The following is a 144,179-nucleotide window of genomic DNA, read 5'->3' as shown; positions in this document are numbered from 1 at the left end:
TCTTGTATACTCTATTTTACCTGTTTTACTCTATTTTATTCTTTTTTTCTGCTTCATATTTATTTTTATTTTGTACTGTATCTATTTCTTGATTTAAAGTTGTACTTGCTAATTCAGTTCGAGAGGAACGTGACGAAACGCCTCCATTTCCTATAAACTTGATGGCTTAGTCAACGCTCACCTGCCGGTGCTTCTGCAGCGTTTTCTCGCTCGCAACCCACCACCTCCCCAATCGCCTCCCGTTCGTCTCCCGCTTGCCTCCTGTCTCACTTATGACGGGGGGTGCTCACAGAGATCTCACCAAATGCTGTCTGGTTGGTGTGATACAGCGGTGCACTTCAGGACCCCGGCCTGTGACCTTGCCCAACTTGCTATCTCCGCGTAATTATAATCATAACGTTTCTGTTACTTAAGTTGCAATAGTCTCCTAGCTCAGGTCTAGTCTGGTCCCCTTATTCGTGCTGCATTTATCCGTCGTCTGGCATCTTGCCTGGGCTCCGCAGCAGGTCAGGCACGATATCATGTTAAAGTGTAAGTTTGGCGGAAATTGAAAATAAAGCTATTTTCTGAATGAAAATACATCAACTAAGCCGTGGAGGAAGTAATTTTCGCTCATCACGCAGTACAGAGCTAGCACGGGCAGGAACGACAGCCCAAAATCGCAAACAGTGGGTGTGGATGGGGATTGGAGCCACACGCTTTCAAAATCGCATTTTTAAACCACTAACATTGCTCAAAACAGCGCCAAACCTCATCAGTAGCTTGCTCTAGGTGTCTACACATAAAACGAAGCACCAAACAGTCTGTAAACTTTGGAATAGTCAGTATACACGTAGAATCAATTCGAGACCGCAATTCCATCTGAAGCACAGAAATGTCTCGCGAGATCTCACACGGAAGCACGGGACCTATTCCTACAGGTAGTCAAAATCGCATTTTTAAACCACTAACATTGCTCAAAACAGCGCCAAACCTCGTCAGAAGCTTGCTCTAGGTGTCTACACATAAAACGAAGCACCAACAACTTGGCTCATGAACCCGACGTTTATAAAAGAAGACTGTTATGAATATAACCCCTTCCAGCTCCTCACGAAGGAAAGTCCACGACCTCTCGTGTGAGATCTCGCGAGACATGTACAGTGGGTATAGTAAGTATTCACACCCATGCTAAAGTTGACTAAAAAGAGGAATATAAAATCATCTTTTGAGAATTGATTGTAATGCCTTAATTCAAAAAATGAGTAAAAATAAAACTGCTGAGGACACTAATTTTCTTTGTGATTGAAGAATGTATCGTAAATAGATAAATGTTCTTCCTTAAATACAGGTTGCATAAGTCTTCAACCCCTATGTTAAATTCCCATTGGAGCAGGAGGATTTTTTATATGTTTTTATTTTTAAAGGCCAGCTATTTCATGGATCCAGGATATTATGCATCCTGATAAAGTTCCCTTGGCCTTTGGAATTAAAATAGCCCCACATCATCACATACCCTTCACCATAGCTAGAGATTGGCATGGTGCTTTTTACAGTTAGCCAATTAGCCTGTTTGATGCTCATTGAGCTCAATGCAAATCAAACAGGCTAATAGGCTAACTGGAAAAAGCACCATGCCAATCTCTATCTATGGTGAAGGGTATGTGATGATGTGGGGCTATTTTAATTCCAAAGGCCAAGGGAACTTTATCAGGATGCATAATATCCTGGATCCATGAAATAGCTGGCCTTTAAAAATAAAAACATATAAAAAATCCTCCTGCTCCTATGGGAATTTAACATAGGGGTTGAATATTTATGCAACCTGTATTTAAGGAAGAACATTTATCTATTTACGATACATTCTTCAATCACAAAGAAAATTAGTGTCCTTAGCGGTTTGATTTTTACTCATTTTTTGAATTAAGGCATTACAATCAATTCTCAAAAGATTATTTTATATTCCTCTTTTTAGTCAACTTTAGCATGGGTGTGAATACTTACTATACCCACTGTATGTGCTTCAGATGGGGTGTTGCGGTCTCGAATTGATTCTACGTGTATACTGACTATTCCAAAGTTTACAGACTGATTGGTGCTTCGTTTTATGTGTAGACACCTAGAGCAAGCTACTGATGAGGTTTGGCGCTGTTTTGAGCACTGTTAGTGGTTTAAAAATGCGATTTTGAAAGCGTGTGGCTCCAATCCCCATCCACACCCACTGTTTGCGATTTTGGGCTGTCGGTCCTGCCCGTGCAGCTCTGTACTGCGTGATGAGCGAAAATTACTTCCTCCACGGCTTAGTTGATGTAAAAAAAATGAAAATAGCTTTATTTTCAATTTCCGCCAAACTTACACTTTAAGCTTCACGGGTGCCCGCGGTCGTCACTCCAAGCTGACGTCTGCCAGCGCAGTTATCGCCCGGCGCAATCCCATGATGCACTTCACGACCACGAGCGGTAATGCCAGCGCAGAGCCACCGTGCTCACGAGAAGCTCGTCAGGACCCTGACTAGTGACCTACACCAAGCACTCCCACATTTATTTATCTGGCAAATTTCGGATAGTGAACTTTTGAATTTACTTTTTACTACTTTTTATTTTCTTGTATACTCTATTTTACCTGTTTAACTCTATTTTTTTTTCCTGCTTCATATTTATTTTTATTTGTACTGTATCTATTTCTTGATTTAATCTTTGTTCGAAGTTGTACTTGCTAATTCTACTCCTATAACATTGTTTTCTTTCTACTTGCCTACCTGCCCATACCTGACTTCTTGCAATGTAAAGTTGGGTCAATTCCTGTTGTATTTAAATGTCCTTTATAAGTAAAAGTGATTTGACTTGATCATTAAAAAGTCCTGGTTCTCTCCCCAAGTAATAGATGTGCAGGGTTCAGAAGTTTGACAGGCATAGCAAGAGTCTAAAACATATCAAAATGTGGAAAACTTAAAAGGGTCTAAAAAACTCTATGAAGGTGATAACATGGCAATCTGTCAGTGTAGCTGTAGTGGATATGATAGGTTTGATGCTGATATGTTTTTAAAATATTCACTGTCTATAGCTGGTAATGGAGCCATAGCTGTTGTCATGAATGATGGAGGACTGTATTATGGTCGACTTGGCTTGGAAGGAGTTGTCGTAAAAGTAAGGGCAATGTTTTTGGACATCATCATGTCTCCATTGGAATAGTCTCAATATTGTGTGTTGTATACCAACGTTGACTCTCTGTATGCATTCCTCTCCACAGTTCCCAATAAACATCTACCAAGACTTGGGAATGTCTAGACACATGGTCATGTACTTTGATGAACATTCAGACCTTGTATTTTTAAATTACATGTATAACATATACCAGAATCAAGTTCATTTCAAACACTTTCATGTCCATGTGCAGCAGCAGTTAACTCAAACATCACCCCCAGTGATATCTTGCCCTGTAAGTAAAAACATTTACTGTGTTCAAAATAACGTACTGTTGATATCAAGGTCCCTGATTTAAATATCAGGCAAACTGCAAAGTCAAGCACTGCGCAAAAAATATCTCGTATATGAAGTAAAACAAAGTATTGAGTTAACCCGCTAATGTTTGTGCTTAAGCTCTATCTCATGGTATATTGGTAAAAGTTGCCTTATATACTTTTAGGTAGAGCGATTTTCTGGCGATTTTGATGGGAAGCTGTTTTACATGGACAAGGGAGACTCTATCATGCTGAATGTGGTCTATGTCCCAACTCCCAACTGTCCATTTTTTCCTGTGGTAAAGTTTTTGTTGGACCACTAACACACTAACATGAAAACAAATTAGTGTAAAATGTCACTTGTGCAGTACTACATTAGTAATTTAAAGATTCATTTGCATTTCTAGGTGACTTTAACAAATGCTGATGCATTGGTTACTGAAGAGTTGATAGAGATGGATGGGACAACTCCAGATGGATACAAGACATTTGTAATGGTAAGAGATATTGCCAGTTTTTTATTTTTTATTTCTTTTTTTTCTTTTTTGACAAGAAAATATGGCAGATACAGTTTCTGAAAAAGTTAGATGGTGTAGTATGCTGTGTAAAATGTGACTAAAACAGAATTCTAAAGTTTGCAAATCATGTTAACCCTTATAATGAATTCTGATTAGTGCATCATTGAGGGTGGGGGTAATGTCTGGGTGGAGAGAGGTTCAACACTTTAGAAAAAATCTGTTTAATTTATGTATATTTTACATTTTTACAACAAGGCTGTATGTTAACTTTTTTTGCTCATATAGCATTGGTCCTATAATGGGGTTTATGGGGTGACATCTTAATGTTATCATGCACATTAGATATTATGAAATCCTCAAATTCTTTGCCATTTTTTGTGGTCCAATTTTAATAACCTATTTCAATTTATCTCCCTCAACAATGGAATTCTCTTCTCTGATTGGCTGATGGGGTGGCCATTAACTTCGTATAACCTGCTACCTTTGAAGTAGTTCCCGTAGCACACTTGAATATTAATTCGCCAAACTCGTTGCGAAGTTTAAATGAACTGTCACGTTGCATCCAAGCTGAAATATAGACGTGCAGAACCATAGTAACATTGTAGCATATGACGGAGGTTGATTGTAGCTAGTTGGATGCCATGTAGGCTATAAAAGTAGCGATCTTTCCAAGTTAAAGTTAATCAGAATCCTGGGATATGCCCGCTTGACAACGGGAGAGATAGAACTAACGACTGGCTTTTGGCCGTAGCAACCAGCCATTTAGAACTAACGACTGGCCTTTGGCCATAGCAACCATCCATTTTAGAACTAGTAACGGCAGTTTTGTCCTGCAAGTAGAAAGTTGATATGTGGCGGAAAGTAGTCCCGCAGTCAAGACAGTTTTAGCGATGTTAACGGACGCAACGGTGGAATAAAACTATGTTCTAAATATACAGGTTATGAATACAAACGGGAGATAAGCGGGATAACGGCCTTCGAGGTCGACCGGTTCGATGGAAATAATGGCACGGCGGAGGTAACTCCGTCTCCGTGCTTCGCACGTAGCCGGAGTTCTAGACCTCCACCTAGCCATTATTTCCATCGAACCGGTCACCTCGTCGGCCGTTATCCCTTACTTATTCCACTGCTTGGTTGAATTCCCCATTGTCCTGCGTTCTATAAGGGTGTGCATTCATTTTTCGATATACGCATGGCTATGAAGTAGTTCCAATTTGTTGGCCTTATCACACTTGAATATTAATTCGCCAAACTCGTTGTGAAGTTACATCAAAGTCCTTTTAAGGCAAGTCACGTCACTCGGCAGCCATATTGGCCATGGGGTTGGGTAGTGACTTTGACCGGAACAAGACCAAGGCCCTATCTAAATGAATGGGGAGAGAGCTGGATGTCCATGTTCCGAGGTGTAAGGGACATAAAAATCGCATGTTTGAAATCACGATGAAAATCAGACTAAAATCGCTGAAAAGGTTTGGTGGTTTTGTATCAAATTAACGCTTAAAAAGCCTCTTTCTTACTGGTAATCTTGGACTGCGCATGCGCAATTCTTCACAACGCAGTTTTCAAAAAGTGTGACCGCCAAGGTTCAGCAAAATGATTGGAGCAACGGCACTGGAAGAGGCGGGACATGTGCTAACCGGTGTAAACAACCGCCGTCTTTGCGTTACGAAGTTACCCCATGCATTTCAATGGGCGATTTTTCCAGTGCAGTGTCTCCTCATAAGTGTCTCTGGTTACAGTAGGCTAAGAAAAATATTAATCTTTCAAAATTAACGTTCATCAGAATCCTGGGATATGCCAGCTTGACAACGGGAGATTAGAACTAAAGACTGGCTTTTGGCCATAGCAACCATCCATTTAGAACTAGTAACTGCAGTTTGAGAAATTAGTTGAAATGTGTCTGGGAAAAGTAGTTCTACAAACAATACAGTTCTAGCGATTAAAACATTTAAATTAGCACCGGAAACGAACACAACGCAAGTGGCAACAGTGGAATAAGCAGGATAATGGACTTCAGGCAGTGCGGTTATTCAAAGTTAATGCACTTTTCTAGACGGAACATCCCTCCGCTTTGCGTCGGGCCTAGGGCTGGGACAACGCATCGACTTAACCGATTAGTTCGACGCAAAAAATACGTCGGTTCAAAATATGCGAACCGACACGTCGTCAAAATCAAAACAAGGTTGGCGGCAACGTGAGTGAATTTCAAAAGTGCAGCACGCACTCGTTCCTCTACAGCGTTTCTCTAACTATGGGCCGCGGAGCTGCGCCGGTCCGCAATGTAGAGACTGCTGGTCCGTGAGGCGTGGAGTGAAATAGGCTCGGTGCTTCACCTGATAATTTGCTGCGCAATTGATGAGGCAACCGCGGCCCGACAGAAAAAGAAAACAAAAGTTTCAGCAATCAGGAGGAAATACTTGCTAATTCGATGTGAATAAACATACAGCAACACAATTAATTGTTGGTATGAGCGTTCATTGAATGCATGCATGTGCGTGTTTGCGCGACAGAAACTGAAACTAATCGATAACGTTGGTGGCAAGTTCCGCTTCAACCTGCTGTTTAATTATTTAACGACATTTAATAGAACAACGTGGATTCTTGAAACAGAGCAGAGTATAGTTCAGTCAAATTTGAATATTGTCAAAAGATTATAGCCTTAGTCTTTAATTTAAAAATCTCCAGATCAGTGATTTACGCCTATCTGCTCGGCCGTAATAGCCTACATACACAGACTAAAGAATCCTTACATTCAGAGATTCAAATGGAATTTCATTAAAAAGCATGTCAATTTTGTCTCCATTTGCCTACCAGAGTTTGATGCTTGCATGAGGGAAACATCCCAAAACAATAGCACCCATATTATTGCTGTTGTTTTCAGAAGTACTGTATTTATCATGCAACCATGCAAAAGCTATTGTAATTATACTGTCTTACATTACTTAATATATATCTTACATTACTAAAGCAGGTCTGATTTTTTTCACAAACTTTTTGTGAACAATGTTAGCATTTAAAACATTGACTGCTTTGAAGTGAAAGTACACTTAATACAGCATAATAATAATTGTAATAATGATCATCATAATGATGATTTGATGGGGGTATACAGTACGTGTAGGTGGGCCCTATGGCCCCAAAGTCCCAAAGACTTAAAATAAGCCTGCTTAAAGCCTACCTTACATTGCCAGACTTTGCAAAGATTTGGAAAAGATTTTTGAAAAACTACAGTCTCAGACCCTCTCACATCTAAAGACAATTCATTGAGTTTTTAGTCACAGTCTAGTCACAGGCCAGTCTCAGATTAGGATTTTGCAAAGACTGTGGGTCACTATTTACAAGACTGCTGCTAGATTCCTTCAAATTATTTCCATCGTGCAATAGGCTACACGTCATGATTCACAGGAAATCACATGATAGCCTACTCATATCAAAGTATTTTTTTCGCGTTTCTGCAGCATTGTTTGATGTGTGACATCACTAACAGATATAGAGTTGTTCTGTCAAGTAGAACAGCCGACTAATAAATTATAAGAAATGAAATAACAAATAATCATAAAGGCTACAGCTGTCGCCTATTTTGCCCCTTCCTGTTTCATGTTCGCGCAAAGTTACTATTGGTTTTTAATGTTCACGTCACTATTTGCATGAGCCACGACTGAAAAGACTTCCGATAATATCAAACATGTTTGATATTGTCGTAACGGCAAAACTAGAAAAAGACTGCCTCCGACGGACTTAAAACCGCTAAGATTGGCACCTTACACTAAACGATTTAGATGACGGGAGCGCGCTGCGATTTCAGTACAACTCCCAAGATTTCCGCCCGATTTTGGAAATTTAGTCGCCGACTGTTAAAACAGACCAAAATCGTGCAATGTAAGCCAGCCTTTACTTGTCATTTTATTGATGACAGTTGGGATCTTGTCCCCTTCAATTTGACAACACTCCCAGTGTTTTCAAGACTTCAAGGTTTTATTGAATGCTACCTCTGACTTAGAATGCATTACTTTGCACTTGCATAGTCTTTCATTTTGGAATTTTAAGAGCAATAAACATACATTGCAATGTTTTATTTCATTCAGATATGTAAATCAACATGTATATATTGCAATTAGTCAATTAGTGGGGAGATAATCAATAATCGAATCGAATCGAACTGAAAAAATGAATCGTTAGATTAATCGATGCATCAAAAAAATAATCGCTAGATTAATCGTTTAAAAAATAATCGTTTATCCCAGCCCTAGTCGGGCCGTATCACCGTCTAGAACGTGCATTCACTTTGAATAATCGCACGGCGTGTCGTCCATTATCCCTTACAACAATCAACAATATGAGCCTTTACAGTATGTTGTTGACATTTCTTGTTTTCATAAAATAGGCTTGTAAACTTATGTTGTTGTTATGTTGCAATTTGCAACTAAATAGGGGTTTTCATCAAATTCTGTTTTCTTCTTTTTTTACATACATTTTATACAGCATTACAACTTTTTTGATCAATCAATTCATCAACAATCTTATCATCGCGATAATGCCATTAGCTTTTTACTGCATTAACACATTTATTTGCAATTTTTCTTTCTTTTTTTAGGATATTGGGGTTAAACTATCAACAGCAGCTGTCATGTAAGTGTAATTTGATTGTTATCAGGACTAGAATGTTATGATCAACATCTCAATGGAAAAAAGCTATGTGGCGTTCTTCAGTTGTTATTTAGATCTCCTTTGTAGTGGCCCCATACACAAATATGACGCTTAAAATATATTTCAATAGATTTTTTTCTGTATGCCCATTTCTGTATATTTTTGTTCTGTATGCCCATACAGGCCCATACACAACACAAACGTTTTTGAAATATACAGTATTTTCACAATATATGTTTGGAATATATGTGACCCTGCAAAGCGAAACCAGTCGCTTCGGTAAAAATTACAAAATGAAGTTATTGTGCTCACGTGAACGGCCATAAACTAAGCTTTCCAACGATATGTGTATCGAGGGTATTACATAAACTATCGCTATCCTGTCAACTTTGCCAGAAGAGGAGAAATCACCTTTTTAAGCAGCGTGGACAACGGGAATGACTGTAAATGTGTTGAACCTTCGCCAGGTTTAACAGTCAAAATGTATGTTTTTCTGTGAAATTAGTTCAGGATATGAAACTGTAGACTGTATACTGTTGAATTATGTGAAAACGTGACATTCAACATTTTAACCCGGAAGTTTGTTTATTGTGGATTTTCTCAACATAACGTTGTGCGCAATGTGACTGATTCCGTTTTGAAGGGTCACATATGTAAATATTCTGAATTGATCCACAAATATATTTTGTGACACTTTCAATACATTTTTCTATGGGGCAAGCGACCATGAATGGGATCTAAGTGGTTATAGAGCATGGGGACACTGGATGTTTGGGCATGGAGATGTGTAGAATTGTAGAAAACCTGAGCAAGAGTACAACTGAGATTGTGGGAACACTGAGGAGTCAGTGCACTGCCATGCCCTATGATAGTAGAAGTAGTAGTGAGCGTAGTAGTTGCAATTACATTTCTGTCGAGCAACCTAGATACGGTGGGGCCGGCGCCAAACAGAGTCTGAAATAGATGAACAGATAGATGGTTGGATGTAGATAGTTGGATGCAGGAGGGTGGGATGTACTTCTAGATGCTGGAAGGTGTAATCAATTAACTCATTAACTACTGACCAAGAGATTGGCAGTAAATAGTTCCAAAAGTCCCATAACGAGGAAATAGCCTGGAAAAAGCGCTGCCATTTTTTCCTATGGAGGTCTATGGGAGTGCCACTCTGTTTTATCTACCGCTCAGGGGTGCGTTTCTAGAAGAGTTAGCAACGGCGGTGCGACGCAACTTGCGATCAAACAACGACAGTGTTACACCTGTTTCCAGAAAGCATCGTACTTGTGTCGCAATTCGCTACCTCTGGTGTTCGAACACCGTTGTTCCAACAACGTTGTTGAGGACGCAGTGGCACATTTCATTGGTGGAAAAAGTGTCAACGTATAATACCCCACCCACTAGAAATTCTCTGTCACTGGATGCCTATCACTTGTCTTTTATAGATCCTCCTTTCCTTCCTCGATCCTCATCCTCCCTGAATGATGGGGCGGCAACAATGGGATAGAGGACCGAGGATCGAGGAGGGATGTTGAGAGGCACCCACTATGTGTCGACGTGTCTAATTTAAACCCAAAGTGATTCATGCTGGCATTATCATTGCTATCAGGAAAAACGTAAACCTATGCAAGCACATGAAACAGTTTGCTTAAGCTGTCCAATATATGTACTTATTTGTGTGAAATATCTAAAAAATATCTGTACAAAATATATATGGCCTAGACTAATTACAAATTATCACAATACTAAATCGGTGTCTGGTGGTTCAGCTGTTGCATGTCAGTACATTGCGCGCGCGGCCCAAGTTTGCATCTTACCTCTCCATGTCACTTTTGAGTAAGAGCAGGCATACCACACACAACAATAGGTTAGACCCTAAATATATTTAATTGCTTTACATCGAGTGGCCAGGAACACGACATCAGATTAATAGTTCCACGACATTACTTATTAGGGTTATTTCCACGTTTCACTAGTCAGAAACAAAAGCATGTGTGATGCATACGGGAAAAGAACCTACGATGTTGTGATGATAAGCCACCTGCCTTAACCACTATACTAATGAACGGTGTGCTTGACTCGATGGTTTGTAAGTATCATAACAGTAGCCTACCAAAACGCAAACCAACACGCAAATGAACGCAAGGTAACACACGTAGCAAGAATGAGCCCAACGGTATTTTCATTTATATTAGCCTACAGTATAGCGCAATCATTGAGTCACGAGAAAACAACATCTTAGTGATTTTTGGTTGGGCGCTTGTGATTTTTGGTCAGGCGATCTTGCACTGACGACATCACCAACTGGAACTCCCAAGGTACGACACAGGTGCGACTGCCCAGGGGCAGTAGTTCAAACGACCAAACTTTGCGTCCTTGTTTGCGATTGAGAGTTTGAACTACCTTTTCTAGAAACACCAAATTTAAGAACGATGGAGCGAACTCCCAAGATTGCAATTAAATAAGTTAGCAAACGACGCTTTCTAGAAACGCACCCCTGGTTGGATGGATATAGGTCATGGGTGGGCAACATTGGAAAATTGAAATAAAACGTGAATCACATGGTGTGGTCATATTAAATTAAATTAATTTGATATACATAACAAATGGCAGACAGGGGTCGAAATGAACTTTTTGATCTACAGTACTTGCCTAAGTGGATGGTAGATGAGAAAAATTACTGGCCAGACATATTTTTTTACCGAAACTAAGTGCTTTTTATAACTGTTTTGAGTTCCATTCAAAAGCGAACAAATTAGATTGCTCCAGCTCTTGATCAGTAATCAAGGATCTTTCAAAGATCATCTTTGCTATAATGATCACTGCATAAGATGGTGGCAACGGGTTTTGAGCCATGAATCACGCCTTTCATATCATTCCGTGAGTAGTTTGATCACTATTATTGAACGTGAAAGTAAGCAAGTAGTTGGCTATGTTTCTATGCAACATCTGAAGCGTTCAAGTTCTGTTTGTGTGGATAACTGTAAGACGGAAAATAAATCTTGACCATGTCAGCAGAGGGTGAACAGAACACCTATGCAAGGCAAAGTTGGGAGGCCAATTTAATGTGACAGACTAAAGTAGCCTATTCTCGCAGTTGATAGGCAGCCACTTTCCACATGCCAAAATGGCACAGTACTTGCCATAATTCAGCCGCCAATACAAAAATATACTTGCCATTGGTACTTAGCAGGTGCTAATTTCGAGCCCTGTTTGCAATGATCAAATTTGAAGTTATTCACAGCAGTAGACCAGCATCACTGAATGCAACCCATTACATACATGAAACATGACATGAGCTTTGGCCATGAGCTTTGTATCCTCTAATTTAAATTTACGAGTATCTAGGCTAGCCTGTATTAAACATTTATTTTGTCTGATGAGTCTGACTCGACGAAGACATCGAAACATTAGTCATTTTTGCTGTGCACAATTGCATTAAAAAATTAAGTCTTAAAAAATTCTGTGCTGCTCCGGTATCCTTCCTCTGTTTGTTTGAAAATTATTAATTTGTTTTTCTTCGCTAATTCCATATGAAGAACAAGACCATCAATATATGGCCACAAGAGAATGCAACATAAAACAATGATTGTTTTCATTTTAGAATCCTTATTAATGCCCAAATGTTAAATGAATGGGTTCCTTTGTGTACTTGTAGCTACTTCCTGGAGGGTGGCTTGGTAGGGCAGTGAAAGGCAGGGAATTCTGGGAGTTGTTGGCTTTCATCCACATGAGTCAAAAATAAGTTTTTGGCTTTTTTCTCCCATCTCAGGGGACAATGAGGAAATGATGCACGACCATTCAAAAATGTGACTGGGTTTCTTGTGAAATGCTAGCCTAGAAATCTAGACGCCCCTAGCGGCAGCAAATGTAATTTGGCTGGCGGGGCAGTCTAGGCACGATCCATAGAGCTTAGGAGCTGAGAACTGGAAAATCAAGCGGGCCAATCACAGCGTGTATAAAGTCGGTGGGCAAGCTTAACATAATGGTGACTGACATGCGACCAGAAGTTGCAACGGTGACGCATCCTGCTATTTGAAAACAAGAAGATGATTCGTTTAGCGTTATCCTATTGCGTGGAGAGGGAAGGTTACGCATCCTGCTACTTGAAAACAAGAAGATGATTCGTTTAGCGTTATCCTATTGCGGAGAGGGGATTTGAAAGACAACTGTTTATCCCACCCCTCCGATTGAACCCTGACTACGGTGAATTCCCAGACCCTACATCTTGATGTGGGTCAGGGGTGCGTTTCCCGAAAGCATCGTAAGCCTACGATGATCGTAAAGTCCCTCTTACGACCGTCTTAAGATTTGCCGACTGTTTCCCGAAACCATCGTAGCTTAAGAGCATCGTGAAAACACTCGTAGATCTACGAGTGATCCAGAGTGCTCGTTACTGCCTAAGAGCGTCGTAACGCATGCTGTATGCCTCAGTGGAGTCACCAGCAGGATATGCAGGGGGATTGCAACTAAGAATATAATGATCCAACTTACGTTACCATTCTTTGTATTTACTTGTGATGATTCAGATTTTAGCGTGCAAAATAGTCTTCATTGAATGGACATAATGTTATTAAAACCGGATAAGAATAGCCTACAAGTTATGAAAGGAGACGTTGCCAGAAAAGTTTGCCATTATCTTTTTGTGTAGCCTTTTATTTTTTATTAGGCTTAGGCCTATGAGGTAAAAACAGAGAAAGGAATATGTGACTATAGTCTGTTCTGCGTCAAAATCTAAAACTAGGCTATGTTATTTAAGCCTACACATGTCCTCATTTTCTTATCAACCTCTTTATTCAAACGTCTGCTTAAGTGACACGTAAAAACATTATTGCACAGGCAGCACACCGTGCTCTCACAAGTAGGTTAGCAAAGAACTACGATGTAGGAGTAAGCTAGCCGAAGCCTAATATGTTACCTTCCAACAAACATAAAAACGGGGCAACAATCTAATGCTAGGCTAAATAATAAAAAGTAGCCTATGTATACGTGTGGTATATGGCCTAGGCTAATTGGAATGCTTACATGCAGATGTCAAAGGTTTTCTATTTTCGTATTGATGTTAATTAATGTATAGATCCGAAGTTCAGACGGTGGCTTAGCTATGACGTGCAGTCACCTGACATCACCATCAAATTAGGGGATATTTCAGAACTTTTATCGTGGACAGCTCCCTTAAGAGCATCGTAAGAGCAGTGCACGCGTGTTCACGCTACGAGCATGTTCGGGAAACAGTCGGCAAATCCTAACGATCGATCTTAAGATGAATCGTAGAAAACCCTCGTAAGAGTGTCTATCCATCGTTATCGGGAAACGCACCCCTGGCTCGTCAGGCTAGTGAAATGCACCTTTAAGCTCAGAATCCAATAGTTCAGGGCGATCACTTCTTTTTGCAAGACCATCGAAGTCTGTTGGAAGGTGAGATGCCCAAAACAGATGACAGATGTATCGGTTAGCTGGTCGTGATCTGTTGTGGGACTTGTGTGTGCCATGCATGTTAGCCTACCTTACACTGACAGACTTTGACAAGATTTGGGAAAGATTCTTGAAAGATTTTAGTCTTTTAACTAATGCTCCTCATTCAAAATGTTTTTTCCAGCAGTGGTGCTAGGGTCCGTTGGCTGTTGTGCTTTTAGAATGTGGAAGTAGGCCTAATTGTCGTGACATTGCTGATCATGTCCAGGCGTTGCAGTGGCGCTGAAAATCCAGCCGTGGCGCTGCACCGCTGCTGAATACATTGTAGGGGAAACACTGGCCGATAAAGAATGGTGCCTGGTTGATAAGCCCAGTGAAATGCTCTCGAAGGCTGTTCTTTTGGTCATGTTTTTTTCCCACAAAAATTGATTTGTTAGTTGGTTGTTGATTGTCCATTGTGTGAAATCCTCTGCCTATAACGCCGGAAATGTAGCATCTCTGCTGTGTATATTTGAAAAAATAATGTTCATATATATACCTAAATTAGGGAAAAACTTAAATGACTGTTATCTACCGATTATTACAAATGTCATATTTCAAGTATTACAAATGTCATATTGCAATTGTCATCTCATTTCAGAGAAGAAGAAGGCCTTGCTACGATCTCTGTGGACTTGATGGAAAGAGAAGTATCTTGCAACAAGTTGAATCCTCAGGTAATTGTGGGTACCTTAAAGGAGAAATCCAGTGATCTTTCACATTGATCTCCATTTCTCAAGGTCACCGAGTACTGTTTTACTTAGCTTGAGTTGCTACAGCCAACAGCTAAAGCAGCTGGGCCGCTGCAGCAATGCACTCTGGGGACATGAACGTGGTGGCTCATGAACATGCCCCCAGAGTGTGACGCTGTAGCTGCCTGGAAGCTCTACCTCAGCAACCTAGCAAGCAACTCATGCTAGGTAAAATCTGTTTTCAGGGTTTCTTCATACCAACAGTACTCGGTGACCTACGTATGTGAAAAATAGCAGGATTTTTCCTTTAATCCTCAAATAATGATAATATATTTATATTTTTGAATGTTTAATTAATTTTGTTCTCAGAAAGCTCATGTCATCATGGCGTGCCCACCTGGAAAGCATATTCGGGTTATGAGGTAAACTGTAATTTATTCAGGGTTTCCACACTTGTTGAATGCATTACAACGTACTTGAGATAAGCGATATGACTGCAAATCCTTTTGAAGTCTGTAATTAAGCATAATTTAGTATTTTTAGTATCGATTAGTGCAGGCCTGATAGAGTTCAGGCATGGTGCCTGAATTCAGGCTTGAGCTCAGCCATGTACGATGTCAAGAAAGGCTATTCTCTATATTGTCTTTGAATGTATTTGATAATTTCAGGCACAGATAATTTCCTGTCTATCAGCCCTGTTAGTAACATGACTACGGTAATCAAAACAGCAAAATTTGCTGTTTTGATTGCATCATTCCCTCAGTTTGCCTTGAGATGGGAGAAATACGGATTTCAATGAAACCCATGAATAGGACTTCCTGCTTTCAATTATGTAAAATGATGATTTTTACATCATTGAAAGCAGGAAGTCCAACATTGAAAATCCGTATTTCTCCCATTTCAAGGCAAACTGAGGGAATGATGCATGACCATTCAAAAATATGACTGGTTTTCTAAAGATACAAAGCTTAATGCTAATCGGTGAAGTGTCCCTTTAAGATCAATTTCCAAAAGATGATTTTATATTGTCAACTTTAGCATGTGTTCTGTCAGAAAAAACAGCGTCAGACGAAACGGCCTCAGACGAAAAGTTGTCAGAGTCAGATATTAGACATCGGATGGAAAGGCATCAGGTCTCAGAAAAAAGCAGTGTCAGATGAAAAGTTGTCAGATAGAGCAGGAAACTGGTTGCTTAAACGAGCTGAACAATAAATAACAAAAAAGGATGTCCTTCACCAGATTTTTGAGTTTCAAACACGTCAGACATGGTCTACCATCACGTTAAAATCAATACAACATAGCTTATGCCGGAAATAGAAAAACAGATTTCTGAATAGTGAACTGTCATGGCAACTCCCATAGTTGGCTCACGAATATTGTGTTGGTCATTGGTCAGTGTTCTGGACATGCCTTTTTAGGATTTCGTTTCATCGGCAAAGCCTGATGTGCTTCATCTTGGTACACTAAAGTGTTTTTGGCAACATGATCTGCACCCAGTGTTTGCCTGTAGGACGCTCTAATCTACAGATGCATACAGTAGCCCTCCATAGGAAATTACATGCCACTACACCTATATTAGTAGACATATTTTTGTGAGAGTTACGTGTGTAATATGCTTTAATTATAAAATGTGCAGCGAAACACAAAATAAAGATGGCCAAATAAATGACATCATTTACTTGACATTATGCTTGAGGCTGTCAGATTCCACTCATATGATGAGATTTGTTAGTGTGTTTTAGTATTGACTTTGTGTTTACCACAATAACCCAATAAATAAAAAAATTTTTTTTGCATGACATCTTCTGTAGGAATTCAACAGCCTGCAGTAGGGGGACTTTCACCCCAGAACAGCTTCGAGATAACTTCACTTACACAATACCAAAGTAGGTTGGCTTTGCCGAAGGGATTATGTATTCTATCTACTGTAATACATATTGTAATTACATATCAACGCTTCTCCGCGATCTTATTAAACAGCAATTAGTGATGTGACACATCAAACAATGCTGCAGAAACGCGAAAAAAAATACTTTCATATGAGTAGTTTATCGTATATGAGTTCGTGTTGATATGTAGTGCACAATGGAAATAATTTGAAGGAATCTTGTAGCAGTCTTGTAAACAGTGACCCACAGTCTTTGCAAAATCCTAATCTGAGACTGGCCTGTGACTAGACTGTGACTAGAAACTGGATGAATTGTCTTTAGATGTGAGAGGGTCTGAGACTGTAGTCTTTCAAAAATCTTTTCCAAATCTTTGCAAAGTCTGTCAATGTAAGGTAGGCTTATGGTGATATTGCGTTTCGTTTGTAGGGAGGTCTATGACCCAGGCCTACATTTCAGGCCCAACCAGGCTGATAAAGATCTGACAATCAAGTACAGTTATTTTGATCATCTTTGCCCCCTGCTGGTGTATTATGACATGCCATGGAGGCCGACCTTTGAACTGTAAGATTGTTTAGTGGTGATATAGTGTTACCCGTGCATCATACACTCTACTCCAATATATTATATAAATTATTTTATATTACATTATATGTTTAATACTGAGACTATACGTTATCTGCCATTTCAGTTGGGAGGGGGATACATTTCTGGAGGTTGTGAAGGCCGACTTTGTGATGTTTGAGAGACACGGCATGCACAATTATAAGTACTTGCAGACAGCAAAGACAGCAAAATGTGTGTCTCAGCCTCAGGACTGGATTTCCATGCTTCAATTGAATGCACACATGGACAGTACATGGACCAATCAAGTAATTTGCAGTTGTGGAAAAAATATCTTATTAAATAGAACGTGGGTTTTTTTTTTTTGTATTTGAGGTTGATGTTGCTTTCTTTTTTCCCAGAATTACAGAAGCTGCAAAGATTATCATGGGCCATCTTTAACCGATCCGAATGCGGAGTATCAAGTCCTAAGCCAAGAGTCAAGGAACAAAATTGCGTTCTCCAACTACAATGGCATGTATCTTTTTACGGCTATAGTTGTGGACCCAGATTACAGGTATAGTCTTGGCTTATATATTTTTTTTATGCTTCATGTATACATGTTTGAAAAATGTCTACGAAATTTATTGATTAGATAACGGAGTACTCTGATATTCTTTGCTTGTTTCTCCAGCTTCTGTAGCCTCAGAACCACCTTCACTGTTTACGTATATGGAGCATTTCCTAAAAGAATTCTGCCATACGGTGTTCTGTGTGGAATCTTCATTGCCATCTTAACTACGCTTCTCATGATTGGTTACCTCCGGAAACGAAATATCTTCGCAAAAGTCATTAGATACAGTGATAGCGACACTCACTGACTCCAATAATCTAAAGAATAATTATTTCCAATTTTATTTCCAATATGTAAGAATCGACCAAGTTTCAGAGCTCAAATGTAAAGCTTGTTTGGTCACACGTGAAGCTTTATTTGTAATATATTTTTTACATGCTGATGAATGGATGTTTTAGCAGATTAATAAACTCACCGCAGGGTAACTCTTTAAATCTGTCTTCTTTTATCCCTAACAGAAAAATCTCATATACAGTCCCCTCCATAAGTATTGGAACACATGCTAAAATTCACTATAAAGAGGAATATAAAATCATCTTTTGGAAATTGATCTTAATGCCTTTAAATGAAAAAATGAGGAAATATCCAACCTTTAAGGACATAAATTTTCTTTGTGAATGAATAATATATCGTAAATAAATAAATGTTCTCCTTGAAATACAGGGGCCATAAGTATTGGACCCTAATGCACCCTGATAAAGTCCCCTTGGCCTTTGGAATTAAAATACCCCACATAATCACATACCCTTCCCCATGCCAAGAGATTGGCATGGTTTTATTTCAGTTAGCCTATTAGCTGGTTTGACTTGCATTGAGCTCTATGAGAATGAAACCAGCTAATAGGCTAACTGAAATAAAACCATGCCAGTCTCTAGGTATGGTGATTTCTGATTGATGTTGCTTTACTGTGCTGATGTTTTCAAAAATGTGGTCTATTTTCTGTATGTCTAAAATGATGTACTTGCTAAATGCTCAATAACATTGGGGATGTACTGTATATGTCTTTGTATTTTCATGTCTGATGCAATATTTATATTGGCTGGATGAACCCTGCCTGAACTAACAGGTCATTTGGATTTAGCTCGGCAGCTCAGGCTGGAAGCCTGCACATCTATCTTCTCTGTTCCCTGCCAGAACCTTTGGCTCCAATCAGAACCTAGCTTATCCAAAAGACGCACCGGATCGTTGGTCTGATTGGTTGAAGGACTATCCAAGCATACAGAGTCATTTGAACGATGGCCATTGATCACGCTTCTTGTGCAGTAGAAACAAAGCGCCGCCTCCCCATACTAATGTTCAATCTTAAAAGATTGAGCTTAGTATGGGGATAGCCAGACTAATATTTTATATATTCATTATATATAATTATTGTAACCTATTGTAGCACTTTACACTCTGGGACTTTTAATCAGCATTATTAGAGCTAAACGTTGCACAAAAAAAACCCTCCTCCTCCTTTACACTTGAATTCCTGAGTAACCACACTGCTTGAACTTATACATTCTGAAAACGTTTACATGGAAGACAACATATTCAAGCACCAGTATTATAGAGGAGTTTGAGGCATAGGAATGATAAATCCCAACACCACTTCTTATTTGCACTTTATCCCTATGCTACTCAAAACAAATGGATACTTTTTTACATATATCCTTATAAAATGACAAAAAAACCCATCATATTGTTGAGGGTTTCCCAGTCAAATGCATCACTTGTTATCATAATGTAGTGGTCTAATGTATGACATGGTGGTGTGAAAGCACTGAACGAAGGCATTCCTTCACCCATGACCTCTCCATACCTTATCAGAATTTGCAGCAGGCTTATACTTGCCAGAAGTCTGTTCAAATAAAGATAAGATGACCGTTAACTCTTGGTTGAAAAGTATCACAAAACGCTGCACTGCCGTCTTTGAATATGATTGTGATGCCTTTTTGATGTCGCTTCTTTAGTACTGTAAGTGTCCCCTTTTTCTCCCGTGTTGGCAATTGTTCACACTGTGGATATACTACAAACTGATTGAGGACATTATATCAACTGATCCAAGTGTAACGGGGGGAACGTGCTTGTGTTATGAACATTGACTGATGGTAGGGGGCGGGGCTGGACTGTGATTACGTTGTGGCGTGTATGTGGTTCTGTGCAATCTGTTACAGGTGTATCCAAGAACCCATAGATCAGGGGTACTCAATTAGAAAATCAAAAGGTCCACACACCAATTTTTTTATTTTGCCAGGGTCCGGAACAGTGACGGTGTATTTACAAAATTAGAGCCACAAACAAAAAAAGGTAGTAAATCAATGCACAATGCACAACAGGTAAAATCAATGCACAATGCACAAAAGGATGATGTGTTCTGTCCACATCAGTGTGAGAAGTGACAGGTCTTCTGTGCCACCAGTTCTTTAAACTTGGGCACAAAAGGTGTGAGGGCCAGGCGTAGGCACTGGTGCAAGTGCTCATCAGTGAGTGTACTCCTGTATTTGTTCTTTACCATAGTCATGGTGGAAAAGGCTGACTCACAAGAGTATGTTGAAGGGAACATGGTGAGAATGTGCAGGGCCATTTCTTGCAAGACTGGGACACCTGCTGCAGGGGCCATCTTCGTCCAAAAGGTGGCAGGGTCACAGAGAGATTCCTGCAGTGCTATGTTCTCCTGAAGCTCAATCAGCTCTGTTTGAAGAGAAGCAGCACTAGCCCATGGGCAGACCTTCAGGGCTTCATTTGTGAATTTTGACAAATCTTTCACCAGGAATGGATTTTCAATACACAGCAAGACCTGTTTTCCCAGAGGAAAATCTCCAAACCGGATTTCAAAATTTTCAATCAATTTGTCCAGGAATTCCACATGTGATGCTGTGTTCCTGAAGCTTGACTTTTCAGTTTTGGGAAGTGAAGCAGGCCTTCCCCCTGTATATCACTTTTGAATAGCTCCAGTTTCCTCTGAAAAGCATGAATAGCTGACATGAGGTCACACACTGTGTTATTTTTGCCCTGGAGCTTCAAATTCAGATCATTGAGGTGGCAAGTGATGTCTGATAGAAATGCAGCATTTTCCATGTTTTCATGGTTTTGCAGGAATTCCACAAATGGTTTTGCTTTTGGACTCTTCTGATTCAACAGAAACGTTTCTAGCTCTTTCCGTAATGTCCAAAAACGCTCCAGCACTTTGCCTTTACTAAGCCACCTGACATTATTGTGCAGAAGCAAATCATCAAATTCTGCATTGACCTCTGAGAGGAATGAGCGTAGCAAGCGATGTTGCAGAGCAGATGATGCCCTCAAAAAATTGACAAGTCTCATTACTGTTGTCATGACTTCTGAATATTCCTTTCCAAGGCTGGCACACAAAACCATCTGATGAATGACACAATGGTATGCTATGAGGTCAGGGTGATGAACCTTTAAGCGGGACACTAATCCCTTCTCTCTCCCAGTCATACTTGGGGCTCCATCAGTAGCAATGGAAACAACATGCTTCAGGTCTATTTCACTCTCTCTCAACATCTCAATCACAGCTTCATAAATGTCATCCCCTCTTGTATGGCCATGAAGGGTTGTGAGGCCTAACACATCTTCAAAGAATTCCCCCTTCTCTTCATCAAAAAATCTGACAAACACCAGAAGTTGGGCATTATCAGTGTTGTCAGTGGATTCATCCAAAGCCAATGAAATGCATTTAGCCTTTTTAACAGCAAATTTCATTTGGTTCAATAAATCATCAGCAAGGATTTCTGTTCGTCTTACTGCAGTTGAATCAGAGAGGGATATTTGGTTTACTTTCTGTATGATGTCATCTTTTTGAGCTCCCTCAAACAGAGCGACAGCTACTTCATTCATGCACTCCTTCACGATTTCGGCGTCAGTGAAAGGTTTTTTATGCTTGCCTAAGACCCATGCCACTCGCAGTGAAGCTTCAGTTGCACGCTCCTGTTGTGTGGCTGTCCTGACTATCATAGTGCGTGTTGCTTGGTATGATGCTTGCATTTGACTTATTTTTCTGGTCCTTATGTCGGAGTTTTGTGGATAGTTATGTTCGAAGTGGCCATGCTTTGTGTCATAATGACGTTTCACGTTTCCACTTTTGACCAGGGCAACTGTCTCATTACAGATTAAACACATAGGTTTCGTGCTCCCCGCAGGCAGAACAAATGCATATTTGTCAGTCCACTCTGTCTTAAACTCACGATTTTCTGTATCCACCTTTCTTTTTTTCTCAGGTTTAGAGCATGCCATGACTTTTGCTTAGCTGGCTAAAATAGGCTACCGTTCGCAAATTGTTAGGCTAGTTTGAGTGTGACCCGCGCGGACCGACAGACTCGGAACACACGCAGCTTCAATAAGTTGTATATGGTTGTCATAGTGATGTTGTTCAACCACTGATACGTTCGACTGGCGTCGCGTCACACAGAGCAGGTTGTTTGCGCCACGCCCCTTTTTTGGGGAAACAAGCCCTCAGAACAAGCCTGAAACAAGCCAAAGTGAATGGGTGTTGTTCACGGTCACTGATCTATAACGAATAACTTATTATTTATAGATCAGTGGTCGCGGTAGACAGACATGCCGATAAGTTGCTGTGTGGTTGGGTGTACCAACCACAAAGCTAAGAACCCCTAACATTAGGCTACACCAAAAATAAATCAGACCAACGAAAACGGAAATCTAGGCTAACACTTGGCTAACACTAGCAGCTAGGCTATCGGCTATGACAGAAATTATCATATGTTGGAATTATCTAACGAACATACTTTACATCCAAGCCTGTCAGTCAACTACACAACATTACAATTAAAATAAGAGACCAAAAATACAGGAAAACAATTTAGTTATTTAACTGGAGATTCAATGAGATAAGAGTATGTCTGGGTATGACACTGGCCACTGCTACTGCTAGCAGGCTACTCGGGAGACCGAAGGGACATGTTTTTACTTTGATTGAATTAAGCTTTTGAACGTATTTTTCATGGTCAACGACCGACAAAGTGGTAATATATTGAGTGGTCCTATTGATTCGTTGTGTTTTCTGTTATCATTTACCCCTACGATTTCGGTACGAATTACGTTTATTGAGCCTAATTAGCATTGGAGTTAATGGGAGACGTAGTTTGTTTCCCCCAAAAAGGGGCGGGAACGTTCGTCGCGAGTCAAGTTCCCGGATGTGCCGGTCTAACGTATAGGGTTGGGTGCGAGCTAGATACATGCGTGATCGGAAACACAGGCAGAAATCACATGTCAATGAAATCTCGCTTGGATCATTATGGGGAAAAAAAATGAAAAAAAAAAAAAAACGATTTTTGTCTCGGTCCGGATGCCATTGCGTTTGGGTCCGGATCCGGACCGGAGTCCGCCTATTGAGTACCCCTGCCATAGATATATATAGGTCTATGCAAGAACCCCTGATGACGGACCTGCGCAGTTGGGGGTTTGAGGATTTAAAACTTTCATGGCGGCTCTCGACAGTGCGATTTCTTGTTGGCAACTGGCGCCCGCAAGAGAGAGGCCCGACGAAACTTGGACTACAAGCTGAGCTAGGCTACACACAGATTGGAATACAACGCACCCCTCGTCTACGTGAGTTTATACAGACTGGAATACAACGCACTCTACTTGGCTACGTGAGCGACATACATACTGGAATACAACGCACTCTACTTGGCTACGTGAGCGACATACATACTGGAATACAACGCACTCTACTTATCTACGTGAGCGACATACAGACTGGAATACAACGCACTCAAGTGTCTACGTAGAGGGAAGTAACTCGACCATTCCCCTACGAGTGAGTGGGCTGTTATCGCGGCTGTTTATGTGTGTTGATTTCTGCCCTTCTACCCCGTAGCCCCGAGGACTGCCGATCTGCGCCGAGGAGGACAACAAAGAGTTACGGTGCAGTCAGACGCCTCCGTCCGCCAACGTATGCCTCATTTTGTCACATTTCCATAAACGCTAACTGATTGGTTTGTCAGTGTTCGAAAATTTGCATACACGGAATTTCATTGGCTGGCGCTTGCGCGATCCGTCAAAAGTTGAACATTTCTCAACTTTTTAGCGGAGGCAACGTATCTCAGGCAACGCATCGGACCCACAATTCAGTGCGGCATGAAATGAAGTCCAGCCAATGTAAAGTGAATGGGAAAACAACGGACGAACGTTGGCCGACGCAAGCGTGTGACTGCCCCGTTACAACGCACTCTATACCTGACGCTAAAGGGAAGTAGCTTACGCCTAGCCTAACCACTGTTCAGTGGCCTAGCTTTCTGTGTTTGGTGTGGTTCCTGATTGCTGTTCCTCCCCCACAGCCCTGTCCTTGTGTGTACGGGGAAGCGTGCGTTTGCTGCCAAGAGAAGCGGATGCGAGCCATAACGAGAGGACTATTGAGTGTCGGGCCAGGACGGACTGTTGTGACGGCCAGCTAGCATACTACTACCGCGGCCACTGGGCGGAATCCCGGAGGAACAGCTGGGTCGTGAGTGGTGCATGGACTGTCCCCGTAGCCCCTATTAGCCCCCTCTGTATGAACTGTGGTGTCCAGTTGGTTAGCCTAATTATCAGGTCTGTCTGCCCATGGTGCTAGATAGGAATCTTATCATTGGTGGTGGCTATGGGTCCAGCCTACTGCTATCGTGTTGAATGTCACTAGTAATTTGTTGTGTTTTGCCGTGACATGTTTTGAACTGTGATTCACCTTATTACTATCTGCTGTTGCCCTTTTGTAATTTGCTGTGAGGACTTAAAATTGTGTGCCGTGTTGTGACCTCACCTTAATTAGTGGATTCACACTGTGTAGCGTGCTGGCAGCCCGAGCCAGAATATAGTTGATTCATACTGGTTATAACTAAGATCGCTCTGTAGCATTTAGCTGATTCACACTGGAGATAATTTAGGTTGCTTGTTAGCATTTAGCTGATTCACACTGGAGATAATTTAGATTGCTTTATAGCATCTAGCTGACTCACACTGGAGATAATTTAGGCTGCGTTTAGACTGCCAGTTTGAAGTGACCCAAATCCGATTTTTTGCTCTCATGTGGCACGCATCCGATCTGTGCCACGACAGTGTAAACAGAATAAAAACACATGAATTCCGATCTCCTCAGATCGGATACAGGCCCCTTTCGTATGTGGTTTTAAATCAGATATGGATCGGATTTGTGTGCATGTGTCTACAGTCTAAACAGACAAATCGGATATTTCAGTGCAATGCGTCCCACACGTCATTAATCTGACAATTTTGCGCCTGGTGACGTTACAATTCCAAGTGGGCGCGCTGGTGGAGCGTGTTAAAAGTTGCCCTATTGATACTTTGATAGACTATTACGTTTCCGTAGACCATGTATTGAGAATAAAACATTTGTAGCCTAGCTAATTATCTACAATCGCAGGCCTATAGCCATCCAAATATGAATGGTATACTGTAAATAGCCTACAACCAGAGATATTAAGCAAAAAAGTGCCAAATTCAAGCATCGCGATTTGTATGCTATTAGCCTATTTTTAAAACTGCAACTGCAGTTCTGTTTGTTTAACTTTGCTTCGTGAAATTTGAATGTGTAGACTTCAATCACGTCATTCATTTCGTCAGTCCCTCGATCTGTTTCAAGTTAACATGAGTGCCATTTGATTTATATAGTCACAGCAAATGTAAGTGAAAAATATAGTCGCAAGCGGCGATGGCGGGCCCGAGCACCTGCGGTGCGGAGACCTGTGACATTTCGGAATCTAACAAAGCAACATGTGCGTGTTGGTGGGCATGTGCATGAGCAACACACATGCCCACCAAATTTGGTCAATTTTCCTGAATGTATGTGTCAGCCACAACAGACAATATGCTAGGTAGCGCTATAGAGTCCCTAAGCCACACCCTAGGCCAGAGCTCTATCTCTGACTATCGATAGCAATAACGCTAGACAGACACAGACAGAGGGGGTAGAGACAAATGGATCAATAGAATAGAATATACACTTTTTTGATCCCGTGAGGGAAATTTATTTCTCTGCATGTAACCCAATTTAACCAAATTAGTGAACACACACAGCACACAGTGAACACACAGTGAGGTGAATCACACACTGACCCAGAGCAGTGAGCTGCCTGCCCAACCAGCGGTGCTGGGGGAGCAGGGAGGGGTTAGGTGCCTTGCTCAAGGGCACTTTAGTGGTGAACTGGTTGGGGATTGAACCGGCAACCTTCCAGTTACAAGCCCCAAGCCCTAACCAGTAGGCCACGGCTGCCCGGAGTGAGTGAGTGAGTGAGTGAGTGAGTGAGTGAGTGAGTGAGTGAGTGAGTGAGTGAGTGAGTGAGTGAGTGAGTGAGTGAGTGAGTGAGTGAGTGAGTGAGTGAGTGAGTGAGTGAGTGAGTGTGTGTGTGTGTGTGTGTGTGTGTGCGAGAGAGAGAGAATGACAGGGGAGGGGTGAGAGAGTGTCTGTGAGTCTGTGTAGAGAATTAGCAGGGGACGAGAGAGACATGCAGCTGAGAGAGAGAGCACCTACTCCTGCTCAGCTAAATGGATGGAGTATAAGACACATGCAAACACAAATAAACCTAAATACTCACTTACTATGAGCGGCGATTGCGGGCCCGAGCACCTGCGGTGCGGAGACCTGTGACATTTCGGAATCTAACAAAGCAACATGTGCGTGTTGGTGGGTATGTGCATGAGCAACACACATGCCCACCAAATTTGGTCAATTTTCCTGAATGTATGTGTCAACCACAACAGACAACACGCTAGGTGGCGCTATAGAGTCCCTAAGCCACACCCTAGGCCAGAGCTCTATCTCTGACTATCGATAGCAATAACGCACAAGCCCACCAAATTTGGTTCATTTTCCTGAATGTGTGTGTCAACCACAACAGACAATGCGCTAGGTGGCGCTATACAGTCCCTAAGACACCCTTGGCCAGAGCGCTGGCTGTCTCTGAATAGCTATAGCAATAACACACATGCCCACCAAATTTGGTTCATTTTCCTGAATGTATGCGTCAACCACAACACACAATCTGCTAGGTGGCGTTATAGAGTCCCTAAGCCACACCCTAGGCCAGAGCTCTGTTTCTGACTAGCGGCAGTAATAACAAACAAGCTAACCAAATTTGATTCATTTTCGTGAATGTATGTCAACCACAACAGGTGACACACTAGGTGGCGCTATAGAGTCCCTAAGCCACACCCTCGGCCAGAGCTCTGTCTCTGAATAGCTGTAACAAAAGACATGCACACCAATTTTTGTGAATGTACTGTACGTGTGAAGCACAACAGACAATGCGCTAGATGGCGTTATTGAGTCCTTAAGCCAAAACCTCGGCCAGAGCTCTGTCTTTGACTAGCAAAAACAAAAACACACGAGCCCACCAAATTTGGTTAATTTTCACGAATGTTTGTGTCAACCACAACAGACAATGCGCTAGGTGGCGCTATAGAGTCCTTAAGCCACACCCTAGGCCAGAGCTCTGTCTCTGACTAGCAAAAGCAATAACACACGAGCCCACCAAATTTGGTTAATTTTCGTGAATGTTTGTGTCAACCACAACAAACAATGCACTAGGTGGCGCTATAGAGTCCCTAAAGCAGCTTGCACACTGCCCAAACAAGTGCCAACAAACACCAACATTCTAAAGTCTGCAACTGTTGGCAAAAGTCTTTAGAATGTTCAAATGCTCAGGTGTGCATTCTACACTGCCCAAACATCAACTGACATAACTGTCAAGGTCAAAGGTGGCTGCTATCTAGACTACTAATTACTTTCCTAGGCTACTTATAGTTTTATAATGGATACGCCTACTTTGATTAATGTAATGAAAGTGGTGTTGGTCTGGCTGGCTTATAGAGCTACTAGGCGTATACAGGATCGCCAACAAACACGAAGATTCAGGAGGAGAATGTGGTGTAAACCATGGCTTTTACGACATCAAAACCAGGGGGCTTACCCAAACTTGTGCAGGGAGCTGAGGTCCGAAGACACTCCAGCCTTTGCGAACTTTTCACGCTTTGCGCCCCAGGCTTTTGAGCAATTACGTATAATGGTAACACCCCTGATAAATAGGAAAAATACGAATTTCAGAGACTGCATCTCTCCTGGTGAGCGTCTGATGGTCACCTTGCGATTTTTGGCAACAGGTAAGGTCCAATTCCAATTCATTCATAGTTTGCTTAAAAGAGTAAGCATGGCTGTATAAAGTGTGTATAACCTTTTTGTTTAACAGGTGAAACATTCCAAAGTCTGTCATACCAGTTTCGGATTGGTTGCTCAACCATCCGAGCAATCATCCCTGAGACTTGTGCTGCCATATATCAAGTCCTCTCTGAGAAATATCTTAAGGTAAGCACCACACTTCTCCATGCGCTCCTCACACTCACAACACTTCACACACACACACACACACACACACACACACGACAAATACACTTCCATGTATCCTTGTATCCTAGACAGTATTAACCATAGCAAATTACGAAGATGACAAAGCATGATTACATTTGAATTTGTATTTAATAAATAGAATAAATAATAATACAAATATTTTTCTGTTCTGTTATACAAACATTTCCTTGTTTTTACCATTTAATATGATACATTACATTATCATATTATAATATCTCACATATAGTTGAATATGCACAATAAATAGAATAAATAATATTTTTCCTTGTTTTTAGTTATATATAGCCTACTTAATGTTGTATATGTATGTTGTATAATAGGCCTATGTTGTATTATGATTGATATATGTAGTGTGTGTGTGTGTGTGTGTGTGTGGGGGGGGGGGGTGTAATAATTATATTTTGTATTGTATTATTACTTTTTAATTATATAGGCAGCATCTAACAACATCTAAAGCAACTGAATCAATTATATCCAAAGGAGTCATTGTGAGAATTTGGTCTGTTGTAGATAAATTGATTAATTTGGCATTGAACGAAACGAAAGTAATGTGGGTCTGCAGACTCAATCTGTCGGAACTCATTCTCTAAATATTGACAGTATGTTGTGATATGGTCACGTGGTCTCACAGCCGCGCTCTCACTGAGAGAGCGCAGTGTGGCATTTACCGCTTCCAGCATCTGCATGTCCTTTTCTTGGGCAGGATCTTGGGCTGACCTCTTTCTCGGCTTAGGTCGAGGAGTAGTTGAGTTTGAGGGTGGAGGGTTTAGATGGTTTGAAGGGTCTTCCTCTTCAATGTCTTCTGTTGTGTCTGTTGTTGGGTCATTGAAGCTGTTACCCTCATCAGCAGTTTCATCAGCATTGTCTTCTGGAAGATCAGATGAACTCTCCTGTTGAAATAATAACATTAGCAATTTAATATTTCTTATTTCAGTGCCCCAATACAACAACAGAGTGGCTGAAGGTTGCCGAAGGATTTCAGAAGAGCTGGCAGTTTCCCCACTGTCTGGGCGCTCTGGATGGGAAACATGTTGCCATCAGGCCTCCACCAAACAGTGGTTCACTGTATTATAACTACAAACATTTTAATTCGATTGTTCTTATGGCCCTTGTAGACAGTGACTACAAATTTCTGTACGTCGACATAGGATGCAATGGTAGAGTATCAGATGGAGGTGTATTCAGGGGCTGCACACTTGAAGAGTCAATCCAAGAACACACTGCCAACATCCCCCCACCTTCTCCTCTACCAGGCTCAGACAAAATTATACCATACTACCTAGTAGCGGATGAAGCATTCCCACTGAAGGCATACATCATGAAGCCATACGCGAGAAGAGGCCTCACCGAGGAACAACAGCTATTTAACTATAGACTGTCCAGAGCTCGAAGGGTAGTAGAGAATGCCTTTGGCATACTAGCCAACCGGTGGCGGGTGTTTTTCACCACGATCAACCAAAAGCCAGAGGTAGTCGAAAGCATTGTGCTGGCATGCTGTGCAATGCACAACTTCCTTCGAGAGGAACACAGCAATGTCTATGAAGTCCCTGAGACACCTGATAGCTGGAGTCAGGATCCTGTATTACAACAAGCTAGTCTGCCAGGCAGTACAAATCCCACTCAGCAGGCTAAAAAGGTTAGGGATATTCTAACAGAATATCTTCATTCCAACTAACCTCAATGATTCCACATGGAACTAGCCTAGTAAGCATGATTAATTAAATAATTTGTTACCAAAATAAAATTCTTACATTTGGCGATATATTTGATTGCGATGGTCTTTTTTTCATATGGGCTTCTAGAAATTTCATCCTTTGCAGCATCCAGGTCTGTCTCGGTGTGATGGATCCATCGCTGCCTGATGGCTTCTCTTTCAAATAGCGCCTGTACTGTGTCCTCAGGGTTTCCATCTTTGCTTTGACTGCTGCTTCTGCATAACAAGTAGATTTACATAAACATTATGAACGATATAGGCCTACTTCAGTCTACTTTAACATATCACAGACCACCTACCCCGTGCACTACCTGATGAGGTTCAAGCTTACGTGAAGACCTACTGTATACTGCTGGCTCATGCACATGTTCATTGGCATAAATCTCTCTCTCTCTCTCTCTCTCTCTCTCTCTCTCTCTCTCTCTCATATCAATTTACATAATCTCTACATAATTTGCTGGTAGGTTTACAAACTTCATTATTGACTAATTTAAAAATGCACCAAGATGGGCAGAAACAAAGTGTAGGCTAGCCTAAACCTACAGGGATAATAACAATAAACAAAACCTCTCTGGTCTTCATTTGTGAATCATATTAGTGTATCTGGTTAAACTAAAACACACAGGGTTTTTTTCGTAAGGAAGCTAGATACATTTTGGGCAACTTGGCTAGCTTGCCTGACAGCTGGAGTCCTCAAGGGGGGGGGGGGGGGAATCAGACTAGATAACAATACTGCTTTGATTTTCATAGCTTGGTGGTGGTATACTTCGTGGTTTGTTGGCAGTGAACAAATGTAAGGCTTGTCTGTAATTTTACCAACGAAGCTAAGCTAGCTATAGACGTAACAGGTCACTTACCAGTTATATTCAGGCTCTCGGCGATCTGTCTCATTGCTCTTGCTTTCGTGTCTCTGTTCGAATATAGTTGGCTCTTCACGTCGTATAGCATAGGCCTTTCCTCCCACAGCTCGATGAGTCGATCTTCATTTTCAACCGTCCAAAAACCAGCCATTTCAATCGCTATTACAGTATGTACGAGTCAGGAGATGAGTGAAAGGCTAAAAGTAACATTAAAGTATCCGCTCGCGGATGTTAGGCACGCGAGCTGAGCCTAGTTGTCATGCCAACAAGGGGTCAGATTGTTGAAGTTTGTTGGAAAAGTGTCTACACTGCACGAACATTCTAAAACTTTACCGGACCGGACTCGACATGTCGAACTCATTCGGACTCTGTCAGACAGTGACAAACAAACGCGGACTGACCGTCCACACTGACCAAACTGTTCGTGTTCGTTTGTGTTTGTTTGTGTTTGTTGGCGTTTGTTCGAGCAGTGTGCAAGCACCTTAAGCCACACCTGAGGCCAGAGCTCTGTCTCTGAATAACTTTAGCAATAACACACATGCCCACCAAATTTGGTTCATTTTCGTGAATGTTTGTGTCAACCACAACAGACAACGCACTAGGTGGCGCTATAGAGTCCCTAAGCCACACCCAAGGCCAGAGCTCTGTCTCTGACTACCGATAGCAATAACACACAAGCCCACCAAATTTGGTTAATTTTCGTGAATATTTGTGTCAACCACAACAGACAACGAACTAGGTGGCGCTATAGAGTCCCTACGCCACACCCTATGCCAAAGCTCTGTCTCTGACTAGCCATAGCAATAACACACAAGTCCACCAAATTTGGTTCATTTTCGTGAATGTTTGTGTCAACCACAACAGATAACGTGCTGCTAGGTGGCGCTATAGAGTCCCAAAGCCACACCTTAGGCCAAAGTTCTGTCTCTGACTAGCAGAAGCAATTTCACGTGTAGCTGCCAAATTACATCCAATTCATAACCTTTTTTCTTCCTAAAACACCAACTTCCTGTTTCTTAATAAAACGCCATAATTCAAACCTTCGCCATTTCAATATACTTCACAAATTCAAAAATCTGTTCGCAATTCCTCTCGGGCAATCCCTCAAGATCATTTTAGTGCTTAAATGACATGATTTCGATAAACCGTCTAGGAGAAGTGTTTCAAAATACGTGACGTGCAAAAATCATAATCATAATCATAACTCAAATTCTTCTAAGATCCACATGTAGCTGCCAAATTACAAGAGTTTTGGAGCATGCCAAGTTGGTGAAAAAGGGCCGCACGGGATAAGACGAAGAGAGAATAAGAATAATCTGATCAAAAACAATAGGGCCTTGCACCTACGGTGCAGCCACTTTCAGTGGCCGCACCTCGGTGCTCGGGCCCTAATAATCTGAGCAAAAACAATAGGGCCTTGCACCTACGGTGCAGCCGCTGCTACAGCGGCCGCACCTCGGTGCTCGGGCCCTAATAATCTGAGCAAAAACAATAGGGCCTTGCACCTACGGTGCAGCCGCTGCTACAGCGGCCGCACCTCGGTGCTCGGGCCCTAATAAAAAACATGACCTAGACGCAGGCACGTAGGAACGAAGTAAGCATTGGGGGGGACAATAATGAGGTCTGTTGCGCGCGCAGAGTGCGCGCCGAATCTTTTTTATATTAATAAATAAAGGGGGGCGAATTATAAGTCACACAAGAGATAAAAACCTATTGCTGACGTTTTAATGGCCCTTTGTAAGATGCCGCTTTGAAAATATGTATTTCAGTCTTTTTCTTAACCTATTTTTGGAACTGGGAAGAACATCTGCACATAGGCTATTCAGAACACATTTCTTCCCTGAAAACGCACACATGTCTGTAGCCTAGGACAACGTAAACTGACTCCCCCAATGCTTCCCTTTACATGGTTGCATAAACGTTGCTTAAATGAAAATATGTTTCTTCTTCTTGACTTTTCATATGCCATCTAAGTAAATGTTATGTCAGCTGACAGATGGATGCGCGTTTTGGGCACAATGAATGGGTTTGCCTTTATATGTGACCATTCATAGCGAAATCAGTCGTTTTGCGCACAACGTTATTTTGAGAAAATCAACAATAACAAACTTCCGGGTTAAAATGTTGAATTTCACGTTTTCGCCTAATTCGACTGTATACAGTTTACAGTTTCATATCGTGAACGCATTTCACGGAAAAACATACGTTTTGACTGTTAAACCCGGCGAAGATTCAACACATTTGCTGTCATTCCCGTTGTGCACGCGCTGCTTAAAAAGGTGATTTCTCCTCTTCTGGCATATCGTGACAGGAGAACCATGTCAACTTTGGATGCTGTTATCTTACCCTCGATATACATATCGTTGGAAAGCTTAGTTTATGGCCGTTCACGTGAGCACAATAACTTAATTTAATTAATTTTACCGAAACGACTGGTTCCGCTTTACAGGGTCACATATTAGTTTAAATGGAGACGCAGGGAGAGCGCGCTGTGGCTATTGTTACCTGTATGCAGCCAGCTCAACAAAGTTACGTGGTTAGAAGATTCCTGTATGCTGCATTGCCGTGACCATTTCCTTGTGGATTTTTCTCATTGGAATACAGCTAACGAACGCGAAAGCTGAGATTGCGTTGCACATCAGTGTTGGAACGACTAGGCTCACAAACTGTGAGACGAACATTGTTTTTCGTGTCTGGGAGATCTCGTTGTCGTTTTGGACTGGCGGATTCTTATGGTTATTGTTTGGACTTATGGACACTGAACGTTTGGGGGGGGGCATTATGAAGCTTTGTGTTAATTAGTATGTCGGGGCTTCACCTCAGCGCGTAAGTTGCGCGCTAGGTGGCCATGAACTCATTGCTTAATTTGTGACACAATACAGTGTGTAGCCTATTCATAATTAATTTGTGTTTTTTCATTTGTTAGATTACTGCATGTTTGACGTAGTTTGTAAACAGGCATTCTGCCCGTTTATCTTAAGTCAACCGAGGCCTTCAATGCGGTTCATATCCGCCCGTAACCTTATGCTATATGTGCGACGTGACACTGTCTAGATTATAATAAGAGGCAAATTTTTATACATATCATTTTAAAAGCATATAATAGGATGAACAAAGTGTATGGACCTGCTAAATCCAGGTAAGCAGATAATTAGGCAATGTGCCACGTCCGATTTCGCAAGTGCCTAAATTGACAGTCGTCTGTAAGACTAGCCAAAACTTATTTAGGCTATCGTAGACTACTGTATTTACCCACAATATCCCACAATCTCCCACAATATCCTCTTAACTATTTCGAAAAGAATGAAAGAATGCCGTAGACTAAATATATGGACTGCGAGAGTAGCCTACAGCAGCTTTCAGACACTCAAGGTGAGGAAGTGCTGCATGCTGCATTATTGAGACGGGCTTCGTTTCGGGAAACATTCTTAAAACACAATGTGAAAGACCTCCGATGCGCACTGATAGCTATAGTTATGGGGCCGTATCTCAGGAGGATATAATTGAGCCTAAGAAATCAACAACATCTGTACTTTTCAGCATTTTTCTTTCGGGAGGGGGTCCAACATTGCGGGTGTCCCGACCCCCCCGGTTCCTACGCGCTTGCCTAGACCTGTGCGGGTTAGTTGCATAGACAGTAAAAGAGTTAGTTGTTACACCCGTCTCTGGCAAAATGAACTGATTTTATAGCGCATGCACGAGCAATTATGATTGCGAGTTATGGATTATTTTTATGTGCCGCGATCACACCCAAAGAAAGTTAACACAGCAAATTCAAATATCAGTGTTGGACCAATTGCTTCAGACATGTAAGAAATAAGCAGTTCATCAGCTATATTAACAGGTTTTATCAAGTCGATATGACCAAAATAAGCCTATTTAAAGGTTATTGTGAGCATAATAGCCTATGGTCTGCAATGGCTAATCACTCATACAACTAGCTTTAACAGTCATACATTTGGACCTTTTTTGTTGATTATATATGAAAGCAGATGTTTATTGTTTAAGCCAGTAGTGTTTTGTGTTAAAATATGTTATAGGATTCACGATTTTAGCACTGTTACAACCATGACGCTATACTGTTACAACTGTAGCCTACCGCACTTTTTTTTTATGGCTGCGTATAGCCTATAGGTTGGAACAAAGGTAGCCTAAATGTCACTGTTAAGTTATTAACAAACTGCAACATATTTGTTACATTCTGTTTCAACTTTCATGGAGTAGAGATGTATGACTCTGTTCTGGTCAAGTTTCACTGCTCTCAAGTCTATCGTCTTTGTGTAAAGCTAGTTTGAACTGAAAAAATTAAAAAAAATTACGATTGTGCTGGTTCTCCGAGGAGGGTCGGTCTGCGGCATGGGCGTTACATATGTGGCAAGAAACTCCCCAATTAGGCGTTCCTGTCGTGAATAGTCAACCAATCAGAAGGAGCTTTGCACTGCATTCTGGGAAATGCTTAATTTCCGGAGTTTGTCAGTTTGTAAAAGTCCTCTGAAGTCCTCGTCGAAGCCACGCAGAAGCTACGATAGCAGAGAAACTGAAGCTAAACCGATGAAACGTAAGTAACTTCTATATCTATAACTATGGCTTATACTACCATTTAAGCAATTCCAGCGTTATATTAGAATATGGGTAGCAAGGCGAAAGTAAGCAGAACGGAGGAACAGATTGTTTGCTTGTGATGTTGCTTGTTTGTTTGTATGAAAATATGTAGGCCTACTTAAAATGGTACGTGATAAAATTAGTCATCGTGTTTATGTGGTAACGTTAAAAGCATGCCAGCAACGCACATTGTTTTCAACTAAACCCATATAAAGTGAAGACGTAACGAACGTAGGCCTAACTAAATTCGGTACTTTGGGGTTAACAGTAACTATTTTCTGAGGCTGTTGAGTGGTGAACAGGTGACCTGTTGATTTGGTGCGTTTTATACGGCCTCAAAAATGGTTACAGTTAACACCAAATTACCCTAAATTCTGATTAGATTGACTGTAGTGGAGCTGAATCGAGCTGAATTTGTTTTGGCTATGCCGAAGATCCTTGCAATGATGTGATACATTTGCTACATGAGTGATGCCATGATTAAAAATCAAAAGGTTCATTTGTTATGTTCCTATTGACATAAAGAATTATTGAGAGTTGTCATGTAAAAGAAAGACATCTAGGAGTTCTACAGGAGTTCTACAACGTTTGACCAGTACAATTACTAATACTGTATTCATGGGTTTCATCAGGTCCCTTTACACTGTTACATATACAATCAAGCACCTTGATTATAAATGCAGACTGCATGGTGCTTGATTAATACACCTGTGGAAATGGACTTGAATTCATGGGTTTCATCAGGTCCCTTTGCACGGGTGTATTAATCAAGCACCATGCAGTCTGCATTGATAATCAAAGTGCTTGATTGTATACACCTGTGGAAAGGGACCTGATAATCCATGAATAGTCAGTTTGACTTTAGAGGCCTGTTAGTTGATCACTACTAGAATCTTAGCAGAAGTTGGATAATGTTCTCTAATAAGTTAATGTTCTCCATATGTCTTCCTATCACTGCAGTTACATTCTTCCATACTGTCTAGCGGTCAGAAGCCGCAATTACGAAGTTGTTCAGACCCAGGATGCACGCTGCTCCACTGCCCTTTCTGCCCAGAGTACAAGGGTGACTATGCCAGGGTGGAAACGCACATGCAGAGCCATTTGAAAACGGTGGTACATTATGGAGGTATGTTTGAGATTGATAGTTAAGCCCTTAGCCCTGTATCATGGTCTTCTATGAAACTGTATGCATTGGTTCTGAAATTACAAAAGGTTCTGAAAGTAATGTTATTAGTAATGAAGTGAAGTTGCCATTCAATTGTTTCATGTAACGTTAGGAGGCTATTTGATCTATTTGATCTTTGATCTTATCTATTTCTTATTTAATTATTCTTTTGTTGTTCAGAATATGTGATCTACAAATGCAATTTGGGCTGCAGAAAGGGCAGTCACCACCACTGCGGTTGTGGCCTCACCTTTCCCAGGAAGAGTAGCTTTGAAATCTACAGGATTGCACATTTGTTCTCTGCCAACAAAAGTTGGAAAAATGCATGCTTGGTGCTTAAACACAGGCTATGGGAGGTACTTGGTACAAGATGTACAATTTCCAAAGTAGCTCCCATGGCACACGCACACACCAACACACAGACGCACACGCACGCACGCACGCACGCACACACCAACACACACACAGGCCAAGATTTTGTTTTACTTTTATTTATTTTATCTTGCATGGCCTGCAGAAGTTTCTCTTCTGTGTTTGTTCTACAACAAAGTATTGGCCGAAATCTACAGGATTGCGCATTTGCACATTTGTTCTCTAACAAAAGTTGGGAAAATGCATGCTTGGTGCTTAAACTGTTATGAAACATGAAAAAAAGTTGATCTCTTCTGGGTTTGTCCCATAATAAAGTTTAGGCTACTTTGCAAATAAATGGTTGTTGTGTCTTTATTGAACAATCCATATTGAGTATGAACTTGAGTTATGCTGTCTGATTACATAATGCTCCATATACCTACACATTTGCTCAATGACCAGGATATTAATCAATATTTTTAATTTGTTGGGATACACAGCCTGGGAATAGTGAAAGACATTTGACTGTAGTCAGCCTATGGACTACTTCATCGGAGAGGGTGCTGCAGGGATGGAGGATCAATGGGGAGGGGGGAATGATGTGTTAGGTTTGTGTATTTTTGAGCTAAATCCTTGTAAATGCAAAGCAATATTATGTGACTGTAATGCTTTGCCAGCTGATCTGTGACTCACAAAGGAGTGAAGGGAAAACACTACTGCAGCATTTTTGTGTCCAAAATATTGTATTGTACAGTAGGCCTATCCTACAATCCACTGTCTTGTACAGAAACACCACACAGGCTGAGAGAAGGGCTCTACAACATGTTATAAAGTCTGCAGAGAGGATCATAAGAACAGAACTTCCCTCTATGGAAAACATGTATGCACAACGCTGCCAGAAGAGAGCAGAGAGAATCAAAGACTCCTTTCACCCAGCTCACTCTCTGTTCAGACACAAACACTGCACATACAACTTGTGACAAACCTGTAAACATGTGGAATATGGGGAAAGTGCAATACTACAAAGGGGAATAAGGGCAATATGCAATATCTTCTACTGTACTGTATATGGGACTACATGCAAGGCTAACAAGGGGAAAATGTGCAATACTTTGTCAGTGTAATGTGGAGATTATGTGCAATACTAGGGACAATGTGCAATATCTTGTGCAATACTATTAATGGGACAATGTGCAATATGAATCAGGTGCAATACTATTAGTGGGACAACTGTGCAGCAACAATATGACTGAGTAATATTCTAACAGTGGAATGTGGGGATCATGTGCAATATCAATATTATTATGGGAAAATGTTTATATCGTGTGCAATATGGAAATCCGGTGCAATATCAATGGGACAACTGTGCAATATATCTAAACTGCAATATGAGAAGTATGCACTTGTATCCACATGGGACAGGGTGCAATATCTTGGATGTGTGACACTTGCGTATTCAGTAGCATGGTGCTTATGCAGCGGTAACTTTATGAATATCGTTTTTTTTCGTATCCAAATAATTTTTTTTTTTTTAAACATTTCTTTATTAGAGTTTTGTTCTTTTATACACACAACAACCCCAATCCCAAGGCACAAAATGAAATGATAAAGAAAGTCTTAAAAGCATCTTCTGTAGTAAAAAAACAAATAAACAAACCCAAATGTATATTTCCAACATACTATGTCATACTGGTCGGTGTCTAAACCTCCATATACACAATATACACAAACAAGTATCCAAATAATTGCATTAACTGTAGGCGTTGATGTGCAGTAATTCTGTATTATATTATAGGAAATACTGTCGTGATACTGCAGTACAATACATTTTTTTCGTAACGGATAATCTATTTAACAAGTAGGCCTACAATGCACTGCACAACCATTTTCAACTTCTTCTGCTGGATTGCGTTTAAACTTTACTAAGTTTGGTTCAATGCTAATGGAAAGCGGGCTGTGCCCTTACTTTGACATACATGTTAGACCGGATGTTAATAGTTCCTTGAAGAAGGAGAAGAAGAAAAGGGGGGTGTTTCCGACTTAGACAGAAACGCCTATTTATGATTCCGCAGACCGACGATATTCGGTTCTCCCCTAGCCTACAAGAAACTTTTAGCCCATGCGCATGCGGGCCATTTCAAGTGTCTGGTAAATGTAAACACACATGATCGGATTTGGGTCACTGGCGAAAGTAGATGTAAACATGCAATCAAAAAAATCGGATATGAGCACAAAATCGGAATTGAGCATATCCGATCTGTAGTCTAAACGAAGCCTTAGATTGCTTTATAGCATCTAGCTGATTCACACTGGTTACAGGCCTCACATATTGCATTTAGTAAAGACTATAGAGTATAACATAGCTACCCCTGCTCTGCCTCTGGTGGTCAGACTGTATTAGTGCCAAACTGGTTGGACGTGATTGTGATTTTAAAAACCTTGTAACTTAATAAAACTTGACTTTTATAAAAGTATTCTCGTGTTGTGTGTGTGCCTCAAGGGTCGGCTTTTCCAGCCTGTTTACCGTTACACAAGCTCAGAACATCTGAAAATGGAGAGCAATGAGGAAGGTACCCACATTCACACAAAAAACAGACCCAGCTCACGTACCAATAAGGATTCCAAACGAAAAGGTACAATTGTAATGCACTTCTTCTCCATTACAACTCTTGTTTCTGTTATTCTCTGCCCAGGCTTCATTTATTTAATACTTTTTGAGGCTTCATGTCTTGAAAGTGATGTAAATGTAGGCACTTATGTTGTTGTTATGTTTTCTTATCTGCATGCTTCCTGGCGTTGTGTTTCCTGTGTAACGGTGAAGGGAAATGAAAATTGAGCGGAAGCTTACGTATGGCTATGCCAGGCTACATGTGGCCTATAAACTAGAGCTAAAGTAAATCAATAAAGTATCTATCTATCTCTATCTATCTATCTATCTAAACTGAGTTTTACTTACAGAGAAACATTGGGGCTGCAACATGTAGTATTGGTCCAAATTTCATTTGATCCCAATAGTCTTTTCTTTCAAGAGAGGATGTGGCTGTATTATGTAAAAGTGAGATGTGTCTTATTGTCTTGATGTAGAATATGGCTATATTTTTCTGCTTGTGGAAGGTGTCATCATGGTTATAGAAGTGTAACAGTTTCGGGTAACACTTTATAATAACTACACACAATTCATCATCTATTAAGCATTTGTTAACTATTAGTTAATTGTTTGTTCATCATTAGTAATTCATTGTTCATGCATAATTTATCATCAGTTAAGCATTTGTGCACAAAGTTATTATTGGTTTGTTCATAGTGAATAAGCCTATTTCTAAGATATTTATAAATTGTTGCTAATACTTAATAGATCATGCAATAAAATTTTGTTAATGAAGTACTATATCATTATTTAACAGTTGTTACATACTGTATGCACTAATGATTAGTAAGGATGTGAATACATGTTTTATAAACCACTTCCTAATACTGTAATTCATGATTAACTCAGGAGTTACAAGTGGTTAGTTAATGATATTTTGTGACCTCATCTAAAGTGAGGACTTTTTATGCCTTGCTACACATTTGCAAATGAGTTGTAAATACTACATTCACATTCATTCATTAAGCTGACAATTTTATCCAGAGCAACATACACGTCAATTAAATTAAACACAACCGCAGGAGCTTGGAATCGAACCTCCAACTGAACCGACTATAGAATGATAGCCCTGCTCCTTAACCACTACACCACCTCTTCTACTCTGTAGAAATAGATGGGATCTAGTTTTAGTTGTTTTAAGAGAACTACTTTCCTGTTATGCGTATGACTACATTTGATGTAGCACTAAGCAGCGCATTGATACAATAGTTAGAGAGTTATAGTATACAAGTAATTGACCGACGTACTGTATACTGAAGTAAAACTATGCAAGAGTGTCTACTACACACTGTTAAGCATGTTATTAAATGCTGTGTTCTTAATTTTAAAGCATAATTCCTACCTTAACTCTCATCTGTAAATCATGCGTATACACAATTATAAATGTTTGTTCATAGTAAACACGCGCGTCTATTTTATACTTGTGAATTTATAGTTACAATAGCAGTGGCCAGAGGTAGTGTAGTGGATAAGGCACTGGGCTAGCATGCTGTAAGCCAAATAATTGGGGGTTCAATCCCCTGTTGCCACCATTGTGGCTTTACTCTTTACTTTCATTGATGGTGTCTCTTTGGATGAAAGTGTCTGCTAAATTAATAAATGCAAATGTAACCTTTATAACTCATTTGTAAATGTGTAGCAAGGCATATTCAGTCCTCACTTTAGATGAGCTCACAAATATCATTAACTAACCACTTGTTACTCCTGAGTTAATCATTAATTACAGTATGAGAATTAACATGGGAGTAATACTTTACAAATGATGATCAAAACATTTACTAATAGTTTGTAACTGGTTCTTAATAGGGAAATGATTTCATTTATAAATGGTTGTTTCATTATTTATAAGGTATAAACCATGTATTTACAAACATTGTTTTTATTTACTATGAACAAACCATTCATAACTTTGTGAACAAATGCTTTACTGATGATGAATTATACATGAACAATAAATTACTAATGATGAACAAACCATTAACTAATAGGTAACAAATGCTTAATAAATGATGAATTGTGTGTAGTTATTATAAAGTGTTACCCAGTTTCGGTTCATAAAAACAACTGATGTGTAGTTCAGAAATCGGAAGTATCAGAAATCCAGTAAGAACTTAAGACAAATCCGACACTCAAGAAGGATGCATATAAAAAATATATTTTCCATTTGGCTACCGGCACTTAAACATGCTAACACTATTTGGCCAAACTGGCCTTCATAAGAGCAATTAAAAAATGCCACTCTTTCAAAACAGGTTCATCAAGTATAGTAAATTTAGAGTGACCAGGCATCTTAGAGGAAAAGGTAGAAATCAAGTTCTAGATTTAGCTCAGGGTATGTTGATGCTTTTAAAGTGCCCCACCTAATTGATTTTACAATGTCTTCTAGTCCTGATAATTTTAATGTGTCTTTATAATGCATAACCATGTGGCACCTGGGATTAGCTGTTCTAATAGCGTATTTATGTTCTAACATCAAACAGCAATTTTAGACCTACAAGATAACAAAATGTGTAGGGCCTACTGAAGATGTCATAATTTGGCTACCTGAACGTCATGAACGATGGACGTAAAATGAATCCATACACCTGTTATGAGATGGAAAGTGAAGCCGTACTGATAAAGCTATCGAGGAATGAGCCACAAAAACTGTTGTGTCCTACTTAGAATTCACAGATTTCCTCAGTCAATAAGGTACATTTATAGAAAATGTTGTATTGCTCTGATATTACATTTTATTTATGAGCCTGTAATGACATACCTTGCATCCTTTTAAAATGACATATAAATAATAGACCATATACAGAGTCAAATTCTACAGAAATAGATTACAGCATCTTAAAATATAAACCTAACAACCCAAAATTAAAGGTGCACTATGAGATCTTGCATGGTTTTTAAGGCGAGACACCCCAGGTGAATAAAAATGTTAACTTAAAGATATCTTCATGAAACTTTACCAGTTGAATACTCACATAAATAGGAGAAAAAAATGTATTGCAAGTTTTCTTTAATTTAATGTTTAAATATGCTAATTAGGCTATATCTAATTAAATATGCGCTAATTTGCATATGTTTTGATGCGAAGGATCTGACCATTGGAAAAAGACAGGTTGAAAACGATTCTTTTGTTGTGTTAAAGAGGAATTATGCAGGATTGGCGATTTCATCTCTGGTTTCGGTTTTGTTTTTCGTTTTCGCTCGTTTTATGCTTGCATATTTCTCTGCAGAGCTTCCCTGACAGCTTTAGCGTGTATATTTATACATAGGCTATATATAAATATGTAAATTACAAGCGTGGTTCTTCTAGTTCCTTACGCGTCTCAGACTTTCAGATGTAAACAGCAGACGATCGTCTCCTGAACAAGTTGCAAGGTTGCAATAGCGGATAGGGACACCGGGGGCGGGAGGAAATTTTACTGTTTTCGAAAAAAAAACTGGTCAGTCAAGCAAAACAACGATTTCTAAGCGATTTTATGACTACGAAAAAGTTGCATAGGGTCTCTTTAATATATCAAATAAAAAAACATTTACAGAGGGGATTATGAATATCTTCTTTTGTTTTCCAGTAAATCAGAAAAAATGGATTTTCGCCCTATTTTTAGGCATAAAAAGTCATATAAATCAGACCAAGAATGCTTTATCAACAAATCCCTCTGTAAATATCTTCCAAATATAGTTAGGAATAAGACTGGAAAGTTTGGTGTATGTAGGTGCTGCAGAAGTGGAGATCCTTTGCATGGCGTGTGGGGAAAAACTCGATTTGAGAAAACAGCCTTGAAACACAGCCAATGAAATGCGTTCTCAGCTTAGACTCGTCTTTGAACTTTCACGATTGGTTGCTAATACAAAGGAAATGCCCATATTTGGATAGCATAGCGTCTTGTAGGAGAAACAGGGCTTTCCAACGGTGTCACACACGATATGATTTGGATCACGGTCACGGTAGTACATGACACTTTAGAATGGGAACTTTTGGTAAAATTAGGAGAAATATATGCGCGAGTAGACAAAATGTCATGAAATAAACACTTAAATGTGCAAATCGGACTTTGTTGTTGTAGTAGGGTGGTAGAATATGCTAAGGTAGCAAACTAGCACAAAATCTCGAAATTGACTGATGCTAAAAAAAAAACAGTGTTTTCACCTGCCGTGTCTCGCCTTAAAGCAATTTCATTTTTGTCTCAAATCATAGCCATCTTTGCCCCTTTGATCAGCTTGCTGCCTGCTCCCTGAATACATTGTGAAAAAATCCGGTCTCTGGAGACAACACAGGGGCTGTAAGACATCAAACAAACACTAGGGCACCGGATGTGTACCAAAACATAATAGATTATTATTTCAGCCAAACACCAACAAGATGTTTAGGGGAGGGGTTGGGGGTTAGTGGGCATGCATGGGTTGGGGGCAGTGAGGAAACTTGATTTAGTAGCATGCATTGGAAAGTAGTGTTTTATTTGTTTACCAGGAACGTCAACAGAAGTAATTCACCAAAGGTCATTCTGGACCTCAGGGCTGACACCCTGAAGATTGTTTGTGAGGGATGCTGCAACAGGTCAAAAGCAGACTTTGAAGGTGGCCATAGGAGACCACGTGGGGAGAGCTGAAGAAAACCATGAGGAGCAGACGGGGGAAACTGGCGATGGTCACACAAATGGATTAATGGATAGTGTTTTTCATCTCAGATATTGTTGCCACATTATACCAGAAGAACAGGCTATACCATCCTTGTAGTGTTGTCAATTATAAGATGCTATTTTTCCATCAACAATACAGAGTGCTGTGACACTGGCTCTGCCATCAACACTCCCACGTTGAAGACGACGTTTTGGGAACGTTGCATGACGTCCCTTAAAGGTCCTCTGAAAGTGACGAACGTCCCTAACCTTTATAGGACATTGAGGACGTTGTTAGAACGTCCCCCCTGGTCATAAACGCACGATCGATCCAAAGTTCTCAATATGACCTTAGGAGGACGTTCTCTTTGGGTCATTTTATGGTCATACCAGGACGTTATGAAAATGACATTTTCTAACCTAAATGGAACGTCCCCATAATGGTATGTTATTGGCTGTAATGCAACATTATTTGGAGGACGTCAATAAAACGTTCTCATATGGTCACTTGACAACGTTCCTTTAGGACTTTTAATAGAACATGTAGGGGACGTTCATTTAGGCTATGAATTTCAAAGGTATGCTAAAATTGAGCGTCCCTTTGAAATTCGTGTAGGCTCACGTTCGGTATCCAGGATTGAATTACCTTGGCTTGGATTGCCTGTGTCTGTGTTTTTTCTTGTTCTTTCTTTCTATTTTGTCCTTTCTGGAAGTTCTTGGCAAATGAATCACGAAAGAGTTGGCTGCGATTCGATCTCTAATGGGCCGCGGACCAACGTGGAGAATTGCTGGTCCGCGAGGTGTGAGGGCTTCACCTGACATAATCTGCTCCGCAATTGATCAAGCAACCGCGACCGACATAAAAAGAAAACAAATGTTTATGCAATCAGGAGGAAAATACTTGCTAGTCCCCTAAAAGTTCCCAAAATAACGTCCCCTGGCCATTTAAAGAACTCCGCATCGGAACCGTCTGGGGACGTTTTTAGAACGACACAATGTTACGTTCGGTGCACCACAGGGGACGTTCTAAGAACGTCCCGGGAACCTAAAATTTCTAGCTGGGACTCCCTCCACTGCCATCCAAGCTACATTCTTTACCATCAACATTCCTTCCTCTGCCATTCAAGCTACCTACTCTGCCATCCAAGGTACCCAAATTGCCAGCCGAGCTCCCTCCTCTAACCCACCCCTTTCGGAGGGCATTCTGCCTCCCATCCGATGCAAGACAGAACAAGAGGACCTAGACCTAAGAGTATTTCAGAACATTCCACACAGGTGAGAGAACATTCAGCTCATGAGAATCATATGTCATACTCTTCATCATTATACTCTACAGACATCCCAACCTGCAAAAAGTCATTTCAGGGAGGTATCAGTTGAGCAGACATCACAAGCCACACGAGAGGAGGCAAAGAACTGTGTGTGGCTAGCGAGCCACAGATTCAGCCCCTGATATAGAGTTTCTTGGTGTATGTTAATGTAATATACACAGATGGTGGACATATTTTGGCATCAGGCAGAAGTTTGACAGTGCAGTAATAGCCAATTAGAAGTCCAGTCTGCCTGCTGAAGACAATAAACATGCAGCAGAAGGAAGTGTATTGCAGCAACCTAATTACAGTCAAGCTCCGCTCTTGTACTGTCTTCCTCTCTCTCTCTGTCACAGAGTGCTGTGGCAGAGCACTTGATGGTGACACTGGATGCTGATGGTCAAAGTCCAGAAGCTACCAGCAGATGCTCCTCTGAGTCCCAGGTGACAGCGTGGTAGAGCAGGAGAGGAAAAAGACAGAAGCATTTCAGGTGAGATTGCAACCACACAAAACGGTTAACGTGATCTCTCTTAACAATGTAGGCCATTGGACTTGAAGTCGCTGATGAAGACACAGGAAGATGTGGAAAATGCAAACTACAGTAATACCTGTCATCTTAGCAGAAAGCCATTTTTGAATCATTCAAAGTTATTGATTTTGTAATAGAAATTGATAACTCTGTGAAATGTTTTCTTTTGTCTGTAGGGTTTTCAAGCTCCTCCAAAAAACAGAACTGCTGCAGTGCCAAAGAGGACTAGACAGATCCATCAACCCACCAAAATTATTATTTTATTAATTATTAATTAATTTTTATTTCCTAGCCACTATGAACACATGAACTGAAATCCATGGTCACATTTCTGAATGTAATTTCAATAATTTAATTATGTATGGATATTATTGTCTATCTGAATGTTCTTGATGATGATTGCAAAAGATCCTCTAAGGATCCCAACATTAAGTGTTTGCTTTATGTTTTTAACTAGATTATAAATAAACAGAGAAGCATATAACAACTGGTGTCAGGGCTTTTTGTGCCTATCTCTACCACTAGGTGGAGTCAGTCTTCCCTGTAAACTCTGAATGAACTCTTTAATCTGAAACAGGGCCTTGTCCATAAGCACACATTTTGCCACTGTCCTTTATAAATCTTTCCTTTTATAGGTTTAGCTGATTATTGAATGCATGCTTAGAGACCACCTGCAATGCCTTCATGCACCATCACTAGACAGTGATGCTAACAATAGCAATTGTCCAGATTTGGGTCACAGTCAAAGTCACAGTTCTAAAGCCCCAGCTTGGAGCGTATTTGGGCTGTGCAAGTTCTCACTGTCACATGGCGAGTGCAGTCAGACACGTCTTCAGTTTTATGAATGCGGTTGATGTGACGGTCTAGCTGGGTTTCATGGCCTTAGCAGCTCATGTTTAGCATATGTAGGTTACTATGATATAAGGCCAAGGCAGCTCATGTTAACAGCATGTAGACTACAGTAACATACGGTGTGGTAATATCACATGCAAGCCCAGCTACCCTGAATCCTTATGTCATGGTGCATTCATGTGATCTGAGAATAGAGACCACCACTGTGATTGTGTTTTGCTGTCAGGATGTGCGTATAACATGGACGCCACAACAAAGGAATTAAAACATTCTTAATAATGTTAAATAAATATGCTTAAAGTATGGTATAAGACACTTGGGAAAGAATGGTATGCAGCCTTCAAGTGACCAAAAAAAAGCAAATTCCCAAGTTCACGTTAAAATTGTTGGATATGAAAGTCCACGTGGGCTACAAATGAACTACAATGAGATGACAAGCTCCACAACTGGACAACTGTGTTTGCAAACTTTTCACCCAGTTTCCCACCAGTTATTCCCACATGAGGTTCCCACATTGCTCTTTCTGTAATGTTTTTTGTTTCTGTATACACACACTGTATGTTATTAGTCATCATTTTGTGGTCTGCTGCACCACCTCCTATGTTGTTCAAACCTTGTCTAGGCTATATCAATAATGGGTAACATGGATAAAAAATGTTGATTGCTGCCTTAGGACAAAAATACCCAAATTACATTACCAAAAATGAAATCACATATACCTTCATGTGCAATTATTTATAAGACCTGGTATCGCCTGATTTATACTATTTATCATACTGTTATACTACTTACTCTATACTACTGTGTTCATATTGTATGACTGTTGGCATACATAGGCTATTGACTAGGGCATGCACTCGGGGTGTCCCTTCCTGCATTTTTGTATAAAGAACGTATATGGAGTGTTTGCCTTGGGTCCCCAAATTGCTAAATCTGCCCCTGAGTTCAAGTTCCAGACAGTTCCTGAATAATCCAGTCAGTGCCACAATCTACGACTATATGTCACCCTTGAGCATGGGGATGACGTTACATGATATAGGCTCTAAATCTGGATAGGGTGAGCAATATGGACTCTAATTGGCTCACACACTTATAGGATACATTTAAATGAAATGAATGTCATGTTTATGATTAAACAGATGATGTGTTCGGTAAAGTGATTTTAAAGGTACTCAAGCCGACAATAAGCATTTCCATAGTGAAATGTGTACTGTACAGCACTCTAGAGATCTCACTAGTAGATTTGAAGGTGCAGTCAGTGGTCAAATGATTTCAAGTGTGTGTGGATGGTGGGCTGCACCCTGGCTTTGGGAATAACTTTAGGGGCTACTGGGGTGGAGGCAGCTCTCTCACAGGTTAGATATGCATCCAGTTACTATCACACAATAAAATCACTTGTGTGTGTGTGTGTGTGTGTGTGTAAAACATGTCATGCATTATATAATTAATATCACATTATGGCAAATTCTACAGGTAAATCAATAGTGATCCAATATGGCACATTCCTTATGTACATGTGTATGAGCTCACCTATGCGAGTGTGCACTGAGGTTGAGGCTCTGACTTTGTGAAAGGCTGTAGTTGATTGGCTGTTTTCTCCACAAAGTGATCCACCACTTGATGCAGGGTTTTGACAGTTACCTGACAAAAACATCACACATGACAAGATGGCAATACATCAAGAGTGTAGAGGCACAAAGAAAACAATGGTGGGAGTTCATGCCATGATACCAGGGTGGGTCTTGCAGACTTACAGGCTCATCCAGTTCAATAGTATAGCCAGATTTACTGGAAATGATCTTGTAGTGATTAACAAGTGGACCACTGCAAACAACCATAAATGCAAGGTTAAGAAAAACATTATTAAGCAAATTGGAGAGATTGTGTGTGTGTGTGTGTGTGTGTGTGTGTGTGTGTGTGTGTGTGTGTGTGTGTGTGTGTGTGTGTGTGTGTGTGTACCTGGGAAAAACCTGTCTAGTTGTGATGGAGTAATGTGGTTTGTCAGTTGCAGGCCTCAGGATGATGCTACCACAGTCCAGGTGCTGTTGTAGTAGCTCCTCTGCCTTTTCACGAGACACTTTCAGAAAACAGCTAGAGACACGATCAGTGATTTAGACAATTCATAGCACACTCCTTCCTCCTGTACACATGTGGAAACAACCTCAAAGCTAATGCCATATATTTACATTTCTGACATACACCCATAAGTCTTAACATTATGGTATAGCCAAAACATGTAATCAGAATACTCTCTTTCTCTTTCTCACTTTCTCTCTATCTCTCTCTCTCACTTTAACACACACACACACACACATCGCACGCACGCACACACACATCGCACGCACGCACGCACGCACGCACGCACACGCGCACACACACACACACACACACACACATATATTCGCAACAAATATCATTTTGTGGCTTTGAAATATTGCAACCCAGCTCAATAAAAGTTTTCAAACTCACGCAGGAGTTTTGGACATCTTGGGGGTCTGCAGGGAGGCCTTTTTTACAGCCCGCCGTTGTTCCTCTGCGGTTTGAATCTCCCTCAGCCTCGTGATCTGACGAGGGAGGAGCTGCAACCGTGGGATCGGCAGCTACAGTACAACACAACACACTTATCAGGACAGCGGTGGGACACTGTGGATGTTGCTTATTTAGACGTGTGACGGGTTGAATGAGTGCAAACTCACTTTAGACACGGCCAAGATAAAGCCTCTCCACAACTCTGCTGTGTCCACATTATCAAACTGAGTACACACAGATTCATACAGTCACTCAAACACAAACAACCATTTCAGTAAAAGAATAATAACAGACAGTCAGACTCAAGCAAACTATGAATAAAGTCGTATTGTGTAAGCAATAACATGCAAGTTTTGCACCAATAAGAATCACGTAATTTCAGTTCTGAATGAAGATAGCCACTTCATTTGCGGTCATTTACAACATGGTTACGGTCACGGTCACTGTCATTTACAACTTCTATGACTCTGACCTTAAGTTGTACTTCCTGCTTGGGGAACTTGAGTTTGTAGATAGGGTCACACTCAGGGCTCTTTGAGGAGGACACTTGCTCCATGGATTTCAGTTTATGTAGCTCCAGCTACAGTAGTGTGAAAATGTGTTGACAATCAAGGTTGAAAATGGAGAAGTGTGTACAACAATATGCAATGACAATATTGCAATAGTATCTGTACAACAATGTGTTTGAATGAGTATATATCAGACCAAGAGATATTAAATCAGGTAACTATGAAGAGAGCACTTCCATCACTTTTGTGTGTTATGTCCTGTGTGTTTGTGTGTGTTCTGGTCTGTGTGTTTGTGTGCGCTTTGTCCTGTGTGTTTGTATGTGTTTGTGTGTGTTCTGTCCTGTGTGTTTGTGTGTGCTCTGGCCTGTGTGTTTGTATGTGGTTTGTCTTCTGTGTGTGTGTGTGTAGTGTGTGCATAAAGAATTCACCGTATCATATGTATCACCACCCTTTTTAAAGCATAAGTTGGAGCCACACAACTCTCCAAGGTACATTTGGAACTCCTATAAAGAGCAAAAAAAAAATCCCCAACCACATCAGCTGATCCAGTGTTTCTCAAGCACAATTAGCACACATTACCAAGCCATGTCAAACTAACAGACAGATTACTGTGATCCTGCGGTTTTAAACTCACGTTCTCTCCTTTGTCTTTTTTCTGCATCTGACCACTGTAGTACAGTGGCAGCTCTTCTGTGATAGTCTCTCCATGCTTTCCAATCCTTCCGGAAGCTTCTGCCATGCTCCCTCCTTTGACTGAGTCTGGTGAGAGAGGACTACTCACTACTCACAGTATTCTTTTCCCTCCTGGTTTACTTTATTGTGATACTTTACTTTGCAGTGATGTTTACTCTTTGGACTCTAGGTTGGTTATTGTTTGTCATATACGGGCATCGTTCTTACCTGATTGATTTTGGGAAGGAAGTGTTTATCAAGGGCCAAAGTGCCGGCTGTTTGCCTTTGTACTATGCCCTTTTCCCTCAAGGAAGGAGTGCAGACATACATAGCCTAGAATCTACATGCATACTTCAAAATTCTGTCTTGGAGTGGATATCGATTCCTCAATTCCATCTGATGGCATGAGACCTTTTTTTTTCTCTCTCTCTCCTCTGTTAGATGTTGTGCTTGTCGTGGAAATCTTAAAATGTTGAGTGTTGGTATTCACACAGTACAATAAGACATACAATGAAAACATTTTGATTGTTCTTCAGTTACAGGTTTATTTTATTGCATTAATTGACATCATCACATCATAATATCATAATTCCACATACGTTCTGACACAAGGTTGATGCTTCTATTCAGATGCTGATACCAGAAATTTGAAGGTTCCCAGACCTCTATCCTGAGTCCCATACCACAGTTCGGTAGATTCAAGAGGTCAACAATAGGCCACTTATTATGACCACCGCGGCATCAGTGATTGTCAAAGTTTTTTTTTTTCTTGTTCTTTCCCCCCCCCCCCCCCGTCACCTACTTTTTGAAATTTTGGTCAATGATTCCCGGGACACTGTTACACCGGGGCACATGAAACTTGGTGGGCATGTAGCCCCAGTAGACTTTTACGGAAAATTTTCGTTTGGTCCCCAGGGGCCACTCCACCCCCGCGCTGGCCCCCGAAACCCCAAAAATGCAGCTTTTCCTACATAATTACCTGAACCGTAGCACCGAGGATGACAAAATGTTTATGGTATGTTGATCTCAAGAGCCCGCATCAACTTAGCTTATAAACAGTCATTTGTGATTTGCACCCCCATGTTAAAAAATGAAAATGCAATATAATATTGCTTTAATCACCCCTATCTTCATATGAACTGCACTAAATTTCCTGTGTATGATCAACCTGACATCCTCTGAGAGTATGCCAGGTTTTGTGAACTTTCATCCATGGGGGGATATAAAACAAATAAATGAATGCTTACATTTAGTGACTGTACACCCATCAGCCTCCAGATGGTGCTACTGAGCGAAGGGTTGCTGGGTATTAATGATACTGTCACACTCACACACGAACACACACACCAACACGTACGCACACACCCATACCCACACGTGACATGCGCACAGATACACATGCACAGACACACACACATGCGCACAGATACACACACATCCACAGATTACACGCACACACACATATATGCACGCACACATACACACATGCACAGACACACAAGCATCCATCTATCCACACACACACACACACACACACACACACACACACAACAGCAAACTCACACATGCACACACACATTTATGAGCTGCAAGAGTAGGAGATATATCTCACATTTTCAAGTGTGAATTTGCACCAATTCGGTAGAATGGCCCATATAGGTATATACAGTGGGTATAGTAAGTATTCACACCCATGCTAAAGTTGACTAAAAAGAGGAATATAAAATCATCTTTTGAGAATTGATTGTAATGTCTTAATTCAAAAAATCAAACCGCTAAGGACACTCATTTTCTTTGTGATTGAAGAATGTATCGTAAATAGATAAATGTTCTTCCTTAAATACAGGTTGCATAAGTAATTGAACCCTATGTTAAATTCCCATAGGAGCAGGAGGATTTTTTATATGTTTTTATTTTTAAAGACCAGCTATTTTATGGATCCAGGATATTATGCATCCTGATAAAGTTCCCTTGGCCTTTGAAATTAAAATAGCCCCACATCATCACATACCCTTCACCATAGCTAGAGATTGGCATGGTGTTTTTTCCAGTTAGCCTATTAGCCTGTTTGATTTGCATTGAGCTCAATGAGCATCAAACAGGCTGGCCTTTAAAAATAAAAACATATAAAAAATCCTCCTGCTCCTATGGGAATTTAACATAGGGGTCAATTACTTATGCAACGTGTATTTAAGGAAGAACATTTATCTATTTACGATACATTCTTCAGTCACAAAGAAAATTAGTGTCCTTAACGGTTTGATTTTTACTCAGTTTTTGAATTAAGGCATTACAATCAATTCTCAAAAGATGATTATATATTCCTCTTTTTAGTCAACTTTAGCATGGGTGTGAATACTTACTATACCCACTGTAAAATGCACAAATAGGAGATGCAGGAAAGTTTCAAGTGTCATTTATTTCTGTGGAGAGAATGTGCAGAACTGAGCGGTGGTCACATTGTGTACTGCTATGCAGTGCATCTAGTGTCTATTAGTTTAATTCTCCTACCCTCCATGAATAAAGTTGAATTGAAATCCATGGTCACATTTCTGCATGTGTTATTGTGTAAAAATAAATGTATGTTCAGCACACACTTAAGTGGTCCCCATGAGTTATGGTTTGTATCATGTTTTTCGTTTATTTTCATTAGGCTATTGATCATACTGTTTTAACTTAGTTTTTTATTTGTAAGTGGCTTTGGACAAAAACACCTGCTAAACCATATAACCATAACCGTAATCGACAACAGCAATGCCCTCCTGACAAGTCTCCCAACCTGCACAGTGAAAGCCCTTCAAATGATCAAGAACGCAGCGGCACGCTTGGTTTACAACCAAGTCACCCCACTGCTCATCCAGCTACACTGGCTACTGTTGACCGCTCACATCAAATTCAAGACTCTAACGGTGTCCACAACCATGGCAACCTTGACAGGGACAAGGAGGAGGCCGTCATTCCCAGCTGCACTCGCCCTACGGACAATTGCACTCATTCCTACTGCACTCTACCCTTTTTATTTTCACATAGTTTGCCACTTTCTACTTTTTTCACTCTTATTACAGCCGGAGGTAAAGAATATATAACTCCAAATCCTGTCTCCTCATCATTGTGTTTTCACTGACACACTGGAGTCTTTACAACCACACTTAAGCAAAGAGATTTAGTCCTTCTCCTAACCCTTCCAGACACTACCCTTCTACATTTTCCTAGAATTGTTGTTAGCCATCAGCCAAATGTAATGTAAAATGTGATATAAATGTAAAATGTAATAATTCAATTAATTTAATTTCGTAGTTATTGTTTGACTATCTGAATTGTTTTGATGATGATTATAGTTCCTGCTTTATGAGTTTAATTATAGATAAACTGACCGGCATACAACAGGATTATATCTGTGCCTACCCCTACCACTAGGTGGTGTCAGTTATCTTTGAATGAATGAGATCCTTGCTCGATAGTGTTTTAAGCCCCCAGCACCTTCCAGGCAGCACTGCCACTGTCGAATTAAAGGCACCTAATTCCTAAACTTAACCTGACCTTAACTCATGCATACACCTAGTGCTCTCCAGGCAGCGTGGCCTTGAAGACAATGCTGGGGGCTTAAAGCACCAAGAAACTAAATGAAATTGCTCAACCTGAGGCACCAGACTAGCCAGGCACCAGACTAGCCCTCAAGCAACATTTCACCACCGCCCTTGGCCTGTAAATCTACATTAGTTTTTGCGGATTGTGTCCCAGAGACAACCAACCTGATGACCACTTCAGTGGGGTCTGTGGAACAAAGTGAAACTTCATCATTGAATGTATGTTCAGAGATCACCTGCAATGCCTTCACGCACCATCGCTAGACGGTAACCCACCATCAACAATAGCAATTGTCCAGATTTGGGCAAGTCACAGTTCTAAAGCCCCAGCTTGAGACGTATTTGGGCAGTGCAAATTCTGACTGGCACATGGCTAGTGCAGTGACAGTCAGACACGTCTTCAGTTTTATGAATGCGGTTGATGTGACGGTCTGGCTGGGTTTCATGGCCTTAGCAGCTCATGTTTAGCATACTACATACTGTACTGTATGTAGGTTACCATGACATACAGCCAAGGCAGCTCATGTTAACAGCATGTAGACTACCGTAACATAGGCTACTGTATTAATATCACATCCAGGCCCAACCATCCTGACTACTTATGCAACCTTTGCTCTGAATATTGCCCATGTTTGCTCACCTTTGCTCTTAATGTTGCCTGTAAAATTAGCATACTGTCTGTTCCAATAACAAATTGATTTACAATGTCCCCAATATTGGCAAAGATACAGTTAAAGCTTTTCTAAATTGTTCACAACGTTTCTTTGAACTCTACTCAAGAATCATAGACCCAACACATTTTTTTCCTGTTAAAGGGGAACTATGCAGGTTTTTTTCTTTTTTTTTAGCTTAAAGAGACCCTATGCAACTTTTTCATAGACATAAAATCGCTTAGAAATCGTTGTTTTGCTTGACTGACCAGTTTTATCGAAAACAGTCACATTTCCTCCCGCCCCTAGTGTCCCTATCCGCTATTACAACCTTGCAACTTTCTGATGAACGATCGTCTGCTGTTTACATCTGGAAGTCAGAGACACGTAAGGAAGAAGAAGAACCACGCCTGCCATTTATATATTTATATATAGCCTATATATGTAAATATACACGCTAAAGCTGTCGGGGAAGCTCTGCAGAGAAATATGCAATCATAAAACGAGCGAAAACAAAAAACGAAACCGAAGCCAGAGATGAAATCGCCAATCCTGCATTGTTCCTCTTTAATGTACCTTAACTGAACCGCTTCGGAGTCATTGGAATTGTTAAGTCTTTTTTCAGGTTGAATGGTTGGCCGTTTCGCTTCCACCTAGCATCTGTGACCAGAAAAACCAGCCTTGCATTTTTGGGCCAGCAGGCTGGTGCACTGACAAACAGAAAGTCTCGTAGCCTCGCGATCATGCTCATGAAAAGGTTGAGGAATGTTGTAAAATATACACACTAAAGCTGTAGGCCAAGCTCTGCAGAGAAACCAGCAAGCGTAAAACGAGTAACGTAATACAGCGAAGAAATCACCAAACCTGCATAGTTTCTCTTCAGCCTGTCAGCCCGACACTACTGGAAGGAAGGATTCTGCAGGACTTGAGTCAATTTCCTTATTTATTACACATTGTTTTTTCCTGTCCATACAGATAAAAATGAGTAAATGTAAAATTACAAAAAAGCACTTCAAATACAAAAAAGTTGACTTCTTAATTATTGTCATACACTTGTGGCATGTTTAAAATCACTTCACAGAGGTGGTATAAAAATGATCAATGTCATGTGCTTTACGGAACCAATACAGTGACTGACCTCCATTGTAAGACACAATTATATTTTCTTTGAGCTTCAGTCTAAAAGGAACACGTACATCTCTCTCAAAAATTATATATAAAAAACCTACACCCCTTAAACATGAAGATAAAGAAGTTTCCAGTTCTATTGATAAGAACCAGACAAAAGGTTTCCATGGCTGTTGTTTGTGCACATAGTTTAGAAAAACAACACGCATCTCTACAAACAAATATTTTTTGAACGGAACACTAGGCACTAGACATTTAGAATTTACAAACATTCATTACCTGAAAAAAAGAGAAAAATCTACGAAACAATCAAGTGAACAGTTTTTATAATGCTAATACTGCAATGATGGTAAAAACATTAAACAGAAAAAAAAGTCCCGCCGTTGGAGGACTTCTTTTTTTGTGCTGTGAGATGATTTTCAAAGCCTTAAATCTTTTTTAGTGCACACATGTGGTCTTCCCTCAGTACAACAGAAGGACTCTGCCACATCCTTTCTACAGCCTGGCTTCAGCCAAGATGGCAGAGGACTGAAGCGTTCCGTTCTGGTTTTCCTGTGTGCATGAAATGAAATGACATTATTTAGTACCACATACCACATATCTCTTGTCCCAGATCTGTTTGCCAGCACGGAGACCTCATTATATCCTGTCAGCCATTAAAAAAAACCATTATTTTTTTATTGTACCTGCTGATGTATTTGTTTGCATTGTCTATAGTACGCTGCTATATTTATGAAACCAAATTTTTGATATATCAGCGACACCAAATTTTTTTTTCCCCTGATGGTTGTGATCAGGCACATTTGTGTCTTCCTCCAGAAGTGCCTTTGTGATGCATATCCTACATTTACCCCTTGAACTTTGTACTACTTGATTTACACACTGAACACTTGTGTTGGGATATTACAAGCATTAAAAATCACATGATGGACCCTATTTTGGGGTTACACTATACACTACGTTGCTCCAACACTGCTGAGGTCATGGATTTGATTACTAGAGAACATGAATACATTTATCAAAAAATAAATAAAAAAAAACATAATCCCTACTTTGGGCCTGGGTATCTGAACATTTGTTAATTCATATAGACAGGCTTGTATATTAATAATGGCTGGGGTGAGTGAGTTCAGACAGGTGTATCAGAGTAGGGATGCTACAGATGGCAAAGATTCAAAACAGTTCTATGCTTCTCATTAATAGCCTGCCCTTGTATACATAAATAACTTTGCATGTAAAGACCGTAAAGGTCACAATTCAATGCTAATGTATGTCATACTATTAACAATTCATTGTAACGCAATCTAGTCATCTACTTTAGTTAGTGGGTGACGGAGCGGAGCAGATTATAGTCTGAGACTTTCTACTGAGGAGACACAGCACTCAAAGATTCATTCATAGAAATGCATGGGGTTAGCTCCAAACACCAATATGGCAGTAGTGTACACATACCCCGCCCCTCCATACATCCTCATTCGCTTGAATAGGAAAATAGCTGCCTGATAAATGCCCAAAAGTGTGTTACCAAGATGGCTGCCAAGTGGGGGGGGGGGGGGACTTGTCAAAAAGGACTTTATTATAGTCTAATGGCAAGTGAGAACTCTCCTTAATCTGCCCTCTATATGCAGTTCTTCAGTCAGCCACAGGGAGGCGTTAAAACTCCTAGACTTGTCATGAGAATGCTTAAGAGGCATAAGCTCAGAAAGTTATTGCAACATCTACTAGTCTTTGGCATCATTTGATATTAAACTGTCTTAACTAAATTCACAAAATGACTCAACTCATACAGGCAGATTAACAAGCCCAGATCAACCTTTGTGAACCTAACAGAGGTGGGACACTGTCTGACCAAAGGCCAGATTTGCCTTAGAATCACTGCATAATGTTAACAGAATACATCTCCCTATTCAGATGGTGAAAACTAGGCCACAGCGCTCATACCATGTATGGGTCCAAGTGCCCACAGGGACTCGGGTTCGAATCCGACCTGCAGTCATATCCCGATCCCACCCCATCTCACGCTCTCTCTCTGTCTATTTTCACTGTCCGATCCGAATAAAGCCCAAAAGCCCCAAAAATATACTTAAAAAAAAAAAAATGTATGCCTGAGCCTGACTATAATGTGTCTTGGTTGTATAATGCACGGTATGTACGTGATTGTGTGTAAACATGATTGACTGTGATTAGCCAGCAGATTAGAATAAACAGAGGGAAGGTGGGGAGAGGAGGGAGACTGGATCAGAAGCGTGAAGGAATGAGTGGGAAATCAGCAGCCAGGTAGGTCCTACCTTGGGTATGGCGGGTGGATGTGGAGATTTGAGGGACAAGGGGGGCGTTCAAAGGGAAAAAAGGGGGGTGGGGGAAATGGGGGGAGGGGGAAATGGGGGGAGGGGGTGAGGGGGTTTAATGATCAGAGCGGTGAAGGGGTGATCAGAGCCGTGGCACCGTAGTCCGTTCCCTGGAGACATTCCTTCTCCGCCTGGCACAGGAGGGGGGTAGAGGGGTGGGATTGGGATGGGTGATGCAACAACAGCAGGTGGTTCACATTGAATGAGGGTAGGGTAGGAAGGGCACACTGACACCTCATACCATCAGAAGCATTCTCACGCCGCCTGGTGACATTGTTCAGCACATGGGTAACACAACCACCATCACCGCACGCTACAGTATCTCTCTCTATGCAGATGTTTTTAAGGGAGTGTAAGGTCAAGATAAGACCATTGTTTTTCTTCCTCACCCCCCTAAAGGCGTGACATTTTTGGACATTATTCGGTTGGCCTGTTGTATTGCGCAATACATGACGATGGCCGACAACGCTGCCCCAGAACCTGGCCAGAGGAGCACCAGATGTACCTATCCAATCAAGACAAGCACTAATCGTGGGTACTTCATCATTTAAGATTATCTGTGCTCGGATGTGTGTGTGTGTGTGTACCCAGTCAATGTCACCAGAGGTTTTTGATGGCACTGAGGATCCAAAAGAAGCATCCTGCAAACATGGTTCATGGCAGTGTTTTAAAGCAAACTGATTGGTGAAAGAATGTACATCAACACAACCATTCAACAAGCGATTATTTTTTCTGTGGCCATTCAGTACTGAATTACAATCATCATAGTGTAATCTATGCATCAGCTGAGAGATCATATCCAAAAATAGGTGTTAGGTTTCCTGGTTTAGCACACTGATTATTTCAGGATCATTCATCTGTGTCATTAATCTACTTGCCACAGCAAACTGTCATACATTTTTATGTGACTATGTACTTGTTAGTAAATTTGTTGAAGTGCATGACTACAATATTATCCTATCAACGTGCAATGTCATAAAGCCAAATTGGGTTTGTTTTGTACTTTTGTTTTGAGCTTTTAGGCATCAACACTGTTTTTGTTGTAACATATTAACGGCCAATTATAAAAGCCAAATACGCTACGGCATGGCATGCTCCTCACAACGTGCAATATATCTATACCTTACACGCCCTTGTGTGGAGGAGTTTTGAGTGCGGTCTTTAAAACAAGTGAGATGAAACAACACAAGGGGCACGCGTTAACCACAGAGGAGAATGGGGAAGAGCTTGCACGCTCAGTTGGGGATTATTTTTGACAAGGCACGCGACACACACACACACACACACACACACACACACACACACACACACACACACACACACACACACACACACACACACACACACACACACACACACACACACACACACACACACACACACACACACACACACACACACACACACACACACACACACACACACACACACACACACAGGAACTGTCACTCAATTTGAGGACTGTCATACTCACAGCTTCCTTGGCCAATTTATTTGCCTTCTGTCTCCGCAGGTCTGATTTGATAACGCCTTTCATTAACAAGGAGACAAGAAAAAAAGGGAAAAAAAAACACAGGTCATGAGATCACAGTGTTTTTAGTTTGTACGTCACATATAAAAGCATTACGTTTAATAACCACCTGACTGGCTGTGCCTTTGGCATATAGCACCTCACTTCCAAAATGATTATCCCCCCATCCATTCTGCTGCATTCGACACCATACCTGACTAACGGCTACTAAAGAAATAAATCTAGTCTGTAAGTAACAAATGACACACAAATACTCTGAGCTATACCGCGATATCAAAGCGTGTTTTGCTCGACACGGGCCAAGTGCATGCCCTCCTGCTGACTCAAGGCCAGCAGTGTGCTGTTCCTGCAGACATCAGAGAGCAGGTGCTTCTCGCAAAGCCGGCACACGTCCAACAATGTGACCTAATGGACCTTTTCGGATCTAAGTGTTGGCAGGCATGCGCGCGGGCCAAGCAGGAACACACTGTGATCTAACTACAACAATAAATAAGGTGACAAGCATGACTTCAGAGGCCGACAAGACCTCAGTGACCGTGGGACAAGAGAAGGGTGAATGGCTAAAGAGATGGAAAAGTAAAAAGGAAATGTCTGTCGAAACAACCCTAGACAAATTAGTAACTATCGCAGAGGATTCCAAAACCTATTTCCCATTCAACAACAAATGACAGAAACACATTGTGTTAATGTTTGAGGTGTTCTGTTATGGTCATTTTGAATAATCATTTTAGTGGAATGGAAAAAATGGCCTAGTGAACTCTCATGCAAAAGTGCGTGTTGGGCTTTACAGGTGCATCACACGTTGCAGCCGTTTCTCTGGAAGAGGAGATAGGACAGCCTATCTTGTCTCTAACGACTGGAAGTTTATGCAGTTATAGAGTTTGCTGACCTTCCTGCTTGAGTAGTGAGACCATTACAGTCCACTCAGAATGCAGCAGCACGTCTGGTCTTCAATTAGCCCAAAGACAAATGCAGCTCTTTTGTTAGTTATTCTTCAGTGACTGTCTACAGCAGCCAGAGAGTTCATACCCCTGACTCTGACCTATAGGACACTTACTGGATCAGTGCCTTACTATCTTTAATTCCACGATCCAGTTCTATCCAGCCCCTCCGGCCTGCTGCGGTCATCGAATGAGTGTCTGCCGTGTGAGTTTTCCCATCAGGACCAAGAGGACGCAGACGAGACGCTTTTCTTCTGTGATTCCTCGTTGGTGGAATGTTTTGACTAATGCTCTACTGAGTCTAAGAACTTTCTCATTTTCGATACGGATTTACTTCCACCGCCACTACCACTACACCACTGCCACTATGGGCCCTATCGTGCACCCGGTGTAAGGTGGCACCAAGCGTGACGCAAGGCTTAATTCTTATCTTAGACTCAATAAAGAGAGGAATTTTAGTAAAGTAAGGTTTAGTGGAATCCTTGCTCCATATGGTCTTGCGTGCAAGCAGCTTCCTTCAAATGCGCCACTGGCTGTCACAATACCGATGCGCTGTTTGAAGCTGCGCTGCTTGCTGCTGAAGGCAATGTCCAATGTCATCCACTCATCGGTCTAAAAGAATGTTATGCCCAAAACACAACTGATTAAGAAACATAACAGCGCCCAGCGTTTGATCACAAAATTATGCCATTAAATTAGTGATTGTAAACTCGCCACGCCTTTAAATAAGGCCCTGTATGTTGCACCCGTAACCTGAAGGTTAGAAAGGACAGCATTATGCTATGATGAATCTCATCTGTTTGGTGCATCCTTATACATTGCTGCCAACATTTTGTCAGAGTGTAGATAGATGTGCTTGTTAAAATAGGATCGGTGCTTTTTAAGGCTCACTGTGATTTAAGCTCATTAAATCTAAACTCTAAACACTGTCTGACTGATGGAGGATCGAGTTTAGGTAATCTAACCCAAACGTAACCCAATCTAATCTAATGCCTGGCGTGGGTAAGTTGACTACCGGGGGCCAGCATTCTCCAAGAGATTTTTTTCAGAGGCGTCGTTTCTTTTTACTGGAGTTTGTTGTTGAGTAACTCAAAATATTTCAACACATTCTCTGTGATGAATCATAAATGTGACGCATGCACAGCAATCATATAGCACTGGCCTTTGTAAACGGTTAAAAACCACACATCCACCCTTCCAGTTTAATGAGACCACAGATTTCTCTAGAACTTTCTCCTCCCCCATGAGCAACGCTGTACTTGGAAATAAGAGTTCTACCAAGAAAGAAATACAAACGCAACATGCTGAGGGGTGTTAATGCTACGGTCATGATCAGTAATCGTTAACAAGATGAGATTACACTGTAACTAGCATGAACCAACTCAGGTTTCAAGAAAACTGTTAAAAGTATCTATAAATGTGTTTGACGCTGAGATTTGAACTGTGATACGACCTCAAACGGCAGCATGGCCTATCCCCTGAGGTCTAGCCCATTGCCTCTTATAAGATTGAGGTTATTATCCTATTAAAGTTTTAAGGCTGGCCTGCCTGCAGCCATGCAGCCTGGCTCTACAGCTTTTAGTTCATAAAAAAACATGTTTGATCGAGCTATTTAGGATACATTCTGTAGTGTGCATGAATAGACAAACATTTTAGTGAGTGTGCAACAAATATGTCATTCACTGCTATGTGCTTAGTCACATAGCGTGATGGTGCCAAACCATGGATATGTGTAATAGTACCAGTCATGATTGTGCCGATGAGCAAGAAAACGCAGAGGAAAATGTTGCCGGGCAGAATGCCGAAGGAATCGATGATCTTTCCCTGGCAGATGATGAAGATGATGCCAAAAACCTGATAGAGAAAACAGACAGTTGGCCATAATGTACTAGAGATTATCATAAAGACACAAGTTATTCATCCTCAAACTCTCTCTCACACACACACACAGACACAGTTGGCCATAATGTACTAGAGATTATCATAAAGACACAAGTTATTCATCCTCAAACTCTCTCACACACACACAGTTGGCCATTATGTACTAGAGATGATCATAAAGACACAAGTTATTTATCCTCAAACTCATACGCACGCACGCACACACACACACACACACACACACACACACACACCTGAGCAGAGCAGTTGAGCAGCCCTGACGATGTGCCCTCCGACTCTGGATAGGTGAGTTCCACAGCAAACTCAAAGCCCAGTGGCAGGTAGCCGGTCATGAAAAACCTTCACACACAAACATTATGCATTAACAAACCCAGTAAGCCTCAAACAGCACTAGAGAGGGATGATGGACTAACTGTGCTTGTTTGAGAGCCTGGCGCAATCTGGGTCATGGGTTGACTGCTACTGGGGCCTCACAGGTCAGTCATAGAGCCACACACACACACACACACACACACACACACACACACACACACACACACACACACACACACACACACACACACACACACACACACACACACACACACACACACACACACACACACACACACACACACACACACACACACACACACACACACACACACACACACACACACACACACACACACACACACACACACACACACGGAGGATAGACTGTGCATGACTTCATGGCTCAGTAGTAGGTCCTCTTAGAGAAGAGTAGCTTCATATTACAAAGCAGCAATACAAAACAAGCCACGCGTTAGAATTTGATGAGAGCCATTCATTACGAGGTAAATTATTACAGAATACACTGGTGGCATGCCAGCTAAACGAAAATATGTCCTTAATAAGTTGTGGTTGTTAACAAATGTCAGATAATGGCACACTGGCTAAATTGTGCAATTCATTTTTGGGTACATTTGGACTCAACTGAACTTCATCAACTGAACTCATTTGAACTTCAAATGGAAACGTACCCTAATGGATGCCATTCTTTCAGCCATGTCACAACTACACTGCCTGGCCAATTTTTTTTCTTTGTTATGCCGCCTTTCACTTTGATAACAGAACACATTTGCAGTGGCATCTCTTCCACAAGTTTCTGAAATGTCACAACATTTATTTTCGTCTAGCATGGCATTCTTTTTTCACCAAGATCTTGTATTGATGATGGGAGATTTGAACCACTACGCAAAGTCTTCTCCAGCAGGTCTCAAAGATTCTCAATGGGATTAAGGTCTGGATTTGGTGAAAAAGATGTTTCGTGAGCTCCTTGAACTACTCTTTCACAATTTGAGTCCAATGAATCCTAGCATTCATCTTGGAATATGCCCGTGCCATCAGGGAAGAAAAAAATCGACTGATGGAATAACCTGGTCATTTAGTATATTCTGGTAGTCAGCCGACCTCATTTTTTGGACACATAACGTTGCTGAACCTCGACCTGACCAACTGCAGCAACATCAGAGCATACCATTGCCCCCACAGGGCGGCTCTTACCTATTTGCTTAGTTAAATCCAAGTGGTGACCTTTTTTTTGGCCAGGCAGTGTATGTCATGGATCAGTGCACAACTGTTGGTTTTGCCCTCTAAGGCAATAACAAAGAAGCGGACATCGGAAAAAACACGGCATATATCTTTCACAGAAATGATGAATGATGACCAACATAGTTGAACATCTATTTCGGTGTTGTGTAACTTTAGAAGACTCGTTAAACAAACTGTAGTCTTAACTTCCAGAAGATTCTACAGAGACGAACTACATCTCTTGATGAAATTCTGCTGCGACCCAAAAGCATGTTAAAGCATTACAGACAGTTCACTGGAGTTTTCAAAACATGCCTAAAAGAAACCAAGGGTCCAAAAAAGATGTTATGGGTGTCTGAGGTCGGCTTGGCAGTCTCACCCTAATGCTCCAGCGGTGATGAAGACAACCCACAAGTGCCCCAAGTCAAGCGTGAACGCGAACACAATCATCCCGAGGAAGGACATCAGGTACACCGCCAACGTGGTCTGTCTGGGAACAGAGAAATAACAAGCAGTTTCCATTAAACATTGTTAGTGTAGCGCTTCTTTGATGAGTCCTACATCCTATTGATGTTGATGCTTCCGATGTACAGTATATCACATCCTCTTGATGTTGATGTGACCTACTTGTATATTACAACACAATGTTCACATAAAAACACACTTAAAAATCCATTTAGTCGACAAATTTAAGATGGGTGTTTGGATGGCTGATGCCTTGTTTTGGGGGTCACGTTATGCCGAGAAGCAGCGAGGCGTGTCAACAACACTGGCGCTCAAAGCAACAAGAGCGCCTGCAGTCACTCTGGTCTGGTTCTGGAATGTGCTGGAACTAAGCTCCCCAACTGTGCCAGAGACATCAGGCTACCGTGCCCACCACCTCACCCCACATCTACTCTATACCTATCCACTGACGAAGCGGTGCAGCTGCTACTGGTTTTACCCATGCAGCCAGAATTCCCTGTTCAACACAGGACAACTTCTACCATCAAATGTGGAGTCCACAGAGCATTCATTCTTTGGCCTCTATATCTTAGGCTGTGTTTACAAAGGCAGGCCTTGATGCACAGTTCGGATTTGATGGCTAAATCCGATTTTTTGGGCTGCCTGGAACCAACTTTTATTCCCATGCACGACACCCCCCCCCCCCCTTTTTTTTTTTGAATACTCACGCACAGTCCTCCTTCCATCGACAACACAAAACATTCATTTGTCAATAGACTTAACAAGTCTTAAAGTCAAAATGGCGTCACTGGAAAACAAGTGGAAAAGTTACTCCAGGTAGTATGTGTAAACTTCTAAATAAACTTTCAGCACACATACAATGTTGCCAGTGCCTCGTCACCTCCATCAAGGAGGTTATGTTTTCATCGAGGTTTGTTTAAGAGTGATCCGGATCACCATCTGGATCCAAGAGGCACGGAGTCCTCCATGGTGTCTTATGCTGCAAACCAAGCCTGGTCAGGAGCAGGTTATGTGCTCAAAGTTATAGCTCAAATCGTGAAAAACTACCGCCCTCAGATCAATCCTACTGACTACTGACCAATCAATTATCTTGAAAAACTAAGTTATCTCATGTGTGAGATTCTGTCATACATCTTACAGGTGCAGCTCCGCCTCTTCAAACATTTTGAAACTCAAAGGCGCTTAAACTATGTTGCGCGTGCAAATATGTAACTTCTATGGACGTGCATACCATACAATATCTGATGACCATCGATGTTTTGATGTTATAGGTTAGACACTAAAAATGACCACCCTAGATTACGCTACCGCTCATAAATGCGGGAGAAATCGTTTTTCAATATAGGCGGTCTTGTGCATCTCCACGTTTCACGATTGGCCAAAGTCGCCCAAACCCCCGAGTACGCGCACAGATCTGAGCTGAAAGCCTAGTTTGACAAATTTATCACATAAATGCTATCGTAGGATCACTTAACTTAATATCCGAGTTAAGCCTTTGTGCAGCCTCGATATGTCTAGATAGCCTAGATACTGTATGTCTAACTTGCTTTGTACGTAGGATACCCCACTGAGTTGCCATTTGTTTTGATGGCCAATGTGTAGTGTCGAGGGCTTGAAGTTCAGTTTCGCATGTGCGCCTCAGACATAGGGAGACATCTTAGGAAATGCCACCTGAACAAACAAATAGGCCAAAGTAAATGAAAGCAAATAAAAAATAAAAAGGATCAAGTTTCACCCAGTTGGCTGTACAGCTGATTCCAAGACCCCCTGTCAGTATTTGGACTAATCAAACTGGAAAAAAAGCCACACAGCAAAATTCCTCTTAAGTTTTTACTTTTGGCTCTAATCCCTTTCAGAAGTGAGCAGCTAAAGCCTTTCCTTGTGACTGCTCTTTGCAACCTGCAATGAAATATTGGTATAGATCAAAGTTCCGTCATCACTCCACTCCGCTTTAACCCTCTCTGGTACAGATAAGTTCAATACATTGGATGATAACTGTATATTTGCTGCAGTCGTGAAGGATTTAGATCTATATGCTGGGTGGCAAACATTCATCACATCATTACTGGAAACAAACAAACACATATACAGATGGTACAAAAGTGAATGCCTCTTCCTTTTTACAAGTGTATTTACTTTCTCCTTTATTTACCCAGTGCAGTTTAGCTGAGCAAACATCGCTCATTCCTGACATACCACACTACTGGGAGCTGGTCAGTGTAACCCAGGCATCAAACCAGCAGGCATGCAACAGATGTGTAGCTTCACACAGGTCTCATTTGGTTACTGTACTTTCTCAACAATTAGCCGCAGCTTATATTGATTTTACAAAATGTATTCAGCTATGAGGTTAACACAGGGGGGCAATTAATATAGTATCAATATGGTTTTGTTTCTTTTAACTTGCATAAAACACTGTCCTGCGGCTTATACACAATGCGGCTAATGCACAGGAAATTACTGTATGGTTATAGTTACTTAGCAGGCGTTTATGTCCATGTGAATACGACCATTACAGTTACACTTTTTTAACAACGTAAGCCTACATTAAGCAAAAGTATAACATCTTTCTTACTTGTAGGTTTTGGTCCGATCAAGCCATATTCCACAGATCAAGGAGCCAACCATTCCTGCGATAACAATGGTAAGCCCAATTCTGCCAGCATTCACTTCTTCACCCTATAGAATGACAGACAACAGTGATAAATGTTCAGATTGAATAATTTGTTGTGTGTGTGAAAGTGTGTGTGTGTGTGTGTGTGAGTGTATAACTCACTGGATAGTACTCAATGATCATGCGGTTGAGCAGCGTGCCGACAGCATAGAAGCAGCCCACATTGAGGCCTGCAGAGACAAGAGAGACACAACGAGAAAGACAAAACAGTGAATAAAAAAAAACACAGACCAACACTGTCGGAAGAAGGCCAGCACAGCAGAGGTAAACACAACAATATTACTTAGGTCTCTTTTTATTAGGTCTTAATTCATGTTTTACTAGGTTGTTTTGTCATACTATGCGTCACCACCAGGGGAAGTGCAATGGAATCTCTAATCTCATTACCTCCGCCAAAGTTATGTTTTCATCGGGGTTTGTCTGTTTGTAAGTTTGCAAGATAACTCAAAAAGTTATGGATGGATTTCGATGAAATTTTCAGGAAAGGTCTGAAATGACCCAAGGAAGAAACGAACAGGAAAATTTGGGAGCGATCCATATCACCATATGGATCCAGGAGGCGGTTATGTTTTCGCTTAGCTGAGAGGTCTGCACTCTCAAGTGCTTTTCTAGTTGTTATGTGCAATGAAAATAAAGGCATTCTAATTCTAACAATATTTTTTTTTCACATAATCATGTCCCTCCCAAAAAGAAGATATTATGATCAAAGCTAAACAAAACCAGAAATTATCCCTTCACTAGATTTTTTAGCAACTCCAATGACCACTTCACCAAGTCGGTAAGGTATGTTATGTTAAATGAATTGGTACACATGATTCAATACAGTTACACCAGTATTACAAATTCCAATAACTGACTAAACAGTTAACTGACTATACAGTTAAGTAACGTTCAATACAGGAAAAACATCTGAATTATTATTGCAAATGAACGCAACATAAAATCCAATGTCAGACACATTTGAAAGACTTTAAGCATGAATGGGCAATAAGCCTAAAGCTAAGGTGTTAACTCTCAATTTGCCCTTTCCTGAATGTGGCTGAATATGGGTGTTGTTTGTTGTCGAGAGGCACAGTTTATAGTTGCACAATCAACAGCACAATGCTTTCTCAGACAAAAAAACCCTCTAAAACTTCCCATAAAGTTGCCTGAAGTAGCTGACGTAGCCAGTCAGGCATAAGTAATAGGCCATTATAATTCACATAAAAGTGACTGTAAAGTGCTTAAGATATGGCTAACCCTCGAGGAGTGGGATCTATGGCTGTTAATCATTGTCAGATATTTCGATGACCTTGAATATGCCGGTCTGAAGCTGCACGTGACCACAACAGCAGCATAGACACAACATTGTAAACACAATAATATGATCCAACCATTTACCACGCCTGTTTATGTGTGTGTGTGTGTGTGTGTTTGAGCACAGCACGTGCATTACAGTGGGTGGATAAGAATTACACAATTACATTGGATAAATGAGACTGTAAAGGTAATAACGTTTTATCAGTATAATGATGACCTGACAATGTGCCATCAGATTCAAATGGAACACATAATCTCCAGCAATGAAGACAAACAGCAGTTTAATACCATTAATGATGGAAATATTGACCAATGGCTTGAACAAACAATGTACCCTCATAAAGGAAGCTACACTGTACATGTTAAATAAATTATTATAATCATTAAATAATTAATAATTATTTTTTAATAATAATTAAATTATTACATAATTAAATAACTTATGTAAGAAGCTAAAAGTTTCACATTGAACTTCTTTGACCCAAACAATGGTCCATGGTCCATTAACAATAAATTCCTCCTTGGAGAGGAGCCAAATTACCCATTATCCTCCCTTCCTTCCTCGATCCTCGTTCTCACTGATCTAGATAAAGAATGATGGGGTGGCAACAATTTGATAGTCTATCCAGTGCTAGTTATAGATCAGTGGGAACGAGTCTGGAGGACCGAGCGTCGAGGATCGAGGAGGGATGTTGAGAGAGGCCCCATGACATGTGTAGCCACTCACCATAGCTGATGATCAGGAGGATGAATGGCTTGTTGCAGAGGAGCCTCTTGATGGAGGCCATGTAGGAGTACTCCTCCGGCGGAATGCTTCTGGCCGTGACCTGGGACTGGGTGGGTGGAATCTCGGGCTGCTCCTGGAAGACTGTAGAGAACAGAGAGAAGAGAGTCATCACATGTATTCGTCTCCAGAGCCTGGCACATTTTATGTGAGCCATTTAGGATTTGTAGTTGCAGTTTTGTTTTGGGATTTGAATAGTTGTGGAATTTGTTAGTCTGTGCCATGTCGTCAGACGAGCACAGAGAAAAGCTGCAGTGCTCTGAGATTAGTCTTCGCGGAATCCTGATTTTCCAACCCGACAACCCGAAAGAAAAACGGGATTTGTATGCATCTGCAGAAATGTCAATTCAGGTTAACAGCCATCAGGGGGATGTTGAAAAGTAACAACGGGAACATGCTACATGAATTCCACGTGACCCCTGAGTGAGTTGGCCTGGAATGAACACCACTGGCCTTGCAGCAACTGTAAAAACAGGCACCGTGTCAACTGTAGGGGGCTGGTGAGATGTACTAATTCCAAGGCATGGGGGGGGGGGGGGGGCAACACATGCAGATAGCCGTGTTTGTGATTGTTATGGCCAAACACGGCCCCCCCCAAAGTCCCATCTCCCACGCTCCCCCTCTCTGCTTGCCGTCTCGCCCCTCAAACACACTCACAACCTCTCTCCAACCGAGAGCGGCGCTTGTCAAAGTCATCTGGTCACGTGTTTCATTCAGAACAACACAATGGGAGGTTTCACGAGAGGGCACAATGGCTCGAGTGTCTTCTAACCACGACTTGACCACACGGGGTCACAGGACAGTGGCACTGCAGAGCCGTGTACTGTAGCGTGGCAGTTCCCTGCCGCTTCTGAAAGGCAGAGTCTCTCCCTGTGGATGTGCAGCAACTAGACTGTCAAAGTGCAATACCAGTTTTTCGAGCTTTAAAAGGACTCCTCTACCATGTAAATCTCTGTCTGTGTTCATCTATTGTGTTCTCTCCATTTAGTTAGAGTGTCTCTATGGTGTGTAAGGCAGTCTGTGCACAAAGTGTCCCCCAACAAAACCTCCAAAGAACTACAACATTTTTTTCGAGTCGTGAGTCGTTCTCTCTGTCTATAACTGACCTGGAGACCTGCCGGATAAGCGAAATTCGAGCAAGTGGAAGCCCAGGAAGGATCTCCTTTCTCTGTGCTACTACTCAGTCATGATGCGCTGAGATTAGATCAGAATAACAGCCAGAACCTTCTATGACCGATCCTCCAAGCGCAAATCGGTAGGGTGGGGTGTAAAAGCAAGGAGACTTTTCAAGAGACAGAAATATAAGAAAAAAATGTTAGTGAGTTTGCGATCCTTTTGGTTTGGCTACAACCATGGGAGTCCATTCCTGTGAGCGTAGAAGAGGAGAGGTGTTGTCTGTGGGGCCTCCGAGAACATGATCTTGAGTAAGAAATCCAGATGGTCTGGCCATTAGTAAACACAGATGGAGTCCTGTGGCTCCTGCTGAAACTTTGACAAGCTGCACAGGCACAGGTTGACATACAGCCAAAGAAAGAATGACACCCCGTCATAAAAAAACAAAACAAAAACAGACTTAGCGCTTCAACACGGCTAACTTTGTTGTGTTCCTGATGGTGGTTTGGTTATTTTCATGTGAGGCACCACGTACAAATTGTTTTCTCCAACATCGGATTTCCGTAGCTTCATATTATAGTTGGCAGATGACCAAAGAGTTTATGAAGAGAAAACGGATCTGACTGTAGTGGCAACAGAGGAGCTGTGATTCTGTAAATAGCTCAGACTAACACCCACTGCATAATTACTTCAGAGTAATTACAATGGGTGACTTTGACAGGGCATGAAGATGTATAGCAACCTTAGGTTGTATATATAAGGTATATTATAAATCAAAAATCATAAATAATAATAAATAATAATAAATAAATAATAAGCAAGTCTAACTTTTGCATAGGTACCATGAACTTGTAAGACCATTTCTCAGGGGTCTGATTTCTCAAAGGGGCCTTATCACCTACCCAAGAAATTGTAGGTTAGTTAGTGCAAAAGGAAGTAACTGTATGATGGCTCACAAGGAGTCAGTTGACAGCTGTTAACATGCTGCTATGTCAGTGTCAACTGTCCTGCTTCCATATGTGAGTGGAAACTTCCATTTGAAACAGAATGGAAATTTCCACTGAAGATTGTGCAGCTAGATTAAATAAATGGTGCAAAATACCATATAAAAATACCAATAAATACCAATAAATTTCACAACCACACACCACATTCCAGAGCATGCTTTTTTCTTCTTTTTTTTTTTACAAAAGAATATGACCCAGGACATTCTGAGAATGTGGCAATACTAAGGATTAGGGTTAATACCACAATAAATCAAATCTAGTTTAAGCTTTCAACTTCATAAAGTGCACAAATGTACAAATGTACAGGTTGCATTTTTAAAACAATCAACCACTGTAGTTGTATCACAACACTGTAGGGTGGGTCCGACTAAGGTCTGACACACACACAGGCCAGATCGTCCAACGGTCATCCCCTAAGGGGACGGTCTTCTTTTCGATGAACTACTCCCTCCATTTGCACCACTTGCATACTAACATCAGAAACTTTCTAGGCTCAAAAATTCCTCCATAGAAATGGGATGGGGTTAGTTTGTAATGGCAGCAACAGCCCTTTCTGTATGCCTACCCATTCACTTGAACAGGAAAAAACCCATAATTGCCCAAAGTGCGTTGCAAGATGGCTGCCAAGTTGGGGGGGGGACGACTTGCCTAAAAGGACTTCAGCTAAAGTCAAATGGTGCAGTTGTGTCACTATACTGACTGTAGGGTGGCTCTAACCAAGGTCTGGCAAATACCTGCCAGATCGTTCAAGGGTCTTCTTTTCTGTGGAACCGCTTGCATACTAATGTCTCTTTTGCGTTTGGATCTTATCTCCACAGATCTCTCACTCCGCCCCCCTCAGGATATCACTGACATCACAAAGGAGCGCACAAAGAGAGGCTGAGGCCCAGGCGGAGTGCATGTTGCTATCTCCACTGTGGTTCAACTGAATTCCAGGGGCCAGACCTCATTAAAGCAGTTGTGAGAAAGTAACATGTCTCCTCAAATTCTGCTGCATTACAGTTTATGGGATGAGCGTAATGTTGCTGAACCATTTCAGAGGGCCATCTCTTTGCAATGGTCACCACTATTTAATTAATCAAATAATTGTCGATCAACTGCGAGTATTTATAAATTACAGTTGAACCGACATGTTCTCCTTCTGCAATGCCAGCACTACATTCTCCTAATTGCTGACTAATATGGCTACTGACAAGTGGCTGCTATCACAACTGTTAACGCTATTAGTACTACCGTCAAATCTACTCCATACTCCATGTGTTTAACATGCACCGAAGAAAAAATATCCGTACAAACCAACTTTGTGCATGCTGATCTGTGAACTCTGTTCTGATCTGTGTGGACTGTTATGTTTCCAGCCAGCTGGAACGGACCATGTGTTGAGCCAACTTTTTTTGTCCGATTAAGCTTTGATTTATTTTCATAGGTGTAGCCACATGAGCAAGCTCTTCCATGCTGGACAGCATTTGATAAGGGTGCGGGTGCGTGTGTGTGTGTGTGTGTGTGTGTGTGTGTGTGTGTGTGTGCATGCGGGCATGTTTGTTTGTGTGTGTGTGTGTGTGTGTGTGTGTGTGTGTGTGCATGCGGGCATGTTTGTTTGTGTGTGTGTGTGTGTGTGTGTCACAGACCTTGGCAGGGGTTCCCGACAAGGATGCCATTTCTTTCAAACAAACAACGGATGGGAAAGATGAGGAACAGTGGATAAAGGGGACCCTACTCGCTCCCTCTCTGTTCCTCTATGTGCATTTGTGTGTGTGTGTGTGTGTGTGAGTGTGTGTGTGTAAGAATGCAATCCTTTGTCATTTTCTGTCTAACTGTGTGTCTGTTTCTCTCTCTCTCCCAGGGAGTGTGTGTGTGTGAGTGTGTGAGAGAGAGAGTGTGTGGGAGGATATACTGGCAGGCTCCACTATCTGCAGAAAACACAGATTTCATTTGTCTCTCTTCTACACGTGACTCGGCCAAGCAACCCCCCCCCCCCCCCCCCCAACCCGACACACACACACACACACACACACACACACACACACACACACACACACACACACACACACACACACACACACACACACACACACACACACACACACACACACACACACACACACACACACACACACACACACACACACACACACACACACACACACACACACAGAGTTTCTTGCTTTGGCTGCTTCCACAACACTTTGTACTTGGCTAGTGAAATCCCTAGGCTGTGGATTGCTTGCAACAGCGTCTCAACTTTGTCCACTGATTAACAACAATTCTCTTAACCAATGGCTATTTTTAAAATCATACAAGCATCACTTTACCAGGCGGTCAATTATACAGAAACCAGATATTGCTTTGCTGTCTGGGCTTTGTCAATATGCCCATCTCAATGAAGCAAGCTATTTTTGGGTTAAACGTGAATGAATGTTTTCTTGGTAGTCATATGAGACTAAGGGGTTGTAGATCCCCTTTACCAACAAACATCGGCCTAAAAATTGCCTGTAAGGAATACACCTAATGCTTCTTTCCTTTCATTTGTGTTTGATCCCTCCTCCATTAACTGTTTGACCCTTCCTCCATTGACTCCATTCCACCCTATTCATCTCCTGCTCTCATTGTCAAAGCCTCTGCTGAGAGCAGAAATAGAGGTAGGCCTACCACAACCAGACGTTCCCTTTTTTCCCTTTTGGTCATTCTCGCCGGAAAGCGGAAGAGTCTGTCCTATCTCTTTGTCAACCCTTTTTTAATTTCCTGTGAAGATACCTCATGACTTCTGATCAAACAGAGCAATCACAGTGCATGAAGAACAACTGGTTCATATGGCCTCACAGCAAACATAAGAGACATGAGAAAGTCAACACAGCGGACATCAAACCCAAACACTATTAACAAATGACGAGTTATGAGATGAGCTTTTGAGATGAGCTTTTGAGATGAGCTGAACTCTGTGAGCTTGTTTTGCAATACATACCAATGACAACGAGAACAAAGAGCACGGTAGCCACACCAGCGGTTATGTAGAACATCACGCGAATGTGGTGTGCCAACTCGTCCATGTCTTCCACATTTGGCACCAGGATAGGGGGCACCAGGAAGCCAATGGCAATGCCAAGCTGTAGGAAGAAGGTCAGAAGGCACACGGATGAGTTTCATGTCATCACAGTTCACAGGCCATCTTACGTGTATGCTGATAAGCTTATGACTCAAGTTAAGATAAACTGATGTGTAACTGTCATGTCTCAGTTCACAACACTGAAGAAGTCTATGGAAACAAAAACGTGTACAGTACAATATAAATTGTGAAATGGTCAACTGGAAGTGGAACTTTTTTTATTACTATGGCATGATGGCATTCCTGACTGTGAGCCCTACAGTGATTGCAAATAAATAGCTGAATAGATAGATAGACTGAAAGAAAGAGAGTCTCAATAAACATGATCATGGGCAGGGTGTACTTCAAATCCATTTGGATGGTTAAGTGACCTTGATAAATGTTCTATGGTTTGAAGGTCCATGGTCTTGAGACTGACACTGTTTTCTTTTTCTACTCAAATGAATCAATACAGGTTTCTATTAGGTTACTGTTTGCTGTTAATTCCTGACTCAACTGTGTCAGGAAATAAGCGATAGCTTTCCCAGGCCTAAATCATCTACATATCATAGTCTGATTCTGAGAGTACGCCTATTAACTTCTCCCCCCAGCCCCTAACAGAGAAGGTTATCGTCATGTATGAACTGGGAGTTCAGTGACTCAGCCCACAGCAAACACACAGGGCCATAGTGGCAGTGGAGGGGGAAACAAGTCCTGTGTTCCAGTGAAACACAAGCATGTAACCTTGCCATGGGATGGGTAGAGCAGCACAAACCCTTCCCAAACTGAGGGCAATGAATGGAAAGATGGACAATCATAAAGAATAACAATAATAAAGGGTCTATTCTTCATAATTTGTTTCAACTATGACTTTTAAGATGTACAGTGAGGAGAAAATGTATTTGATACCATGCTAAAGTTGCCTAAAAAGAGGAATATAAAATCGTCATTTGACAATTGATCTTAATGTCTTAATTCAAAAATTGAGTAAAAATAAAACCGCTAAGTACGCCAATTTTCTTTGTGATGGAAGAATGTTTCGTAAATAAATAAATGTTCTTCCTAAATGCTAGGGGGAAGTAAGTATTTGACCCCCAATGTAACCCTATGGGAATTCAACACATAGGGTTAACATAGGGGCGGGCAGATTTTTATTTTTTAAGGCCAGCTATTTTATGGATTCAGGATATTATGCATCCTGATAAAGTTCCCTTGGCCGTTGGAATTAAGATAGCCCCACATCATTACATACCTTTCACCATAGCTAGAGATTGGCATGGTGCTTTTTCCAGTAGGCCTATTAGCCTGTTTGATGCTCATTGAGCTCAATGCAAATCAAACAGGCTAATAGGCCTACTGGAAAAAGCACCATGCCAATCTCTAGCTATGGTGAAGGGTATGTGATGATGTGGGGCTATTTTAATTTCAAAGGCCAAGGGAAATTTATCGGGATGCATAATATCCTAGATCCATGAAATAGCTGGCCTTTAAAAATAAAAATCTGCCTGCCCCTATGTTAACCCTATGTGTTAAATTCCCATAGGGTTACATAGGGGGTCAAATACTTCCTTCCCCTAGCATTTAAGGAAAACATTTATCTATTTACGATACATTCTTCAATCACAAAGAAAATTGGTGTCCTTGGCGGTTTGATTTGTACTAATTTTTTGAGTTAAGGCATTAAGATCAATTGTCAAATGATGATTTTATATTCCTGTTTTAGCAGGGTATCAAATACATGTGCTCCTCACTGTAACTCATTCACATTTACATACAAGATTCAAAATCAGTACTGCCAAAAAGAATAAGTTATAGGAAATAAATTATAGGTTATAGGAAAATTAGCTAGGTATCAAAAGGTTGGATAATCTTGGCTTAAACCCTTTCTATCTGGTGTTAATCAAAATTGTGATTGCATATGTGTGTAACTACGTTCTTTTTTGTTGGGTTTTACATGCATTCCATCCTTGTGTGTGTGCTTAACCTCACTTGCAAGAAAAGTCTCCATGTGTTTACGATTTACAACCAAGTGGTATGTAATATCATACTGTATTGATCCTAAAACATCATTTGTGCTGTATCCAAGAAGTTCATTAGCTACTTACTTCCTAAACTAATTTTTTAACTTTTAAATTCTTGGAGACATGTCCTGCTTATCTGAGTAGTAAAGGGTTAAAGAAAAATCCTGATATTGTTGTTGAAGTCATATTTCCTAGAACTGTCCTTCACATCAATAACTAGGCTAATTGTCTTATGATCAATAGACCTGCTGCTCTATCATGTGTTTTGATGAGCAGGAAACTTTCATCAATAGAATATGAAAAAACATCACAGGAGAAAAATCATGCACAAACATCCCCTCATCACGTCACCTGATAGTGTTTGGCTTTGAGTTATGTAAACAAAACAATAGACCACGTTAAGATACTGTAACTATGGGGACCAGCCAGGCAAAATCATTGTAACAAGCTAGTGTGGAATCTTCTTCAGAACTTTGGACATATTTTCCCATTCATGCTATTTTCTAATGAATCAGTACAATGTAAGGGACTGTTCAATGGACACAAAATAAAATTAGGATAATCTCACAGAAATATACTATTATATATTATATCACATTATATTGAAGTCCTTATGGATGCATGAGGAATAAAGACTGAAGATCATGCTCTGTTCCTGTTCATTGATTGCATGCATCAAAACAAGAAGTCTGCCGCAGGAAAAGCACTAGTCTCTAAGCACAGTGACATCATCCTCTTATCATAGCAATGATACTGCCCTCATATCATATTGCCTCATGTGTGACTGCTTCCTCATATTTCTATAAAGGAGAGTACACACAAACATCACAGTAAGGGTAAAAACCTGCTTTTGGTCAAAATAAAAATGGCCCAGTCAGAAATGGACACCTGCTGAAATGTTCTATTTAGGAATCATGGAGTGCTTGACCTCTCCCCTCTTGCTCTGCTGAACTTTGAGCCTTTAGGCTCAAAACAAACTGGACTATTCTAAGCAAAAATGTTTCAACAAGAAGTCAAACAAGCTAAAACACATATTAACCAGTGTAAAGTAACTAGTTCTTCATAAACTCAAAGATACACTGGTCCAACTTAGAGTTTAAAGCGACTGTAGTTCACCAAAAATCCAAAAAAAGAAATCTAACTTCATGCTCATGATAGCCAGTAAGTATTAAGTTTGCTTGTCTATCTAACACCGGCTGCAGAATGCCAGCAGCCAGAACGGACTGGAGTGGTCATCATTCACCTTCCCTGTATAGAAACAGAGCCTCTCCCACAAGCGGCTTTCCTCTCATAATACAGAGAAGTAAATCCAATCATATCTACTACAGGCATGAAGCAGACAGAATGCTTTCAATGATGGGTGAACTCTCTCAAAACATGCTGTAGCCGGCAAATTAAAAGAAGACAACATACTGTATGGGTTGGGTTACTAAAAGTGTGCTCAATTCCTTCGGTAAAACACAGACTGTACTATACTATACCATGTCCGTTCATCACGCAATATAGGCAAAACTTGCCCAAACATACTACATGGCATGCATACTCTTTCACCCTCACATGCAGACAAAATAGTACCACTGTATTATACCCATGACAAAATATACTACAAAAGACCCAGGGTGAAAACACACACACAAACACAAACAACACACCTGATTACCCAACACTCCAATGGAGCAGGCAGTGGAAACTTCACTCTCTCCAAACCACACCGATGCCAATCGAGGTGGGATTCCCAGGATGAACACAGTGCCCACTGAACACACAAACTGCCCAAAAAACGTCACAGGAAACAGGTCTGGCTCTACGCTGCCAATCTTCACCCAAGCACCGATGCAGTTGAAGGCTGCGCCAGTGAGGACCACGTCCCGAAGGCCGCGTCTGTCGAGCATCCACATGACGGGCACAATGAGCGGGATGTAGGTGAGCAGGTAGATCATGGAGAGCCAGTCCAGGGCCATGTTGTCGATGTTGTAGAAGCGAACGAAGATGTTTCCAATTATGCCATACTGGAGCCACATGAAGGCATTGCTGGCTGAGCAGGCACTGAACAGGAGGAGCATTACCCAGCGGCGCCAGTAAACACGCGTCTTTACCTGGGGCACCAGAGCCACCCGGTCCCCAGTCTCCATGGTCAGTGGTGAGCTCAACGGGCCGATGAGTAGCAGCTTCTTGTTGGCCTTGGTTGGAAAGAACTCCCCGTGGTGCTCGAGGGCACCAATGGAGCTCTTGCTCATCTCTGAGCTTCTGCTTACTACTTCATTGCTTTGAGGCATAGCGTGTGAGAGGTGGTGTCGGTGGGACGGAGTCACTTGGCCTCGCAGGCCAATCACAAGTGCTTATACTCGTATAACCAGTATAACAACAACAAAAACAGTTCTCTTTTCAGTCTGAAGTTCTTCTATTGCCTTTCGGTTTCTGTTTCAGCTGGTACAGATTCAGCTGGTGCTCCTGTCACAGGATGCCTGGGGAGGTAGGGGGAGGGAGGGGGGGGGTGTTTCCTCAGAATGTGTGAGGTGAGAAAAAAAAGCAGCTGGACTCGTGGGTTGCTCTGGCAACACCGGTCTTCGTGCCTGGTCACCTTCACCCGTATGTGTGACTGGTCCAGACGTTCCAGTATATATATCACCTCACAACAGGTCATGTGACACAAAACTTCTTGGAACTCACCCCCTCCCTCACTCCCAAATAATTAAGACACCTCCCACCAACTGTACTTACTGACACTGTACCGTCTTGTCTTGTTGCAATATAATCTTGACAATCAAACATGAGCTGTGACACAGGGCTGGAGAGGACCCCACGGAGGGTTCTTGTGCAATCCTACCTCTTCCATCTATTCCTGGCTGGCCTCATCAGAAAATTCTCGATCAAATTTTAACTCGGATGGTCCCAACCCTGGAGTGCACTTTTTTCCTCTGCTGTTGGTATTTTCTTAAGGAGATTTCCCAGGAGACTCCAACAACACCTGCTGGCTGTTGGTGTGGAAATCAGAGCCAATTCAAAAGCCCATGTCCACATGAGAGCAAATGCTATGATGATCAAACAGCTGCAGGCATTAAATTCAAGCGTCAAATTTCAAATAGAGAGCAGTAGCCAAGGCGAGACACTGACAGTTATGTTAAAGATACGGCAATATAACATGACACACAAGGTCAGGAGATGACTATTTATTGTGATTTGTCTCAGACCAATGCAAGAGAGTTACGTTTGCACAGCAGCCTTGACAAAAAAAGAACAAGAACACTGAGCACACTGTCTGAACAGCAATCTCCACACAGTGCAGCCAGACACAATGGATAACACTTTCACTAAACACATTAATAGAACGCAATACACAATAAATCTGCTCAGAATAATATAAAAGAATGTTAGTGACATTCTGTCATCAAGTCAGTTAATTATGGAGGATGAGGTAGGTAAACAAGGCCAAGCTCGGGGACTGAAGAGGCCGATAAAAAGTAAACAGCAACTGCACAATATAAGTTGAGCTCAAGGATTTGACATGAAACACGATCAGTTCCCACTAGGGGCTTTGTTAAGGATGAAAATCATTCAAGTCTAACACCCAGACCTGGGCTGTAATGGAGGCTAAACATAAGTAAACACAGTTTACCATCTCTGAAATTTCAGAAATAGAGTTTATCCACCTTTCAAAAAAAGTTTATTCACCAAATACAACTTTTAACATTAAAAAATTACACTGTATTATCCACATTCACAATGTAAACACTCATCAACACTATGAACCATTTAATACCACTGGTATTGTTATAAATATTGGACAATAACCTCCACCATCCTCAAACATGTTCTGAATGCCTTTTTGAAAATCCAATCAAGGGTGAATCCTTTCACCCAAAGGATTCACCACCAGTACCTCGAACTAGACAGAAAAGTATCCTAAGTTTAAATAAGTCACAAACAAAAGAGAGCATGACCTCCTGCCTTGCACCTGGCCAAATGTTATACTAATCGAACAGTTTCTAAGCACTTGGAGCAGCCATAAGTGATAATGGGAGGGTGTGAAAGCGACCCGTCCCTACTGTAGTATCTATCAAACTTTTCACAACGAGTACCACCCCAGAAAACAGTGGACTCTCCCAAGTACCACCATTATGACCAGCATCAAATCACAGAAGTAGGCCCATTTCACTACATGTTTTACATTGCATACTGTTTTGCACTTTTTAAACATTTTGTCCAAGTATGACAACAAACAGTTTTACTTCAGTGATTGTGCGGTTAAGTATTTTGTATTATATACATTGTGATAAGAGTACCACTAGAGAAAGTCGGTGTACCACAGTTTGAGAACCACTGCTATAGATAAAGGATCACTTCTGGGAGTAAGCAGAGGTGTTCAGAAAGTCTTCCTTTCAATCCTAAATCTATATCTACAGAATGTATAGACAAGCAAAACAAATTGGTAGTGAAATGTACAGTAGGTACATACAGTACAGCAAGGAGTCTGTCACTGCCTAAGAAAGGGTACAGAAACTGTAGCAGAAACAAAAGTTGGTAATTCAAGCATGAATTATGCATATCATATGAGCTAGATGTCATTTACCAAACCTTTATATAGCACGACAACAAAGACAATAACTTAATCATGAAATAAAATGAAAGCAGTTGATAGCATTGGTAATTATTCATGTAGTGATGTTCCAACTCTGTTGAGTATTGTTTTACTCTTGTGATAGTAAATGTCCTATCTGTTGTGCATTCTTCTTCACTGTGGGACGCACTTTTGATTCCTCAGCATGTCTAGTATAATAAATAAAGCTGACTTGACTTAAAACAGTTCTTCTACCGTGTTTCACTTCAGTTTAAATCTAGCCATGACTCAATGCTTGCCTTGTAGACAATTACAATGCATTTTGTTCATGGACAACATCAGGCGTCATCATAGAGTTTTTCCTTCTGTATCTATAAACTCTTAACTCTTAGCCAAAGCTAAGATGTCTCAGATTTTGTCTCAGGCTTCACAATTATCACTTGGTGCTGGATTGGGCCTTCATCAGGCTTCCTCAGGGCAACTGTCCGCAGGTTTCGGCCCTCACCTTAACCCTTTGGCCAATGTGCTAAGTGGTTCTTCAAGGTGGTGTCAAGGTAACTGTGTCCGGTAAAGATTACAAAAGAGGACAATGCAAGCAGGCTATCAGCCTGATAATGGGGATTGTGCTAATGTTTTCTCCTTCATCAGAAACAGTATCTTAGCTGTTGGGGAACACTAGGCCATGAACACTCTAAATACAGGATAGATTTGAGTCAGTTCAGTCAGAGATGACATTTACCACTTTATTTACACCTTAGGTCCTTCACCTGATCTAGTAGGCTATTACCCGACACGATGGATAACTTGGGGTGATTTTTATAGTAAATGTTACAATAACTGAGGCCAGGTAATTTAGTAAGTTTCATTCTTAAATCCTCTCGTCTGGTCCAGTCCACATCTGTGACTCATTACTGAGCTTGTTGTTTGTAGTTTAATAGTTAAACTTCACAGTTTTAGTTAGACAAGTTAATGATATAAAGGGGCAAGGATTGTATCCCTCTTTTGAGTGAAACACCACAAAATTGGGTCCATCGTTTGTGCATATAGTAAGCACTGGGGGGTCCACCGTTTGTGCATATAGCAAGCAAGCACCGGCAGCCGCCCAAGTTTTGCCATTGGGGAGCCAAACATCAAACTCAGCAGTTTGGCACGTGAGTGTTCTCTCAGGAAACTGGCAACAATGCACATGATCACTGCCACTTTCCACAGAAAGTTTCTGTCAGCACCAGCAGGCATCTCCTGTCACAAGTTAAAGCTACTCAGCAAAAAGGATTTTCACTTACTTCTAAGGTAGGCCTTAACAAGTCTGCATTTTCTATCATATTACATTCATAGCAGTAAGGAGGATTATAGGATGACTGATGGTGCACATGGAATGATGATTACTAAAATGTTTGCGGGTCATTCTGTGTCAATCCAGAAGGTTGCTTCTGCACTGTCTAAGATTTTTTTCAAACCTTCCTTATCATGAATGGGTCACCCCAAAGCCAAGGCCTGTGAAATAGTTCTGTTAAAATCCTATGTTATTTTCAGCACTTTATATTTAGTTTTACAGCCGCAAACATTATCTGGGAAGCGATTTTCTTATTTTTAAAAGTATTATTCATAGCCTGTCTAAATATGGTTGCCTTCCATCCTACAACAAGATTTTGCTCTTAAAGATATGAATGTACAAACATGACATCTAATAGGCTATAAGGCATTTTGACAGTGTAAAACACATGAAAGTCAAGAAGAAATTAATGTTTTTTTCTACATTGGGAAACTGAGCAATATCTGAGACGGTGCTGCAACAACTTTCTCTGTTGACCCTGATAGTAATGTGTGATCTGAGTAAATGTGTTTGCATATGTTCACAATGTCGGAGTAGTTTATGCATTCCTACAATAATTTAACATCTACTTTTAAGGGCTAGGCTAACATTATATATTTCACAGGAAAACACTTGCATGTTTTACGTACAGAGCAACATTATATGTATATCACAGTTTGTATTAGATATTAGAGGCATGTGCATAATTCATACTTTTGTCAAATTAGTGTCATTATTTGTCAATTAGCATGTTCTAATCGACGCTACGATAAGTGCGTGCGTAATTACGCAGCAGTGATGTAGCACCTGATGATGTATAGGCCTACCCAGGTTACTGACCCATGTGACCAACATAAAAATTGCATCATGTATTATGGACACATACCTGGTTTCCGAATACTCCAATTGAGCAGGCCGTTGAAACCTCCTCTGAGCTGAACCACACCGATGCTATTCGCGAAGGCATTCCTAAAATGAACACTTGCGCAAAAGATGAGCAGAACTGACCCAAAAAGGTCACCGCGAACAGGTCTGGTCGTGCGCTAGCCACCTTGATCCATGTCCCGACGCAGTTCATAGCCGTGGCTATCAGCGCAATAACCCTCAGCCCCTTCTTGTCGAGTAGCCAGGTAACCGGGAATATAAAGGGTATGTAAGTCAGCATGAAGATCATAGACATCCAGTCTATGGTGAATGTATCGACTCCATAGAACTTCATGAAGATATTGTTGATAATTCCGTACTGGATCCATTGGTACGAGTTGCAGAGAGAGTAAGAGCTAAATAGAAGCACTATAAGCCAGCGTTTCTTGTACAAACGTGTGGCTGGCTGCCTCTTGTCAGCGCTTACGTTAATGTCATTTAAAGGCAGTGGTCCACCTATGAATTGAATCTGCGGGTCTTTCTCAGAATCTTTTGCTACTTCAAAATAATGTTTGTCGCCATCAGACAATTCGTTGTCTCCGCTCATGTTGTAAGAGTGAATTTACAGTGAACGTGGGATAGGCTGCCTTTAACTCCAGTAGAACAAGACCTTGCATTCATAAGCTAACTCAACTGTCAAAAGCAGACCACACTATGGCTGTCAGTCACGTCAAAAAAAATGTAGACGTAAACGTTACTAAGGTATATCTAGTTCCAGTAGTAGTGTATTGCAATTAAAGGAGGTTCATGGCAAAGGCTTCACGTTAATTGTTGGAGGTTAGTGCAATTCATTAGCGAGCTATGTAGTCTAGCTAGCTAAGTTACCTTTCTCTTCCAGTCACCTCGGAGAATGTCGCGACAGTGACAGAAAACTACCAGATGTAGAAAACCCGTAGCCTACCTTATTGTACCGTAAGTGGATATTACACCTAACTCTGTATAGGCCTACAAAACATTAGGGTCCCCGGGTAAGTTGACGAAGACAGCCTACTTAAACTAGACAGCCTACTTAAACACCACACAGTCGGCACATGAGCCAGCAAAAGCAGAAGTTGGTTAGCCAATGGCTAATAGCTAGCTCGACAAGTGGACTTGTAAATGAAGAACGTCTAACCCTTATCATATTTCGTATGCTATCGCATTGTGGTATAGGAAGTTAACGATCAAATCGAGCGTTATTGCAATGACTGCGTTTCTACCTCTGATCATGAACCACGGCAGATTTCAAGTGCAGAGAAGGCAAGAGCCTACTTTGTTCGAAATGACAAGTAACCCAGGTATTGGTGGTCCCACCTCATGTGATCAGTGCATTTCACCCAATGAAATGTCACCCGTGTAGTTAAAGTAGCATTAGGACCTGTTACAATTGTGTCTCCTCTCAATGAATGAATTGCACTTACAATCCAGTAGGTCTAAGTCCCAAATGCCTATATAGGCTATTTCCAAGTTTAGATTCTTCTTCTTTCAAGTTTAGATTTTTATTTAGCTGACCTTTTGTAAAGTTCTGTCATCTCACAACCCTGCATAATTTTGTATATCATATTCAAAATATATAGTCCGATATTATCTTGATTGTATATTTTTGGCTATGCTGTTCATTAATACATAGCCTACTTAATATCATAGTGTTGGATTATATCTAGCCCGCAGGCTAGAGTGTTTGCGTTTCCTGTTTCAACAAGGTAGCCTAAAAAATCACGTTGGCCTAAGGCAATAATGCAATTAAGTAAGGTTATATCTGCAATATTGCAGCCCAACACAATAAAATGTTCGCAAATATTCACAGTCAATGGCAAATATCAAAGAAACCAGCAAACCCAGACATATGGCAGCAGCTTTCAACAGGCTCTTCATTTGCTGGGACGTCATCAGAACAATCAGTGATACTCGAGCGCCCTCTACTGCAGGCTAACGTTTCCCCATGAGGAATTTACCAGAGCCCGTATGTGGCATTAGGCCTACAATTGCAAAATTATAATCGGATTCAGTCACTAAAGCCCCTTCCCTCCAACGTTCTACATTATCAGACTGTTTCTGTTTCCAAGGATAGCTCTACGTGCAATCAAAGAAGCAAAGAGTACACCACAATATAAATCTTTTCCAAAGATGGCTTACATTTATAAACAACAGCACAAACATTTTCAAAACAACATTGGCTTAAGTTATTTATATGGAATCGTGAGAGCAACAGTTGTGAAAGGATGCATCTATGCAAATTTCCATTCGAACTTTAAAAAGGTTGAAAACTTGAAACAGAAATTAACATTAGAAATAATAATTTGCTGGCTCAGACTATAATTTAACACAGCCTACTGTATTGCAAGGGCTCGTCATTAAAGATGGGCAGTTCACAACCTGACGCAAAGTGGAGCCAATCAAATCACATCCTTCTGTTCTTCTGAGGCAATGTGCTGATTGCCTAGAATTGTCCGGTTTGAGACACAATTGTTTGTCCCTCATTCACAGCGCCAGGATTGTGAAGGAACACATTATTTCTCTTAGGTTGCTCTAAGATCAGTACCTGAATTTGAAAATGTGGATTAGAATAGCGAACTAAAAATCTCAGCAAAAAGGAGATACACTAGATATCTTTTCAAAGACTATATAAAAGGAACATTACATTCAATACTGAAGGGCCACGTTATACATATTTCACAAATGGTACCCAAAGTAGACTATGCGCAGACACAAGTGACATATTTGCCTTATTGTATTTTGTCATTAATCGTAATTGCACGAGGTGTAAAAGTTGTCCAATATACAAAGTTATATTCATACATAATATGCTTTTTTACATTCATTTCTATTTAGAGAACCACTTTGTTTCCCTGTGTTGTAAAAACTTGTAAACCATGGTTTGCTTTCTCAATTGCAGAAGTAGGCTAGCCTACTAGTTACACTCATCAGCTGTCACGTTGTGGGAACCAGTAATTTGAGATGGACACTGATCCAAAACAATGTCTTAGGTGGCTCTGTGAAAGCCTCTTCTTTGCATCCAAGTGAAAGTTCAATCTCGCCAACCTCACCTTCTCCCCAAAAAAGGTGACACTTCATTCATGACTTGTTTACGCCACCCCATGGTCAGAGGGGGTAGTGCTGCACTGCAATGTGCTGGTGGTAACCTCCGTGGTGGGCGCCGTAGAGCAGATCTGAGGACGAGGGCGAGCTTAGGCCGGTGCACACGGGTTCATGGTTGTTCAGGACTGAAGTCAGATACTTTGCTTCCTCTCGAAGCCTCTTCACTTCTTTTCTCAAAGCAGCGTTCTCCTTTTCCAGGTTCTCGCTCTCCTGATGTACACACAAGCATGCAGAAAAAAAGAAAAAAAGGGTTAGTGATTTCTGACACTCTCTAAAATCAGACCCTTGATTGAACAGGCAAAGCCTAAAGATGAAATTATGATACATAAAGTAAAAGATCTGAATATGTAGTTGACCGTAAAAAATGCCATTGAACCATTACCATTAATATATCAATCCTTATTGAGTCTTTTGCATTTTGCCAAGTGCAATGTCTGCTGCAGTAAAGTATTCTTGTAATGCTATTACTGTTGTCCTATAGCCACTCAAAAGGTAGGTTAAGTAGTCATAACCTTTCCAATCCAGTAGCAAACCTGGTCATCTGCCCTGGTTTGTGTGAAGTATGGTGGTTCAAATGTGTCATGGAAAAGAGATTCTGCCTTCACACTTTTGCTTTACAAAGGTGCTAACATCTGGTCAGATAACAGATATGGACAAGTCCCCATATAATGATCCTATATGTATCTTCGCAGTTACTATTCTATGTAAAGATCTATGTAAAGTAGTAGCTATGTACTATGTACTATGTAATAGTACTGTGTACTATGTAATAGTAGCTAGTTACTATTGTATGTCAAGATAAGTTTAAGATTAATTGGAATGATTTAAATTGTACCATTTAGCACCCGTTTTACCACAGAAACTCCTCAAATCATCTTACTATCTGCACTTGCCCATCATCACATTCATAAGTTTCATGTACTGTAATCTGAAACTATCAGTTCATTAGAAATTCATTAGTGGCATTTAAGGGAGCCTTGCTGTGTTCTCAAAGGTGTTGGAAAAACAAAGCTGTGTGGGGGGAACTTCTGCAAAAGGCCTGCGTGTGTTTGTGTGATAGAAGCCTGGGGAAATGGTACGTGCAGGCCTTAATCTTACTGTCACAGATAGACCTGGGCAAGCCCCGACATTCGCGTCACAAAGCCAAATACGGCCCACGGTTGCAGCCCAGCTTTTACGAGAAATGACGAACTACACCTCCCGTCCCGCGCCCACGGCCCACAGTCTACAGTGAGGCCTCGTTTACGCTGAAGAGAGAATGAGACAGAAAACCAATTCTCTTGAAAAAAGTACAACTCAGGAAACATGTCACAGGGAGGGAAATTTCAGCTTCCTGTTTATCAAGTGTGGCTATGACACGGTGACACACACACACACACACACACACACGCAAAAAAAAAAAAAAAATTTACACTGAGCACAACAGCTTCTGAGCCAGGTCTAATTTATACAAGTCTGCTATCTATCAGTATCAGAAAAGAGAGAACTACAGAATGGTTGCACAAGTGTTTGTAGTCATGCAACACCTCTCAGTGAATCTGACAATGCAGAAGTTAAAATCTCTTAAATCTTTTAGGTATGTCTGCCTTGACAGATGGTTTCCCACAATACTTTTGAACTGATTTTGATAATGAACCCTATATATTTAATCGTTTTTGTCACTGCATTTCCCTCTTGAGTATCTATGTTGACTGTGTGAGACAAGCAAAGTTATCAAGAGGACTCACAAGCATACTCCAAAAGAAACCATCAAAACCCAGTGGCACCCGATGACATTGAATGATCTGGCCAAGCAGGATGATGCAAGATGATAACTGATAAGATGGATGAGAAATGGACCGACATTTCCAAGAAAGTGACATTTCAAGAATTGCATTAAGCAAAAGTGCATAGCCTAAGCCTTTGTCTGGTTAAAAAAGGTTAAGAACATTGTGTATATAATGTAAAACATGATGATCCAAACTAGACTGGTAGAAAGTTTAAATGAGGACATAAAACATTTATGTCACTGGAGGTGACCTTATTTCATTTCCACTTTCATTTGAATGGGGAAGCACATGTACATGTGTATATATATGATGCAATCTTTAAGCTATATTTCTCCAAAACAAGGTACCTTCTAAAGATAATTATGTTAACAATAACCCCCCCCCCCATCAACAACCACAAAGTTAACCAAAGCAAGCTTTCAGTGTCAACGGATATGATCTCTCCTCCCCCTTCGAAGAGTGAAAGGTGAAAAACTACCCTTCCACACTGCAGTCAATGAGTGTAGAGAGGTTAAAATGAAACTGACAGCTTTCGTCTTCAACAAGCTACCTATCACGTGTTGGCCTTCGTGAATCAACGAGAACAGGAGAGGAGAGAGCTCTGAGCAAAACCAGTGCCAAACATTTTGCAGAAAGTCTGTTGAATCAGTCATCCTCTGTGCAGAATTCAGTTTTTTTTTTTTTTCATTTGGAGGTGACCGGCAAAGCACCCACACACGATAATTAATGCCAAATTGAGAGGCAGAGATGGCACGCACCACATCCTGGGTGTGAAATGCAACAGAAGCCATGACACATCGCCACATGGTCAAGTCTTCACCATGTAAATATAATGGACTTGTATCCAGGCAGTTATCACTTGCGGTGTCTGCACAGATGCCAGGTGACTAACTGCTTCTCCCCTCACACACCACTCCCCGCAAACTGTACTGCAACCGAACGATCGCTTTGTATTCTTGAATGTCTCTTAATGTTTTCTCATATTTTCAAATATTCTCAACAATACTAATCATAATGCCAGCTACCTTCACATTTTGTCAATATTTAGATGATTTCCTCTTACACTCTACATTGATGATTTATTGATATAATTCACCCAACGTTCAGCTTTCAACCTGGCTAATATCCTACACTACCCGTTCCATGTTTCGGTGTAGTCAGTGTATAGATTCACTGTGTTGTGTTTTGTAATATTCTAATTTGATAGTATCTTGTTTTCCAACCCACACTTCTTCAACCCTGAATCATGCCCGTGATGATATTAGCATGTGTGACATTTGACCTTTCAACCAAAAACTAGGCCATTCATCGTGGCACGGTATCCTGGGGGGCAGTGGGACTTTTTTTTGATCATCCCGTACGACGCTCCCAGAGAAACCCTGCGGGGGGGACGAGGGGAAGAGTCACTCACCAAATGCAAACTGTCGGCCTTTTGGGTCTGTCGTAGCCTGCTCTTCTGAGCGGCGATGCGATTCTTCTCCCTCCTCATCACCTTTCTCATGTCGTCCTGGGAGCCCTGTGAAGTCGGACGCGATCACACATGCACACCGTTACAGACTCATGTCACACATACAATGAGACAAGAACACACACGCACGCACTCACACAGACAGACACACACACACACACACACACACACACACTCTCACTCACACACACTTTCTTCACACGCTTCTGCTAGCAGTCCAAACCTCTCCCTAATGCAATGGTAGCTGGACAAGCAGAATTATAGGATTTTAAAAACATGACTTCAAGCAATGTCATATGAGGATGGTGTAGCCAGCTTTTTGCACATGGTCTCCTCATCCATTTGCTATTTCCTACATTAAGACATTCCTACATTAAGACATGCAGACAGTCTTTGATGCAGACTCTATTGCTGTGTGTAGACTGCGTGATAGTGAAAGATAAACAAGATTAGAAACAACCTGAGGTTTTTCTCGTAAACTACATGTATGATGGACCTGCGTCCACAAAACATGGGTCAGATGAAATTCCCTCAGTATTCTCAGTATGATAGATAACAGAAGTACATGTGTGAGCACAGAGGGGGGAGACGCTGCTGGGTTGTGCTTTTTGCCCATGCCCATGAAGAACTGCCCGGGTATTCAGCTTCAGTTTCGCGTCAGTATATATAGACAAACAAACAAAATGGCTAAGTGTGCCTTACAGACTTGCATTAGTTGCTGGGCCTCACAGACTGGCCCACACACATGCTTTAGAAATGTATTCATTTGTTTTCCCAGCACTTTCAGGATAGTATTGCTAATGCTAGTGCAAGTCATTCAAACCCTCATGTGCATATGCCATGAAAATAGTACGTGGACCTCTAGATCTCTATGCAGTAAAAGTCAGTCGGTTCAAGATTCAAGGGTTTAGTTATTCTGAAACCACATACAATGGTGTTTCAGTGACCTGAAACAGGGTGTATCTCATTGAATCAGTCACCATGCAACAGTTCACAGCTAAACTGTTGTTGGTCTGCCAATAAGTGCCTTAATGCCCTCTGAAGTGACTGAGGGATGCAGCACACTGTTTCAAACATTTAAGGGTATAGAGTTTGTTTCCCAATCTAGACCATAACTGAATCAAGAAGTGCAACCGAGGTTAGTTTCTGTAATGAAATGTCAATTATTAGTTCTCATAAGGTGCTACGTGTAGTAAATGCATGATAAAACATGAATTCAGGGTGAGGATAGGGACTGAAATCAATGCACTTCATGCTTTATTGAATGGGACTCATCAGACGTGCCTTTGAAAACAACATAAACTGTGGTAGAGATCAAACCTAAACCTGCTATAATAAAACATGTCACCTGGACCACATAAAGTTAGATGGAAAACTGCGGCTACTCAGAGGAAGAACAAAATATCAATTACTTGTAAAGCTGGAACATAAAAATTATGTTAAATATATTGAGCAGCTAACTGCACATGTCTCTCCTCTCTGCATTTCACTATGGTGACTAATAATGAAAATATATTGTCATCATCCATTCTTTTGACAAATAGCTGAGTCCTTCTGGGTACAGTTACTTCAGCATGTTTTAAATTGCTAAAAACACCTGCCTGAAAAGTGCACAGAACTGTATTAAAACTGGGAACAGAGCAAAGAGACAAGCCGCTTACCCGTGTGCTGCCCGGAGAAGGGGACCTGGTGTAGCTGGTGTCGTTACTGTCAGAGCCCTGTGCCATACCAGCCTCGTTGCTGAGAAAAAAAACCCGGCTTTCCTCTTTTAACTTCTGCTTTCTGTGTGCGTAGTGGCTCTCTGTTTGTGTGTTGTGTGTGTGCGTTCCAAATATGTACACTGGAGGTGATGAAGCGATCGCTGCGCTGATCGCTGTTTTGTAAATGAGCAATGCCTGTTTTCCTTTCTTTTCTTCTCTCTTTCTCTCTCCCCTCTCTCTCTCTTTCACACACACACACTCGTTCTCTTTGCCGCAGACTTTCTCTAGAGTGCTCTACTATTTGTGAGAGTCTGTCCTGCCCAATTAGCTGTGTCTGATGTGGTTTCTGATAAACACAGTGTAAGTGACACCAGACTGGAAGTCACATGGTCAGTGGAAACTTTGCATGAGAATTCATTGTGAGGGGCATCATGGCAGCTGAATAATTTTTGTTACATGATTTGGAGTGCAAGGTTGTGCAGGTTTATGACTGGGTATAATAAACTCACGATACACCACCCCCTTTCAATGCCCCTTTTAATGCTGAGCCCAGCCATTAACATGGCAACATTAGAAAAATACCAGATTGTTAAAAAAATCAAAGTTCAGTTTAGTTTTGTTGTTACAGCAATGAGAGGGTAAAACCTAATTTATGACATGATGACAGTAGCATGGTACTTGGTAAAATGTTTGCTTTCTTGAATGACCCCTCCTTTGGCTTAGAAAATGTTCAACAGCCTTCATCATAAATGTACTAGACGCAATATAGACACAAAATGAAGATTATACTAACTATAGAAGGGACTAACTATCTTCTGTATACTACAATAAAGAGTATTTGATAAACCATGGCTGCTCATTGCATCACTCTGTCTCTGTCTATCTTCATGGTTCAGTAATAGGGTGCTTCCCCTTGCTGTGAAGCCAACTATGGCAGCAGCTGCATTCAGATGGTCCTATGAATTCATTCAAAAATTCCACCAAATTTCACCCTGCAAATTACCATAAGAAAATCTGCACAACCCCCAAACCCCCTTTCCCCTCCCCCCAACCACACACACACACACACACACATACACGTTCACGAGGTTGTCATAAAGGTGAACAAGCCCACACTTACGCTCAAGTGCTTATTTCCCACATGAATATTTTTTTGGTGGAAAGTTAAAAAATATTCAGTTTCTGGGACCTATGAACCAATCAAGCATGAAGTAAGATGATACCACACTGAAGACATTATGCATCAGTGATGATTGAGTATCAGTGAGGCCATACCATGTGGATAGTGCCCACAGCAGCGCACGTATCTCTGATTCACACAATGAGGTGTTTTTGTGTGTGTGTGTGTGTTTGTTTCATATCTCCTCTGGACCTCATAAAATAGTATTGTGGTACAGGGTGGCCATATGGCCTTGATAGAGAGCATTAAGGGTTTGAGTGGTTATTTGGGGTTTTACCATGAGCAGAAAAGCGGCTTAGCAGTGGTTCTCAGTTCCCTGCTATTCTACCGAAACCTTGGACAGCTGAACGGAGCAAACAGAACTGGTGATATACTCTGTTCCTGCTTTAGGTCTGTCTGCCTTGACACCTTTTCTACATTATACTGTCTTTAACTACTCATATGTAGGGTATGTGTAGGTACCAGGCCATTTATACAACAGAGAGTTACAGAAACTTTGCTTTTTAAATATCCTCAGCATGCACAGTCAGTATGTGATGTTTATGATGCCCAACATATATTTTTCTTCTCTTGAGGTAGCAGTTCCATGCTGTAGTAATTCTCCCAGATATGTATAATGTGTAAATATAACCAAAGCCCAATTATTTGTGTCTGTTTTCTGTGTATGTGGCACAAGTTATATAAAGACAAAAATTAAACTGGCATATTGTTAAAGTTTCATTGACAGAGAACTAGACCAAAAGTACCCTTTTCACCTTGGCTGGTGAAGTTAAGATTTGTGTCAGATTTCTCAAATTATTCTCTCCCTGCTCAGTCAAGGGCAAGAGTTCTAATATTATGCGCTGTGACTTTAACAACTATATTTGATAGTCATCACAAATATCTGATATAGCTTTGGGCCTGATCTGCGTTACATTTTGATAAAGGTCTCTCTATTTTCTCTCCTTTGAAATATTTCCCTCGGCATGCGTTGGCATCGGTGCAAAATTCTCTCGTGAGTCTTAGGACAAAATAGGGTAAATAACAGATTACACCAGGCAGAGCAGTCCTCCCACGTGTGAAATATGTTCTGCCAATGTTGGAATTCAAACGCCTTAGTTGTCGCTGATGGAGGGCACCCTTCTCTTTTTTCTTCTCATGTCTGTCTCCATCACCGTTTCATCCCATTTCTATATCAGTAACATCAATAATAAAAGTAATCAGCATCCCCCCGATAAACATTTAACAACAACACAACGAGAGTCTGCTGAACCTTCTTGGACATGACAGACAGCAGAAGGTGGGTGAGGAAAACAGTAATTTCTTGATTTTTGACTGAAACAGCCTACTTCTTCTCTGGCATTTTCTCACGATGCAGCCTACTGCCTACTACAACCTAAGGGATACATTTTGCTGACCAAATTATCTGCCAAACAGGCCTTCATTGTGTCAAGACATGAAATCTGGTGTAGGCTTTCAGTCGAGCAAGTACGTACTCCCATATTAGTCTTTTATGCTGAGGACAACAATTTTGGAGAAAACAACCGGAGGCGACGAATCCTGTGCAAGTTCATGCTTTATAAAAGTTGAACACGAGGAAATTCACAACCTTCCAAGTTCAGCATAGTTAAATTTATGCCTCGAGATCCGAACTCACAAGATATGACGTCATCCTCCCTGTAGTGTGCTTAAAGTACAAAGTTAACACATTTTAACTACTCTACAGAAAGGACACATATATACATTATGTATATAAATATATAATCCTATTTTTGTGCGATGCTGTCTGGTTGGATAACAACTCTGTCTGTTTAAATTGTAACAGTGCAGAGGTTAAATGCATGTGCTTTATGTGACAATGCAGCTGAAAGTGCAGGATGTCATGTGGTTGGTACTAAACAGAGTTTATACCGTTCTCCACAGGTGGTCTCGAGGTGTTCCAGCTGGCAACACACTGTAGTTGAATTTGCCACAGTGCCATCAGAGAACATGCTTCAGCCTCTAAAGCACGTTCAATAAAGGCTCCATAAGAGCAGAGCCGAGTTCAGTCATTATTTCTCTTTCCTCCAAGCCATGAGATAGTTTCATGTTCTGTTCCTGTAGTGGCGGTGGAAATTTTCTATATCAGCTGCCTTGCACGTTTTGGGATGCATGCTGGCAAGAAAGCTTATCTCCATGGATCAATGGGATTAAAACAGGGGACACAAATGTATAGATATATGAGGGGCACAAAACTTGTAAGTGATATTATATTGTATAATGCTTCAACAGGCTATTTACAGAATATATAAAAATATGATAAACTGTCATATAAGCTGTCATATCTAATATAAAATAAAGCAACCTCCTCTATAAGACCTTTTCTGACTCACTGACATTTCTATCAGTAGATAAGTAGCTCATCAGGTCATTTGTGGTATATCAGGAAACACATTCCCACCAGAAAACATGACTACTCATAACGTCATCAAGGACCGCTACCATGGTATGTTTGTCATGACACAGCTTGAAAAAATGCCATCAAGTCTTACTGAAAAAATCCTGAAGACACTTTTTAAAAAAGGTGCTATAGTATAGCACCTTTTTTTAAAGTGTCTTCAGGATTTTTTTTTTCATTTTTTCATACTATAGCACCTTTTTTTAAAGTGTCTTCTGGATTTTTTCAGTAAGACTTGATGGCACTTTTTAAAGCTGTGTCATAAAGCTATAGAACCAAAACAGTTTTATTATGCTTATTATTATGCTTCATATGGCACCCCTAAATGGGTCTTTAAACCATTTTAAAGAGTACATCAGAGGGTTCTTTAAAGCCTGTGTGGTTCTATAAAGCACTCTAAGAACCCATTTTTAGAGTGCAGATAACAATATTACATGTATTAATTTAACAGACACTTTCATCTGAAGTGACTTATGTGATTGCAAGAATTGAGGTTCAGTGCCATGCTCAGGGGTACAACAGTGGAAGCTGGGAATTGAACTCACAACTTTTCAGAACACTGCATACCAACCCAGCTTCCTATTAGCCTGAGTAGCCAACTCAATTCAGCCTGCAATTCACTAGGTCAGGTCAAGGTCAAGTTCTATTTAGTCTGACCTTTAGCCTGACCTATAGCCAACGAAGAATTTAAGTCTAGAACTGTAACGTTACACTGGGAAAAGGCGCTACAGGGGAAAACTACCTCTGCACACAATTGGATAGACCTAACCAATCAGAGCAATGGAATAGCCTACCATGAATCCTGTAATGACAGCAGACAACACATCTTTTTTCTCCACAAATACATCTGTTTATTTCTTAAGTTCTTAAGCTGCCAACGGTGTCAATATGTTCTACAACAGACTTGATAGTGCCATCTAAACATCTAGCTTCTCAAGCAACATGCTTTTTCCTGTAAACAAAATCAACCAAAGTGTGCTCAGGCATTGTGAATGAATAGGCACCCCATTGCTTATCTCTCCATCATGGAACAAAGCCTGCCTGGATGATTTGATTGGTCAGCTGATTTTCATAGGAGCGTAGAAACTTGTCAATGGAGCAAGGCCAGACCGAATTTCCCAACCTCCAATTTGGGGGCGGGGTTAAATTCCGGCTGGCTTCCTATAGCAGCCAGAAAAAAAGCCATTGAAATCCCTCACTCTGGCCCATAGGACAATTGAAATCCCTCACTCTGGCCCATAGGACACTTCCTGAATCTGCATCCTGCTACTCGAGTTCCATGACCCAGCTCCAGGGCCGGCTCTGGAGGGGTAGCAATGTGAGCAACACTACCAGGCCCGGTCTGGAGGGTGGGCCAGAAAAATAAAGAGTTAAATAAATGAATGCTCTCTGTGCTGATTCCACATGAAGTACATTCATTACTAATTGTCTCACTTAGCAGTGGTGAGTGTGGCGTGTTACGTCTGGCAGTTTTCCCTATTAGCTGATAACGAATTATTTTTAAAAAATTAACAAAAGTTCACCCTCCGGCCCCAGCCGTGGCGCAACTGGCTGGGGCACCTGCACCGCACGCCGGCGACCCGGGTTCGATTCCCGCCCCGAGGTCCTTTCCGGATCCCACCCCAACTATCTCACCCATTCGCTTCCTGTCTCTCTCTACTGTCCTGTCAAAATTAAAGGCACAAAAGCCCAAAAAATATACTTAAAAAAAAAAAAAAAAAAAAAGTTCACCCTCCCCTGTGAGGAGTCGTATAGGCTATGTTAGCCTATCTGCAAAAGTTAAACGAGATGCACAATGTTGCTCGATGTTGAACTCTACATCCCTTTGCCCACTGCGGTCCTTTGATGATCGTCTGGGGCCTCATTTATAAACGATGCGTACGCACAAAAGAATGCGTACGCCTCGTTCTACGCAAGCTTTGGTATTTATAAAACGTGAACTTGACGGGAAAATGCGCGCACCTCCACGCAAGCTCTGACCCATGCGTACGCACAAAAAAGGGAAAAGCAGAAACTGCGACCTCAGGAGGAAACAGAAGCATAACATCGCGCAATGACGCGCATCAATGACATAACTGCCTTAACCTAATCCTGTTTAAAATCTAAAACGTGGTTGATTGTTGTTTCGTGCGCCCGTCAAAAATTCCATCTTATTTGATGCGAGAAAGACATGCTGATAGCCTGATAGGCTATGCCTATGTATGTTTTGTTAATTATCCACTTATGGCTTTCATGCATGTTTTGTTATTTGTCAATAATCAAGGCTCAAACATGTTGCTTGTTAGCTTGCAAATGGTAGGATACAGTAAGTGCTGACTTGCATCGGCTTTCTTGCCACTGGCTGAATCGAGAACTGGCTGACCGGACTGGAATAGCCAACCTTCAGCCGAATTTTGCCAGACGTGTTAGGAGGTGTAACTGCTTCATCACCAAACTACATCAACTTTCCTTACATGGTGAACAGGCAAATAAAAACGCAGTCTAATTTCCCAAATGTGATCCGTGCTATTGACTGCAATCATATTGCTATAAGACCACCGAGTGAAAATAAATGTGCCTTTGTTAACAGGAAGCATTTTCATTCCCTCAATGTCCAAGTTATATATGTGACACGGACATGTTGCTCACAAATGTTGGCCTGATTCATATTGAGACATACTGTAGCAGCGTTGGGCGCAGACTGAATGCTGGAGCTGTGCGCGATGGTGGCTTCTACTGTAGGTGCGGGCGAATCGTGTTTAAATCCTGTGTGTAAATCCTAAAAGAATTTGTAGCAATTTTTCGACCATTTCTAAACATTCACCCGTTACTCATTCAAGCTATGTTGTAGGTGACAGTGGATATCCGCTGAAACGGTGGCTGCTCACGCCATTTATGAACCCACAAACAGTCAATGAAGTTGCGTTTTTTGTCTTTCCCGCTGTTTTTGGCATGTTGTCCACAGACATCAATATTCATTAAGGGCGTTTCGCTGAATATTTATAAGCAATTATGGGTGTGTCTTGAGGTACGCACAGGTGCCGCAAATGTAGAGTAGAGCTTGATTTATAAAGGGAAATTGGCGTGGAACGTGCGTGCGCACGGTTTTATAAATCAGAATATTTCTGTGCGCACGCACTTTCTGAGTTTTAAGCGCACGCCATCTTCTGGCGTACATCCTGCGCAAAGTTTTATAAATGAGGCCCCTGGTGTTTATACCAGCCTAGTAAAGGTGAGTTGGTAGAAATATTAGTTTGGCTATTCAAATTGGATCAAATTTGACATTAGCACAAACAGCAGGTTGAGATGGGGGTTTGGGCGATGTGTTTCATTCATTCAAACCACCAATCACCTCCACCGTGCTGGTGCCAAAACACTCTACAGCAACAAGCCTTAATGACATCCAGTTGCGCTCATCCCCATCATCATGAAGTGCTTTGCGAGGCTGGTCCTGGCCCACCCTCACTGGACCCCTTCCAATTCGCCTACCATCGCAGGGACACAGAGGATACCATCTCTACGGCACTTCACTCTGCCCTGTCCCACCTTGACAAGAGCAGCACTTCATGCCCTCCAAACTGATCTCCAAAACTCAGTGAGCTGGGCATCAACACCTCACTCTGCAACTGGATTCTGGACTTCCTAACCAACAGACCTCAGTCTGTTAAGTTAGATAATCGCACCTCCTCAACCATCACCCTAAACTCTGATGTACCACAGGGAGGTGGGCTGAGCCCTTTCTTTTAATTACCCCTCCCTTTTTCAGCTTTTTTGCACTTCTGGGTAGACACAAACTGCATTTCGTTGTCTTTGTACTTGTACTCTGCGCAATGACAGTAAAATGTAATCTAATCTATTCTAATTCTAATCTAATCTGATCAAAAGCTTAACAACAGTCAGGATGACTGAACACTAACCGATTTAGCTTAATTACAGTGCATGCAAATGCACTGTACTGTTCTTCCTAGGCTTCTTCTTCTTCTTCTTCTTCTTCTTATTATTCCGCTTACCAAATTCATTTTTTCTATTCAGCTTGAACCGTTTAACTTAGAAACTTCATTCAAACGTCACAACGTAGGTCTTAAATAGGGGAATGCTGCTAAGTATTTTTCAACTTTGTAACTTTTATACTTTTTAAACTATAAATTAAAAACTATTCAAAATTTCCCCATAGACTTAACATTGGCCTCTATGACATCACAATCGGATCATTAAGCAATTAGAATCTTATGCCAGGTGGCCAGCCCCACCTGCAGCAGCCCTCTCTCTCTCAGGCAGCATACAATCTCTGTGAAGACTACATATCCTGTTAAACTCTCTTTCCACAACTGTTTCAAAATAAAAGTCCTCACTGCAATAATACACTATTAAATCATTTAACCATTGAAACTACTCAACTATCTAACTGTTCAACCATTCCAACTGTCAGTTATCTTCAACTATGCCTCCAGTCAACTACATGAGACCTCCATGTACCTGCAACCAACATAGCAACCATTAAAATTAAGCGTTTATGACCGTTTCCATAGCAACCAACATGATTTTACTATAGTAACTTCTTTATTCCTGATAGTGGCAGCCATGGATACCCTATCAACAAATGTTTCAAAATAGAAGTCCTCAGTAGCAAGTTAGCTAGTTAGCATAGTTAGCATTTTTAGCATAGCTGTTAGAAATGATTAGCTAAGTTAGCTAATCAACCTAGTTAGCATAGTTAACATAGTTAGCATTGTTAGCATAGTTAGCATTTTTAGCATAACTGCTAAAAATGATTAGCTAAGTTAGCTTATCAACCTGGTTAGCATTGTTACCATAGTTAGCATTGTTAGCATTTTTAGCATAACTGATAGAAATCATTAGCTAAGTTAGCTAATCAACTTGGTTAGCATTGTTAGCATAGTTAGCATTGTTAACATTTTTAGCATTATTGTTAGAAATCATCAGCTAAGTTAGCTTATCAACCTGGTTAGCATTGTTAACATAGCTATCATTTTTACAATAACTGTTAGAAATCATTAGTTAAGTTAGAACAGGAATGTTTAAGCTTTAAAATGTCTACCTTAACACTATCAACTCTCTTTAAACTATGCAACCACCATGTTTACCCTAGCTACACCTTAGTAACCATATCTACATTATCTATCTATACATTTTTTTGCATTTTCATGCACTGGTAATTCCTTGGAATTGCATTTCTAGTTACTAATTATGGTCTGAAAAAATTAGTCTGTATCCGTCCTCTTTCCTCAAATCACCTCATGGCACAGTTACTATAGTGAGACTGACACAATCATCCCTTAACACTGAAGTCACAATCAGGATTCTTTTCCACTGTTGCTTTTCATTGGTGGAATGGGTTGCCTATAGTCTTCTAATCCTGCGATAGTTTTGGGACTTTCAAGTGACTCAAAGATTTATGTGTTCATCCAACATTTAATTAATTAATTCATTCATTAATTCTCTTACGGCGTTATGATTTCTATGTCTATTGTTTTTGTTCAAATGAAAACTCATTATGTCCAGTGTTATATGTATATTTTATATTGTTATTGATATTGTTGCTATTACTATTATGCTTAAATTAGGCTTTTCCTACATGAAACTATTATTTTTAAAGGAATATTCTATTATTACAACATTACAGTATTATTACAGTATGAACACTATTAGTAGTGTAAATACTGTACGTGACTTTGGACAAAAGTGTCTGCTAAATACCATAAGCATAACTTTGCCATTCTTTCAAGACCCCAGAGGCTCAACTTGTGAATTTACCATCCAGCTAACTTACGTCACAGCATTTCTATCCAGATGTTTCAAGGCTAAATACATTCCCCCAATAAGGCTCTAAACAAAAGAGTTATTACTGCCCTCTACAGTACATCCACATGCTAGTATCATAGGCGGGTACAATCTGTGAGTCAAAGTCTAAACTGAGTAGCCTACAGAGTCAGACACTGACACTGCAGTCATGGTATTTTAACCAATTACAGAAAACACTGACATGTACTGTTAAAGGTATGAGTTGCAATTTTAATGCTACATTTCATAAAAGTTAACAGCAATGATAAACAAGATAAAAGACAATAATGTTACACTGAATTGTTCTTCATATAGTGCATCTTTCCTGAACTCATTTAACACATACACTTTTTTTCAGTGCAAACAATGCAAACATTTCAGAGCAGCAGCCATTGCAAATACAATAGATATAATAGATATAATAGAAATAAACAGGAAAAACATTCAACAATGATGCTACATCATACTCATATCTGCCAAGAACTCAGAATTTATTCAGTGTTATTTTAGGAGCTAAAGATACTTGGGCAAATAACACCAATAATTGCATGATAACAAAGGAGTACACCCTGCTCTCAACAGCACAGCACACGGGTAAAAAAATGCAAGTATTTTCCATCATGTTGTTACAGCAGATAGCCATAGTCTACAACTATAGATTAACATCATTTCAATTAGGCTAGAAGCTGCAACTCCCAAGCAACTTTCAACAGACAGAAAAGCAGTAAACTGTTAGGCATTGGCAGAAGAATCTGAAGAGGTGGAGTAGTTTGATGTTCCAGGAACATTGTATCCCCCTTCAAAAAAACAAAAACAAAAATGAAATAAAATAATTGATGACCATCATTCTTATAGATTCCAGGATATTTACATGCCAGAATTAAACTATGGATATTAAACTACTGCAGCTGTTAGTGTAGTAGTTACTACTAGTATGCTATACTACTACTCATACTACCAATCATATTACTATTATCAATAATAATATTAATATTATTGTGATAGTTATTATTATTACTATAATAATAATAATAATAATAATAATAATAATAATAATAATAATAATCAATCAATAACATAGTGTCCTCTTACTTACTTTTCTTTATAAACCTCTGAAAGATGCGCTTTCCAGTAGAAGATGAGCCTCCTCCACTTGTGCTCTACAAAATACAAAAAGAGTGTAAAATAAGATTACATTAGATAAATAGGAATGCATTATTTAACATACAAAAGGTATATCACAAAACAATTCCACAAAGGAGCCTAAAGGGCACAATGTAATGTTAAACATTTTCTGAAGTGTTAAAGGGATATTCCGCCATTTTTGGAAATACGCTCATTTTCCACCTTCCCTCGAGCAAAACAATCGATATTTACCTTGTTCCCGTTCATCCAGCCATTCTGTGAGTCTGGCGATACAACTTTTAGCTTCAGCCTAGCATAGATCATTGAATCGGATTAGACCATTAGCTTCTCGCCTGCTAGCTTCATGTTTAAAAGTGACTAAGATTTCTGGTAATTTTCCCATTTAAAACGTGTCTCCTCTCAAGTTAGAAAGTGCAATAAGACCAACTGAAAATGAAACCTGGCGTTTTTCTAGGCTGATTTGACATGGAACTACACTCTCATCTGGCGTAATAATCAAGGCAACTTGCAGCTACTGGCACTACTACTGCTTGTTGTCTATGGGGACTATTTTCAGATGCTGCGTAAGATATCACTGCGCCTATGGTACGTTTGCAAGTTGCCTTGATTATTACGCCAGATGAGAGTGTAGTTCCATGTCAAATCAGCCTAGAAAAACGCCAGGTTTCATTTTCAGTTGGTCTTATTGCACTTTCTAACTTGAGAGGAGACACGTTTTAAATGGGAAAATTACCAGAAATCTTAGTCACTTTTAAACATGAAGCTAGCAGGCGAGAAGCTAATGGTCTAATCCGATTCAATGATCTATGCTAGGCTGAAGCTAAAAGTTGTATCGCCAGACTCACAGAATGGCTGGATGAACGGGAACAAGGTAAATATCGATTGTTTTGCTCGAGGGGAGGTGGAAAATGAGCGTATTTCCAAAAATGGCGGAATATCCCTTTAAACAACATAAAAAATCCACTGAATATGCCACTGTGAGCAGAAGATGTGTTTACCCAAATTTTTATAAAACAGGCTGTTTTGCCAAATGGGAAATCCATACAATATAAGTTGAGCATAACTTACTAAAGTTGAGCAAAGGTGTCTGTCTAACAGCAACGTATTATGACATTACAAAATGGAACATCAATACAATCAAATCCTCACATTCAGATATATGATAAAAAAAAAAAAAAATGCTACACTCCTAACATTGATTCTTCATTCTCGCCCACCATTTTTGGTTGTTGTATGTTAAATGTGTACTTACTCTCGTTTGCCCAGATCTGGAGCTTGACACTTGTGATTTACCGGCAAGAGTAGCTCGAACCTTGGCAAAGAAGACAACTATTTAGTACATTTTTGAAGACACATAGTGAATATATGCTTGGATTATTAACACCACTCAGCTGGATACAAAAGATCTATGGTAGGTGTTCAAAAATTTACAAGCAAATACATTTATATACAGAGCTGTAGATTAGACTTTGAGGAAATGCATACCTTAGCATCCAGGAGGGTCCCAAACACCAAAATGAAGAAACCCTTTTGAAGAGAAACATGTAAGAAATGGAAGAATAAACTGTACAGAACAATGTTGAAAAGCATTCTCTTTCTTTTATGTAATGAATAATTGACATAATGTATGCTAATGCCAATATTTACCTGTAAAGAATTTAGCAATGCAAAGACAACATGGAGCCCAAAGTTCTCTGGGCTGATCATGATCCCAATGCCAAATCCCCAGGTAATACCAAACAGTGGAGTTAATACGGCCACACATTTTGCGATGACCTTGAGGTTGTGTTTTTCATCATTTTGTACAGTGTCTCCCACGCCTCTTCTCAGCATCTTAACCAGGACCACCATCATGACACACAAGTTGATGGCCACAATGACCAAGGCAGGGATCACAAAGGCCAGAAGGGCCTTGGTTTTTCCCCAGTTGAGCCAGCATGTGCCATGTGACGCGATGTAGCCATTATTTCCAGCTGTTGATGCCACAGTCACCACTGCTGTAATGAGAGGGCCGCCGTAGCCGATAAAGAAGCCAATTAGCATCATGGCCAACCTGGAGACGTTTGAGAAAACCCAAATAATGCGGTACAGGAGCAGTAGAGCAGACATCAGCATCCAAAAGAACATAGCCAGGTAGAAGAAGTGGGCAAAAAACGTGGCTGCTGTACAGGGCCCCAAGGCTGCACCATCTTCATTCGACACGGCTGCTCCCACGATGAACCAGATGTCCGCAATCAGGAGGGACACAGCAATGTTAACGATGCAGACGTGTCGCATGTATGCTGTGTCATTATTAGCTGTCATGACACGCCAAACTATCCCCTCAATTATTAGGGTGATTACCAAGCTGGCGATTGATATTCCAACTCCAACATATGTGATGATATCCAGGGCCCTTTTGGCTTCAGGTGGTATATATGGTGACATGAGAACGGAGAAGGAAGTTGTGTGATTACACTCACACGTGACTGTATTATTTATGTCGAACTTGGGTTCACACCCAAATGTATCCCATCCACCGCTATTGTTGAAAAGTTCAAAGTTCCAAAAGACACACAGTGGGTTTACCAAGTCACTGTTGTTTTTCTGGAATGTCAGAGTAATGTTTTCAACTGTTCGACTTGTATTGACCAAAAGAACATTGCCATTTATTGAATTTATGGAATCTGTGGAATTTACGTCACCTTCTCTTGAATTTCTGTTTGACATTATACCATCAAGGGTAAAAAATTCAATGATTGTAACTGAGGTGTTTGTTGCAGATCGCTGTGTTAGAGCAATTGTAATTTCAGATGAATTTGTCGAAAGCACATTATTGGCTTCAGTCACCACAGATTTTCTCAAAGAAAGGCTTTCTGTCGAAATCTGAAAGGTGTCTTCTTCTGCGAGTGCACCCGACATCGCTTCCACAGCACGCAACATGTTAGAGCTGGCACTTCTACGATTTTCATCACCAGAATCACTATTTAAGTTACTCCAGACATTATTTGCACTCGGGGAGACAATCACATTCACAGTGTCAAGGAAATTCTGTTAAAATACAATAAACAAAACAAACAAAAAAATGTTTTAGTTAATAGGTGGTTGGTGGTGAATGCTACTCATTTAGATCAATTTACCAGGAAGCACTCCCGAGTCCCAACATATAATTTGTGTGGATGCTAAAAAAAAAAGTTTAACTATTCAAAACACCATACCTCCATAACCTCCTGGTCCACTGTGATTTGACTGGAAGCCTCTGCAACATTGTCAAGTATGGACACAATAGATGCAATAGTTGCTGGTGAAGTAACAATGTTATCATCATTATCCTGTGTGGTGTTACTGAGCTCCAGAACAAAGTTTGAAACATCCCCTCCATTAAGGTTCTATAAGGGAAACACATTCATGTCATTTAGGGTTTCTCAGTGCTGGCGTTACAGAGGATCAGCATAAGGTCAGGGGGACGTTTGCTCAAAAAAAGGTTAACCACTGATGCAATTGAAAACAGGAATGAGATCAACTATTGTACAAGGCTAAACCATTTTAAAATAAAATAAATAAGCAAACATTGGGGGAAAAAAACTCCCCAATAATTTGATCATATTTTGATTTCACAATGAGCTTTTTTGGGTTTACTGGCCTACGACACTGTCAATAAACCCTGTCAATAGAGAGGTATGCCACCTATTACAGCAGCCCATACTGTACGATAGTTTGTTGCAAATCATATAACAGCTTGATTGACTCGCTTTGCCATAAAACACATTGTCACACATATACAGTAAGACCCACGTATTGAGAGTGAGCTGAGAGTTTAGAGTTGTAGGCTGGCATGGATGGAACACCAGATCATCACACAGGCCTCCAGCCAAGGCTGGTATCCATTTACAGCTGGGTTGACTGAGACAATGCAGATTAAACAGAAAATTACCTCTGATACTTCTTGCAAGTTTTGAATTTCTTCTAAGACACAGCTGTCCTGCCTGGGGACCCAGACACCCCCTTCACATCTGTACAGTATTTCACCGACTCTCCCTTCACCACAGCCAATTGTTGCTTCCTCCCCTTCGACTCCTGCTTCTAACCCCTTGTCCTCATCCACTGAACAAGTTGGATCTGGAACAACTGACAGAGATCATAGTTCTAATCAGGACACATGTACAGTATGAGTGTGTTATGTGAAGTTATGCTGATTGTGTGACACTAAACAAAACAAAGGAATGGCAATGTGGAAATAACATATGACTTTAATCCAGGTTTAAATCTGGGCTGAACTATACACAAACACACAGACTGTCAACTGCTGTACCTTTAGAACTCTGACAGTATTACGTTTATTAACGTTTTCAAATGTATTTCATCTGTTTTAGCTCAGGTTTCAGCCAGGAACATGCATACAGTGCAAGTATTTGAGCACAAGCTAAAGTTGACTATAAAGAGAAATATAAAATCATCTTTTGGAAATTGATCTTAATGCCTTAAATAAAAGATGAGAAAATATCCAATGTTTAAGGACATCAATGCTCTTTGTGAATGAATAATATATCGTACAAACAAATATGTTCCTTAAAATACAGGGGTCATAAGTATTGGAACCCCTACAGTATGTTAACCCTATGTGTTAAATTGGGTGATTGATAACAACATGAATGTGAGCTCTAAGTTACTTGGAACCACAAAATAAATAAATGAATAAAAAAAATAAAAATAAGGAAATATACCTTGAGTTTGTCTACGAACATCCACTGTAAAAGTTTTTTTTCTGTTTTGGAGGCCAAGTAGTTCGCATGTAAATATCAGCGTATCTCCACATTCCCCAGGCTTCGTGGTATATCTATATTCACTACACTTTCCTGGTGCTGCAAAAAAAAGTATTCCACAAAAAACAACATTGAAGAATAGGCAGCAATGACTACTTATATTAGAATGAAACTACGTATATTAGAGTATATTAGAATGAAATACTGTAGAATGAAAGTGTTACATACTTCCGAGATCAGCTTGTCCTAAAGTCAGTTTGACTTGGTATGAGACTGGCACACAGCATTTCAGATTAACACTCTCTCTACAAGTAACCGTTTTTTGGAAAAAATCTGGTGTAATCACAGGATTTGGTTTGATTGTTACTCTTTTCCAATAGATAAGAGTTGGTCTTGAGTCTCTGGTATATCTGCACTCGTAACGACCTGTACAAGCAGAGCAGACAAACATCAGAGATGTCCCATTGAGCACAGCACAAGCATGACAATGTACCACTCATCTTACATTAGATTCACATTAATCCAATTAGCAGATGCTTGACTAAATGACTTATGTCAATTATATTACAAGGGCCATTATCTCCAGAGCAACTCAGAGTTAAGTGTCTTGCTCAAGGGAACAACAGAGGAAGCCAGGAATTGAACCCACAACTTTTCAGGGGCATGCAAGCCCAGCTCCATGGCCACTGTGCTACCACCACCTCATTCACTCATTCATATCTCATCATATCACTAACGGACAACAAAATGGCTTACCCTGATCACCAAGGACAACATTTTTTACTGTCAGTGTGCGGGACAACATTTCATATTTGAGTCCTGGCTTGAGTATTTTTCCACCAAATCTCCATTCTGGGTCACTTTTTGCTTCAATTGACAGGAGGCAATTTAATTTCATGGATTCATCTCTTGAGTGAACTTCCCTTTGAATAAGTGTCTCTAAATAAACTGAGATTCAGGTTCAAGTAGTTTATTATCACACACTCATAAAAGGAATTATAAGTAATGGAAGTCATTGTGCTCAAGAGCCAGCTCAACTTCAAAAATGTATCTAAAATAATTCATTAATGAATTAATCAATCATTAATTAATAAAATACGTGTGTGTGTTGGGGGTGTGTGGTGGGAGTAATGGAGTAATGGGGTGTGGGGAGGAGGGGGGACTGGTGTGTTTGTGTGTGTGTGATGTGAAAATAAAAGTGAATGTTGACCATTTAGTGTTTATGTTAGATGAATTCTTACCACTTTCAGAAACAAAGTCATCAGCAACCTCAAAGTTCTTTTTTTTCAGTTCATCAACCAGAACATTATTTTGTTGATTTATCTGGGCCCAGTTGAGATTGCTATGAGTAATGCTTATGTCAGCTACTATACTACCTTGCCTGTAAAAAAAACCTTTGTTAATATGTATAACATAGAATATGACACTTTTTAGAAATCCTTGGTGAAACACCTAGCCTGGCTAGTGCCTACCACTTCTCAAATGAGACGTGGTCTGACAACCAAACATTACTTTTCTCGTATTTGAAAAAAAGCCCAGATCAGTTCATTGGGCTCACAGATGTCTATCAAATGCATCTGTGCATAGCTCGTCATCGTCTTGCTTTCCCCCCTGTTGGTCCCCTATCCCAGGCAAAAATTAGGGCGGTAGTTTCCAGACTGCCTTAGTGCCTTAGCAGCGTGAATGAAATCGCGCGCAAGGAAGCATGGGAACACCCAGGCTATGAAACTCCATAATTGTTTGACAAAACATTTCATAAACATTTCATAACACACACATACTGTACATTCACCTCAAAACAATTGAGAACAGTTTCACAAAAAAGATTAGAGACAGAATAACTGAGTGTTTTTGTTGTAAACGTCGGTAAACTCCACTTGATGCTCTTGACATCAAAAAACGCTGATACGCCCTGACAAAGACCTGGTGTGGGTTGAAACCAGTTGGCATCTTTTAGTGTTATGCCCCAGGTTTAAATAAAGGGTTTTTTAACTTAATCTTTGGCTCAGTGAGAGAGTTGCCTGAAGGCCATAGTGGCTGCACCATTTTTAAAAAAAATAAGATTGTAATTGCCACATAGGCAGGACAAAAAAAAAACATATATTGGCAACGGAAGTCTTGATGGAGAATGCATGGACTGCATCAGAGCCCGTCTACGGAGAGCCTTGCCACTCGCTATTAAGTCCCATTGTAACGACTTTTGGTTGCAGTTCCACCAGAATTCCACTGGGGGCGGTCGTCTGAGTGCAGAATGAATGGGAGTCTATGGAGCTAGACGGCTAAATTTGGCTCTTTCACCCAATTGTCGCTGAGAGATCTCAGATTTGATTGTAGTTTTTGCAAATTCAACATGGGTTATAAGTCAAAAGTTGAATGAACGAGTACTCATGTCCTTCCGATTTCTTACAGGTTGAGTTGTTGTTGCCCATACCACGCTAGCATTCTGCTAATGAAGCTTGAGTGTATGACGTCATTTACACTTTAAAACTCGTTTTAAAGCAAATAAGTGACTCTAAAAAATCAAACACCACGCAATACGTAATTTCTTTGCATCCCCTTTCGAAAACAACATTCAAATTAATTGACAAAAAATTATATTTTGAGAAAAATGGATTTTGAGGGGTATTGCTCCATAGACGTCCATGCATTCTGCACTCCAAATATGAGCGGCTCTAATGGAACCAGCGTTGAACTGCAACCATTTCAAAACCGGAAGTATAATGACAGTGGCAGTTCTCCCCTTATTAGACATTCTCTGACTGCATACTTAATCCAGTAATACCGCTTCAGCTAACTAGCTTCGTGGCTAACTATCTCCGGTTTCTCATCCACCAGTTTGAGTGGGATTTCCTCTGACATTTTGCATTGAAACATGACGTCATTGTGCTCTCGGGTCGAAGTATGGGATGTCTGCCAACTAGTGGTGGGGAGTATATATGTGACCCTGTAAAGCGGAACCAGTCGTTTCGGTAAAATTTAGTAAATTAAGTTATTGTGCTCACGTGAACGGCCATGAACTAAGCTTTCCAACGATATGTATATTGAGGGTATTACACAAACTATCGCTAAGATAACCGCATCCAAAGTTGACATGGTTCTCCTGTCACGATATGCCAGAAGAGGAGAAATCACCTGTTTAAGCGGCGCGTGCACAACGGGAATGACAGCAAATGTGTTGAATCTTCGCCGGGTTTAACAGTCAAAACGTAGGTTTTTCAGTGAAATGCGTTCACAATATGAAACTGTAGACTGTATACAGCCGAATTATGCGAAAACGTGAAATTCAACATTTTAACCCGGAAGTTTGTTATTGTTGATTTTCTCAAAATAACGATGTGCGCAAAACGACTGATTTCGCTGTGAATGGTCACATATGAGATTTAGCACTCTACTCAGAGAAAACTGCTGTTTTATTCAGTAGCCTAATGAGTGATGTCTTAATGTGGCGACTTTGGCGCCAAAAGGGCTAATAGCATTACTAACATTCTCTAGGCATTTGTCAGTACAAATATTGATTTACAAATACCTTGGCATCCCAACAGCCATAACAATTAACAATCATGGAATAATGCCCCTTTAGTAACTACTAATAAACATGTTACAGTACATACTGTATGCCACATTCAATGACATGCTCTGATAAATCAGACCCAGGCTGTTTTATTTGAATCAAATACACAAGAACATAGGCAGATTACCTGAATCCTGTTACTGTTGCAGATCTAAAACCAGGTACATTTTCATAACTGCTTGTTATCTGGGTAAAGAACATAAAAAGTTTGTTTTATCATTCGAGTACCATGTATGTTGGAAATGCTTAGACAATTAATTACAGCACTTAATTGCAGTCAATTACAGCATTTACTGGCATCCCTGAGGGGTATTTCACAAAACCTAGATAAGGGATTAAGCTGGGATTTTTTGGTTATCCTGGGTGAATTTAGCCTTGATTTGGTTTCACAAAAGAGATGGCACATACTGTAAGTTGCCATGGGAATTTATTCTCTGCACCTAGCCTGGTCCCGACCAGGCTAACAGCCAAGCTAAGTTAATTCTATAATGGTATTTATATTATCTGATTGGTGCAGCTATCTGTCATTCAAATCAGACCTCCATGCAATTTTTTTATGTGCTTTATTCCATACAATTTGCTGCATGCATTTACTAGCAAAACATAACAGATTGTCAGCCAAATACCATATGGTTATCATTTTAATTATGGTAGCCTTATCATTAATAATACAGTTAGTGTTTGCTTCTTTTGTTGATAGACATTTGCTGAATAGCCTACGGTAGTAGTTGATTGGAAGTGGAGGGGCAATTTTTTGGAGGTGTTTTCAACTAACTCGGCTTTAAGACAAAACAAAGATAGTCATACTTCGTGCATCTTTTCTGTGGCAAATGCTTTCTTAATGACGTTGCGTGACGAGACAAGGAAGCACTCACACATGGGTGCATTGGTAAATTTGCATTTAGTTGGTCTGCCACACCTACTCCTGCTATATGTTACAGAAATAGTCATGATTCCCCAAAAAAGTAAAACTAAAGAAGTCTACATCAAAAGCGGTTGTTCACTTTGTGCGTGAATGGCGCTATTTTCTGCGTCTTTTTTAATTCTAACCGTGAGTTATTTGGGGGAGAAATGAGAATGCGCACATACCCTGAATTACTTACACCTGGCTTGACATAGTCACTCCTATTCATCCTGAATTGACATTAGTGAAACGAGTTGAGCAAGGATGACCAGACAACGCTATGTCAAACCTTGCTTTATCACTTATCTTGGATGTCTTAATTCTGCTTTTGTGAAATACCCCTCTGGTTAAGTTGAGTAAAATGAGGCATACAACTTAAGTCACACCATAAAAACAGTCCCTTGAAAATATGTAAAATCTTAATGACACTCGCCTGGTAAAATGAAGGATAAACAAATAATGAAATAAATAAAAGAAATAAAAATAGGAAAAATCTTACATTTAAAATAGGCTAATCTATTCTAAAAGAGAAAATGATTACTTTTGTACCTTTTTTTTAACTCAACTTTACCAGGGCTGGCAGGGCTTTACATCACATTACTTTGTATAAACATTTTAATATGTTGAATGAAGCCTGTACAGTATATCATCAAATAAGGAAGGAATCTTAAATTAATAAATTATACTTACTGCGTCTTGTATATTATTCTTCAAATTTTGAAACCTTTGACTTGTTTCATCATTTAAACTAGTATCAAATTCACCCTGTAATGTCACACTCATGCCCGCAGACTCATCTACAAAAACAGAAATGTACAGCTTTTTGTGATACTGAATTCACAACATTCTGAAATCACAGTTCTTGTAAACAGTTTGGTAGCATGCATAAATGATGTAACAAACCTCCTATTTGTTACCTATATCGTCATCTATTCAGAAGTTAATCCAAATTGTGCATTAGAGATAAGCCTCAGAATAAATGGCAAACCTCCAAATAGTGAAACCCTCCTGACAAAACAAAGGGCTTTACTATCAAGAGGCCAAGTTGATCACTAAAAACATTCTTGGAATCCCCTTCTGAAATCCCACAAATATGGTTATGAATATAACCTCGGCTCCATGAAGGAGAACACGAGACGTTAACCAATGGGAAGTCATCTATGCATGGCGCCATCAATCTCCTATCACACTCATCTCAGGAACTTTTTGTGGGCCTTACACGATATAAGAGCACTCAGCGATACACTAGGCTAGTCCTCTTTCACATTCCTGAGGTGACCAATTTGGCCAGGTTCGGGAGACAATGAGGCTAGATAGAGTTAAGGTCTCGTGTTCTCCTTCAGAGAACTAAGGTTACATTCGTAACCATAAGTTCTTTCAGTTCACTCAGCGTTAAACAATGGGAACACATACTACAGCCCTCATTGCGATAGACTAATTTACTGAGCTTTGCAGTCAGGGTGCTTGGCTAATTAGACACGAAACAGACTGACAGTCTGAGTGGTCTTAAAGGAACACTTCACCGTTTTTTCATATTAAAGAGACCCTATGCAACTTTTTCATAGACATAAAATCGCTTAGAAATCGTTGTTTTGCTTGACTGACCAGTTTTTATCGAAAACAGTAATATTTCCTCCCGCCCCCAGTGTCCCTATCCGCTATTGCAACCTTGCAGTTTGTTCAGGAGACGATCGTTCCCTGTTTACATCTGGAAGGCTGAGACGCATAAAGAACATGAAGAACCACCCTTGCAATTTATAAATATATATATAGCCTATATATGTATAAATATACCCGCTAAAGCTGTCAGGGAAGCTCTGCAGAGAAATATGCAAGCATAAAACGAGTGAAAATGAAAAACGAAACCGAAACTTAAGATGAAATCGCCAATCCTGCATAGTTTCTCTTTAAGCTGTGTTATTCCCTTAACTAAGACGAGTTGACATACCTCTCACGTTTCAATGCGTGCACTCAATGGCTCCGGTGCGCGGCACTACTTTGATAGCACTTAGCTAGCCCAGTTCATTAATTAGGATCCAAACAGAGATGAATTCATGCTAATATGATGACAGCATCATCACATAAACTATTACAATAACATGAGGAACGAGATTGTTGGGGATCACTTTCAGAACGATTTTGAGAATGATAAAAAGCTGACAGCCAATCAGAATCAATCAAATTTTATCCTACATTCAACAACACAAGAAGAGACTCTCCTCGTCATTGTTCAATATCGATACCTTTATCGGTATAGTTATAGTTATGTTAATAGTTGGTGTAAACGGCCCTTCATAGGGGACAATTTCCTGACAGCAAATAGCTCAGCTGAGGAATAGCTCTGAGGTGTGAGACTATGGAGAGAGGTGTGCTTTACATGGCTGGTGGCTACCGGCTGTGGGTCAGCAATGTTCACCATGTGTAGGCTAGCTGACCCTGGTGTAAGTTGTCAGGTACTGTAGCTTGTTGGTGCTAGAGGGCTACTCACATGCATGCCGCTGAAAGCACAGAGCTGGCTAACAACGTACTGGTGAAGTCCACGTTATAGAAATGGACAAGAGTGTCACCTGAAGCCCAGCTTACACCTAATCAGACATGTTCTCTGGATAGACCTTTTTAAGCCATCTAGGAGACAGCTACACTCTGCATGGAATGGGGTCTTAATCGTGTAGGCACATCTGAAGTTCAGCAACGCCAGAGTGAAGGCCTCAATCAACCAGCAGGAAAGTCTCTGCTCTGATAGCACACAGCAGATTGTAAAGCTCCATAGCAGATGAACAGCTGGGGTTTTTGTTTGTTGTAGGCGTGCAGTGCTCTCACCAGTCACATCTCGTCATTCACCACTTTGGAGTAGGACATTTTCAAGTCCCACCTAACCCCATCAACTCGGCAAAATGGTGACGTTAAAATATTTTTTTCAGATCTTGGTTCCACGTTACACTTTCCGTCCCGGTCCACTGGATCTGATGATGTTTTAATTCATATGTCAGTCTGTTTATGTCTCCTATGTTTGTGTGTGGCTATTTTGTATTGAATCTATGATTTTCCTCTGTCAAAAAGAGGGGTATTATTAAAGAAAGTTTTAAAAAAAAATCTTCCTGTTAATCGCACCCCACCTGACATGTCTCTATTCCCCACTAGTGGGGCCCACCCCACACTGCGTTAGGGAAAACCGGAAATCTCAATGACTCTGATTCTAAAGGCAGAGGTCAGCACTTCAGGTTGTTGAGAATGTGAAGTGTGGCACAATCGAGGAATCGCTTACAGCAAAGTACATGCAAGTTAGGTTTAGTGATTATAAGAGGTAGGAAAAAGCGCAACGCTGCTGCTTCCTGAGTGGTGATTCTAAAGCAGCAGTGCTGCACTTTTTCCCACCTCTTATAATACTGAACCTTTAAAAAGCTGCACCTGCAAAAAACCCTATCAAGGTGCGCAGGTCCTTTCTTGACTTTGAGGTTTATAGAGCCATCAGGACATATTAGTGCGAGGGAGCAACCATGCATCTTGGTGGCAGTGGCAGCGAGCTGTGGAGGAGGGAGCTTGCTAATGCGAACTCACACACCATGGTATGGAATACAGCATTTAGAGCTCCACCACTGTGGAGATTGCCCTGTATACAGGCTTATCTTCAAATTGAACAGGCTGAGACGGAATAGCCTGGTGAGGCTGATGTGAGGGATTTTTGTCAGTCCAGCTTAGCTGTGAGCTTTTGAACCTCGCCAACAAGATGAACGAATCTATGGGACGGGTGATTAGAGATCAAATCATTAGGCGCGTTCAAGTTCAACTCCAAATGACCTCTTGCAGCAACGAGAGCTGCCGGTGACAGCAGGGGAGGGGATACAAATGCTGCTATGAAGTTGTACACTCTCTACTTCCCGTATCTAGACTTGACCATGTGACGAAACATGAGGCACGGACCCTCATGGACCCTTGTGGATATGAAGAGGCATCTAAACACCTGCACATACGTCGGGGATGTAAAAGCCAATTAGGGCAAAGACCTGACGTCATGAAGGCAGGGTCTAGGCTCCGCAGCGCTCCGCAGTACCTAGAGGGCTGCTGCGCCGCTGCTCAGCAGCCGCCTTGCTTGGCAGCTGCCATGCCTTGCTCCCGCGATAAGTGGGAGCAAGGCCATGTGATACCGACTGCCGAGTCGAAAACACACCTCTCTAGACCATCATGGACAGATTTTTAACCACGTGCATCTTGTGCTGCGCAGCCATCTTGAACACGCCTAATGACACCATGCAAAGACGACTTCCCATTGGCTAATGTTGTGTAAACTTGACCGGAAAGACAACCAGGCATTAATAATAACAATATTCACATTACTTGATATTTACACATAAGACCTTTGTAATCACACAAGAGAATGCCATAGTGGTATTGGCAAGTGCAAAATAAATGCATTAAATATATAATAGCTCTGAACTTAGCATACCTGGTGCAGCTGTGGTTGTGGTCGTTGTTGTGGTCGTTGTTGTGGTCGTTGTTGTTGTTGTAGTAGTTGTTGTTGTTGTAGGAGCTTTTGTTGTTGTTGTTGTTGTAGGAGCTTTTGTTGTTGTTGTTGTTGTAGGAGCTGTTGTTGTTGTTGTTGTAGGAACTGTTGTTGTTGTTGTTGTTGTAGGAGCTGGTGTTGTTGTTGTTGCTGTTGTTGCGGTTGTTGTAAGGGCTGGTGTTGTTGTTGTTGTGGTTGTTGTAGGAGCTGGTGTTGTTATGACTGCAATGAATTAGAAATTGTGCATTATTGTGCCAAATTGCTTTCATACAACTATTCAGGGGTGCGTTTCTAGAAAGCGTTGTATGCTAACTTGCGTCGCAACCTTGGGAGTTCACTCCGTCGTTCTTGGATTTGGTGTTTCTAAAAATTTTTGTTTTTCTCTTGACTCAAAGATTGCGCTATACTGTAGGCTAATATAAATTAAAAGACTGATTCCCTTGTTGGGCTCATTCTTGCTACTTGTGTTACTTTACGTTCATTTGCGTGCTGGTTTGCGTTTTGGTAGGCTACTATTATGATATTCACAAACCTTCCATTGACATTCACTGTTCATTAGTACAGTGATTAGGGCAGGTGACTTATCGATGACACGTCGCAGATTCTAATCCCGTATGCATCACATATGCTTTTGTTTCTGACTACAGTGAAACCTGGAAAGAACCCTATAAGTAATGCCGTGGAACTCACCTGATGTCTTGTTTCTGGCCACTCGATGTAAAGCAATTAAATATATTTATGGTCTAACCTATTGTTGTGTGTGGTATACCTGCTCTTACTCAAAAGTGACATGGAGAGGTAAGATGCGAACATTGGCCGTGTGCGCAATGTACGTACTGACGCGTGACATCTGAACCACTAGATACAGATTAAATCTTGTGATAATTTGTAATTAGTTTAGGCCATATATATATATATATATATATATATAACAGAATCATGCTCAGTTGCATCAAGTTGTATTAAAAGCTACATAAAATGACCTTCATGATTTCATCTGAAAATAAATCGATTGGAAACAGAAGTTCAATAATGTAATATAGGAACAGAAAATACCAGTTCAAATAATACTGTAAATAGACATCTAGGATACATGTACATTCATTTACCTGTGCACGGATTTCTGTCACTTATAGATTGGCTTGTATTGGTTGCTCCATATCCACTCAGGCAGGAGCAGTTGAAGTTTCCATTGGTATTGGTACAGTCTGAGTTGGATCCACATATGTTTGGAGTCTCAACACATTCATTTACATCTGAATAAAGAGATATGGAAAAACAATAAAAATGTACAAATAAATCAGACAGAATCATGCTCAGTTGCATCAAGTTGTATTAAAAGCTACATAAAATGACCTTCATGATTTCATCTGAAAATAAATCGATTGGAAACAGAAGTTCAATAATGTAATATTGGAACAGAAAATACCAGTTCAAATAATACTGCAAATAGACATCTAGGATACATGTACATTCATTTACCTGTGCACGGATTTCTGTCACTTATAGATTGGCTTGTGTTGGTTGCTCCATATCCACTCAGGCAGGAGCAGTTGAAGTTTCCATTGGTATTGGTACAGTCTGAGTTGGATCCACATATGTTTGGAGTCTCAACACATTCATTTATATCTGAACAAAGAGATATGGAAAAACAATAAAAATGTACAAATAAATCAGACAGAATCATGCTCAGTTGCATCAAGTTGTATTAAAAGCTACATAAAATGACATTCATGATTTCATCTGAAAATAAATCGATTGGAAACAGAAGTTCAATAATGTAATATTGGAACAGAAAATACCAGTTCAAATAATACTGTAAATAGACATCTAGGATACATGTACATTCATTTACCTGTGCACGGATTTCTGTCACTTATAGATTGGCTTGTGTTGGTTGCTCCATATCCACTCAGGCAGGAGCAGTTGAAGTTTCCATTGGTATTGGTACAGTCTGAGTTGGATCCACATATGTTTGGAGTCTCAACACATTCATTTATATCTGAACAAGGAGATATGGAAAAACAATAAAAATGTACAAATAAATCAGACAGAATCATGCTCAGTTGCATCAAGTTGTATTAAAAGCTACATAAAATGACCTTCATGATTTCATCTGAAAATAAATCGATTGGAAACAGAAGTTCAATAATGTAATATAGGAACAGAAAATACCAGTTCAAATAATACTGTAAATAGACATCTAGGATACATGTACATTCATTTACCTGTGCACGGATTTCTGTCACTTATAGATTGGCTTGTGTTGGTTGCTCCATATCCACTCAGGCAGGAGCAGTTGAAGTTTCCATTGGTATTGGTACAGTCTGAGTTGGATCCACATATGTTTGGAGTCTCAACACATTCATTTATATCTGAACAAGGAGATATGGAAAAACAATAAAAATGTACAAATAATTCAGACAGAATCATGCTCAGTTGCGTCAAGTTGTATTAAAAGCTACATTAAATGACCTTCATGATTTCATCTGAAAATAAATCGATTGGAAACAGAAGTTCAATAATGTAATATTGGAACAGAAAATACCAGTTCAAATAATACTGTAAATAGACATCTAGGAGACATGTACATTCATTTACCTGTGCACGGATTTCTGTCACTTATAGATTGGCTTGTGTTGGTTGCTCCATATCCACTCAGGCAGGAGCAGTTGAAGTTTCCATTGGTATTGGTACAGTCTGAGTTGGATCCACATATGTTTGGAGTCTCAATACATTCATTTATATCTGAACAAGGAGATATGGAAAAACAATAAAAATGTACAAATAAATCAGACACAATCATGCTCAGTTGCATCAAGTTGTATTAAAAGCTACATTAAATGACCTTCATGATTTCATCTGAAAATACATCGATTGGAAACAGAAGTTCAATAATGTAATATTGGAACAGAAAATACCAGTTCAAATAATACTGTAAATAGACATCTAGGAGACATGTACATTCATTTACCTGTGCACGGATTTCTGTCACTTATAGATTGGCTTGTGTTGGTTGCTCCATATCCACTCAGGCAGGAGCAGTTGAAGTTTCCATTGGTATTGGTACAGTCTGAGTTGGATCCACATATGTTTGGAGTCTCAACACATTCATTTATATCTGAACAAAGAGATATGGAAAAACAATAAAAATGTACAAATAAATCAGACACAATCATGCTCAGTTGCATCAAGTTGTATTAAAAGCTACATAAAATGACATTCATGATTTCATCTGAAAATAAATCGATTGGAAACAGAAGTTCAATAATGTAATATTGGAACAGAAAATACCAGTTCAAATAATACTGTAAATAGACATCTAGGACACATGTACATTCATTTACCTGTGCACGGATTTCTGTCACTTATAGATTGGCTTGTGTTGGTTGCTCCATATCCACTCAGGCAGGAGCAGTTGAAGTTTCCATTGGTATTGGTACAGTCTGAGTTGGATCCACATATGTTTGGAGTCTCAACACACTCATTTATATCTGAACAAGGAGATATGGAAAAACAATAAAAATGTACAAATAAATCAGACAGAATCATGCTCAGTTGCATCAAGTTGCATTAAAAGCTACATAAAATGACCTTCATGATTTCATCTGAAAATAAATCAATTGGAAACAGAAGTTCAATAATGTAATATTGGAACAGAAAATACCAGTTCAAATAATACTGTAAATAGACATCTAGGATACATGTACATTCATTTACCTGTGCACGGATTTCTGTCACTTATAGATTGGCTTGTGTTGGTTGCTCCATATCCACTCAGGCAGGAGCAGTTGAAGTTTCCATCGGTATTGGTACAGTCTGAGTTGGGTCCACATATGTTTGGAGTCTCAACACATTCATTTATATCTGAATAGAGAGATATTGAAAAGAGACAAACAAAATGTATTAATCAATCAAAAACAACTGAGCCGTTCACATCAAGATGTATCAAAAGCTTCATGGAATGACTACCTTCACAGAGATTGTCAGGACTACTTTGCACACTTGGATCAGTCACATTATATCCACTCAAGCATGTACAGTTGTAGTCTCCAATGGTGTTGTTGCAGACTGAGTTAGGACCACAGACTGATGGTGTCTGAAGGCATTCATCCACATCTAAAACAGAAGGTCAATAATGTTACAATGGAAAACAAAATGGTAAAGTATAATTTACAGAAATAACGGTTAAACACTTTAAGTTTCTATTCACCTGTACAGGGGTTGCTGCTTCTTATGGTTTGGCTTGCATTAGTCACTTGATATCCACTCTGGCAGGAACAGTTGAAGCTTCCATTGGTGTTGGCGCAGTTTGAGTTGGGTCCACATATGTTTGATGTCTCCACACATTCATTTATATCTGAATAAAGATCGAGACATTGAGAAAACAGACAATTCAAATGTGTTAATAAATCAGAAATATGTATGCTCAGTTGTATCATATTAGAAGCATATTAGAATACCTAAATTAAAAGGAGTTAACTGACAAAGTGCCTTACCTGTACATGGATTGTCATCACTGCTCTTCAAACTTGGATCAGTGACATTATATCCATTCCAACATGTACAGTTGTAGTCTCCGATGGTGTTGTTGCAGACTGAGTTTGGACCACAGACTGACGGCTTCTCTAGACATTCATCGACATCTTGACACACAAAGTCCACAGTGTTAAGATGGACAAATTGGTCAAGTGTATCAGCGTTTATAAAATTAGATTAAATATATAAAAAGTTGTTTTTGTTCACCTGTACAGGGGTTGCTACTACTTATGGTTTGGCTTGCATTAGTCACTTGATATCCACTCTGGCAGGAACAGTTGAAGCTTCCATTGGTGTTGGCGCAGTTTGAGTTGGGTCCACATATGTTTGATGTCTCCACACATTCATTTATATCTGAATAAAGAGACATTGAGAACAAAAGACAATTCAAATGTGTTAATGAATCAGAAGTATCTATACTCAGTTGTATCAAGTTGTATTAGAAGCATATAAATTAAAAAGAGTGAACTGACAAAGTGTCATCAAATTGCCTCACCTGTACATGGATTTTCAGCACTACTCTTCAAACTTGGATCAGTCACATTATATCCACTCAAGCATGTACAGTTGTAGTCTCCAATGGTGTTGTTGCAGACTGAGTTTGGACCACAGACTGATGGCATCTCTAAACATTCATCCACATCTAGACACACAAGGTCAACAATGTTTTAGATGGAAAAATTGGTCAGGTATATCAAAGTTTATAAAATGAGATAAAATATAAAAAAATAGTCATGTTTTTGTTCACCTGTGCACGGATTGCTGTCACTTATAGATTGGCTAGTGTTGGTTGCTTGATAACCAGTCAAGCAGGAACAGTTGAAGCTTCCGTTGGTGTTGGTGCAGTTTGAGTTGGGACCACATATGCTTGCTGTCGCCACACATTCGTTTACATCTGAGGAGAGGGATTAAACAAGGAGAGGGATTAAAAACATATCCTTCTTTATCGACATTCTGCAAATGCAAGCCTGTCCAGGTGGGCCAGCCATCTACTAATGAAACTTCACCTTCACAGGGATTGTCAGCACTGCTCTTCAAACTTGGATCAGTCACATTATATCCACTCAAGCATGAGCAGCTGTAGTCTCCAATGGTGTTGTTGCAGATTGAGTTTGGACCACAGACCAGTGAGTTCTCAAGGCATTCATTGACATCTTAAATAAAGCAAACCAACATTTTCATGATTAGTTAGTCTTACAGTAACATGAGCAACAGGTATTTAATCTATTTCTGAATGTATTTCTTTACCTCTGCATGGATTCATGGCACTTATAGGTTGGCTCGCATTTCTCACTTCATAGCCAGTCCAGCAGGAACAACTGTGGCTTCCATTGTTGTTAGTGCAATGTGCATTGGGGCCACACAGGTTTGCTTGTACAGCACATTCATTTATATCTGACAAAAGATTTAAAAAAACAAAAAAAAAATACAAATTATCTTGACAGATGTATTTCAGCATAACACAGTTTACTGACCAATATGTATTATTCAATAATACATTACTAAACATTCAAATAACATTGTAGCTTATAGCAACTAGATAGTGATACAAAATATGACCAACACTCAGTCCCGCACATTTTCTCCGCAAAAAATAAATCACGCTTGTCAATTTGTCTCCATCTCCTACTCCTCCCCCTACTCTTGCAACTTTGTGTATGTAAATGAGTGTGTTTATTCATGTGTTTGTGTGCATTTCTGTGTGTGTGTGTGTGTGTGTGTGTGTGTGTGTGTGTGTGTGGGGGGGGGGTCCGTTTGTGAGTGTGTGTGTGTGTGTTTATGTGTATTTTTGTGTGTGTGTATGTATGTACTGTACGTATGTGTACAAATGTAATAAGTACCAGCAACTCTTTGCTCAAGTCCACCATCTACAGGCTGATTGGTGTACAGTCACGCATTCCACATACAATAACTTCCCATGCATTTAGAAGGTGCCATAATGACCCTCCTTTTGGGGAATCCGGTGTGGCAGGTGGGCAACGGTCATAATAATAACGACCTACCCATACAGCAAACTAACCTGTGCAAGGATTACTTTCATTTATCAAGAGACTGGAGTTGATGGTCTGGTATCCACTCAAGCATGAGCAGCTGTAGTCTCCAATGGTGTTGTTGCAGACTGAGTTTGGACCACAGACTGGTGGGGTCTGAAGGCATTCATTCACATCTATAGAAAGAGTTTACGATATTGACATTAGCACTGGTAATTTCATCTGAAGATACATTGATCAGAATATACTGTATGTAATGATCTGCAATATTGCATGAAATATCACTATGAATTTTAGAATCAAGAGTTTATTGTAATGTATTTACCAATGCATTGGTTGATGTCACTTATGGGATAGTTTGCATTTGTTGCATGATATCCACTCCAGCATGAACAGCTGTAGCTTCCATTTGTGTTGGTACAATTTGAGTTGGGACCGCACAGATTTGGTGTCTCCATACATTCATGTATATCTAAAAACAGAATAATATATTGAATCTACATAAAAAATACACAACGGTCAAGGCTGATTTTAAAACAAGGGCCAATTTAATATCAATATCAAATATGATAGGGCAATTACAAACCTGTGCATTGATTGTAGATACTTATTGGTAGATCTTCACTGTTGACACTATATCCACTCAAGCATGTACAGTTGTAGTCTCCAATAGTGTTGTTGCAAACTGAGTTTGGACCACAGACCGATGAAAGCTGGTCACATTCATCTACATCTGAAAACGTGTGGAGAAAAAAACACACTTTTTATAATGGTGGTGGCGGTATTACTTCTATACTCTAGTGTAGCGTAAACTCTTAAAAAAAAGAGTTCTTGGGGTGTTATACTGTAGAAACATGCAGGCTTTAAAAGAACCATTAGGGGCTGCTTTGATGAAAAAGAAAATGGTTGGCTCACTAAAGGACATTTTTTTTCCAAGAGTGTAGTAGCTATGGAACTAGGCTAGTATGCAGTGGCCTGAAAAGTTGTGGATTCAGTTCCCGGCTTCCACCGTTGTGCGTTTGAGCAAGGCACTTAAGCCTGAGTTGCTCTAGGCCCTTGGTAAGATAACTAACACATCTAAGTCACTTTGGGGAAAAGGAACAAATGTGAATGTTTCCAAAAGATATTTCAGACAGATGAAGTATAATGACACAGTGTCATGAGACACTTTGCTGCTTTTAGATTTGTTTACCTTGGCACTGGTTACTACCACTTATGGACTGATTGACAGAGCTTGGTTGATATCCTGTCTGGCAGGAACAGTTGTAGCTTCCATTGTAATTGGTACAGTTTGAATTGGGACCACACAGGTTTTGGATCTCCACACATTCATTTATATCTGAGAAGGTTCACAACACCAAAGCACATGGAAAATGGAACCAACACTTTAGTATGATGAAACACTCCAAATACCATTGTGTTAAAGTTTTTAACAATTGATACATTTTGTTGTAAGTTCTACATTATGCTCTTTTTCGACTTGAAAACTAGACATACGGTGGGACGTCACCTTCTTACATAACCTTACCAGCACAAGGATTGCCATCACTGATTCTGAGATCCACATTTGTTGTGCGATATCCAATCTGGCATGTACAGTTGTAGTCTCCAATGGTGTTGTTGCAGACTGAGTTTGGACCACAGATCGGTGGGGCCTGAAGGCATTCATCCACATCTAGAACATAAGGTCAACAATAACATCACGTACAACATCATCAAGTGCAAGCATATGCAGATTATGGCATGGACAAAGTGGCTTTCATCCTGGCTAAATTCAGCTTTGAGGTTAGTTTCATAAAAGCCAAAGGAACATAAATTACCAAAGGGATTTATTCTGTGCAGTTACCGTAGTTAATTCTAATGCTAATTATGTTTTATTGGCTGTCAATCTGATCAGACCTCCACTCGTTTTTTAAGAATTTTATTAGGGTAGGCTAATCGTTTTCACTTTGATGATTTCATCTATAAATTATAAACAGAGTTGCTTCCTTTTTTGTTGACAGACGTTTGATAAATAGTCTACTCTAGTAGTTGGTTTTAATAAGAGGACATACTTTCAAAGGTGTTTTCAATGAATGTTGGTGATAAAGACAACATAAAGTTATACTATATGTGTTTCTTTATAGTGACGTGCTCTTTTCTTAATGACGTTGCATGCCTAGATGAGGAAGTACTAGAGCGATCCATCCGTAAGTGTGCATTCAGTTGGTCTATCACGCATACTATCGCTACTTTACAAAAAGGTTGTGTTTCCCCATTTAAACAGGAAATACTACACTTTCTTGCTAGTCCTTATCAAAAGCTGTTGTTCACTTGGTGCAAATGATGCTATTTTCCGCGTCTTTCAATTCCAACCGTGAGTTCCTTAGGTGAAAGCTGAGAACACGGACATATCCTGAATTATTTACGCCTGACTTGACCTAGTCATTCTAGCAGGGTGTTCATGAAACTTGACCTAGGATGACGAGACAATGCAATGTTAAGCCTTGCTTGATCTCTTATCTTGGATTCCGTAATGCTACTATTGTGAATTACCCCTCAGATATACCCAAAGAATGTTGTTCCCTCTGAAAAAATGTATCAAGGTGTGTTAGAACATTTATATTGTACATTTATTGATTGATCACACACTTTTATCTAAAGTAAAACAATTACGTAAACAATTCACAGATACACATCTCGATCACTGTGACTGCTATCCGAGAATTTAATCGTTGATCTTGGCATTGTTCTCTTCTTGCTCTACCAGTTCAGTCAGAGCAGTCTTACAACGCGTGATTGAATCACATTACCTGTACATGGATTGGCATCACTGCTCTTCACATTTGGGTCAGTGAGATTATATCCACTGTGGCATGTACAGTTGTAGTCTCCAATGGTGTTGTTGCAGACTGAGTTTGGACCACAAATCAGTGGTGTTTGAAAGCATTCATCCACATCTAAAAACAAGGCCAACAAAATCATGTTTAAAAAAGGAATGCCAGTCAAGTAAAAATAAACCAGATCAAATCAACAATGTGGCAAATAAATCAGATAAAAACAACAAATTGTGATTATGGATATCTGTTTATTTATGTGATTATTCACTGTTATGGGCTGGTTTATGTTAGTCACTTGATTTCCATCAAGGAAAGAACAGTTACAGCTTCCATTGTAATTTATACAATTTGAGTTGAGACCACATATTTTGTATCTCAACACATTCATTTATATATAATCATAAATAACACTTAGAAATAAAGTTTTATTAGGGGGAAATCAATAAAAAACATGTTTGTGTCCAAAGGTCTCAAGATGACTTTATGATATTGCTCTACAGTACCTGTACAAGAGTTGTTAGCACTACTTCGCACACTCGGATCAGTCACATTATATCCACTCAAGCATGTACAGTTGTAGTCTCCAATGGTGTTGTTGCAGACTGAGTTTGGACCACAGACTGGTGAGATCTCAAGGCATTCATCCACATCTAAAAACATAAGATAACAAAACAATGAATTTAAAAAGGAAATGCTTGAAGAATGTAGAAAAAATCACTGGCATCGTTAACACCTATATTTCAGTCAAAGTTCTGCCGTCATATGACAACATATCCTCACCTTCACATGGATTGTCAGCACTACTTTTCAAACTGGGATCAGTCACATTATATCCACTCAAACATGAGCAGCTGTAGTCTCCAATGGTGTTGTTGCAGACTGAGTTTGGACCACAGACTGACGGTGACCAAATGCATTCATCCGCATCTGAAAACACAAGATATATAATATTGAGAAACACAATATTTAAAAAGGAAATGCTTGTAAGAATGCACTGGTTCCTAGGATATCTGTACATCCATTTACCTGTGCATGGATTGATATCACTTATGGATTGATTTGCATTGGCTACTTCATATCCATTCAGACAGGAGCAGTTGAACGTTCCATTGAAATTGGTACAGTCTGAGTTAGGTCCACATATGTTTGGAATTGCCACACATTCGTTTATATCTACGATATAATGAAAATAAATACATTTATGGCAAGGTTGACCAAAAACAACATCATCTTTGCAAAGGCAGGTTTGATGATAATGATTTCAGAACACCAGCTGGTAGGCTGAATTTATGGAGCTGTCATGGACATTACAGTGAAAGCTCTGCCGTCATGTAAAAACATATCCTCACCTGTACAGGGATTGCCAGCACTACTTTTCAAACTTGAATCAGTCACATTATATCCACTCCAACATGTACAGTTGTAGTCTCCAATGGTGTTGTTGCAGACTGAGTTTGGACCACAGACTGGTGGGGTCTGAAGACATTCATCCACATCTAAAAATATAAGGTCACAATATTGTATTGATAAAAATGGTATAAAAGTATAATTAGAATTAAACTCAGAAAGCATTATATTTTCATTTACCTGTACACTGATTGCTGTTACTTATGGTTTGATTTGCATTGGTCACTTGATATCCACTCAGGCAGGAACAGTTGTAGCTTCCATTGTAATTGGCGCAGTCTGAGTTAGGTCCACATATGTTTAGAATTGGCACACATTCATTTATATCTACGGTAGATAAAAAAAAATTGAGTTGAGTCCACATAAGTTTGGTAACTCAACATATTAATCTATATTTGATCAAGTGCATATCTACGGAAGCCCTGAACCGCAAGTGAAGACATTTTTTTTTGAGATGCTATATTGTTATTTCGAGATAATATCTCGTTATTTAAAGATAATATCTCATAATTTCGAGATAATACACATATGTTTTCCTTCAGATATTATCTCGTTATAAGATAACACACTTAGGTAAAAAAAAAATAAAAAATACTTTCAGACATTATCTCGTTATTTCGAGATACTAAGTCGTTATTTCGAGATATTATCTCGTTATTTCGAGATACTAAGTCGTTATTTCGAGATATTATCTCGTTATTTTGAGATGTTACTTTTATCTTGAAATAATGAGATATTATCTCGAAATAACGACTTAGTATCTCGAAGCAAGGACTTAATATCTCGAAATAACGAGATAATATCAAAAAGTAAAAAAAAAAAAAAAAAAAAAAAAAAATTATTATATTATATATATATATATATATTTTTACCTTAGTGTGTTATCTCGAAATAACGAGATAGTATCTCGTAATTACGAGATATTATCTCGAAATAACGAGATAATATCTGAAGGGAAAAAAAGAATAAAAAAATAAAAATCTTATTTTTTTTTACACATGTGTATTATCTCGAAATTATGAGATATTATCTTGAAATAACAAGATATTATCTCGAAATAACAAGATAGCATCTCAAAAAAAAAATTCTTCACTTGCGGTTCAGGGCTTCCGTACATATCAGAGCAAAAGTGTATATAAAAAAATACTTCATCATAAACCACTTCATCCAATTACAGTGTTTATACAAAGGAACCAGGGAACTAAATAACTAATTAAGTAACAAACAACCCTTCATCTTGGTGTTGTTCCAGTCTTGCTCTATCAGTTCAGCTAAAAGAGCAGCTTTACAACCATAAATGACCATACCTGTACAGGGATTGGCATCACTCCTCTTCAAACTGGGATCAGTCACATTATATCCACTCAAGCAATTAAGTAACAAATTAAGCAGTTTACAAAGCTTCATCAAATGACCATACCTCTACAGGGATTGGTATCACTACTTTTCACACTTGGATCAGTCACATTATATCCACTCAAGCATGAGCAGCTGTAGTCTCCAATGGTGTTGTTGCATATGGAGTTTGGACCACAGACTGATGGAGTCTGAAGGCATTCATCAACATCTAAAAACACAGAGTCAACATTGTTCTGCTGAAAAAGTGTCTAACAGAAATTTCAGAAGACTGCTAAGGCATGTTCATTTTCATTTACCTGTGCACTGATTGCTTTCACTTATGGATTGATTTGGGTTGGCCACCTGATATCCAGTCAAGCAGGAACAGTTGTAGCTTCCATTGGTATTGGCACAGTTTGAGTTGGGGCCACAAAGGTTCAAAATCACAACACATTCGTTTATGTCTAAAAGAGAGTGAAAAAAAGATTTACTCACAGCAAGGGAAAACCAACAGCAACTACTATTATTTTAGTACAGACACATTTGATGAAAATTATCTCAGAACACCAGCACTTCAGTTGGATCTACTGAAACGTCAACTCAAACTACCAACATTCCACTCAGAGTCCTGCCTCTACGCGACAATAATCCTCACCTGTACAGGGATTGTCAGCACTACTCTGCACACTTGGATCAGTCACTTTATATCCACTCAAGCATGTACAGTTGTAGTCTCCAATGGTGTTGTTGCAGACTGAGTTTGGACCACAGACTGACGGTGTCTGAATGCATTCTTCTATGTCTTGAAGGTAAACCAGAAGTTGACAATCAATCAATCAATCAATCAATATGTAGAGGGTAGGGGGGAGACTTTAGACCATTTTTCAGGAAATTGTTAAAAGTCCCTAGCCTGGCTATCACCATACTAAGCTCAATCCTTTAGATTGAACATTAGTCTGGGGAGTCTGCGCTTAATTTCTACTGCACAAGAGGCGTGATTAGTGGGCACAGTTCAAATGACTCTGCACTCTTTTGGATAGTCCTTCCACCAATCAGACCAACGATCCAGGTGCACCTTTTGGATAAGCTAGTTTGTGATAGCCTACTGTATAAACGCCTACGGTATAAACAAGGTCAAAAATCATATTTGATAATGGAAAATAAGTAAAAAAGATATGTCCACTCAGACAGGAAGAATAGCATTGCCATTTGAGCAGTAAAACTACAGTATTCCTCAATCAAACAGACAAACAGACTTTTAGATGCATTTGTACTGTAGCTCACCTATACAAGGATTACTTTCACTTATTCTTTGACTGATGTTTGAAACTTGGTATCCATGCAAACATGTGCAGTTGTAGTCTCCATCAGTGTTGTTACAGACTGAGTTAGGACCACAGATTGACGGGGTCTGAATGCATTCATTTACATCTAAAACAGTAAGATTGAGTCGTTAAGGACATGAACAAACACAATATTCAAACTACTTCAAAGTGCATTTAGAACAATTATAAAAAAGACATTATTAACTTTACCTGGACAATCGCTGAAGTCTGTTGGAAAAATGAAATGAAATTATTAAAGTAAGATAATGACAAATATCACAAAATTTGTCTTGTGACAAAAATAAATCTCTTGAAATATTTAGTTTAGATTAATAATACAGCAGTGATTGATGTAATTGAAAAGCAGAGCTTTGAATGTTTTCTAGTGATTGAAAGTGAAGTCTTTGGGGTCATATTCCCAAAACATCATGACAGCTCCTTTTGGGCATTTGTATTGAGGATATTCTCAATGTGGCTTTAACTGTCATTCGTGCAACCTTTCACCATTTGTTTTAATATATATCTCCTATTGTCTTTTAAAGTTGCCATATGGAGGTTTTGCCTTGTTTTAAAATCTACTACTGTACATTGCACCACGTGAGGCCACCATACAAATCGCAAAGCAAGTCATTGGTGTGCTTTGTGGCTGTATTCAAGACAATTTAAGGTACAGAATTTCACATAGCTCCATTAAAAAAGCGTAAATGCAAATCTATGAAACATATATTTCCTATTGTGTCATAGCTTTGTAAAATATTCCAGTGCAGTAACAGTAGAATCTACATTTCTGGCATTACTTGTTTTGGGCTGGCAATACTGTCTGTCATCTGGAATGGCATTGATGCATCCACATGTGTTGTTGATGATGTCATCACAGTGTCCATATGTCTGGCATTTGTCACAAGACCAATAGAATTCACTTTCACATTGGCACTGGTATGAAGTGCCATTGGGGGAACACACTAGGGGGGGGAATAATAACAGTCAGGGTTATAACACCGCAGAAAAGTACAGCAGTCATTTAAAATGATCGCTACAGTACATTTTATTTGATCTATCATGGAGGAAAATGTAGAAGAAGAGTCCTTCCATGTAGGTCAAATTTGAATTAAAAAACATGCAGGAATATAAAGAACATAATAATAACTAATAGATTGAACAAAGTCAAATGCATATGTAATCAAGAATAATCAAACCTGTTGTGATAGCAGTGTCAGTGATATCAAATGAGTCGTCTACAGGTGATGAGATGGAATTCAGAATTTTCATAATGTCCTCCATCATGCCAGAAGTTATGTTGAGCTCAACTTCAGCTTCGTAGTAAAGAAGTTCTGGAGATAATGTCAGATTATGAGAATCTCAGGTGGGAAAGAACGTAACACCTGCACATTAAAACCTTAAGCTCTAAATTAGGTCATTGATGATCGTAACTAATAAAATAACCAACCTGTACAAGGATTATCAGCGCTACTCAGCAGACTGGTGTTGATGACCTGATATCCACTCTGGCAAGTGCAATTATATCCTCCAACTGTGTTATTGCAGACTGAGTTTGGACCACAGATCGATGAAGACTGAAGACATTCATCAACATCTGCATAATGACAAGCGATTTATTAAAGCAATTTTTCAGTATCAAATGGATAACAAGCAAAGTTACAGTGTGTAACACAATGTGTAAGGGCCTCTCAAGTGAGTTTTTTTCCATTCTAGCTACCGTAGAAAGTGATTCCAATATAATTAGGAATGCTATATTCATTTCTGCAAATAGACCACCTTAAATCCTCTACAAGCTACCTTTACAGCTTAATGGGCATCAGAAGGGCAAACATCTTCAGATATAAGAGAAAAATATTCAGTGTTCAAACTCTTCTATACAAAAAGACCACATACTGTACGTACCAATGCACTGATTGCTGTCACTTATGGTTTGGTTTGTATTGGTCACTTGATATCCATTCAGACAGGAACAATTATAGCTTCCATTATAGTTGACACAGTTTGAGTTGGCTTCACATACATTTGGTATCAAGGCACATTCATTTATATCTGAAAGAGAGTGGCAGTTAGCCTGGTCCTACCAAACTCTCGTTCACATTTAATAACATACAGAGAGTCGGCCACTTTCCATTGCCAAGTGTTAACTTCCTTGAATGCAGGTACTCTGTTTAGATTTAAAACTATTGGATCTGCCCTGAGCCACTCTGGATTTGCCATAACCAATTGCTAACGTTTGGTTGTGACGTATAGTCATGCTCAAACTACTAGTGCATAACCTCAACGTCATAATTCTCTGCTACTCCCTCTGCTCGCTGATTGGACCTGCAATTTTTTAGCCAGAGAAAACCTATGAATATAACGCAGACCAAGACGACGTTCTGAAGGGAAATGAAAATTGAGCGGAAGTACGTAAGAAGGCGTAAGAAGACCATATGTTGCTATTAGACTGGAGATGTCATTTAAAATTAATGGCAAAGTGCAATTTCAGAAGTCTAAACAAAAGCTAATTTAATTTCCATTAAATCAATGAGCAATATCATGAATGTAAACTGAATGCTGACACAAACTACATAATAATTTAGTTCACACATAAGACATTTTATTTGCTTCTTATGTCACTTGTCCGTGAGCCTCCATGTACATGCCCACAGAGTGTAGTGCTGAAGCTGTTTGGCAGTATTAGCTGCTGGGTGTAGCAATTCGAGCTATAGGTAAAACTGATGGTTTCCATTTTGTGACTTGGTGACCTCATGAGACTGAGATCTATGAAAAAACTTGCCGGATTTAGTCTGAATAGAATGGCTGTTGTAATATAATTGACATATGCAAGTCACTTTGGATAAAAGCGTCTACTAAATGTGAGTGTAAGTTTGGATAGCCTCTGAATTAGAGCCTCTGGTATACAGCTGTTGCTGTTGGTCAGAGCAGCCTCACAGAACTTCATCGACTTATCTCACCTGTACATGGATTGTTAGCACTACTCTTTAAACTTGGAACCAGGGAACTAAAGAACTGATTTAGTAATTACTGTAAGTAACAAATAAAGCAGTTTTACAAAGCTTCATCAAATGACCATACCTGTACAGGGATTGGTATCACTACTCTTCAGACTTGGATCAGTCACGTTATATCCACTCCAACATGTGCAGTTGTAGTCTCCATCAGTGTTGTTGCAGACTGAGTTTGGACCACAGACTGGTGGGGTCTCAAGGCATTCATCCACATCTACAAACATCAAGTAAAAAATATTGTATCCAAAGAAGGTCAAGTATATAGCAATAATTATGGACATGTAGCCTATGTATGTTTCCACTTACCTGTGCACTGATTACTGTCACTTATGGATTGATTTGGGTTGGCCACTTGATATCCATTGAAGCAGGAACAGTAGTAGCTTCCATTGATATTGGCACAGTTTGAGTTGGGGCCACAAAGGTTTACAATCGCAACGCATTCATTTATATCTGAAAGAGAGTGAAAACAAACAAAAGTCAATACAAGGTTAACCAAAATCATCATTATCTGGACAAAGACATAGTGATTTCAGAACCCCAGCTAGCAGGCTGGATTTATAAAGCCCATACCACCAACATTTCAGTCAAAGTTCTGCCGTCATGTGACAATATTTCCTCACCTTCACATGGATTGTCAGCACTACTTCGCACACTTGGATCAGTCACATTATATCCACTCAAGCATGAGCAGCTGTAGTCTCCAATGGTGTTGTTGCAGACTGAGTTTGGACCACAGACTGACGGTGTCTGAATGCATTCATCTACATCTGAAAACACAAGATAAAAGGCAGTGTATTTAAAAAGGAAATGCTAATGTAAAGGAATGCACTGGTTCCTAGGATATCTGTACATCCATTTACCTGTGCACGGATTGATATCACTTATGGATTGATTTGCATTGGCTACTTGATATCCATTCAGACAGGAACAGTTGAACGTTCCATTGAAATTGGTGCAGTCTGAGTTAGGTCCACATATGTTTGGAATTTCCACACATTCATTTATATCTACGATATAATGAAAATAAATACATTGCAAGGTTTGATAATGATCTCAGAACACCTGCTGGTAAATTGGATTTATGGAACCCTAGTGACATATCAGTCATGTGACATTGACAACATATTCTAACCTGCACATGGATTGTCAGCACTACTGCGCACACTTGGATCAGTCACATTATATCCACTCAAGCATGTACAGGTGTAGTCTCCAATGGTGTTGTTGCAGACTGAGTTTGGACCACAGACTGAAGGGGTCTGAAGGCATTCATCCACATCTAAAAAATAAAATGTCACCAGTATTGCATTGAAAAAAAAAATGGTCAAGTATAACTCAAGAGCAAAATGCAGAAAGCATTCATGTCTTCATTTACCTGTACACTGATTGCTGTCACTTATGGTTTGGTTTGCATTGGACACTTGATATCCACCAAGGCAGGAACAGTTGTAGCTTCCATTATAATTGCCGCAATTTGAGTTGGGTCCGCATACGCTTGGTAACTCAACACATTCATTTATATCTGAACAAGTGCATATCAGAGTGAAATAATAATCAAAACAATTCATCATGAACCACTTCATGCAAATAACAGGAAGTTCTGCCAAAATATTCTATTCTTTTTTTTTTTCTACGCAAAAGCTTCTACACAAAGGAACTAGGGAGCTAAAGAACTAAGCACCGAACTAAACCCTTCGTCTGGTGTTGTTCCAATCATGTTCTAACCTGTTCCACTAAAGGAGCAGCTTTACAAAGCTTCATCAAATGACCATACCTGTACATGGATTGGCATCACTGCTCTTCAAACTGGGATCAGTCACATTATATCCACTCAAACATGAGCAGCTGTAGTCTCCAATGGTGTTGTTGCAGACTGAGTTTGGACCACAAACTGACGGTGTCTGAAGGCATTCATTCACATCTAAAAACAAAAGATAAAAGACAGTATATTTAAAAAGGAAATGCTATTGTAAAGGAATGCACTGGTATCTATATCTGTACATTCATTTACCTGTGCACGTATTGCTGCTACTAATGGCTAGATTTGCATTGGTCACTTGATATCCATTCAGACAGGAACAGTTGAACGTTCCATTGAAATTAGTACAGTCTGAATTAGGTCCACATATGTTTGGAATTGCCACACATTCATTTATATCTGCAATAGAGTCAAAAGAATACATTCATGGCATGGTTGACCAAAAGCACCATCATCTTTGCGAAGGCAGGTTTGATACAGTAATGACTTCAGAACACCTGCTGATAGGCTGGCTTAATCGAGCAGTTAACACCAACATTTCAGTGAAAGTCCTGCCGTCATGTGAAAACATATCCTCACCTGCACATGGATTGTCAGCACTACTCTTCAAACTTGGATCAGTTACATTATATCCACTCAAGCATGAGCAGCTGTAGTCTCCAATGGTGTTGTTGCAGACTGAGTTTGGACCACAAACTGATGGTGTCTGAAGGCATTCATCCATATCTACAAAAATAAGGCCACCAGAAAAGTATATAAAAAAATGGTGATGAAGTCAAGTCAAACATTTTTTACGTACAATTCATAGAACTAAACTCAGAAAGCGCTCATGTCTTTATTTACCTGTACAGTGATTGCTTTCACTTATGGATTGGTTTGCATTATTCCCCTGATACCCAATCAGGCAGGAACAGTTGAAGCTTCCATTGTAATTGGCACAATTTGAGTTGGGTCCGCAAACGTTTGGCAATTCAACACATTCATTTGTATCTGATCAAGTGCATATCACAGCAGAAAAATAATCAAAATACTTTATCATGAACCAGTTCATACAATAGCATGAAGTTGTGCCAAGATATTATTATTATTATTATTATTATTATTATTATTATTATCATTATTATTATTATTACATCATTATTATTATTTATATAACAACCATCATCATCATCATCATCATCATCAGCAGCAGCAGCAGCAGCAGCATTACTGTTATTATTATTATTATTATTATCATTATTATTATCAAGGCTTATACAAAGGAACCAGGGAACTAAAGAACTAATTAAGTAACAAACTAAACCCTTCTGTTGCTCCAAACTTGTTCTACCAGAGCAGCTTGACAAAGCTTAATCAAATAACCCTCACCAGTACAGGGATTGTCATCGCTGCTCTTCAAACTTGGATCAGTCACATTATATCCACTCAAGCATGTACAGTTGTAGTCTCCAATGGTGTTGTTGCAGACTGAGTTTGGACCACAGACTGATGGGGTCTCAAGGCATTCATCCACATCTAAAGAACAAGGTCAACAAAATCATATTTAACAAGGAAAAAGTCAAAATAAATCGTATATCAATTGAGGCAGGAATAGTGGCATTGCCATTTGTGCAGTATACATTTCCATCAATATTTGCACTAAAACACATGTTCTTTGCAAGACTGTGGGCAGCGAGCCATAACATCTGCATCACGTGGTCCAGTGTTGAAAGGACACATTTTTACACCCGTTGACAAAGTGCAAGGAGAACAGAGAGAGTGCTAGAGGGTGTTAGAGGTATAAGGTGAAGGGGCGCTCATAGAAGAGTCTTCAAGAGAGTCTTGAATATAGAGAGGAATGTCCTTGCTCTGATGATATTTAGTGTGGGGGGAAACACGCAAAAACCAGTAGAACTCTAAAACTGTAAAATTAAGTTATTGAGGTGTTTGCATTTCTGTATGATAACATTAAAATTAAGTGATGGTGTTTTTTTATTGCCGTTCTATTGAGATAGCCACCATCAGCACCCAAGAAAAACAATACATCATACATATTGTCATCAAACTATACTTTCTTGGGTGATGAGCTCATTCCTGGGGTGGAAGAGGTTAGAGGTCATTTCAAGGTCAAGCCAATATGGTCGAAGTCAATGTAATTCTGGGTTCAGGACCCAATAAAAATGTCTTATCTGTGCTGGCAATTATTTATTTAGACTATCTTGCTATCAAAATGCATATTTTGTACCCAGTCATTGTGCTCAGTTTTGGCTGATGAAAAACAGCTACTATACAAATAGTGTAAGTTTGCATATTGGCCTCTAACATAATGTTACAAACACGCAGCTCTATTCAAGGAAAAGTCTTTAATTCTGGCAAAAGGTTGCTCCAGAGAAAATTAAATGACTCCCCTTCTTTCATTATTCCAGAAGCAATGTGTTTATTGGCTAGAATCATGTGTGTAGAGCTTGGTCCAAGCCATTTGTTTTCCATTTCCCAAGAAAGCTAAAACTATGACACAAGAGTGCTTCTACGCAGATACACAAACCTTGAGATGCAATCTGTTTTACTGTAGCTCACCTATACACAGATTACTTTCACTTATTCTTTGACTGATGTTTGAAACTTGAAAACAATCTTACCTTCACACGGATTGCCAGCACTACTCTTCAAACTCTGATCAGTCACATTATATCCAGTCAAACATGTACAGTTGTAGTCTCCATCAGTGTTGTTACATACTGAGTTTGGACCACAGACTGACGGCGTCTGAAGGCATTCATTTACATCTAAAACAGTAAGATTGAGTCGTTAAGGACATGAACAAACACAATAACAGAATATTGTTTTCAAAATAATTAGACTTTAATACTTTACCTGGACAATTGCTGAAGTCTGTTAGAAAAACATCCGAAAATTAAAGTTAAATAATGACAAAGATCACTAAAAAAATTGAATTTGTCTTGCAACTCGATCTCTTGAAATATTTCGTTTAGATGACTAATACAGCTGTGGTGAAATTGAAAAGCAAGGCTTTGAACATTTTGTAGTGATTAAAAGTGAGATCCTGGGGTCATATTCTCAAAAATGTTACAAACATCATGAACATTTCTTGAAATCTTGAATCTACTTTTATTTCGGGCATTACTTGTTTTGGGCTGGCAATACTGTCTGTCATCTGGAATGGCATTGATGCATCCACATGTGTTGTTGATGATGTCATCACAGTGTCCATATGTCCGGCATTTGACACAAGACCAATAGAATTCACTTTCACATTGGCACTGGTATGAAGTGCCATTGGGTGAACACACTAGGAGGGGAATAATAAGAGTCAATTTTATAAGAATGAGAAAGACACAGAATAGTTAAATAGCTGCTAATTTGAAGTCTCAACATTCTCAAAATATACAGCACTGAACATGAAGTAACATGTGAAGGAAGAGACATTTGCACTCAAGATAAAAAGCTCATGGTTATGATAACAGACACAAAGTCAAATACATATGTAATTAAGAATATGCAAACCTGTTGTGATAGAACTGTCAGTGATTTCAGAGAGGTCATCTACAGATAATGACAGGCCATTCAGAAAGCTCCTGAGCTGATCCACAATTTCAGAAGTTGCGTTGAGCTCAAATTCAACTTTGTAGTAAAGAAGTTCTAGATAAAATGTCAGATAATGAGGATCTCAGGTGGGAAAAATGCATCACATGTACAATAAAACCTAAAGTGCTATATTAGGTAATTGATGATCGTAACTAATAAAATAACCAACCTGTACAAGGATTATCAACGCTACTCAGCAGACTGGTGTTGATGACCTGATATCCACTCTGGCAAGTGCAATTATATCCTCCAACTGTGTTATTGCAGACTGAGTTTGGACCACAGATCGATGAAGACTGAAGACATTCGTCAAGATCTGCATAACAACAAGTAATTCATTTCAGCAATTTATCAGCACTGAATGGAACAAGTAAGGTTAAAATGTATACCAAAACGTTTCCAACAGAGTTATGAATACTATTTTCAATTTCTCATTGTCTCCTTGAAAAAAAACCTGACGATATACTGTACATACCTATACATTGATTGCTGTCACTTATGGTTTGGTTTGTATTGGTCACTTGATATCCATTCAGACAGGAACAATTATAGCTTCCATTATAGTTGACACAGTTTGAGTTGGCTCCACATACATTTGATATCACAGTGCATTCATTTATGTCTGAAAAAGAGTGTCAGAAGTGCAAAGTAGTGATTTACTTTGACATAGCAACCTTGGCCTAAACGGCTTTTCTCATCTAATTTTCTCCCAAGCTTGGTCTTGGACCAGAGTTTTAAAATGAACAGCTAAGTAGAATTTCAAAGTCTAAGCAAAAGCTGATGTATTTCCTAATTTTTAATACGCAATATCAAAAGTGTAAACTGAATGCTCACACAAACTACGCACACATTTGCGTCTTTTGTCATTAACATTTGCATAACCTTTGAATTGGAGCCTTTGGTCTCTAAACGTGATCTTGCTGTTGGTCTGAGCTTGTGCAGTTTGTCAGAGCATCTTGACATCGAATTATCTCACCTGTACAAGGATTGGCATCACTACTCTTCAAACTCAAATCAGTCACATTATATCCACTCAAGCATGTACAGTTGTAGTCTCCAATGGTGTTGTTGCATATGGAGTTTGGACCACAGACTGATGGGGTCTCAAGGCATTCATCCACATCTACGAACACCAGGTCAACAATTGGAAAATGGTCAATAATAATTCATATTAGACACCTAAAGTATGTATGTATGTTTTCATTTACCTGTGCACTGATTGCTATCACTTATGGATTGGTTTGGGTTTGCCACTTCATATCCAGCCAAGCAGGAACAGTTGTAGCTTCCATTGATATTGGCACAGTTTGAGTTGGGGCCACAAAGGTTTACAATCTCAACACACTCGTTTATATCTGAAAGAGAGTTTTAAGTATAAACAAACACAATTCATGGCAAGGTTAACCAAAAGCAATATCATCTGTGCAAAGACATGCAGGTTTGATGAAAAAGATTTCAGAACACCAACTGGTAGGCTGGATTTATAGAGCCGTTAACACCAACATTTCCATCACGTGACAATATCCTCACCTGCACATGGATTGGCATCACTACTCTTCAAACTTGGATCAGTCACATTATATCCACTCAAGCATGTACAATTGTAGTCTCCAATGGTGTTGTTGCAGACTGAGTTTGGACCACAGACTGATGGGGTCTGAAGGCATTCATCCACATCTAAAAAGGTCAACAAAATTACATTTAAAAGGGGAAAAACATTTGAAAATAAATCATACATGTATATCCACTCAGGCCCTAAGAGTGGCACTGCAATTTGCGCAGTATACATTTCGTCAACCTTTGCACTGAAATGCATGTTCTTCGTTTGACTGTAGGCACTGAGCCATAACATCCGTAACATTGTGGTTCAATAACATCCAGGCCAGCCCCTGCCAAGGCGCGACTGGCTGGGGCACCTGCACCGCACACCAGCGACCTGTGTTTGATTCCCGCCCCGTGGTCCTTTCCGGATCCCACCCCAACTCTCCATCCCACTCACTTCCTGTCTCTCTCTAATATTCTATCTGATTGAAGGCATAACAGGCCAAAAATATATACTTTAAAATATATATATATGAAAGGCCAAAACCTTGCACCCGTTGACAAAGTGCAAGGAGAACAAGTAGGCCCAGTGTAGAATGTTGGATTTACACATGCTAGGGTGTTCAAGGTGTTAAGTGAAGGGATTCTCTCAGAGGAGACGAGTCTTCAGCAGGTTCTTGAAGGCAGAGGGATACCGCTACTCTGATGATAATTAGTCAGCAGAAGAACATGGAAATAACAGTTGAACTACGTAAAATTAATGTATCCCTACATAGTCATTTTAATGGCACATAAACTCTTAGTGAAGTGTTCGGCACTCTGAGCGGGTCTCCACTGCTTTTAATTTAGACTAAACAATTTGCTGCTGTGGGTCATACCACCAGCTAGTGATGTGCATCGAGTGAGTTTACAAATGATCAAACCTGCTGTAGCAGGCAATAACTTAATAACTGTCAATAACATAAGAATTTTAATGTAATAGACCATAACGTAATAAATGCTGAACATGTAATAACATACTAATATCACTATATCGATTCATATTGACATATATAGACTCTCTCTCTACATGGGAATTAAGGCTGTATTTATTTATTTATTTAAAGGTTTATTGATTTTATTTATTTTTTAAAGTTTTATCACACAGGTAATATCACATAGAGGGTCTTCAACCTTTTAGCCCTCTGTTCTGTCTCAGCCTGTACCTGAGCCTCTAGCTAACCCTGAACAACGGGCTATGGCTAACCTCTTGGCTGACACGGTAGGGGACGCTGGCAATAAGCTCAGCACCTATCATCAGAAATCCATCAAGAATTACTGATTTATCTCTCAATCTATAGACGTGGCATTGCAATAAGTCTCACTCCTATGTCCTTGACCTGTCTAAACCATTTAATCCCAACCTGTGCATAAGAAGGGTACTAGAAGAGAGTTTGAAATTGGACAAAGCGAATGTGTTCCATTAGTTTTGTGAAATTCTACAAGGCTGCTGGACAAAACAGTGGTCTCAGCACACATAAGTTATTTAGTGGCTTATGCTCAGTCATCTATCTTAAGGACAAATGTAAGGTGTGTGCGTGTGTGTGTGTATTTGTGTGTGGTCTGGTCTTAAAGCAGGTATTTTAAAGAGACAGTAGGGTAAATGGAAGTGTGCCATGGAAGTGTGAACCTATATATCAAATAAATAGAGTCAGTATATTATTACATTATCGGCTCCAGCTATTACACTATTAAAGGGCCCACGCTCAATAACCAGTTCTCAACGTCTTCAACTGTAGCCTATGGGACACGAAGAGCAAATCTTTTTTTACTCATATTTTCAAGACAGTCACCATCTGCGCTTACCAAAAATGATGAGTAGCATATGAATCAACAATAAAAGGGTCATTTTGCCATCAAACTATACTCTCTTGGGTGATGAGCCAATATTTGGGGTGGAAGAGGGTGGAGATCATTTCAAGGTCAAACCGATGTGGTCAAGGTCAAGGTCATTTAGGACCAGCCAATAAAAATAGCTCATCTGGGCTGGTAATTGTTTATTTTGATTGTCTTGCTACCTGTCATTGCATTCAGTTTTGCCATATGAGATGTGTGGTCCTCTGCAAATGTAATGTGAGATTGCATATTGGCCTCTAACATAAGTTGGTATTCTGTCAAAAGGTGTCTTCCTGCTTTCTTTGTTCCAGAAGCAATGTGTTTATTGGCTGGAATAATGTATGTACCACTTGGTCCAAGCCAATTTGTTTACCATTAACAACTGCAAGACCTTGAGATGCAATTTTTACTGTACCTTTTAAGGACAGTGTATTGATTATTTGCAAATCATTGCAGCTCACCTATACAAGGATTACTTTCACTTATTCTTTGACTGATGTTTGAAACTTGGTATCCACTCCAGCATGTGCAGTTGTAGTCTCCATCAGTGTTGTTGCAGACTGAGTTAGGACCACAGACTGACGGGGTCTGAAGGCATTCATTTACATCTAAAAACAGTAAGATTGAGTCTTTAAAGACATTAACAAACACACTATCAAACCATTTCCATGCGCATTCGAAGTGATTAGGAAAAAGAGATCTTAATAACCTTACCTGGACAGTCGCTGAAGTCTGTTGGAAAGAATTAAAGTTGATTGGAATCAAAGTTAAAGGATGAAAATGATGCCAAGAAATGATTAAATATTTTTGTGACTATAAGACATTTCTTAAAATCATGGAAATTAATTTTAGGAATTCATATTGAGAATAGTCTATGTCATGAGGACTTTATGGAAGTCATTGGAAGAGTGCCATGTGTCTGTATTCAAGACAATTTGAGGTACGAAATTCCACATAGCTCATTTAAGAAAGAAGACATGCAACACTATGCACATATTATCTCCTATTGTGAATCTACATTTCTGGCATTACTTGTTTTGGGCTGGCAATACTGTCTGTCATCTGGAAAGGCATTGATGCATCCACATGTGTTGTTGATGATGTCATCACAGTGTCCATATGTCCGGCATTTGTCACAAGACCAATATAATTCACTTTCACATTGGCACTGGTATGAAGTGCCATTGGGTGAACACACTAAGAGGGGAATAATAACAGTCAGCTTTATAATAATAGAGTGTAAAACCCCTTAATTTTACATTTAAGTTGTAAATCAGGGGGTTTCCTTTTATTTGCTGTCATTAAGGGGGGGTAATTAAGGGCAATTTAAGTATATCTTAATTTTGTTTTAAGGTGTTACATTGCATGTAGGTAAAAAAAACAAGCAGGAATATAAAGAAGATAATGATAGCTAATAAGTGATGATGGTTATGGTTATGATTACTGTTATTTAGCAGACACATTTGTCCAAAGCGAAACATAATAACATGATAACAGATGACAACAGACAAAAAGTCAAATAACAATAATAAAAACCAAACCTGTTGTGATATATATGCCAGTGATTTCAGACAGGTTATCTACAGACAATGAGAGGCCACTCAGAGTGCTCCTTAGTTGAGCCACAGTTCCAGAAGTTGTGTTGAGCTCAAATTCAATTTTGTAGTAAAGAAGTTCTAGACAAAATGTAAAATTATGAGAATCACAGGTGGGAAACAATGCATCACATGCACATTAAAACCTAAAGTACTATATTGGGTAATTGATCATCGTTACCAATAAAATAACCAACCTGTACAAGGATTATCAACGCTACTCAGTAGACTGGTGTTGATGACCTGATATCCACTCTGGCAAGTGCAATTATAGCCTCCAACTGTGTTATTGCACACTGAGTTTAGACCACAGATCGATGACAATTGTAGACATTCGTCAAGATCTGCATAACGACAAGTAATTAATTTCAGCAATTTATCAGTACTGAATGGATCAAGTAAGGTTAAAATGTATACCAAAACAGAGTTATGAATACTATTTTCAATTTCTCATTGTCTCCTTGAAAAAAAAAAAAAAACTGACGATATACTGTAGCCTGACAAGCCAGACCCACATCAAGATGTAGGGTCTGGACACTCACCGTAGACAGGGCGCAATCGGAGGGGTGGGATAAACAGTTGTCTTTCAAATTCCCTCCCCGCAATAGGATAACGCTAAACGAATCATCTTCTTGTTTTCAAGTAGCAGGATGCGTAACCTTCCCTCTCCACGCAATAGGATAACGCTAAACGAATCATCTTCTTGTTTTCAAATAACAGGATGCGTTACCGTCGCAACTTCTGGTCGCATGTCAGTCACCATTATGTTAAGCCCACCCACCGACTCTATACACGCTGTGATTGGAACGCTGGTGCTGGGGGTTCTCAGCTCCCTGGCTCAATGGATCGTGCCTAGACTGCCCCGCCAGCCAAATTACATTTGCTGCCGCTAGGGGCGTCTAGATTTCTAGGCTAGATATACTGTACATACCTATACATTGATTGCTGTCACTTATGGTTTGGTTTGTATTGGTCACTTGATATCCATTCAGACAGGAACAATTATAGCTTCCATCATAGTTGAAACAGTTTGAGTTGGCTCCACATACATTTGATATCACAGTGCATTCATTTATGTCTGAAAAAAAGTGTCAGAAGTGCAAAGTAGTGATTTACTTTGACATAGCAACCTTGGCCTAAAGGCTTTTCTCATCTAATTTTCTCCCAAGCTTGGTCTTAGACCAGAGTTTTAAAATGAACAGCTAAGTACAATTTCTGAAGTCTAAGCAAAAGCTAATGTATTTCCTAACTTTTAATACGCAATATCATAAGTGTAAACTGAATGCTCACACAAACTACGCACACATTTGCGTCTTATGTCATTAACATTTGCATAACCTTTGAATTAGAGCCTTTGGTCTCTAAACTTGATCTTGCTGTTGGTCTGAGCTTGCGCAGTTTGTCAGAGCATCTTGACATCGAATTATCTCACCTGTACAAGGATTGGCATCACTACTCTTCAAACTCAAATCAGTCACATTATATCCACTCAAGCATGCACAGTTGTAGTCTCCAATGGTGTTGTTGCATATGGAGTTTGGACCACAGACTGATGGGGTCTCAAGGCATTCATCCACATCTACGAACACCAGGTCAACAATTGGAAAATGGTCAATAATAATTCATATTAGACACCTAAAGTATGTATATATGTTTTCATCTACCTGTGCACTGATTGCTATCACTTATGGATTGGTTTGGGTTTGCCACTTG

The 144,179-nt window shown here is 40.1% G+C and overlaps 5 protein-coding genes and 2 long non-coding RNA genes across 12 annotated transcripts in view; 3 read left to right on the top strand and 4 right to left on the bottom strand.

The window, feature by feature from the left end:
* The window catches only part of LOC134098021 (cation channel sperm-associated auxiliary subunit delta-like), a 54,037-nt gene extending 35,818 nt beyond the window's left edge, over positions 1-18,219 (top strand). For both annotated transcript variants that reach the window (XM_062550972.1, XM_062550973.1), the window contains 12 exons: positions 3,040-3,122; positions 3,226-3,414; positions 3,622-3,735; positions 3,844-3,933; positions 8,549-8,583; positions 14,651-14,726; positions 15,111-15,163; positions 16,553-16,627; positions 17,057-17,191; positions 17,319-17,499; positions 17,593-17,747; positions 17,865-18,219. In XM_062550972.1, coding sequence (XP_062406956.1) covers positions 3,040-3,122; positions 3,226-3,414; positions 3,622-3,735; positions 3,844-3,933; positions 8,549-8,583; positions 14,651-14,726; positions 15,111-15,163; positions 16,553-16,627; positions 17,057-17,191; positions 17,319-17,499; positions 17,593-17,747; positions 17,865-18,051 — 1,373 coding nt within the window. In that variant the 3' untranslated portion in view covers positions 18,052-18,219. The remainder of the gene's footprint in view (positions 1-3,039; positions 3,123-3,225; positions 3,415-3,621; positions 3,736-3,843; positions 3,934-8,548; positions 8,584-14,650; positions 14,727-15,110; positions 15,164-16,552; positions 16,628-17,056; positions 17,192-17,318; positions 17,500-17,592; positions 17,748-17,864) is intronic.
* Positions 18,220-35,238: 17,019 nt separating this feature from the next.
* LOC134098023 (uncharacterized) lies at positions 35,239-37,238 on the top strand. Its single transcript, XR_009940986.1, has 3 exons — positions 35,239-35,320; positions 36,325-36,490; positions 36,710-37,238. It is a non-coding gene; the product is annotated as an uncharacterized LOC134098023 (long non-coding RNA).
* An 8,313-nt stretch (positions 37,239-45,551) lies between these two features.
* Positions 45,552-50,608, bottom strand: LOC134098322 (signal-transducing adaptor protein 1-like). The gene is made up of 8 exons (XM_062551352.1): positions 50,504-50,608; positions 49,833-49,940; positions 49,528-49,584; positions 49,301-49,431; positions 48,791-48,922; positions 48,586-48,655; positions 48,362-48,472; positions 45,552-45,882 (listed from the first exon to the last, which is right to left on the bottom strand). Exons 1-7 carry the CDS (start codon positions 50,606-50,608, stop codon positions 48,362-48,364), a joined length of 714 nt encoding a protein of 237 aa, XP_062407336.1. The 3' UTR covers positions 45,552-45,882.
* A 5,105-nt stretch (positions 50,609-55,713) lies between these two features.
* LOC134097350 (heme transporter FLVCR2-like) lies at positions 55,714-84,683 on the bottom strand. Of its 5 annotated transcripts, none has more exons than XM_062550229.1 (11): positions 83,384-84,683; positions 74,487-74,628; positions 69,348-69,488; positions 67,424-67,491; positions 67,223-67,326; positions 64,562-64,672; positions 62,862-62,967; positions 62,469-62,580; positions 59,729-59,784; positions 58,195-58,385; positions 55,714-56,458 (listed from the first exon to the last, which is right to left on the bottom strand). In XM_062550229.1, the coding sequence occupies exons 1-10, from the start codon at positions 83,966-83,968 to the stop codon at positions 58,317-58,319; spliced, it is 1,494 nt and encodes a 497-aa protein (XP_062406213.1). In that variant the 5' UTR covers positions 83,969-84,683; the 3' UTR covers positions 55,714-56,458; positions 58,195-58,316. The 5 variants fall into 5 exon arrangements, with proteins under 5 accessions (XP_062406213.1, XP_062406212.1, XP_062406209.1 ...); XM_062550228.1 differs by lacking the exons at positions 58,195-58,385; positions 83,384-84,683 and adding exons at positions 59,377-59,413; positions 78,280-79,147; XM_062550225.1 differs by lacking the exon at positions 83,384-84,683 and adding an exon at positions 78,280-79,145.
* Positions 82,221-94,942, top strand: LOC134097352 (uncharacterized). The gene is made up of 3 exons (XR_009940914.1): positions 82,221-82,475; positions 86,698-86,749; positions 94,519-94,942. It is a non-coding gene; the product is annotated as an uncharacterized LOC134097352 (long non-coding RNA).
* batf (basic leucine zipper transcription factor, ATF-like) lies at positions 85,518-91,745 on the bottom strand. The gene is made up of 3 exons (XM_062550230.1): positions 91,398-91,745; positions 89,680-89,784; positions 85,518-86,709 (listed from the first exon to the last, which is right to left on the bottom strand). The coding sequence occupies exons 1-3, from the start codon at positions 91,461-91,463 to the stop codon at positions 86,503-86,505; spliced, it is 378 nt and encodes a 125-aa protein (XP_062406214.1). The 5' UTR covers positions 91,464-91,745; the 3' UTR covers positions 85,518-86,502.
* A 6,081-nt stretch (positions 94,943-101,023) lies between the features above and the next one.
* Positions 101,024-132,317, bottom strand: LOC134097621 (fibrillin-1-like). The gene is made up of 51 exons (XM_062550541.1): positions 132,175-132,317; positions 130,999-131,145; positions 130,544-130,690; positions 130,293-130,427; positions 129,894-130,058; positions 129,307-129,324; positions 129,056-129,202; positions 128,427-128,573; positions 128,089-128,235; positions 127,854-128,000; positions 126,614-126,760; positions 126,376-126,522; positions 126,053-126,199; positions 125,807-125,953; positions 125,530-125,676; positions 125,000-125,146; positions 123,736-123,882; positions 123,400-123,546; positions 122,794-122,940; positions 122,533-122,679; positions 122,237-122,383; positions 121,465-121,611; positions 121,224-121,370; positions 120,965-121,111; positions 120,713-120,859; positions 120,424-120,570; positions 120,177-120,323; positions 119,891-120,037; positions 119,650-119,796; positions 119,398-119,544; positions 119,025-119,171; positions 118,652-118,798; positions 118,279-118,425; positions 117,906-118,052; positions 117,533-117,679; positions 117,160-117,306; positions 116,787-116,933; positions 115,621-115,899; positions 111,867-111,973; positions 110,400-110,458; positions 107,943-108,082; positions 107,458-107,649; positions 106,930-107,127; positions 106,663-106,800; positions 105,873-106,066; positions 105,157-105,327; positions 103,607-104,989; positions 103,445-103,486; positions 103,212-103,271; positions 101,910-101,973; positions 101,024-101,610 (listed from the first exon to the last, which is right to left on the bottom strand). Exons 4-51 carry the CDS (start codon positions 130,378-130,380, stop codon positions 101,546-101,548), a joined length of 7,920 nt encoding a protein of 2,639 aa, XP_062406525.1. The 5' UTR covers positions 130,381-130,427; positions 130,544-130,690; positions 130,999-131,145; positions 132,175-132,317; the 3' UTR covers positions 101,024-101,545.
* Between the last annotated feature and the right edge of the window lie 11,862 nt (positions 132,318-144,179).

This window comes from Sardina pilchardus, chromosome 12, assembly GCF_963854185.1.
Source record: "Sardina pilchardus chromosome 12, fSarPil1.1, whole genome shotgun sequence".
Classification (NCBI taxonomy): domain Eukaryota; kingdom Metazoa; phylum Chordata; class Actinopteri; order Clupeiformes; family Clupeidae; genus Sardina; species Sardina pilchardus.
The sequence above is the reverse complement of the archived record's forward strand: the minus strand, read 5'-3'. Positions and strand labels throughout refer to the sequence as shown.

Excerpts from the sequence above, each read along its gene's own strand:
- LOC134098322 (XM_062551352.1), bottom strand. The coding sequence starts at position 50,608 with ATGGCAGAAGCTTCCGGAAGGATTGGAAAGCATGGAGAGACTATCACA. Across the intron at positions 49,432-49,527 it reads TTATCTTGGCCGTGTCTAAA|CTGCCGATCCCACGGTTGCA; the intron begins GTGAGTTTGCAC and ends GTTGTACTGTAG. Across the intron at positions 48,923-49,300 it reads AAGATGTCCAAAACTCCTGC|CTGTTTTCTGAAAGTGTCTC; the intron begins GTGAGTTTGAAA and ends TCGTGTCTCTAG.
- LOC134097350 (XM_062550225.1), bottom strand. The coding sequence starts at position 78,903 with ATGCCTCAAAGCAATGAAGTAGTAAGCAGAAGCTCAGAGATGAGCAAG. Across the intron at positions 69,489-74,486 it reads CTTTGTTCTCGTTGTCATTG|TCTTCCAGGAGCAGCCCGAG; the intron begins GTATGTATTGCA and ends TGTTCTCTACAG. Across the intron at positions 67,492-69,347 it reads CCTCCTGATCATCAGCTATG|GCCTCAATGTGGGCTGCTTC; the intron begins GTGAGTGGCTAC and ends TTGTCTCTGCAG.
- batf (XM_062550230.1), bottom strand. The coding sequence starts at position 91,463 with ATGGCACAGGGCTCTGACAGTAACGACACCAGCTACACCAGGTCCCCT. Across the intron at positions 89,785-91,397 it reads CTTCTCCGGGCAGCACACGG|GGCTCCCAGGACGACATGAG; the intron begins GTAAGCGGCTTG and ends CCGACTTCACAG. Across the intron at positions 86,710-89,679 it reads AGGCCGACAGTTTGCATTTG|GAGAGCGAGAACCTGGAAAA; the intron begins GTGAGTGACTCT and ends TGTGTACATCAG.
- LOC134097621 (XM_062550541.1), bottom strand. The coding sequence starts at position 130,380 with ATGATGGAGGACATTATGAAAATTCTGAATTCCATCTCATCACCTGTA. Across the intron at positions 125,677-125,806 it reads TGCTGACAATCCATGTGAAG|ATGTGGATGAATGCCTTGAG; the intron begins GTGAGGATATGT and ends TTATGTTTTTAG. Across the intron at positions 105,328-105,872 it reads ACTTGCAAGAAGTATCAGAG|AACCTTAATGGAGGGGATGT; the intron begins GTAATTTTCTGT and ends TTTCCCTTATAG.